This window comes from Vigna unguiculata, chromosome 3 (genome assembly GCF_037176805.1).
Source record: "Vigna unguiculata cultivar grain cowpea cultivar isolate G323 ecotype 2 chromosome 3, ASM3717680v1, whole genome shotgun sequence".
Taxonomy (NCBI): domain Eukaryota; kingdom Viridiplantae; phylum Streptophyta; class Magnoliopsida; order Fabales; family Fabaceae; genus Vigna; species Vigna unguiculata.
The window spans coordinates 67,524,441-67,661,432 of NC_140794.1; the positions used below are offsets into that span (position 1 = coordinate 67,524,441).

General features: G+C 30.4%; 13 protein-coding genes, 1 non-coding gene and 3 pseudogenes across 18 annotated transcripts; 7 read left to right on the forward strand and 10 right to left on the reverse strand.

Moving 5' to 3' along the window:
- Positions 1–3,511: 3,511 nt before the first annotated feature.
- On the reverse strand, positions 3,512–5,108 carry LOC114175834 ((S)-8-oxocitronellyl enol synthase CYC2 pseudogene; annotated as a pseudogene). The gene has a single exon (XR_014993384.1). The product of XR_014993384.1 is annotated as a (S)-8-oxocitronellyl enol synthase CYC2 pseudogene (transcript).
- A 5,349-nt stretch (positions 5,109–10,457) lies between these two features.
- On the reverse strand, positions 10,458–11,751 carry LOC114176598 ((S)-8-oxocitronellyl enol synthase CYC2 pseudogene; annotated as a pseudogene).
- Positions 11,752–16,894: 5,143 nt separating this feature from the next.
- Positions 16,895–18,235, reverse strand: LOC114177238 (3-oxo-Delta(4,5)-steroid 5-beta-reductase pseudogene; annotated as a pseudogene).
- A 7,653-nt stretch (positions 18,236–25,888) lies between these two features.
- Positions 25,889–34,068, forward strand: AMSH3 (associated molecule with the SH3 domain of STAM 3). 2 transcript variants are annotated; one of them, XM_028064854.2, is made up of 14 exons: positions 25,892–26,229; positions 26,838–26,902; positions 27,016–27,091; positions 27,207–27,407; positions 27,650–27,738; positions 28,474–28,579; positions 28,889–28,932; positions 29,265–29,595; positions 29,745–29,834; positions 29,932–29,994; positions 31,181–31,255; positions 32,162–32,224; positions 32,767–32,819; positions 33,545–34,068. In XM_028064854.2, the coding sequence occupies exons 1-14, from the start codon at positions 26,131–26,133 to the stop codon at positions 33,723–33,725; spliced, it is 1,536 nt and encodes a 511-aa protein (XP_027920655.1). In that variant the 5' UTR covers positions 25,892–26,130; the 3' UTR covers positions 33,726–34,068. The 2 variants fall into 2 exon arrangements, with proteins under 2 accessions (XP_027920656.1, XP_027920655.1); XM_028064855.2 differs by lacking the exons at positions 32,162–32,224; positions 32,767–32,819; positions 33,545–34,068 and having other exon boundaries at positions 25,889–26,229; positions 30,385–31,255.
- A 1,333-nt stretch (positions 34,069–35,401) lies between these two features.
- Positions 35,402–40,304, reverse strand: LOC114176197 (uncharacterized). Its single transcript, XM_028061153.2, has 6 exons — positions 40,124–40,304; positions 38,899–39,028; positions 38,727–38,785; positions 36,853–38,643; positions 36,381–36,541; positions 35,402–36,229 (listed from the first exon to the last, which is right to left on the reverse strand). Exons 2-6 carry the CDS (start codon positions 38,996–38,998, stop codon positions 35,620–35,622), a joined length of 2,721 nt encoding a protein of 906 aa, XP_027916954.1. The 5' UTR covers positions 38,999–39,028; positions 40,124–40,304; the 3' UTR covers positions 35,402–35,619.
- Positions 40,305–54,923: 14,619 nt separating this feature from the next.
- LOC114179613 (uncharacterized) lies at positions 54,924–56,038 on the forward strand. 2 transcript variants are annotated; one of them, XM_028066023.2, is made up of 4 exons: positions 54,924–55,119; positions 55,270–55,520; positions 55,674–55,783; positions 55,879–56,038. In XM_028066023.2, exons 1-4 carry the CDS (start codon positions 54,973–54,975, stop codon positions 55,911–55,913), a joined length of 543 nt encoding a protein of 180 aa, XP_027921824.1. In that variant the 5' UTR covers positions 54,924–54,972; the 3' UTR covers positions 55,914–56,038. The 2 variants fall into 2 exon arrangements, with proteins under 2 accessions (XP_027921824.1, XP_085527885.1); XM_085671759.1 differs by having other exon boundaries at positions 55,674–56,038.
- Positions 56,039–58,279: 2,241 nt separating this feature from the next.
- LOC114178482 (importin subunit alpha-2) lies at positions 58,280–62,577 on the forward strand. Its single transcript, XM_028064415.2, has 11 exons — positions 58,280–58,664; positions 58,788–58,884; positions 58,997–59,088; positions 59,182–59,313; positions 59,396–59,581; positions 59,670–59,833; positions 59,908–59,986; positions 60,183–60,311; positions 61,437–61,564; positions 61,652–62,039; positions 62,152–62,577. The coding sequence occupies exons 1-10, from the start codon at positions 58,452–58,454 to the stop codon at positions 62,019–62,021; spliced, it is 1,590 nt and encodes a 529-aa protein (XP_027920216.1). The 5' UTR covers positions 58,280–58,451; the 3' UTR covers positions 62,022–62,039; positions 62,152–62,577.
- Positions 62,578–68,931: 6,354 nt separating this feature from the next.
- LOC114176848 (GATA transcription factor 15-like) lies at positions 68,932–70,003 on the forward strand. The gene is made up of 3 exons (XM_028062028.2): positions 68,932–69,222; positions 69,299–69,439; positions 69,530–70,003. The coding sequence occupies exons 1-3, from the start codon at positions 69,202–69,204 to the stop codon at positions 69,773–69,775; spliced, it is 408 nt and encodes a 135-aa protein (XP_027917829.1). The 5' UTR covers positions 68,932–69,201; the 3' UTR covers positions 69,776–70,003.
- A 6,348-nt stretch (positions 70,004–76,351) lies between these two features.
- LOC114176296 (uncharacterized) lies at positions 76,352–77,370 on the reverse strand. Its single transcript, XM_028061283.2, has one exon. It carries the CDS (start codon positions 77,182–77,184, stop codon positions 76,669–76,671), a length of 516 nt encoding a protein of 171 aa, XP_027917084.1. The 5' UTR covers positions 77,185–77,370; the 3' UTR covers positions 76,352–76,668.
- A 4,668-nt stretch (positions 77,371–82,038) lies between these two features.
- On the forward strand, positions 82,039–84,552 carry LOC114177976 (COBRA-like protein 7). The gene is made up of 2 exons (XM_028063608.2): positions 82,039–82,693; positions 82,887–84,552. Exons 1-2 carry the CDS (start codon positions 82,174–82,176, stop codon positions 84,299–84,301), a joined length of 1,935 nt encoding a protein of 644 aa, XP_027919409.1. The 5' UTR covers positions 82,039–82,173; the 3' UTR covers positions 84,302–84,552.
- Positions 84,553–86,826: 2,274 nt separating this feature from the next.
- On the reverse strand, positions 86,827–90,884 carry LOC114177865 (two-component response regulator ARR2-like). Its single transcript, XM_028063451.2, has 6 exons — positions 90,457–90,884; positions 89,984–90,136; positions 89,519–89,899; positions 88,845–88,921; positions 87,563–88,744; positions 86,827–87,483 (listed from the first exon to the last, which is right to left on the reverse strand). Exons 1-6 carry the CDS (start codon positions 90,707–90,709, stop codon positions 87,412–87,414), a joined length of 2,118 nt encoding a protein of 705 aa, XP_027919252.2. The 5' UTR covers positions 90,710–90,884; the 3' UTR covers positions 86,827–87,411.
- A 15,778-nt stretch (positions 90,885–106,662) lies between these two features.
- On the reverse strand, positions 106,663–106,736 carry TRNAT-AGU (transfer RNA threonine (anticodon AGU)). The gene has a single exon. It is a non-coding gene; the product is annotated as a tRNA-Thr (tRNA).
- Positions 106,737–108,081: 1,345 nt separating this feature from the next.
- On the reverse strand, positions 108,082–112,396 carry LOC114176145 (uncharacterized). 2 transcript variants are annotated; one of them, XM_085671415.1, is made up of 6 exons: positions 111,968–112,396; positions 111,412–111,623; positions 109,341–109,501; positions 108,885–108,942; positions 108,693–108,784; positions 108,082–108,606 (listed from the first exon to the last, which is right to left on the reverse strand). In XM_085671415.1, exons 1-6 carry the CDS (start codon positions 112,238–112,240, stop codon positions 108,365–108,367), a joined length of 1,038 nt encoding a protein of 345 aa, XP_085527541.1. In that variant the 5' UTR covers positions 112,241–112,396; the 3' UTR covers positions 108,082–108,364. The 2 variants fall into 2 exon arrangements, with proteins under 2 accessions (XP_085527541.1, XP_027916884.2); XM_028061083.2 differs by having other exon boundaries at positions 108,885–108,970; positions 109,222–109,501; positions 111,968–112,395.
- Positions 112,397–116,958: 4,562 nt separating this feature from the next.
- Positions 116,959–117,776, reverse strand: LOC114177169 (pathogenesis-related protein 2-like). Its single transcript, XM_028062424.2, has 2 exons — positions 117,499–117,776; positions 116,959–117,418 (listed from the first exon to the last, which is right to left on the reverse strand). The coding sequence occupies exons 1-2, from the start codon at positions 117,677–117,679 to the stop codon at positions 117,132–117,134; spliced, it is 468 nt and encodes a 155-aa protein (XP_027918225.2). The 5' UTR covers positions 117,680–117,776; the 3' UTR covers positions 116,959–117,131.
- Positions 117,777–121,122: 3,346 nt separating this feature from the next.
- Positions 121,123–121,953, reverse strand: LOC114177113 (pathogenesis-related protein 2-like). The gene is made up of 2 exons (XM_028062362.2): positions 121,682–121,953; positions 121,123–121,601 (listed from the first exon to the last, which is right to left on the reverse strand). Exons 1-2 carry the CDS (start codon positions 121,860–121,862, stop codon positions 121,315–121,317), a joined length of 468 nt encoding a protein of 155 aa, XP_027918163.2. The 5' UTR covers positions 121,863–121,953; the 3' UTR covers positions 121,123–121,314.
- A 6,450-nt stretch (positions 121,954–128,403) lies between these two features.
- LOC114177277 (pathogenesis-related protein 2) lies at positions 128,404–129,153 on the forward strand. Its single transcript, XM_028062555.2, has 2 exons — positions 128,404–128,640; positions 128,721–129,153. Exons 1-2 carry the CDS (start codon positions 128,460–128,462, stop codon positions 129,005–129,007), a joined length of 468 nt encoding a protein of 155 aa, XP_027918356.2. The 5' UTR covers positions 128,404–128,459; the 3' UTR covers positions 129,008–129,153.
- A 6,189-nt stretch (positions 129,154–135,342) lies between these two features.
- On the forward strand, positions 135,343–136,100 carry LOC114177276 (pathogenesis-related protein 2-like). The gene is made up of 2 exons (XM_028062553.2): positions 135,343–135,603; positions 135,684–136,100. Exons 1-2 carry the CDS (start codon positions 135,423–135,425, stop codon positions 135,968–135,970), a joined length of 468 nt encoding a protein of 155 aa, XP_027918354.2. The 5' UTR covers positions 135,343–135,422; the 3' UTR covers positions 135,971–136,100.
- Positions 136,101–136,992: the final 892 nt, after the last annotated feature.

Sequence of the window (136,992 nt, forward strand, 5' to 3'; positions counted from 1 at the left end):
TTCATCTCATCTTGCATTGCATTCAGCCACTGTTTCTTCTCTTCACTATCCAAAGCCTCTTCAAAACACTCAGGTTCTCCACCGTCAGTCAAGGTTATGTACTCATCACAAGAATACCTTGTAGAAGGTTGTTTCTATCTATTAGACCTCCTGAGTTGGACTTGAGGTGATTCAGGTATATCACCAAGATCGTCATCATCATCATGTTCCTCTTGAGCATCATCAATTGGAACCTCTACTCCACTTCCAAACTGTTGATCATCAACATCACCATGTTGCTCATTGTCTTGAGCTTCCGTTTCAACATTATCCAAATTGTGAGCGGGCAACCTCATCGGATTACCATCAGTGAGATTACTGTCTTTCTCGGGTGTGGTCTTCTCCACCTTATCAATGTCTTCAATGGTCTGGTCTTCCATGAATTGTACATCACGGCTTCTAACAAGCTTCTTCTCAACAGGATCATAAAACCTGTAGCCAAATTCATCCTCACCATAGCCAATAAAGATACATTGCCTTTCTTTTTATCTAACTTGGATCTTTCATCCTTAGGAACATGAACAAATGCCCTGCAACCAAAGACACGCAAATGATCATATCTAACATTCTTACCAAACCAAATTTTGTCTGGCACCTCAGTATTCAAAGCAACTGCGAGACTGAGATTAATAACATGCACAGCTGCAAGCAATGCCTCTCCCCAAAAGTGCTTAGGCAACTTTGCTTCTGAAAGCATACATGTAACCCTTTCAACCAAGGTCCTGTTCATCCTTTCCGCTAGACCATTCAACTGAGGAGTTTTAGGAGGAGTCTTCTCGTGTCTAATACCATGCTGCCTGCAATAAACATCAAAAGGTCCACGGTACTCACCACCATTATCACTACGGATGCATTTCAGCTTCTTGCCTGATTGCCTCTCAACCATAGTATGAAATTCCTTGAACTTTTCAAGTACTTGACCTTTCCGCTGAAGAGCATAGACCCATAGCTTCCTGGAACAATCATCAATAAAAGTAACAAAGTAAAGTGCACCACTAAATGACTTTACCTTTAATGGGCCACAAACGTCAGAATGCACCAATTCAAGCAATTCTGACTTCCTTGAGGGTGGATGCTTCTTAAAAGATACTCTGGTTTGTTTACCAGCCATGCAATGAGAACATTTCTCCAATTCTGCATTTCTCAATCCCACAAGCACATCCTTTTTAGCTAAGCAGTTAAGCCCTTTCTCACTTATATGACCAAGCCTCCGGTGCCACAAAGATGCCTCCATATACATAGCATTCACACTGTCTTTAGCAACCAAAGCTTTAGTCCAGTATAATTTAGATTGTTTCTCCCCTCTGGCCATAACCAAGTTACCTTTAGTGAGCTTCCATTTACTAGAACCAAAGTGACTGTCATAACCACAATCATCAAGCAACTGCACAGAGATTAAATTAAAACGGACATCCGAAGCATGTTTGACTCCTTTAAGCAACAACTGCACTCCCATGTTGGTTTGCAGGCAAACATCACCAACACCAATCACTTTAGACTCACCATCATTACCCATCTTCAACACTCCAAAATCACCAGAAGTGTAAGATGTGAAGAACTCCTTCCTAGGTGTAACATGCAGTGTAGCACCACTATCAATAATCCACATGCTCTCATCAAATACAAGATTAACGGACTCAAAGTCACGAAGAAGAACAAGATCACCATCTGTAGCAGTAGTGACACGATCATCATCATCATGATCATTCTCTCTTTGTTTTCCCTTCTTGTCTTTGTTCTCCTTTTTCCACTTAAAACAGTATTTCTGAATGTGCCCAGTTTTATGACAAAAATGGCACTCTAAATTCTTGTATCTTGACTTGGACTTGCTCCTACTCTTCTCTCTACCACCTTTATGTTCCTTTTTCTGACTTCTCCCCCTAGCTTCTGTAACAAGCATCTCAGACTGAGATGAAGAACCATGTGCCTTCCTTCTCATCTCTTCATTAAGAGCACCGCTCTTTGCCATCTGAAAAGAAACAACACAATTCGAGGCAGAGTTTGTAATTGAAACCCGAAATACCTCCCAAGACTCTGGTAGAGTATTAAGCAACCATAATCCCATAACTTCGTCATCAAACTTTATGCCCATTCCTGACAATTGATCTAGGAGCCCTTGAAACTCATTTAAGTGATCAGAAATAGAAGAATTCTCCCTGTACCTCAAATTCATCAAGCAATTTAACAAATACAATTTATTATTACCCGACTTAGAAGCATACAAAGACTCAATCTTCTCCCACAAAGCTCTGGCATGTGTCTCATTAGCAATATGATTATAAACATTATCTTCAACATATTGCCGAATAAAACCACATACCTGTTGGTGCTCAAAGTCCCATTCTTCTTCAGACATAGAATCTGGCTTCTGTGTAGCAAAGACCGGAAGATGCAATTTCTTGACAAATAATAAATATTTCATCTTGCCCTTCCACAAATGATAATTTGTACCATTCAAAGCAACCATCTTTGCATTTGCCTCCATCATTCAAGCAAGTAAATATAGCCCAACCAAGAGTTCTGATACCACTCTGATGGGGAAAACAACAATAAACAATATGCCAGAGAATGCAGCGGATATAATTTCCCCTAACTTGCAAGAATCTATGAGGAGCAATAATCAAAGAGCAGCAATAATAAATCAACAAAAGCACAAATAAAGGCACCAAGATTTTTAACGTGGAAAATCCCTCAAATCAAGGGTAAAAACCACGAGTCGTCCAGACCAAATAAATAGCTTCACTATGATCAACAAGAGTACAAAAGAGTCTTAATCAATAGCACAAATTAGTGTCAACACCCAACCAAATAACAAAGCAACAAAGCTTTCAAATAGAGAAGAACAAGAGAGTAAAACCTCTACAAATCACTGCTGCAGTGCGAAATTAATATCTCCCAACTCAGACCTCGTATCAAAGATCCGACCGGTCAGAATGAAGAGCAATGAGTTCCGAATCTGCTGTAAAAATTTCAGCCCGATCCAACGGTGAACGAATCCGCAGCGCCGAATTTACTGCGACAGCTCTATGAAAAACGTGAACAGAATTTTCCCTCTACCTCTCCCTCTATGTGTGTTAGGGCTTTCAGTGTATTCTGACTCTATTGTTCTGCCTCTCTCTTTATTTTATAGCCTCCTCTCCACTAGGTTTAAGTGAGACATGGGCTTTTCAAATTTTGGGCCTTTTCTCCACATAGGAAGGGAGCCCAATACCCAACAAAAATACTTTAAATACTTATTTTTTCTTCTATCTTTTGAAGAATCTTTTAGAAAACAAAATTTCAGACTCCAGAATGAAGGATACTAATTTGACCCTAGCTGTCGGGAGAATTCGAATGAGAACAAGTACAAAAGTTAATTTTTATTAAAATCATTTTCCTCCTTTAGTGGTTGTCAAAGAACTTTTTGGATTTGTATTAGGTTTTTTCAGTAGGAAGGGATACGGTGAAACTGGACAAATAAAACGCACCCATGTCACAGCGATTAAAAATCACATTAAGAAAGAAACCAACCAAACAAACTCAACCCAGAAAACATTAGTTCATTGTTGATATGAGGGAATGAGCTTCATCTCTCGGAGCTTCTCCACCCAAAATCTGATACTCTTGAAGGTATCAACATGCCCAAAGAATCCATATTCTCTACTCTTGTTCATGCTAGACACATGTTGAAACTTAAAACGTAGCACTGCTTGGAGGGCCTCATAGCATGTTATTTCCTCCAATATGGTGTTGTGAAGTTCGTATTTCTCCACTATCTCCTTCCAAACGCTACCCTTATCACGCATCAGCTCCACCACATCAAACGTTTGCGTTTCATCAAACGGCACAAACTCCACATCGAAAACTTCACAGAGCAACTTCCAGATGCTCTTCCAAGTAAAAACGTCGCCGTTTGTGCAATTGAATGCCTCATTTCTAGCTTCAGGGGTAACCGCAGCCCACACGTGCTGCTGCGCCAACACTCCGGCGTCGGTCATGTCACAGAAATGCTCCCACGTGTACTTCGTTCCCGGGTAGAGAAACGCCAATCCTACGTGGCGACAAATTACGGCGTAGGTTGCTAGCGTGAGTAGCGAGTTGTATATACTCCTGGAAGACGCGCCTACTATGATAGAGGAGCGGTGCACTGAGTAGGTGAACGATGGCGCGTAAGATGCAGCGAGATCCTCGAGCGCGTAGTAAAAGTTGGGGTAAGGGAGCCTCGCCATGCTCTCGTGAAAGGGTGGGTCGTGGGAGATGAGTTTGGTGGAGAGGACTGGATCGAAAATTGGGCCCATGTAGTGTTTGGTGCCGGTTTGGACCGTCACATGAGCCAGCTTTGAAGAGGCGCAAGATTTGAGGGCGGTGAGAACGTTGAGGAGCATGGTTTCGTTGATTCTCACGTTGTCTTCTTCATCTGCACGAATCTGCAAGCTGGTCCAGAATAGGTGCGTGACTTCACTCGCAAAGGGGGAAAGCTTGGCGTGCGTGTCGGAAGAGTCGACAGCGTCAAAGGTGATGAAGTGGTCGACGGTGGAAGGAGGGAACCAACTGGGCGGGGGCCTGCGGGCAGCGCCGTAAACTTTCCATGGGCCTCCGGGACAATTGGGCTGCTTGAGGGCTTGGGCTAGACTCAGCCCGGCCATCCCTGTGACACCAGCTACTAATGCCACAAAAGCTTGGGGTTCCATTGCAGCTGTTCTCCACACCAGGAAGAAATAACTGAGGGTGTGGTTGTGTGTTGGAACTGTTGCCTGTTCAATTTAAAGAACTGGATTGGGTAGCAATACGGTGATGTTTGATACCATGTATGTAAATTAGTATTTTTTTTTTTTCTTAGGCACATGGTCTTTCAGCATTGTTCATTGATTAAAAAAAAAAAGCGTGGCTCTTTTATCTAAGTCTTATAAATTATGATTAAATTATAAAAGAGTTGCAGAACAATTGCATAGCTTCCTGCAATAGATGTTCGCGCAATGTGTTGACTGAAGTTGGGCAGATGTTTGATGAAGGACAATGATGTCGTGGTGGTATACCCTCTTTCTCTAAGGTTTTTAATTATAAAATCTTGAGAAGTTAAACCAAATTGTTTACTAAAAATTAATAACAGCAGTCCTGCGAGAATTGTACAGAAAATAAGATTGTAAACATGTTATAACTCTGATAAAAGTGACTAATTACAAAGTTTTTGAAAATTAAAATTATTTTTATTTAAAAAAATAAGTGTTATAAAAAACTTTCTTCAATATATAATGAGTGAAGGATTGATGTCCAAAGTTAAAAGAGTTTGTTGGATAAACACTATCTTATCTTTCTACCCATACTCCTACCCCACACCTCAACCACTTTCCCACTGCCCTTACCCCAATCTACTCAATTACATCTAGAACATGTGAAATAAAAGTTTTAAAATTTATTATAAAATAAAATTAATGGAGGGAAGGAGAAAGTTGCCAAATGGAAGGGTGTTCTCATTCTCTTCCTCGCACACAATAAGACCGCAGCTACTCACACAACCTATTCCTTCTCTTTTATTAAAAAAATAAGTTTTTGACAACTAAATTTTGATAACTTTCTTTTATAATATTAGATGATATTTTTCTTTTATAACATTAGATGATATTTTTTAGGTTGTTACTTTTTTTTTCATTTATTTATATTCTAAAATCAGTTAAAAAATGTCATTTTTAAAATATAAGAAAAAATTATCAAAATTTAGTAATCAAAATATTATTCTCCCTTTTATCATTTTAAAATGTTCTTCTTCTCCGATGACACCATCCTTCTCAAAATCCTTCACTTGGATGAACAGTGGCATCGAAAGTTGGATGGGTTTGTGGGTCTGAGGAGTGGGTGATTGTTGAGCATAAAATGGATGATGGGTGACTGGTGGAACTTTTGTGTTGCGAAAAATCTGAAGACTATAAGGGTTTTTATGTGTAAGTCGATTGATAGAAGCCTGGGTTGGAGAAGCAATTGGGTTGTTGCGAGTCCTTTGCAGCTACAGAAGGTCTAATTGAAGTGTTTAGCTATTAGGGAAGGAAAGATAATCAATTATTTATAATCTTATTTAATTACAATTGCATGCATGAATTAAAATTATAGTAAATATTTTATTTGAATTTTGAGAAGATATTGAATTGTGTTTATGAGTGATGAAATGGAGATGAGTAAAAACTATTTTTTTTAGAAGTCTGATTCAATAGAAATAAATCGCTTTGGTCATTTATGAAAATGTTGGATGAAGAAGCGAAACTTGATTGCGTATATTGAATCATATGGTAAAGTATTGTGGATCAAGAAATGGTATTGAGAGGGTGAGTTATGGTTGAATCTATTTCTCCGTAAAGGTTGAGTTTTTAGTTCGATGCATATGAATTTTTCTGTGATATCTGAACTTATTTGATATTGATTAGTTAAAGGAAAAACTACTATTAGAATGTTTAAACTATAAAAAAGAGAAGAAAATATTGTTTTTTGTTTTCATTGATGAATGTGTCAAAGCATGACCGGAATGGTAATGAGAGGGTTGAGTTATGGGTTGATTGTTGTATATATAAAGTTTGATAGTTTAGTAGATAAGATGTAAGTGAAGTTCTATGTGATATATGCATGATTTTGTGAACTAAATTAATATGTTTTGATGAACTAACTCCTGTTCGAATTATATATACGATCTTAGTGTGCATATTAGTGTGCTTGTTTGAATATAATTGATATGTTTGTTTTTAAATATAGAAGTTTGTAAATTTTGTTTGGTTTGATAATGCGAAGTTTAAGTCCTAGTAGTTATTTCAAGGAAAAATACTATTCTTTATATGTCAAAGTGTATTAAAAGGAGATTTCGAAAGTAAGACTATTTTGACTCAATTAGTATCTCATTCACATAGAGTGTGATATCTAGGTGGTGTGAGTCAGAGCAGACTCCATATGACAGATGTTGTAATATGAAAGATGATCATCTTTAGGGAACTAGTGGGTGTCATGACTTGGTTTGGAAATATTGGTCTTGAGTGATGGAACATCAATGGAGGATTCTGGTAACAAGCATGATAGGTGCTAAGTTTGATAAATTTATTCAATACACTAGTTTTCCGGAAGCAAAAGTCTAAATATGTTATGTTATAGTAGTCATACTTTTAATCATTGACATTTTTTTTTTGTGAAATCTTATATATATTAAATATTTATTTGTATATCCTTCATAAAAGATACAATGATTTAGATTGAAGTTATTCTTATTAAAATTAACTTATCATTGTATTTGGTGTGTCCTTTGTTTTCTTCCTTCTTTTTTTCAATGATAATATATTATATATAAACGGGAGTATAAATAGTAGTTGAAGAAGATAGTAGTTTTATTATAGAATTCTAAAATTAAGAAAATGAAAAAAAAGAATTCTGAAAACATTATAGAGATGATGAATTGTAGTTTTATTTTTTTATTTTTTGAAAATATCGTGCTAAGTCCCTAAGTTATGTTATGAAGTACTTATGTATACACTAGTGCAGAATAATCTTTTTACATCGCCCAATATGCACCGGTTCATGTGCAAACGAGGTATATGAAGACGCGGTGGCACTTTTGTAATTTTTTCGAACTTTTATGCCTCGGTTGAACATAGAACCGAGGCATAAACCCCCCCAAAATTTGTATTTTTCGTGCTGCTTTGATATTTTTAAACAGGTGGCAGACTTTTATGCCTCGAGTCAAATCTAACCAAGGCAGATAGATGTTTATGCCTCGGGTCTCCTATAACCGAGACATATTTGAGTGGAATATGCCTCGGGTGAAATGTAACCGAGGCATATAGATGTTTATGCCTCGGTTTAAAATCAACCGAGGCAATAAGTCTTCTTAGGGTTAAAAAGAAATCGCGCCATTGTTCGTCTTCTTCGCGTTAGTAGCAACATTTTTTTCTCTCTTCCATTTTCGAACGGAAGTCTCGTTGCAGAACCAAGTTTTTCGTGCCCCTTCCTCTTCAACTTCTCGCGTCTTCCTCCTCAGTTTCTCATCCAACTCCTTGATTCTTGCGAGCAACTTCACCTTCTCCCTCTCGCAGTCCTCCAATTTCGAAAACGTAGTGTTTCGTTTCTCTTTGGCGTTTCTCAGAGTGGACACCTTGGACTGCACCAACTCCACGAGGTTCTTGTGCAATGCCATGTTCTCGTTGACCTCGCGTTGGAGCTGGGCGGTGCAGTGCCGTTTCGATGCCGCGTCGGATTTAAGTTGAGGATAGAGCTGGGAGCAGAAGACGTACTCGATCTGCGCGATGCAGTCCTTGGCGTCTTGAATTGAAGCGGCGAGGATGGTGCTGAGACTGCCGAAGTGGTGTGCGACGTCGGAGTCAGTGAGAGGAAACCCTAACTTTAGAGACGGTGGGTCAGAAAGTTTTTTTTTTTTAAATTCGTGATACCCATTAGGCCTTGGTTTCCTCCAGAACCGAGGCAGTAACCCTTGCATATGCCTCGATTCATAACCGAGGCATAAATAGATCTTTTTTATCTCGTCAGTATATATCTTGGGTGTAAAATCGGAGCCAAAAGGTCAAAATAACCGCGGTCAAATCCCACACTAGTGATATTTTGAGATATCTTTTAGAACATAAAGAGAATAAAATGTGTTTGAAAAACAACTATTAATTTTTTGTACAAAATCTATTTTGTATAATTATACCTAATTAAGATCAATGACCTGAGGATGAAAGATATGAGTAATTTAGAAAGTAAGAGATGATTTAATAAAATAACATATTAATATTTAATTAATAAAAGGCTAAAATATAAATAAAATTTTTATTATAAAATTTATTTTATAAAAACTCAATTTTGTTTTTAATAATCGTGATGTGAATCGTCCACACATAATTATTAATGCTGTAGGGACCACCTTATAATAAAGCACTATGAAATGAAATTATTAATGCTGTAGGGACCACCTGAAAATCAAGCACTATGATATGTTTATAATAAAAATTTTGAGTTGTTATAAGTTTTAAAATGTCCAAAACGACCATTACATCCGAAGAAACAACATACATGCTTTTACGGTCTCGTTGCATTCAACAAACAAACTTACCTTCTTCTTGAATCCAATCATACATGATGATGTGGGCCCTCTGTTTTGATTTTAAGAAGAAAAGTTGTTTTTAAATAAATTTTTAATAATATAAATGTGATAACATCTTAATAAATAAATAAAATATTTGATGTGACTTAAAAGAAAAAATTTTGTATGCGTTAAAAATTTAATTTTATTAAAATTTGTTAAAAAATAATTTGTCAATGATGATCAGTCGGTCTAGGTATAGACATTTATGAAGGACGGAATTGTAAAGGTAGAAAACATATATTTTGCTGTGTAGTTATACATTTAGAACGGAAAATTACTTGTTCACTACTAAATATTTATAATTTTTTTATAGTTTTAGGTATTATTTTTTAAGTTATTTTTTATTTTTTATTTTTAATATTTTAAAATCACTTAAAAAATAACACTTCATATTATAAAAATAAATTATTAAAGTTTAATAGTCAAAATATTATTATCTTTTTAGAATATAAATACACCCATCACTATATATTTGAGTGCTGATAAATATATATAACAAGAATTTTATATATATATATATATATATATATATATATATATATATATTAACTTTATATTATTTTAATATATTTTTATCGTACTTATCCACTTTATTAAACTTGTGTCAATTTTAATAATATATTATTCCTACATGATATAATTGATATAAGGTCTAAGATAACATTAGAAAATTTTAAATTATTTAATTAATTATTTTAATTTATTGAATTCGCTAGATTTGGTTCATATTTATAAATATATTAATAATTATTTTTTATATAATAAAAAGATTTTATCGTTTAATTTGTTTTACACCTTTAAAACTATAGACTAGTTTAAAATGAAGATATTCATAATAATTATAGTTACATTTATCAAATTTGAGAGGAGAATGCTAAGGATATTGGTTAAGAAATAATTAATGTACATTAATTTTATCATTTTTACATTGAAAGTTAAAATTTTTAAACACATTAATTAAAATAATATAAATCATATCACAGATTTTATAATAACAATAATATTTTTTTAAATTTGTAGACAATAACTTTCTAATCCAAAATAAGAATTTTGAAATTTTCAAGTCTCTAGTAACAAACAGACAAAACTATTTGACATAGTCTTTTTATGAAAGCTTTAAATGTGAATGTTTGAAACGTTTGGAAAATATGTTCCTAAATTTTGCAACAAAAGAGAAAATCTCTTGTGATGAAATTATTACATTTTAATTGTTTAAATAAAATAAACTTGTATTACTGAATTTTAAATCAGATTTCATTTAATATCACAATTAACTATATATTTTCTAAAATTCAATACGTATTAATTATTTTTAGCTAGTGTCACATTTATAATCAGTGATATATGTATAGCCTTTATTTAACCATGCTATTAGCACATGACAAAGCAGAGAAAATATGAAGTTCAGTGTTGATACGATGGTATGATCTTCATCTCTCTCAGTTTCTCCACCCAAAATCTGATACTCTTGAAGGTATCAACATGCCCAAAAAATCCATATTCTCTACTCTTGTTCATGCTAGACACATGTTGAAACTTAAAACGTAGCACTGCTTGGAGGGCGTCATAGCATGTTATTTCCTCCAATATGGTGTTGTGAAGCTCGTATTTCTCCACTATCTCTTTCCAAATGCTACCCTTATCACGCATCAGCTCCACCACATCAAACGTTTGCGTTTCATCAAACGGTACAAATTCCACATCGAAAAGTTCACAGAGCAACTTCCAGATGCTCTTCCACGTAAAAACGTCGCCGTTTGTGCAATTGAATGCCTCATTTCTAGTTTCAGGGGTAACCGCAGCCCACACGTGCTGCTGGGCCAACACTCCGGCGTCGGTCATGTCACAGAAATGCTCCCACGTGTACTTCGTTCCCGGGTACCGAAACGCCAATCCTACATGGCGACAAATTACGGCGTAGGTTGCTAGCGTGAGCAGCGAGTTGTATATACTCCTGGAGGACGCGCCTACTATGATAGAAGAGCGGTGCACTGAGTAGGTGAACGATGGCGCGTAAGATTCAACGAGATCCTCGAGCGCGTAGTAGAAGTTGGGGTAAGGGAGCCTCGCCATGCTCTCGTGAAATGGTGGGTCGTGGGAGATGAGTTTGGTGGAGAGGACTGGATCGTGAATTGGGCCCATGTAGTGTTGCGTTCCGGTTTGGACCGTTACATGGGCGAGCTTTGAATGCGTGCAGGATTTGAGGGCGGTGAGAACGTTGAGTAGCATGGTTTTGTTGATTCTCACGTTGTCTTCTTCATCTGCACGAACCTGCAAGCTGATCCAGAATAGGTGGGTGACTTCACTCGCAAAGGGGGAAAGCTTGGCGTGCGTGTCGGAAGAGTCGACGGCGTCAAAGGTGATAAAGTGGTCGACGGTGGAAGGAGGGAACCAACTTGGCGGTGGCCTGCGAGCGGCGCCGTAAACTTTCCATGGGCCTCCGGGACAGTTGGGCTCCTTCAGGGCTTGGGCTAGGCTCAGCCCAGCCATCCCTGTGACGCCAGCTACTAGTGCTACAAAAGCTTGGTGTTCCATCACAGTGTGTTTTCCACACCAGGAAGAAACCGAGAATGTGGCTGCGTATTGGATCACTTTTGTTGAATTATTATCGAATTTATCGAAAATGGGTGGTGAGTGGCAAATCCCATTCTTGTGGCCATCCTTCCAATATCAATCCTATTATATTTTTATTTTTAAATATAAAATAATGTGAGAAGAATCAACTATAAAATAAAAAAATATTTTTTTTAAGTGATGATAAACAAATTAAAGTTACTTTATTTTAAAAAATGTGTAAGAATTTCCACAACATGTAACAAGTGAGTGAAGGATGATGTGGAAAGTTAAAAGAGTTTGTTGGATAAACCCTACAACATCTTGTTTTCCTTGGATTGGAGGGGGCTTATTCATGGATTGCAATTATTATAGACCGAGGATGGTAAACCTATCTAATATATATAATGCTTAGGTTATAAAGTTTATATAAATAATATTTTTAGGGTTATACGTTTACTATTTTTCGTACCAATGTGGAGCAAGTAGAAGGAATAACAAAACATTTTCTAAAATCATTTTCTTTTTCTTTACTTTAAAATCAATATTCCTTTTCTCTTAAATATGTGATATGTGTATATATATTTTTTTTTCCTATCTTTTACACACCCTATTTGTAATTTTAGTCAAACAATAAGAATTGTCTCTTCTTGACAATATGATTCAACATATTCATTTTCATCTTTGTAATGATGATTATTTATTGGGTCTATTGTTTCACTCACTATTAGACCATCTATTTTAAAGTTTACTTCTTAAGAATATGATTCAACATATTCATTTTCATCTCGACCTATATTTTTTTTTTTTAAATTTCATTATGCAATATTTGATGACAGTAAAAACTTCTTATGAAAAATATTTCAAGATATTTATTTTATTTATTGGATTTCTCTCAAAATTACTTCCAAACTAAAATAATTAAATATTCTCTTAGACATGTTCATTTCCACTTCAGCATATAATTTATTTTAAAAATTCTATAAAATTATGAAATCAATATGTATAGCCTTTTTAAAAAATGTAATATTGTGGAAAATGAGACAAATACACAAAAACGATAAAGTTAAATCGTGTCTTAAAATAATTGGTGGCATAAACAGTGTCCGATATATACCACATGAAATTTTCACTGACAAACTCACTGTAGCGTTTATATGTTTAAGCACAAGCTTGTCAAAGCAAATTTTATGTGCATATTTCTCGTATGGGAAAATGATAGTTTAACGAAAAATATTTTTAATAAATTTTGATAAACTATAATATAACTTTATTATTTTATTTTGATTGAAAATTAAAAAAAATATATTTATTTTATTTCTATTTATGATAATTTTTTCAAATTTATTAAAAAAATCTTTTTCAAAACTTAACTTTCCTTTTCTTATACATTATGAGACCAAGCAACAATATGTAACATGTTACAATATCATGCTGAAAAAAAAACATAAATATAAAATATAAATATAATAACAAATATGATTATTGAAGTTATAAAAATTTAAGAATAACATTTTAACAATTTTTTATTTTAGTATAATTATTTTGAAAATTTGCATTTGATATCTTTCAAAATTATTTTCAAACTAAAGTAATTATATATTCTTACAATATATTCGTTTTCACTTTCACGTATATTTTATTTTGAAAAGTCTTAGTCCACTTATTTTCTGAAATTTATATAGATATTTAAAAAAAAAAGTGCAAAATACTGTGAAAAATATCAAACAGAAAGAGTTGAGTTGTGTATCGAATTTTTGATAAAAAAGTGAAAGGACTTAATTAATTATCTTAGTTCAATACAACCAAGTAGAAAAAGTAGAGTTTTTTTTTACAGTTAAGCTAATAGGCTAACATGTTACCAAACATTTATGAGTTTTGTTCATAAATATTCTAGTTGTCAGTTTTTTTGTTGTTGTGGTTGGGTCCTGTTGATCTATGGAATGATTCAGCGATAGAAGTAAGTCTAGGCATAACTTTGAAGGAATTGAGGATGGAATTGTAAAAGTAGAAAACATAGATATTTTTTTTGTGTGAGTATATTTAGAATAGAGTAAATTTTACTAATTAAAATTTTGATACAAAATTGTAATTTATTTTTTTTTACATTTTGATCTATTTTTGTCATTAATTTTAAAGTAAAAAAATATAATATTTTTTATTTAATTATATTAAATTTTGTTTATGTGTCAAAGACATTTTGTGATAGTGTTTGAATTTTTTATACCGTTTTGACACATTTTAACTCAAATGTCAATCAAAAATATTGTTTAACGAACTAAAAGAAAATTAATGACACTATATTAAAAAGACTATACCCATTAATGTTTAAAGTTTGATGATCAAAATGTATCATAATTTGCACCAAAGATTAATTTCAATTTCGCATTAAAATTTAAAGACCAAAAACATATTTAATCATTCAGGATATTATATACACACATCAATAAAACTGAGTGTCGATACATATGTCGTAAAAATTATTAGTCATTATACAGTGACCAATTTAAGTATCAATTTAAAAACTACAAATTATTAACAACTAAAATAGTTCCAAAATACTATAATTAGTTTCTAAATTGATAATTAAAATTATTTTTATTATGAATTGATTTCTAAATTGGTCATTAACATTAGCTACTAAGATTTTGACTACAAAAATAATTGGTTTCTAAATTAGTCATTAACATTAGCTACCAATGTTTTGGCTACCAAAATAATTAGTTTATAAATTGGTCTCTAACATATTTTTTGTTACTAAAATTGATCATTATTTAAGAGTTTTCTTATAGTGATACTTTTATGATGACAATAATTTATATTTTTTATGTTGATATTTTTAGTACATATAGTTTTAATTTGGATTAACACAATAACAATCATATATTTATTATATTGTTAAGAATTATTGTACACACTTTTCAATATTCACATATTGTGTATCTATCACATATCGTCTCTTATGATTTTCAAAATAAATGTGTCGTCGTATCGGATACGTGTCATATCTGATACACGTATTGTATTTGTGCATCATAGGTTATACGATTTGAAAGTTATACTATGTTTAATAATTATCATGTGATGTAATTGATATAAAAAAAATTAATAAAAAAATTGAATTATTTAATTTATTATTTAAATATGTCTAATTTATCGAACTTTATTGATGTTTATAAATATATTGGTAATTTATTTTTAATATTATTATAAGATTGATGATGGTGATGAAAAATTTACAAATATTTTTTGATGATTATATAATTTAGATGTCTTTAATTAATATACCGACTTAAACACAAACTTAATTGATAATTATATTAATTTAATTAAAATATCACACTTTTTATTATATATTTTTATTATTGAAATAGTCAAATAAAAAGTGTTATATTCGCGATACAACTCTTAAAAGATATCAAAATATAATTTCATACTAAATGATAGAGGTGTTGAGACCGTAGAGGTATAGGTTATGTTATACTTTGTAACTGGATAATGTGATTGGTACGTGTGATTTAGCACTGGTGTAAAAATGGACTTCCACGACGTTGTATAACAACAGACAAACAGGAAACGTTTGAAATGAGTGAAACTTTTGTAATTCAGAATAAATTTTATACAACCGTCGATAAAAAGTTGAAAGCAACTTTTAATATTTCCATTTTCACTTCCTATCCGAATACCCACACGACTTTTCTATCTCATTTTCACTATCTTTAGCATCATACGTCGTTCCACCCTCCTTAATACCTACATTGATGTTGTTGTTAAGTACTGTTGTCACTGCTACGCGTGATGCTGCTCGTTCGTGCACCTTGTGTCAACGTCATTGGCACCCCGTAATCAACGTCGTTCCCGACGTACTGCAGTCATCGTTTGCTTGAGTTTTTTGTCGTCATTAGTTGCAAATCTTTATGTAACTTAGGAATGACAAAAATATTTATGTTCGTTAATATCTGAGGATAAAATCCGTAATAAATAGTTAATATTTCCAAATATTTGTTATTTTTAGAAATTTGTTACTTGCAAGTAGCGGGTAGAGGGTTCAATAAACGAGTTAGGTGCGAATATCATACTATTCGTACCCACATTGGTATCCACTATATATTATCCGCAAAAAATTAAAATTAAAATTTTATTTATGTTTAATTAGATTAGATTAGATTAAATTTATATTTTATTTTATGTTTTTTATGTAATTTATTTAAATTTTACTTAAAAAGATTATAAAATAGTTTTTTAAATATTTGTGGATATTTATAGGTATTTGTCAGTATTTAAAATAGATACCTGACGAATAAACAGATGGGTAGTGGATGATTTTTTTTATAGATCAAATTTATACTCTATCCGTACCCGACCGAACTCGTTACTATCTTAATACCACTGCTACGGTCTCACATTCGTATCGTCACTGCTTCTTTGTCACCACTTGTTTCCCTGCGACTTCAACATATTGGTTTTGCTCTTGTGCGTTCCATTCTAGATAAGTTTTTTTTTTTAAATATGATTAAGGTTTATTATTTATAAAATTAGATAATTATTTAACACGAATTTTCAGCTTTGTGTTCTTGCTCTAATATTAGGGGGTTTTCTTTTCACTTTGTGTTCTTGCTCACGTCTTGCTCTATAAGATGACTTTTCTACTTCGAATGAAAAACCAACACCAACTGTCAGGTACGTTTCAAATGAAACCTCCTTTATTTCTTCATTCTCTCGTACCGAAAACAAACTCTTATTCTGCAACTCAATTTCCATTTTCTTTGGTATTTAATTATTTTCTTTTAGTCCTTTTATAAATCAAATGCATTACCTTTGTTTATAATATAATGAATTGCTCATTGAAAAATGAATACGTATATCAAAAAATTTATAATTGTGACTTTCGTAAAAATAATCATTAAAATAAAAAGAAAATCACTTTTAAGAATAGTTCTATAAAGAACCATTATCATATATTTTTGTTATAATTTGTTTTTTCATATTTAACGATCGATAGGACTAAACTGTTGTAATTTTTAATATTTTAACGATGAATTGTCGTCGTATTGTCCAAACTTTTAACAACGGTTATATTTATGACGATTCTAAAATTGTTCTTGAGGTTCGTTTTAACAACTGTTGAAAGCCCCATAGTAGTGTAGGGCTCTGACATGCTTTATTTTGAACGCATTACATATTTTATGATTAATGGTTGATTAGAAGCGCTAGCAAACAAATAAACTCAATCATGTTAAGAAAGAAGCCAACCTAACATAAACTCAACCCAGAAAATATGAAGTTCATTGTTGATATGATGGTATGATTTTCATCTCTCTCAGCTTCTCCACCCAAAATCTGATGCTCTTAAAGGTATCCACATGCCCAAAAAATCCATATTCTCTACTCTTGTTCATGCTGCACACATGTTGAAACTTAAAACGTAGCACCGCTTGGAGTGCTCCATAGCAGGTTATTTCCTCCAACACGGTGTTGTGAAGCTCGTATTTCTCCGCTATCTCCTTCCAAACGCTACCCTTATCACGCATCACTTCCACCACATCAAACCTTTGCGTTTCGTCAAAAGGCACAAACTCCACATTGAAAAGTTCACAGAGCAACTTCCAGATGCTCTTCCACGTGAAAACGTCACCGTTTGTGCAATTGAATGCCTCATTTTTAGCCTCAGGGGTAACGGCAGCCCACACGTGCTGCTGGGCCAACACTCCGGCGTCCGTCATGTCACAGAAATGCTCCCACGTGTACTTCGTTCCCGGATACCGAAACGCCAATCCTAAGTGGCGACAAATTACGGCGTAGGTTGCTAACGTGAGCAGCGTGTTGTGAACACTCCTGGACGACGCGCCTATTATAAGAGAGGAGCGGTGCATTGAGTACGTCAACGACGGCGCGTAGGATGCCACGAGATCTTCGAGCGCGTAGTAGAAGTTGGGATAAGGGAGCCGCGCCATGTTCTCGCGAAAGGGCGGGTCGTGGGAGATGAGTTGGGTGGAATGGACCGGATCGAAAATTGGGCCCATGTATTGTTTGGTGCCGGTTTGGACCGTCACATGGGCGAGCTTTGAAGAGGCGCAAGATTTGAGGGCGCTGAGAACGTTGAGGAGCATGGTTTTGTTGATTCTAATGTTGACTTCTTCCTCTGCACGAATCTGAAAAGTAATCCAGAACAGGTGCGTGACTTCACTCGCAATGGGGGAAAGCTTGGCGCGCGTGTCGGAAGAGTCGACGGCGTCAAAGGTGATGAAGTGGTCGACGGTGGAAGGAGGGAACCAACTGGGCGGTGGCCTGCGGGCGGCGCCGTAAACTTTCCATGGGCCTCCGGGACAATTGGGCTGCTTGAGGGCTTGGGCTAGACTCAGCCCGGCCATTCCTGTAACACCAGCTACTAGGGCCACAAAAGCTTGGGACTCCATTACAACTGTTCTCCACACCAGGAAGAAATAACTGAGAGTGTGTGGTGTGTATTGAACGGTTGTCTTGAATTTAAAGAACCAGATTGGGTTGTAACATGAATAATGTTCTTTTTTCTTCTTTTGGAATGTTATTCCTAAATTTATCCAAAATAACAACAACAAAGATGGAACAAATTTGACGTTAACTTGGTCTATGCGGTATTATGATTAAACTGTGAAAGATTTTGGCCGAAATAGTGAGATAACTTTGTGCAAGGTGTCGGTGTAGCTGAAAATTGGATAGATGTTGGATGAATGAAAAGGGAAATGATTTTCTGGAAAGCATAACAATTTTTTGATAAAGTTCAAATAGAGTAATTTTTTATTTTGTTTATTTATGGAAGTTATAAAAGTAAAGTAATAAAATTTTAAGGTCTTTTTATAAAAAATAATTGTTTGTCAATTGTCAAACAAATTTTTTTCGAATTATCATCTTATGAAAATCACCTTTTCTGAATAAGTGTGTCACACCTGCTTTTTAATATAGAAAAAAGCTATTTGAGACTCATCTAAAAAATGCATTCATTTCACACTGTAATAATATAATAATACATACTATAAATTTTAAATTAAAAAATAATACAAATATAATTAAAATATTATTATTTTAAAGTGTTAAATGAGTGTTTTTTTTTCATCAGTCTATGTATCACCACTCTTTAATAAAAGATATTCAATTCAATAAGTTTGTATTAGAAATAATCGTAGGAAGAATTGATAGAATAATAATATATTTCCGGTCGATTGTAAAGTTTTAAAAAATAAGAAAAATAAAAATAGTTTTTTTATCAATTAAAATCATTTTTACTCATAAAAAGTGTTTAGGAACAACTTATTTCGACATTATATATATATATATATATATATATATATATATATATATATATATATTCAGACTCTTCTGCTCGATTGTAAAGTTTTAAAAAATAAGAAAAATGAAAATAGGTTTTTTTATCAATTAAAATCATGTTTAATTTATAAAATGTGTTTAGGAACAACTTATTTCAACATATAAATTAATTCTTGAACAAACATTAACCTTTGTTTGTTTTTGACTGAATTTGATAGAGCGTGAATAAATATATATGGAAGATATAATGAAAATCGTTGTTTGTTTTAAGAAACGAAAAGATAAAATTAAAGAAATTAAAGAAAAAAGAGAAAATTTAAAAATAAATTGAAAAATATGATAAATAATTTTTTTAATTAAAGTGATATCTAAATTTTGTTTTAACAAAATCATAATTTTACTCTTGTCATTAAAATTAATATAAAATAAAATTTAATTACTTAAAATTAATTTAAAATAAAATCTAGTTAATTAAATTTTAAATAATAATAAATTATTATTATTATTACAAAATTATACAAGATAAATGTATTCACAATTCACATAAATTTTCGTATTTTATAAAGGACATGCAGCTGTAATTATCTGGAAACAAACACACCAATGCTTATATTCATGCATTGGCCTTTGTTTTGATTTATCCTTAGAAGTGGCTAAGCATTTACCAAACACCTGCCTACTTACTATTTTAATGCCGATATTTGTAATGTAACTTTCATTAATGGAATGACTTATTGATAGCCACGTGGGTGGGTCAGGAATAGTTAGGGATGGAATAGTATAAAACTTAAATATTTTGTTCTCTAGTTATATTTATAATACTGCTTTAATAATATATAATGCATTTAATAAAATTTATATTATTATATTGAATTTTTAATGATAATTCAGTAACAATAACTACTATATTTATCATATTTTATCATATTGTTTTATTTATATTTAAAAATAATCAAGTTTATTAGATAAAAAAAAACTAGAGAATATTAAAAATATTTGTGTTTACTAGGGTTATTTTTTTTCACTCCACTTTTTAGTGAAAATTAAAATTAGTTTTATCTTCAAAATTTTAGCTCAATTTAGTTACTTAATTTTTTAAATACGTGAATTTAGTTATTTCAATCCAATTTTGTTAAGTTTGTTTGAGTTGTTTATACCGTTTGACACATTTTGGTTTCAACGTTAGCTAAAAAACTATCACGAAATGCAATTGAAATATCAATTAAACTTAACAAAATTTGGTTAAAAAGACTAAATCCGCATATTGTTTAAAGTTTAGAGACTAAATTGAGCCAAAGTTTCGAAAATAAACTACTTCTAATCTGTATAAATAAATGACCAAAAACATAATTAACCCTTATTCTCATTTATCTTGTTTTTAACTTTTTTATTGATTTTATTTCACTAGATTCTTTTTAATTCTTATTTGTTTTTAGGCTTAAATATCTTTTTTGTCCTCATTTTCGTAATGTTTACTGCGGATGATCCTCATTTCTACCAAATGTTTAAAATGGTCCTCATTTTCGTAGTGTTTGTTGCGGATGATCCTCATTTTTACCTAATGTTTAAAATGGTCCTCATTTTCACAATTCGTGTTTAATTTAGTCATTTTATGTGACATCGTTTAAATCAGTAACGGAACATTGTACAAGTGATACTGTTTTGTATTACATTGTACTGGGGTCTGGGGTGTATTACGTGTATTGTACAGGTGTAGTAATTACATATTTGGGAATAAATAGGTGAGTTAGGGTTTTGAAAATGAATTGTTGGGCAGTTGGTCAGTTGCTGCAATTTTCTTCCTCCATTCCCAATTTGTGTTGTTGCAATTTTGTTCTTCCTGCAATCCCATGTCACGGTCCAATCTTCTTCTTTTACCTCTAGTTGTAATCGTTAGAGGTAACAGTGTTGTAGCAATTCGTACAATGTTGGTGGTTTAATGATAAATAGGGATGGCAACGGGGCGGGGCGGGGACGGGTTTCGCTATCCCATACCCATCCCCGCATAAAAAATTCATCCCCATCCCCATACCCAAACCCAACGGGTATCAAACTTTTTTCCCATCCCCATCCCCACCGGGTAACGGGTATAATCTCGTACCCATACCCGTACCCGTGTTCTAACTACTTCAATATTAATTTTTATAAAAGAAAAAAAATTACGGTAAAGAAAACATAATATTATGAAATATTCAATATTAGGAGGATTTTCTTCGATGTCAAATACCTTAAAATAAATTATAATTGTTTACATTTTATATTAGAATACCAAATAAAATTTCATGTGAACCAAAACATTTGTTAAATTTGCAAACTACAACATTGATGAACTTAGTTGATAAAATTAAAAAATATTTCAAAAAAATATAAAAGGAAAACAAATATTTAAATTAAAATATATTTTAAATGTTTGTTTACTTCAATTTTTTTAAATTCTAATGAATATCTTTTTTATACACTAATAAAAGTTATAATATATCACTTGATCAAAATTACACAAAGAATAAATAATAAACATAATAATAAAAGGAAAACAAATATTCAAATTAAAATATATTTTAAATGTTTGTTTACTTCAATTTTTTAAATTATAATGAATCTCTTTTTTATACACTAATAAAAGTTATAATACATCACTTGATCAAAATGACACAAAGAACAAATAATAAACATAATAATAAAATTTTGACATAGATTTTGTATCTTTTGAACTTCAATATATGTTGGATAGTGACAAAAAAATATTCATAGCAATTACATTAAATTTTTATATTGTAGTAAATAAAAGTTATTTATACAATTAAAGTGGAAAAAATTACAGTATGATTAATAGTGAGTTATAAAATAACAAATAATTAGACAGAATATATCGAAATATTATTCTACATGATGAAAATAAACAATAAATAAAAATATTAAAAGACTAACAAATGTAGAAATAATTTGAGAGACTATCGAAAGAAATCGCACAAATGAAATCAAATGTATAATTAAGGTATGATAAAATGAAAAATACCTTACAGAACTAATTATTAAATTATGTTTGAAGTGGTTAAAATTAAATAGAAATATCATTAGTGACCAAAAAATTTGTCATTAAATTACATATAAATTAGTAATTAAATTGGTCACTAAATCAAGTACAGATTCGATCATTGAATCGGTCACTAATTTAGTCATTGATTCAAACAATAAATCAACTACTACCACCAATGACGAAAAATAGTGACTGATATGGGTTACTGACTAAATCAGTCACCATTTCATGTTTTTCTTGTAATGAATTATCATATACTATTCCTAAATATCATTATATATATATATATATATATATATATATATATATATATATATATATAATTTTAACCACTTCAAACAGAATTTAAAGTGAAAAAATTACATTATGATTAATAATGAGTTATAAAATAAAAAATAATTAGATAGAATATATCGAAATATTATTCTACATGATGAAAATAAAAAAAAATAAATAAAAATATTAAAAAACTAACAAATGTGTGTTTTAGAAATAATTTGAGAGACTATCGAAAAAAATCACACAAAGGAAATCAAATGTATAACTAAGGTATGATAAGACGAAAAATATCTTAGAGAATTAAGAAAACTTTTCAAATATTAACATATAATTAATGGTTGAAAAATAACGAAAATTATTTTAATGAAACAAAAGAGTTCTTCAAATTAAACAAAAATTAATAATAATAATAAGTAAAGAATTTTTTTTATATTATCTTAAATTGAGAGTATAAATATTCTCATGTGAAAGAAAAATTTATAATAAATAAAAATATTAAAAAATAATATAAATATTCAAATGTGAGGCATAATTTTTTTTTTAATTAACATACATCATTTTAACATAATTACATAAAGGTTATGATAAGATAAAAAATATATTGGAGATGAGAATGAGTTTCATGACAAATGAAATAATTAAAAGAAATAAAAAATAGAAAAAAAAATATATATATATATATAGGGGTTACTTGATTAATTGTGAATATTTTAATAATTTAAACGAGAATGGAGATATGGCGGGGACGGGTATTATGGCGGGTATATGTACATCCCCATACCCATCCCCATACCCAACTGAAAAAGTCGGGGATTCCCCATACCCATACCCATACCCAGTCAATGCGGGGATTCCCCGTCAAAACGGAGACGGGTTCGGGCAATACCCACGGGGACGGGTTTATTTGCCATCTCTAGATAAACCCTAGCTCACCTATTTATGCCCAAATATCTAATTACTACACATGTACAATACACGTAATATACCCCAATACAATGTAATACAAATAGTGCCACCTGTACAATATTCCGTTACTGATTTAAACGGCGTCACAGAAAAGAACTAAATTAAACACGAATTGCGAAAATGATGACCATTTAAAATATTTGGTAAAAATGAGGACCATCCGCAACAAAAATTACGAAAGTGATGATGAAAAAAATATTTAAGCCTTGTTTTTACTTCTTTCATGTTTTCTTATTTATCATTTTTATCAATAAAGTGTTTTGGTTATTAATAAGATGAAAATTAAAATTAATTTTAATTATTTTATGTAATGTATTATTCTTTGTTTAAAATATTTATTTATTGGGTGGTTTTAATTTATTGTCAACTAAAAATTCTTGTGATATGTATTTTTTATTTTTATTTATCAAATATTAAAGTCTCTTATTAATTTTAATTTTAATTTATACAAATTAAAAACAATAACTCTGACTGTTAGTATATTGTGAAATTTAATTGAAGTTTCTATTGTCATTGCAAATAAAAATTAGATCTTGTTCTTAATATCGTTAAGATAACCTGAATTTATTTTGTCCAACAAAAGCTCATAGTCAACAAATTTGCTTTTCACCAATTGCATCCATTCTTCAATTACTTTTGCGCCTTGCAGGTTTCCAAAATTTTCAATTTTAAAAACCCTAGTTAGGTTGATTCCCCCAACCGGAAGAGATTATCTACGACCCAATTGTTTCTACAAGAGGTAATGCTTTTTTATTCTTTTTAAACTCGTTAAAGCTTTATTTACCTTTTGCTGGTGATAAAAAAGTTTAACAAAATCATGAGAGAGTGTTTGCATGAATTATATTTTATTATTATTAGGTAATTATATGTATGTAATTACGTATGAATATGATTTGTGATTCGTACGTAATTTTTTATATATATAAAAGTATATTTAATTATGTAAATATTTTTGAATTTTAAATTAATTAATTAATGTTTTTAATTTAATAAATTAAATGATATTATATATATGTTAAAGTTATGAAATGATTAATGGAAGGAGGGAACAAACTGGGCGGTCCGTACATTTTCCATGGGCCTCAGGGACAATTGGATGCTTCAGGGCTTGGGCTAGACAGCCCAATGACACCAACTAGCAGTGCTACATTAGCTTGTGGTCCATTACACCCTCGAAAGCCTGAACAACGTGAATCGAAGGATGAACAGAGACAAAATGTCATTTGATGAAGCATTATTTGACACGATATTTGCATGCACCAACCCAAGTGTTACCATTGTATACACATGATCCTTTTACCACTGTTTTTATTTTATAATTTTTATATTCTTTTTCCAATAAAACTTTTACACTTTCTCTCCTTCTTTTAAATAAATCTGAATTAAACAGAATTTACTAAAAACTACTAAACTTGATAATGATTATTTATTATAATTTGAGAAGTCTAATAATATGGGTTATCAATTTTCATTTTTTTTTACATTTTAAAAATACAATTCGTTAATTAAAGGTTGATAACAAATTGATTTTAATATTTTTAAAATTTGAAATTTAACCGAATCAACACAATTAGGATTAGGTTTAATAGTTTCGGATAAATTGATGCAATTACACTAGAATATAAAAAACTATTTAAACAATACATAATTTTGCATTAAATAAAATAAACACCAAGTTTATCACTGATTGTTGCCTTTCATAAACTAATAAAAAACTATATGATTATATTCTAAAAATAAAAATATTAAAAGAATATATTACAAATTTAAATCAATCATTAGATTCAATTGATTTAATTCAGATTAAATTTACTAAAACTAAAACTTTAATTGTATGTTTAGACGTGGAAATTTCAAAAAAGTAATTCAGTAAATTTAAAATCATTTGAGTAGTTTGGATGAAAATATTAAAAAAAAAATTTAAAAATTTTAGTAAATATTTCAAATAACTAAATTATTAAAATCTAAAATTCAATGAAACAAGAGAAAATGAAAATTTCACATCTACTAATTTTTTACAGATTTCAAAAGTTTAATTTTAAAATTTAATATTTTGAGATGAAATTTTATTTTAGAAGAAAAATTCAATTACTTTATTTAAACAAGAAAATAAGTATAAAATATTTTAATTGGCCTATACTTAAATAAAACATTTTAAAAAATTAATTGGTAAATCAATCTAATTAGTTTAAATTCTGAAGTTGATCCAAACCAATAAGATATTAAACTATTTAATATTTTTAATTATCTTAGATAATCTGTTTTAGTGGATTTGATAGATTGCTAAAGTTAAATAACTCAGTTTACTAATACTTACAAATATTTATTACTCATCAATTTAAATTACAGAAAATAAATATTTGTCCTATACTACATAACTTAAAATACTAGTTAAATACATAAACAAGTATAAAAGATGTAAATACATATATATATATATATATATATATATATATTAATATATTAATTTCATTTTATGATATGAAAGTATATATTTTATGAGTTTTAGTTTTTAAAAATGTTATCCAAACTGCACAAGTTACTGCCATGGTTGTTTTTCTTTTATCTCAAGCAAACGGATCGAATACATCATAAAATATAGAAGAATTGTTGTGTTTGTTACCACCTCATTATGTCGTGTAACGTTGGGACCTAAAAGATCTTAAACCAGAAGAGTAGTCGAACCCAGTCCTTCTCTCTTGTTGGAAACTCACTTTAATCTAACGACTTGACTCACACGATACGCGCTCTTTGCTCCTTCCTTCGTCTTCCTTCGTTCTTTCTGAACCGTGCACGAGAGAGAGGGTTTGATTCATCCCTCGCAAGAAGCGTGTGGCACTGGCATTCCTTGTCGGAGAAGATGACCTTCGACTTAGATTCCATCGCTCGCAAAATCGACGTTGATAATCGCATTCCCCTCCGCTATTACTATCGGATTGCCGATAGCCTCCTCAAGCAGGTGAATCGCTCCTTCTATTAAATGCTTTTCGTTCGTCCTTCATTGCATTAGGGCTTTGCAAGATTATCGTCGCCGGAACTTTCTCCTACCGCAATAGGATCCTTTCGTTGTTTCTAGAAACTCTCCATCACCGTTTCGCTACCTACAATTAACGAATTCATGTGCGAAGGAGAATCTTCAGACCTCGCGGCACCTCGTGTTTCTGACCGTGTGTCAAATTCTTGCTATTTAGGATCAGTTTAACAGGCTTGTTTATAGCCCTAGTTATCAATCAATGATACATTACTCAATTAAGATGTGTTTATGTGACCAGAACTTGTTCATCTTGTAGCTTGTCTCATCAAACTGGTATAAAATCGATATAAAATTATAGAGCAAAAAATGAATAATGACAAATGAAGGTGAGTATGTTGCGTGAGTGCTTGTGCTTTGTTTGGTGCCCTAGTACACAATCTCGAAACTGTTTGGGAATAACTGTGGTTTGCTAACTTCATTATCCTACCCTGCACTAGAACTAGTTCTGAGTTTTGTGTGGAAGTAGAACAGTTTAAACTTTGTTGTATATACGTTGCCACTGTCGTGATTACTGAATTTTTTTCTGTCTACAGGCAAGTATCTACAGGGAGGAGAATAATGTAGTTGACTTGTACATCATACTCGTTAGATTTTTAAGGTAAAACATGGAAGTTTCATGGATTCTCATTACGGTGGACTTGTTAGATTGCAGTTAATTTGAGTTAACATTTTTTCCCTCACTGTTCCTATTTTTGATGATCTTTTTTCAAGTTTGGTTTCTGAAACTATACCATATCATCGAGATTATCATGCTTCGCCTCCCAATGAAAGAGCAGCTTATAAGAAGGTGAGAAATGGCCATGCCACATTTTAGGGTATATGTGTGGGTGTTTGTTTTAGTTTTTTATTCGTATATTTGATTTTTGGTCCTGTTATTCTTGTCTATCATTTTTCCATTACAGAAATCACGACCTGTATTGGATGAGCTTGAATCTTTGAAGCCTGAGTTTAAACGCCGGGTGGAAAAATTAAAAGACTTGCATGTAAAAGCTCCATTGCCCGAGGAAAATGGCTTCAATAAGGCTTTGCAGAGTTCTGTAAATTCATCTTTGGAGTGGCCAGTTGTCAATAAAAGTAATAACTTGAGCGTGGATTTTAAACAGGTGAGGACTCAGATAATATTTTAGTATAAATATCAGGATACCGAAAATTCTCAATCTATTTGTATCGTTGCCATGGTATCTCAACTAGCTACAACACCAAATGCTTTAAAAATTTTGTTTTAGAATTTTCTTATTGATTACTTGTCCCATTTTTTAATTTTTTTTTTTTTTTGCGTTAATGTGTTTTTGATTTCTGTTCAGATTGTTTATTGATGTCATTTTTTTCCCCAACATATTTGCAGCCTTCTGGAGTCGGTTCACACTCTTCATGGAATTACAATAGTATGTCATCATCAGATTCAAGGCCTATTGATAAGCAGTTCCAGAAACTGTAAGTTTTTCTACCTATTCATATTCTATTATTTTGATATTTCTACAATTTACACTTGGTTTACTAATAGTATCAAATCAATTATATGAGTGAGTGCTTTTGGGCTTCTTTTTGAATTTTGAATTAAGATTGCTCTTCTTTTTTCTTTCTTTGTGCTTCCATTTTTTGCCTGCAATTGATTTTTCTTTTGTGCATTTATACGTATAAGTGGGTTTAATATTGCCAGGCTAAATAGCACACTCCTTTCTGTCTGCCTCTCCCCATTCCCACTAAGCTTCCATTTATGTCTGCAATTGATTTTTCTTTTGTGCATTTATATGTAGAATTTTATAAATGGATGTAATATTACAGGATTAAAAGCTGACACTCCTTCCTGTCTACTTCTCCCCATTCCCACCCAAAAAAAAGAGTAAAGAATAAGCATACAAGATAAAGAATAAGAGTGTTTTGTTTTAACTATTTTTTCATGTTATAGGTTGGCAGAAGATATTATGTTTACTGCTTCCATATCTGACTGGACCAAATTCAAATGATTTATTCGTATGTTCTGATTGGTTAAATGCTATTTCACTTGTGCGATTTTCATTCAGCACACTTATGTTTTTCAGTGAGATATACGTTTCTTATTATCCTTGTGATTTGAGGAGCTTCTTGAACATTTTCAAGATATTTCAAAAGAAAGAAGGATGTCATATTGAAAGAAGAATTGTGATTATTATTCTTTTGATTGCGCAGATCTCTTAGTCTACCTGCTCCAAATAAGGAGACTTTGTCCAGACACTCATTTTTAGGACCAAATGGCCTTAGGGGGCAATGGCTTGGTCCTAGTGCAGAAATAAAGGTATAATTGAAGTGTGACTGTCCTTGTGCTGTCTTAACATGGATTATCTCTCATATTTGTTGAAATATAGGGTTTTAGATATTGATGGGGCAAACAACAGAATAGATATTGAATACTCTGTAAGATGTTGTGATGGTATGTATACAAAGCATGTCTGCTTTAAGTCTAATCCTTATTTAAATGAGGAAATAAATCGTGATATATAAGGAAACATTAGGAATCAATCTAAGGAGATAATCTAAGATACAATAATGATACTATGATATATTTTTCATATATTCTGTCAATATTGATATTGGACATGTGCAGGTTCAATATCCAAGCAGTGATCTCACACACGTGAATGATTCAAGGTTTGACATTCGTATCCTAATTTGAAATCGAGTTCCATGTCCTTTTTGTTTCATGTTCGTGATTTTTTGCTGTTCAAATTGCATAATTTTCATGTTTTTACTATTTATTATTGGTGCTTTTGTTGTCAATCTCAGTCAATTATTCTTTTAAAACTGTGTTATTTTCCCTTTTTTTAATGTTTTTCTCATTGCGAGTTTGTGGTGGCATCTGACTGAAAAATGCTGAAATTTGAATGCCAAATATTGTTCTCAGGCGTGCTGTGTTTAGGTTTGTAACTCTAAAATATAAAACATCCCACACACTTACTGTTTTTTGTTATTCACACTGATAGCCTGAATCAGACTGGGCTGTATGACATTCTGGCAATTAAAGATAGCGATCAAGGACCAGTTACATCCACCATGGACTCAGTTCTCTCCTTGGATGATGGAAGATGGTCGCGACCTTCTGTTGAGTATGGTTCTTCTGTTGTAACTGAATCAAGGGAGGACCCCTTACAATCGCTCAACATCAAGCAACCTTTGCCACCTCCTGTTCTTGCGCAGGTGCACCCAGAATGTGCCCATATTCCTCCTTCAAAAGTTGCAGATCCAAGACCGGGACCAGCTAAATCTTCTCATGATTCTGGACTTGGTCCAACAACATATCAACACCTACACATTGTAAGCCTTTTTTAGTTTTGTAGTTGAATTGTGTGACTTATATCTTGGATTTTGTTGGTCATTTTATCATGACTTCTTATTTGTGTGAGCTTTGGCTCTTGAGTTCTTATACTCTTTGAAAGTTATAACACCTTAAGTCTATGTTGCAGCCTGTCAAAATGATGGAAGATTTTTTGAGATTAGCTTCGCAGAACACACGGAAGAACTTAGAGACATGTGGTGTTCTTGCAGGATCCTTGGTAAGAGATATTGTTATTCTGTGTGCTTCCAAGTTTCAGAAAATCTCTTGGATGATGATTTTAACAGTTTTTGTAATTGCAATTTGAATGTCTCTAGAAAAACAGGGTATTCCATATCACGACACTTATAATCCCAAAGCAGGAATCAACCTCAGACTCGGTAAGTTGATGTCATGTTTCCTTTTTTTAATTTATTTTACAAGCTATTATACTCCGTCCATTGTAATTCCATGGGTAAAAAGCTTAACTTTTTTCATTCATCTTACTCCAGCTATATCCTGACAGACAAAATATAACATTAATATTGCTGTGAGGTTGTGTTGCACAGATGTGGTGATTTGTGAATCTGCATGATTGGTAACTATTTGTATCTGAGATAATTTCGTAATATTAAGTTGAAAAGCTGCTTCAACCAACATTTGAGTTGAAAAGCTGCTTGAACCTCCAATGTTTCTGTAAATTAGAATTATTAGCACTTATTTAAAGAACAAACAGCCGGTTCTTCAGTCAATTTTAGTGAGTTACCTTTGACTTTTAATGATTGTGGTAGAGATCCCTTGGTGTTGCTGAGTTGTACGTGAAGAATGATAGGAAGAAAGTCTGTGGTTATTATATGGGCTGGATAGGAAACACTAAAGCTAATAACCTGCATATCATAGCAGACTGCCTACATAGCAGAAAAAAGGATGAGAAGGGTATAAGGTTGGTTGAGTTGGGCTAAATGCAAGGAGAAAGTAAGCTTGGCATAATTTGATTGATGAATTGGGCCTCAGGGCAGTGAGGAAGCAAACACTGTTTTACGGTGTTTCCATTACATATTTTATGTTTGAGAGAGTGAATGCGTGGTTGTAATGTGTGTGATTGGGGTTTGTCAATTTTCATATGTAATACCTGGGTTTCTATGAGATTGTAAAATGAGATACTGATTGTATTCATTACAAATGAAAAGGTATAACTCATTTCCACTCTATATAAATGAGTAAACTCCAAATGTCATTTCAGTGCCCGAGATTTTAAAAATCCTTCATTAGTATCTGACTTTTGAAAACATCGTTTACTTTTAGTCTTTTTTGGTGCAAAATGACACTGGAAAATAAAGTAGAAGACTATGTTTAATTACTCTTTTGCAAGCTGAAGGGCTGACAGTTTATATTAAAAAAAATTTATAAAATGTCTAACTTGTGCAATCTTGAGAATCAATTTAAGATTTCTATATATTAATATATGTAGCACATTATCAAGTATTCGTTCTATTTTGTAGAAACAAAGAACTGTTGTTTTCACAGTTAAGTTTTTCTTGTACTGTCTGATTTTTATTCAGCATCTAATTGAATTTTAATATCCAGTGTTCAACTTTGAACGAAGAAGAAATATTTGAAGTTCAAGACAGCTTATCACTCTTTCCTTTAGGTTGGATACATGTAAGTGCCCCATTACTCCCGGTTGTTGCTTATTCATTCTTTTAGTTATATCCATGAGTAAATATTTTTCTACCCTGGATGGCGACAGCAAAAAACTTGATGTGAAGCATTGATTTTTCTGATTTTGTATCTCCAGAATTCAAGGCTTCTGATTTCAAGTGAAAGTAGTTGCCAAAGAAATTTTTGTTGCTGTCATGCTTAGAGTAGTAAGGATAAGAATTATTCATCAATTCTGATAGAGACTTGGAATTAAATTGGTTACACTAAAATGATAAGTAATTTACTTTATTCAGTAATTTCAATATGATTAATATTACACAGATGAAAAAAAAGTCCAGAATTTTGGCAGTTTGTGGGGGGCTGTTTGATAAATTAAAGTGGTGGGAGTAAGGACCTCGTGAAAGAGTTAGCAGGCAGGCCAATTGCTAAATCATTTTTTTAACGCTTCTGGCAAAATAATTCTGCCTGTTACATTTTTTCTTTAAGGAAAGCAGAAAAACATAATGCACTTGGTGCCGCAGATGAGTAGTGGTAAGAATTAAAGGATGAAATTCATCCTTTGCATTCTCTTTACCTGCTGGGACTTTGATTGATGTAAGATATTTAAAAGTAAAAGAAAAAAATAGTCAAAACTGTATCTTACTTTTTGGTTCTTGGCAAAGATTTTTCTTTCTTTTTTGTTGTAGTTGCTACACCCTCTCAAATCTTTTATCTTTATTATAAAGATGACCTTAAGGTATTAACTGATGTTTTGACGAGTACGGTAATAATATTAATATGATTGAAGATAGCAAGCCTTCTATATTAGTGTCCTTCTGTAGCTCTTACCTTTTGTTTTTCTTTAACTCACTTTAAGTTTACAAACTTTAAGTTTCGGTATTTATCTTATTTCTTTCGACTTTTCAGACACATCCATCACAAACTTGTTTCATGTCTTCTGTGGATCTACACACTCATTACTCATACCAGGTAATAGATGCAACTGTAATTTCAATTTCCTGTTTTTTCACATATTAAGATGTTTAAGCAGTTGTTATATTATAGCCCTCTATGTTTGACTACGGGGCTTAGACAAGAAACGGTGGCCGTAATGCTAGATAGTTGAGTTCTTGTGATGATGTTAGTGTAATTTTTAAAAGATGCAAGAGATTTGATGATGTCATGCATTTTAACCTATTTTGCATGAGATTTAGGGTATAATGTATGAAGGAAAAAGGCCTAATAACTTGGATTATTTTAGTAAAGCCACCGGAGTACAAGCTTTATTTTCTCAATTTAATAGAAGAATTTGCAAGAGATTTGATGATGTCATGCACTTTAACCTGATTTGCATGAGAAATTAGGGTAAAATGTATGAAGGAAAAAGGCCTAATAACTCGGATTACTTTAGTAAAGCCACTGGAGTACTAGCTTTATTTTCTCAATTAAATAGAATAATTTGGAACAATCAGCAAATGTACATATATTTCCTTCTAATTGTACCTCGCTGTATATTTGTGGCTTTGTTTCAGATCATGTTACCAGAGGCAATTGCTATTGTCATGGCCCCTACAGATACGACTAGGTAAGTTTTACCAGCAATTGTGTATTTTTGTCTATCATCAGATTAAACTAGGAAGCAATTGTGTATTTTGTCATTATCATTGCCAGATTAAACAAGGAAATATATGCATAATAACCCTGATCAGATTCGGAGTGTTGACCGTTATTTTACATAACTTTTTCCAAAAAACATGTTTAAATCCAATCACATGATCTTACATTGGAATAGGGAATGATTTACTCATTTGCTTGTGATTGATGGAGTAAAGATCAACTGAATATGCATGAGTTGAATGAATGAGTTCTTTTTCTTATCATTTTTACTCAATTCATAGATCATCAATGATGTGCATTTTTACTGGTCTAACCTTTGCCCTAAAAAAACGATAGGGTTATTTAGATGAATCCACGGAAAATATAATTATCTCATAGGGTTGCTTCTACCCAAGTTTTCCCCTCCCCCAAGTCCCAGTCTTGTAGCTGAACCATTGCCTTTGGTTCTACTGTTTTTTGATAAATATTTTGCCTTCGTAATAACATGTCTTTGGCATGTATTGACTAACCGATACCTGCTTATTGATATTTTGGTACTATAAGCTCTACCTTAGAAACTATCTGCAGGGGTTTTACCTTTGAAATGGAATGGAAATGATAAGTCTAATGCTGTATTTCAATATGGACATAATATTATAAGCTAGTTTATTTGAGAAGAGATGATTTTGATTTTGATTTATTTTGGCACTGCAGTCCACATGGCATATTTCATCTATCTGATCCAGGTGGTGTTTCTGTAATTCGTAACTGTCAACAACGTGGATTTCATCCCCACGAAGAGCCTTCGGATGGAAGTCCAATATATGAGCATTGCTCTCATGTCTATATGAACGCTAACATGGGGTTCGATGTTGTTGACCTTCGAGACCGATGAGTGTCTGTAGACAGGTTTCAACAATGATGATTTACTGCATCTTTTCTATCAGATCGCAATGGTATAGGTGGATGGATTCTTTTGTATTTATGAATTGAGAAGAGAATTATTAATCGCCATTCCCTCGATTTTGTATTATATCTGTGAAGCGGTGAAAAGGTAGTTGTGTATATGTTACTTTATACCAGGTGAAGGAAATTAGAAATGTAACTAAATTAATTCCCCATATATGACATTTCTCAAAGTCTTCAATACAAAACATATACAATAGTTGTTGGCCTTTTCACTTTGGTACTACCATTAAAAATAGAACATTAAATTGTAATTTCTGTTTTAAACTTCATATTTAATTATAACTTTCACAATATTATTTCATTTTAGTAAAAGTTCAGGTGAGGTTTGTGATTTATTTACTTTTATAATTTTCTCTCTTCAAATTTAACTCAATAAAGGGAAGGGGTATTTATTATTGATTTCAGGATAAATAGTTGGTTTAAAAGAATTAGTATTGTTATGTTTTGTTTATAGTATAATAAGAAACAGAAAATTACAGTTCTATATTTATTTATTTTTTTAAATTTTGTTAATGGTTAAGTTAATGGAACACATATTTTATGTTCATTAATTCTCACATGTGTTTATTAGATAAAAATTATTGTTAATATGCAATTATAGTTTTTCTTATTGTTTTGTAAATTTAAAATTGTCTTTTTTAAATATTAATATATATTAATATTTTTACTTTAATAATTATTATAAAACATATCTTCAATTATATCAATTACTTTAATAACAAAATTCAAACAAATTTAATATAGTTAAATTTATTGTACTAAGATTGAAATTTGTTTTATTTTATTAAAAATAAAGCGTGTTAATATTTATTGTACTATTTTTCATTTTAATTAAATCACTTTATAAAATTAATTATTTGAACATTCAAATAATATTTTTTAGCTCTTTATTTGCCCACTTTGGATAATATAATTTATTTTTAGGTATAGACTATCGTTTGTTATAGACATAGGACAAGTAACAAAAAGTAATAATTTTAAATTTTTTAGTTAAAAATTGTAGAGGGGTAAACAAAAATTAGGTTTAATTACATTTTCCCATTAAATTTGGGGCTATTTTAATTTTGATTACCCAAGTTTAGAAAAGTTCTTTTGGTCCCTTAAAATAAAAAATAAAAAAACTATAATCTTAATTTCTAAACATTAAATTTCAGGAGTGCTTATATATAAATCATATATATTCTTTCAAATTTTGAGGAACTTAAGAACCTTATAAATTTAGAAAAATTAAAACTAAAATTACTTTGAATTTCAGGACTAAAAACTGAGTTAGACCTAAGACTTACAAGTTTTCATAACAAACTATAGAAATTTCCTTATACTCTGTAACTTCGGAAGTAATGTCAAGAAAGGTGAAAGAGTTATCAACACTTTTCCTCCAATTCGATTTTTTTTTTCATATATACATAAGAATCATCAAATTCTTGTCTAATTCTTGTCTGTGTTTAGGGAACTCAATTACTTTAAAATTGTTTCAAGTTTTTATTTGTAGAACAGTCATAATTCATTCGGTTTCACAATCCTCGACTAAGATTTCAGCAGATGGAAGATATTTTACTGATGATCATGATAGAAGTATATTTATAGCATCAAATGATACCATTTTTAAATGAAAAAAGATCTACTTGTAATATTTTTTAACAAGACAATTCCACCCCATTACTATAATTTTTACACTGTAACACTAGTAAATATAAAACCATGAGGAAGGGGCATGCACACACACACACAGCAACTACTACAATTCAATGGGAAAGAAAATGCTAAAAATGAAATGTGACACAGCCAAAAAAACCACAACCATCGATTGAGGTGTGCTGTTACAGTTGCAGGATTTCAGCAACGAATTCATCAACCAAAGAATCAAATATTTGGTCTTCAACCACTGCACCAAGTTGAAAAGTATCAACCTCAAAATCTAGCCATTGTCCATATTGAATGCTCATGTCCCTATCTACCAGTTCATCCACCATTGAGTCCCTCATATCTCTCCAACTTGAAATTTCCTTCCACACTTCCTTTGCCAACCATTCATTTCTTCTCACCATTGCAACCCCTTTTGCCCACACTTTGTAACCCCCACCAACATAACGTCTGCATCTCAAGTTCAAACACTCACTCACACAATCAAATATAACTTTCCTTCTTATTCTGCACTCACCACCATCACTCTCAAACCTTCCCCTTCGGTTTTCCAACTGGTTGAACAGATGAGGGTTCACAATCTCACGAGCTCTGCCAAGAGAAAAGTCCATGTACATCAACTCCACATTACACAATATATCATTTACATACTCTAACTCCCATGTGCAATTTGATTCTCCAATCTTCATTTGGGAAAATCTACTTGATTGTTTCCTTAGCATGGTCCAACCTGATGCTGAATCAAACAAGTCTGTATAGCCACTTCCTGAGCCCACAACTTGCTTCCTGAAAGTAGATACTGTCAGTAGTGATCACGGCCATGTATGTAGCTTTTAGTTTTCAAAATTGTTTTTTGAAAATACAAATCAAATGTTCTGACTCATTAAATGACTAATTTCAGAAGAAACAATATATTGTCTCATGATGCCACTTTTACCTCCTTTTTTGGTCTTCTGAACTGGAAGCACTTGCACTGAATGGAGATTCACAGCTTTCAGTAGAAAAAGAAGGGTCAAGAACGGATATTGGACTCGGCTGTCCTGAATTGAATAACCCTGCTTCCATAGGATTGATCTCACACTCTTCCATCTTATCTAGCTGTAAAATATGTTGAGTTGATTAACATTCAATGTTTATCATAAGGAATATTATGCCTCCAAACAAAGTTAGGCTGATTTTACAATACAATGCTATTGATTCTTTCAATTGTCTTGTGTTACATTTTACTACAACACCCCAAATTCAGTTCCACATTAACTGCATAAAAGATAGTCATTAATCTTCAAATTTAACCATAAAGTAAGCAAGCCTAACTTCTCATAGTGTGGAAATTTAACTAGAGTCCTGCCATTATGTATTCATGCTAGAAAAAGGATAATAACAACAAATGCTAAAATATTCTCACATACCCGAAGCCTATGCTGGGATGATAATTCTGGAAGATAGGAGCGGTTACTGATCATGTCTTGATCTTTCTTCTGTTGCAACCCTGGAAAGAGGTTAACTGAATTAAGGGTGGGAACCAGATCTTTGGATTTTGGTGCAGTGCTGGAAGGTGACCTTGCTTTGAGAGAGTCATCACAAGAGTTCCCAATTCCATATGTTAACTCCCTCAACTTCTGATCCAAAAGAATACCTAAGGCATCACCACCAACTGCACTGTATCCTGCATTATCAGTTTCAGTATCAACCAACACTCTTCTAATATGCTGATCCAAGGAATTTAGGCCAGGTGTCTCAAAACCAGAATTGCTTCTTGTCAAGGGCATGGTAAATGTGAAGGAAACTACATCCATGTCTTTCTTTTTTACTTCTTCAGCCTCACCTTGGTATTTATTACTAACTACATTAGACTGCACAGGCTTCTGCGATTTGTCGATGAATAAATTATCAACAACCCTATCATTCCAGTCCCTGTCTGTAGACCTCTTTTTCCTTGGAAAATTGTTTGTACGAGTATACAAGACCTCCTTTTCACTGTCTGTCACACTCGTTGATGATTTTTTGGGCCCAGCTTTAGATTTTGCAGCAGATTTATTACTAGAGCTTCTATGTCGTCCACCAGAAGAATCCCCAGTCACAACTTTTCTACCTTGTGAATTGGAAACCAATTGCTTTGATGGTGGTTTGTCTTTATCCATTGGACAATTCTGTTTCTGATTATTCTGCCTGAGAACACCAGAAGCATCTTGACCAGAGGATTTCATGTGCAAACTTTTTTGAACATTAGCCTTCAGAGGCTTCTGGGAGTTTTTAGTGTCACATTGCTCTCTCTGCTCCACTAAACTTTTTCCACTACTAGAACTCAAGCCTTCCCTTCTTTGAACATTCACTTTTGCTTGGATTGCAAGTGAAATAGACTTCCCTTTATTTTTTGAATAACAATCTTCTTCTACTTGTGTAGAAGATCTGATAGGTGCATCCACAAGTCCATTCCAACTTTTGTTCAAAGATTGTCCTTTTAGATATTTGGCATCATTAGACTCAGTCAACCTATGAGAAGTTTCAAAAAGCCTACTAGTTCTAAGAGAGGTTTCTCTTTTTCCTTTCGGATCTCTAACTCTAGAGGTCTCTGAAGATGAACTAATTAGTTGTCCCTTTTGTGAAGCCTCCACTTTTTCTTTAAGGTCTCTAACCCTCAATGAACTAATTAGTTTTTCCTTTTGTGAAGCCTCTACCAGAGGTGCTTTAGCCTTTGTAGCAGCTTGGCGTCCAGGTTCAATAATTCTTGCTGCAGCTTCCATGATGTATGTAGCATTATTTGATGGAACAAAACCAGGATTCTTAATTGGGGACAAAAGTTTATGGTGTGTAAGGGGAATAGATTTAGCTGATTTGGGAGGCATTACTTCTGTTTGAAACTTTTCAATTGGCTTGCTACGGGTCTGTAGAGGCTTTGCCTCCATGAAATTCCTAGAAGTTCCCTCAGCTTTTTCAACCAACTTTCCAGAATATAGAATCTGATGATCATGAAGATGATTGAGATTTTTCCTCCAGTACTGCACATCTTGAATGCATTGGCTATCAAAATATGGATCAGAAAAACTGGAAGATGGCAATGAATCCAATCCCATAAGCCTAGCAACTACACCAGGGGCCCTTGTTCCACATACTTCAGAATCTATAACAGATGTAGCACAGCTATGATCACCACTATCTCTAATACTTCCCCCTATTCCAATTTCACCATCTTCGTCCACCTGAAATTATTAAACAATTAACCGCTAAAGTTTCATTATATTACACATAAAATAATATTTTGGAGCACAGTTTATAGTGATACCAGATAGGGAAGCATCGTTGCCAAGTTGCCATCAACTTTTCTTCTTTGTTTCAAGGACTCTGCCAATAGTGAAGAAAAAAGAGACCAAAAGCAAAACACAATCAATTATAGATCGATGAATTTTTATACAAGAACGACAAGAGACACAAACACTCATCAAATTTTGAGGTACCCGGCGTGGTTGAAAATAATTTCTTCCGTGATTTTGAGGTCCAGTCAAACATGTGGAAAAAGCCACCTTCATCTTTTGCTCCTTCTTTCTGAACTCTCATTTCCAAAGCAGAATTTAATAAACCTTCAAGCTAAATGATGAAACAAAAAGAAAGGTGAATGCTGTTAGTTGAGCAAGAAACATAATCTATAATCCACCAAAATTTAAGATGAGTTTCGAAGTAGATGGAATGCAAAGGGGTGCAATAAAAAGAGGAGATCGTTTATTCAATTGTTTGAGTAGCAATATAAACAATTAAAAAAGAGGTATTCAAGAAAAAACTACATTCCTTGAGGTTCCATTCCATTCCATCCTAGAAATTCAATGATCCAAACAATGACAGCTACTACTACTTCATTCTTTATCTTTCCATAAATCCAAACGTAGAATGACTTACTAGGAAAGCATGATTCGATCTCAATAGCAACTACTTCATTCTTTATCTTTCCATAAATCCAAACGTAGAATGACTTACTAGGAAAGCATGATTCGATCTCAATAGCAACACACAATTGAATCAATCGATTATTAACTAATGCAATCCAAAGCAAATCATTACATTAAAAACAAAACGACCAAAATTTCAGATGATCATCTCTAAGTTTCTTTCGAAGGTAAAGCAACAGGACACAATTGGATCAAATCTCTTTGATCATCGTGTTACTAGAGTCAAAAACCATGATTTTTTACTTCTCATTCAATAGAATCTCACACTGTTCCAAACTCGATACAACTGATCACGTAGAATAACCGAGAAATCCTATACTGAATTTGAGCTAAAATCAAGTACAAACATATTATTCTTAATGGGAAAAAAAATCTAGTATGAATGGAGAAAAAATAAACGCTTTTCACTGACCATAAATATCTAAGAAAAACTCACATCTTTTAATCATCCATAGTGGAAAAAGGGAAACATCTGCTTATATACAAGCATTACTTATCTATGATGTGATGTTGTAACCTCTAAAACTCTCATCAATTACAATCACAGCAACAAATAGATACCCCCACAAAGCCAAATTGAGGCCATTGAACAACCCAGAAGTGAAACGAAAGAAAACAGCACAACTGATACATATGACATGTGCATCCATCAAAAGCCGGTAAAAGATGAGGACATGAACCCATCAAAGGAAACGAAGAAAAGCGCAAACTTTACAGTGACATTAGAGTAAGAGCCTACCTTGAGAAGGCGAGATGAATCAACAAAGCATTGCGGTGACTACAACACTGTGAAGGTGTTTGAATTGGCATACATGGGAAATGGGTAAATGCATCAAATTTGAGGTGAACTGAAGAAGGAAGTGCCAGCTCCAGTGAGATCGTGCAGTTCAACGTTCTAGTGGTAAAGGGAAACAGAAATTAAATGCTTTTTATTTTCAAAGAAATTTTTTGTTTGAAAAAAAGAGGCCTTTTTGCCATTATTGAATGTGAGAAAATGGGAAACTTTCTAACGTCTCTCTGCGAGCGATGACATTTCAAATTCCTAACTCGGAAACATGGTCCGTTGTTTGACTCACTGCCACGTGTACAACATCGTTTTGTGTCTCTTTCAAATTAGGTCACCCTAATTTATTTTTTAAAAAATATACAATATGATTGGAATATCAAAATATATAAAACATTGTTGGAATATATATAAAATATGATTAGAGACTTAGATTGAGATACAACATCGTTTTCTTTCAACTTTAATTTTTGTAATAACATTTATTAAGTTAGATTCTTCTTTTAAAATACTTCATTTTCGGATATGACATGTATAAAGTTACTTTTGAAAGAGTTAAAACTCTATTTTAAAATGAATTATAGATATTTACACGAGTAGAATATTATTATATAAAGCACTTATTACATATGTTTAATCAATAATAGTTCAAAAACATAGTAAAATTATTACAACATTAAACGGCTATTTACTTTATTTCCATAAATTAAAATTAAATAAATGCATAAACATTCTCAATAATTTCTTCTCTTTTAACGTGCATTTCACACACAATATTGTTGAAGATAATTGCAAAAAAAATTCTCCCTCGACTATTCCAGGTTAGATACTTTTATTTTTTATCATTAAATATTTTATTTTCTTAACCATTTATTATTTTTATCTTTATCCCTGAATTGAATTGAGATTTTTGTTAAAGCACCTTTCTCATATTTAAAAAATAACTTTATGCAAAATTTCTAAATATTGATCTATTATACATTGTAAAATAAAATAAATTGTCCAACGCAGGTATTAAATTGTTATATAATTTAATAGTCAAATCTACTTTAATTTTAATTAATTAATTATGTAAAAAAAATTATACTAACAAATATGTAAAAATTAAACTCTAATTTTAAATTTGTTATAAAATAAAATTAGTAATAGTTAGGAGAAAAAAATAATGAAGAGCAGTGTCTTAAGAGTTCTATTTATATCTAACTTTATTATGTAAAATATTTGTATTATTAAGGGTTACAAATTCAAATTTTACAATACAGAATATTGTCCTTGAAGAGAACATACTCTCACTAATCCTCAGTTAGTTGGAAGATCATAATACTAATAAGGGAGAATGATAAAACACAATTTTAATATGTCTTGTTACTGATAAAAAAATCACCAATATTTATACCTCCTGATAAAGAGTAGTCATATGAATAATTCTAGCAAAGCAAATCAATCGATCAATCATATAAATAAATGTGACATTAATTCATAACAAAATATAATTTATCTAAAATAATATATATTTACTTAATAGACTATATTATATTGGACATTTATTTTGAATCAAATTGATTGAATTTAATTCATAACATTTGATAGAATGTTATTATTGATTTTTGTTTAAACAACTGTTTAAAACTAATCGGATAAAATAAAATAATTGGTGAGTAAATAAAAAAAATACTATTTACAATTTAATTTTATAAACTTATGTTTTTTATTCAAATTTATGCAATTAAAGTTATTTTTAAATAGATTATTTTTAAAAAAATTTATACTTAATAATGCAATTTATTTGAATTTGAATTTTGAAAAGTTTATTTTATTTTTACTAATATTTTTTATATAATTTTATTTAAATTATATTTCAAGGTAATTTGTTATCTAATTTATATATTTTAAATAATTATTTTTAATACTATTTATTTTTATAAACCATTCACATGTATATTTCATAAGATAAATAAATTAATAGTGTACAATTTTTTTAAAACAAAAATAATAGTGAATAAATACTACCCATGTCGAACTTTTGTCATTCTATAAATTGTTTTGAAAAAATAAGTAAGAAACGAGAACTACTTATTCTAATACCTTTGTTTTGTTATATTTTAGGTGTTTTAAAGTGTTTATATAATGGGATTTTTAGGTCCAATCTAGATAAAATTTTAAGAAAATTCAAATTTAATTATGTTGAAAATTTAATTCAAAATCTAAAGTCTTATTAAGAATTAATAAAATGCTGTTAAAGTTCAATCAAACCCCAATTTTATGGCCAAAATGTAAATCAAGTCATAATTAGATTAAGCTAAAATGTTATATTTAATTCGTGACCAAAATTGAAAGCCTAAACCCTATATTTCATGGGACGAGTTTGAGTGAGTTGAACGTGCACAAAAACCTTGATTCAATTTGGGCTTCAAAAATAAGGTTGAAGCTTGTTGAAAATTCGTCTTGATGATTAAGATTTTGCAAGCTAAGTTCATATCTGGCTTCTAAAAATATTAAGACCATTTTCTATATTTCATTGAGTGGGTTTGAGAGAAAGTAGATGTAGACTTGAAAAAGTTGCTTACTAGAATGACTTAGCAAAATAAAAATTATAATAATAATAATTCAAGCTTAAGAAATGAGACTTGAGTATAAATTGCACAAGTTTTTGTTCTTTACCAATATTCGAATTATTAATTATTGATTTTTTTATCAATGTTTGTTTTTCGATTAAGATTAATTGAAATATAAGCTAAAATTATTTTTTCATCAACATCAGTTAGGGTTTTTTCAAGCAAAAGTGATATCGATATCATACTGTTTTTGAATTGATTTTAGTTAATATTTTTAGTTGATATTAATTAGGACAATTTTTTAACTAATATTATAATTATTTACCCGTTAAGATTATTTCTCTATTAACACTTTTTAACCTTTTCTATTGAAGTATGTAAAGATTATTCTTCTGTCGATGTTAATAGTATTTTTTTTTCATCAACATCGATTAGGGTTTTATTGAAGCGCGCACATGTTAATTGTCATTGTCTGAACGTGATTTTAGACTATATTCACTATTATAATATAATCATACACTGACCATTAGAGTTGAGGGTATCTATTCAATTTATAATATAAGAATAAATTTCTATAATTGTCTCCAAAAGTTTAAAACTATGAAACACAAACACACCTTATTCATGAGTGTGTCCCGTGTCCGACATGTATCAGACACGTATTAGTAAAATATTAAATTTGAAAGACATTTTTTTTTATCTTTAACATAATTTTGACATGACTCCAATATAATATTAATAACCACAAATTTAATGATTTTTAAAAAAAATTCACAAATTTGTAAATTTATCACATAAATTTCTATTATGATTATAAAAACAAGAAAAAAGTATTATATAATCACTACTTTTCACTTTTTTATATTAGATAAATAAATTAGATTCATTTATATGTTAATTTACAATGTGTTAATTAAAAGTTTGAAAATAATATGTATGTACATGTTGTGTCTCGTATCCTATTTTTTGTTGTATCTCTGTGTTTGTGTCGTATCTGTGTCTGTATCCACATCTAGGTATCCACATCTAGGTTTCCTAGGTTTAAAAGTCTCGTCGCTTTAATTTGATCCTATTTAATAAATTACAACCCTAATATTTTGAAGTATCTAAAATAAAGAGTATATTATATAACATCAGTGCATATATACACTCTCACATTCATATAGATAGATAAAGACGCACGCATTCATACAAGATAATGAAATCATAAGGAACAGGGAGCGAATTTATTCTTGAAGTTGTTTTCTGATAGATTAAGTACCTTGAAAAATATAAAGAGAAATGAAAAAAAGAAGAGTGAATTGTAAAGTAATAGAATTTATGTTCATAAATAGCTCATAAAAGAAAAGAAAAGCTACTCGCAGCTATACTCAGAGAATTCTGGTTAACATAGATTATCAACCGTACAATCTGAATAAAACACTAATAACAGTAGTAATTTCTAATTCACCAATTCGTTCTCCCAACATATCTAACGAATCATTTTCATCTTTTGGTTCCACTGTTCGGTAGTAATAACAGCAGAGGATGTGTATCTGAGAGAGATATATTATTCTTGGTGCAAGTATTTCAAATCCAAAACCATGACAGTTAAGCTATATATAATTAATCACAGGAAATTTACAAACTTTGACGCAACACAGAAACAAAATTGGAAACTTGTAAAGGAAAATCAAACTGCATAGACACTGATGAATCTATCTTATAGTCATAACGTTCCCATCCTCAGAATCACGTACGTCCAAAACCCTCAGTAGCAGCTAGCCCGTTTGTTAAAAAGCCAGACAGTGATTCACAAAGAAAAGAAAGCAAAAAACTTGTTAACATAATTTACAATGGCTATAACATTCACACTTCTTTTCAACATTTTTGGAAATTTTGTACAAAGAAGTAATTATGAGGAAGCTATGTGTTTCCTTAAACAAAGAAAGGTACTATACAAAGACCTAAAAGAAAAAAAAGTATGGGCTAATTATCTCACCTGGTACAAAGGGAAGTTGAGTTAAAGTTGTGTGAGGAAGAAGCTAGAGTCTGAGGTTGAGATCCACATCCACCACGTCATGGTCACGCGCTGGAACTTGCAGGAGCAGCGTCCCTGCACCATGAAATTGAAACAAAGCTGCACTAGTTGCACTACCAACACTAACGTTGGGTGAGAGATTTGGATGAGGAACCAAAGACCCTTTTGGTCCGATGTTGTATGATGGTTTGAACCTATGGCCATGTTGTTGTCGAAGATTGAGAAGGTATTTGAACTGGGCTAGCTTAGCACGTTCTCTCCTGTGCGCATTCTGGTGCCCTCCAAGTGCTTGAGAATTTGTGAATTGGCGGCGACAGTATCGGCAGTGAAACCTCTTTGCACCATCTTCACTGCTTATTGCAGGTTTCAAGTTGAAGGAGAAACCAAATAGCTTCATGGATGAATGTTTTGAGAGATGAAATTAAGAGTTTAATTTGTTGATTCGTAATGAGAGATAAAATCATACTAAGTTTGAAGCAACATGTAATGTTATTATTATTATTATTATTATTATTTTATTATTATATTATATGTGTGTATCTGCAGCAGTGATTGGAGATATGGAGACATGCTTTCGTGTCAATGTATGAAATGGCCTGCAGTTTGGGCCCCCACTATATTAGGTAAAATCTAATTCATCACCCTCATATTTTGTCTCTTTCTTTTATCTTAACAATAATAAAAGTAAAGTTTTCATTATTTGAATGTTGTATAAATTCAATTCAGTTCTTTCTGTTCAAGACTTGCATTTTATGGTAAAAATAGTAAATAGGATAAATGATGGGCTAGTGTTAAAATAAAAAATTGTAATGATTTCTATCCTTTGTATGTAAATTTCGGATATATTAGGTTAGAGTAATACCTCACCATTTTTTTTTAGCTTATACAAAACTCAAAAATATTCTTTATAAAGTAAAAAAAAAATGGTAGCCAGTTTAGACAATGTTTCAACAATCCTTGGATTAAAAACAATTGAGCACACTTTTCATTTGACTGCAGCAATATCCTCCTCCATTATTTTACTAGAAATCAAACTTTCTGTATTTATAGTTAGGTCAAAAATTATAATTAATAATCAATGTGTAACTTTTTATATAAAAATATGGTAGTTCAAAGTACTAGATTTTATTATAACTTGATTTATTTGACTTCCATTACATGATAATTAATATATTTTACAAATTTAATTATTATTTATTTGGTTATCTAACCTCCGTCACAAAACATATGATGCACCTTACAAATTTAATTATTATTAGACTTGATCCATGTTAATTATTATTTGGTCAGGTGACGATAATCTAAAATATTTAAAGTTAAATGATCTACAATTATAAATATGTAATCTAAACTATTTACACTTTTAAATGTATTTAAACTATCCATATTTTAAAGATATATCTAAATTATTCACATTATAATAATTATTCCATATAACTATCTATATTTTCTAATATATTGCTTAACACAAATAGATTAAAGACAAATAAAAATCAATATATTATCAACAATAAAAAAGTGTTACTTATTCCTTTTTTAGATTACAATTTTTGAGTTGTTACGTTGGTTACAATAAAGTTACAAAATCAATTATTGCAGATAAAATGGAAAAAGTATTCAATTAAAAATTATCACTTATACTCCAGACTGTTATGTATAAAACAAACAAATAATCCGCATCATAGCATAATAAAAATAATGACGTAACATTTTTGTTTGTAAGTATTCTAATAACGGTCTATATTCTCCCTGTCCCATCTAGTCGTCTAATGAAAATGTAGGAAGGAATTTGCATCGAGTTAAAAAAGCTAAAAAAAAAAACTTAATAGGATTAGTAATAACACTAAAACGATGGACACACTTCTTTAAAACGACTTTTAAAGAAAATAAGTACAAAAAGTGAATTTTATGGGTTAAAAATAGTTTATACATAAATTGTAAATAGTTTTTAATTTATATAAATATTTTGATAAACAAATTTTAATATGAAAAAATAATTTATTTTTTCTTCTTTTTTCTCATAAAAATTTAAAAGATATCTTAAACTCACACAAACATGCTCTTCTCACTACAAAAAAAAAATCTCTTACTAGTGATTAATTTTAATGACAAAAAAGAATTAATAAGTGATCAGTTTAGATACTTTTATAAATTAAAAATTAGTGGTATCTAAAATAATTTCTAAATTTGTTACTATAGTGAATTGGTCTCTAAATTGATAATCAATATTAGCTACCAAGATTCCAGCTACCAATGAAATTTGTCTCTAAATTGGACAAATTTATAAACTATTTTATAAACTAAAAAGTAAACTAAAATAGTTTTTAAATTGGTCACTGTAATAAATTGGTCTCTAAATTGGTCACTGTAATGAATTGGTCTCTAAATTGGTCACTGTAATGAATTGGTCTCTAAATTGATCACCAATATTAGTTACCAAATAAATTTGTCTCTAAATTATATCTAAATTGATCACTAATAGGACAAATTTAGAAATTATTTTTGTTTGATAGTTAAAACCCTTGTAGATAATGTTAGTGAGCAATTTAGATATCATTTTACTATAGTAACTAATTTATATATCATTTCACTATAATGACTAATTTAGAAACTATTTTAGTTATCAATAATTTTTAGTTTATAAATTAGTATCTAAATTAATTACTATAATAACTACTTATTTTGTATCCCTACAATTAATCATTAATAATTTTTTTTTTATTTCTTAAGTTCAAAAGTTGAAGAACCTTTAATGTTCGGAATTTGTAGGAAATAACACGGTTTTTTTTTTTATTTAAAGTTCTAAAGTATATGTCAAAGAAAAGTTCTAAAATAGATATTTCTATTAGCTCCCTTTTATAGTAAAAATAATAGTTATTTATTTATTTATTCTTGATTATTTTTATTCTTATTTTTACTCTAATCATCTCTCAAATAAAACAAAATAGCTTTAATACCTAATGTTTCTCGTGTGTTATATGTGTAACGTTCCATTTTGGATAGTAGCATCCAGCTTTGATAAGTAAATTATTATGATGATTATGTTTTATGGGAAGGTAGTGGTTAAGAGATCAATATTGTCTTGAGATAATATTTGAATAAAAAAATAGTTTTTATTATAAATATAAATTATAATTAGTTTCAAGATTGATAATTAAAATAATTTATATTATAAATTGATATCTAAATCGGTCATTAACATTGATTAATATTATTTATTAAGATTTTGACTACTAAATAAATTAGTTTTTAATTAAAAAATTAATCTCTAAACATAATTTCATCACTAAAATTGATCATTATTTAAAAGTTTTTTTTTAGTATTTGAAAATATTTAATTTGATTTTATAAATTAGCAAATATATTATTATTTCTTAAAATTAACAACCAAAAATAAACTATACTCCATTTAAGGTCTTCTTAACATATCAACTTACATATTCATAAATCAAATTAATTCCGTTCAAATTAAAGAAACAATGATTTCGTTAAAAAACTTATGGCTTTACTTTTGGATAATGATATTTTTATTATTTTTTATTTACTTATAACTCACCATTTTAATAATTCTTAAATATTTTATTTTTTTTAGTGGTGTGGTAGGATGATCTAAAGATATTAGAATGGTAGATTAAAAATGAATTAAAAAAAGTTAGTTAAAATATGATTATTTTTTTACTTTTACTTATTATTTGATTTATCGCACAATTTTCTTACCAAGTCAACCAGCTCATTTTAAATATTTTTTTATTTTAAAAATAAAATTTGCTAATCATCCAAGCTAGATTCCTATACAGTTAAGAGAATCTAAATGTTAGATACTTGTCTCAGCTACTTTATTTTACTTAGCCCATATGATGTCCTACACATTAGTAAAGTTAGTTTTATGATTCAATAAGGCTAATTAGTCACTAATTGACATGTTTAACCATGTGTTAGATATCCTAGTATTTTTCTAACATCTCACTCATGTAACAATAACTTGTTTAAAATAAAACTGTTTTTTTATAAGTTCATTGGATAAAATCAAGTTAATTAAGTTTTAAAGTTTAATTTAATATAATATGAAGTTTTAAGTCAAAATCCTATCTGTAGACATTTAAAAGTATCATACTAGTTTTTTTTTTTAAGAAAAAGTCTATCATAAATTAAAAGGATGAAGTTTAAATTTAATCTGTTTTTATAACAAATAATGAGTCCAGGTTTATCAAACCTAGTTTACATTAACTTTTACTAATAGTATAAAGATGGTGTGACAACATTTAAAGATGATGTTTTTTTCACTATTTTCACAACAAAGAGATCTTGATGCAATCAATACAAAAGATTTCCGATATAAGAATTGCTCATTTCAAGACGTTGACCATTTAAGGTGAAAACTATTATTTATAAAAAATACTTATGTTTCAATAAATAAATAAAGAATCATATATTTGACTACAATACAAACACTGTATTTCATTTTACCTTTTTGTACAAAAGTGATATTTCCCTAATTTTATTTTAATTTTTTTACACTACTATATTTTAACTATAAGTAAAACGGTAATTTTGTATTAATTTAACATTCATCATTTTGGAATATTAAATTTTTATAATGGTTCTTTTAGATATATTTTATATATATTAATAAATTGATGTATATGTTGTTTGCGTAAAAACAGTAAAAAGTAAGATATTTCAGTATCGATTAATGACAATAATGTAAAAAGTACCCTTGAATATGAGTTTAGTGTCTAGGGTTTATTAGAATAAACTAGAATCAACATTTTTATGATTGAATTCAGACATGAATTTAATCTATAAGGCAATTTTTTTAAAAAATGAGTTTTATGCATATTTATTAATAAATCAAATTATATGATGTTTAATTTTTTATTTTTATAAAAATTTAGACTCGTGTTTAGATTCTAACATTTTTGTCATATTTGTTGTGAATTTATTCCATGTAAGTGTAATATATTGCTTTAATTTGATGTTATCATTCTAAACCTTCCTATTTGAACCAAAATATTTTTTATTAGAATCAACCTTTTGATGATTGAATTCAGGCAATAATTAAACTTTCTAAGGAAAAAAAATGTGGAAACAGTTTAGATATTAGTGACAAACAATACTTGTAATTAAGTGAACAAAAAACAAAAATATACAAATATTTAAATGATGATACTTTAAAAGGATTTGAGTAGTAGAGAAGTTGACATCAAAGTGTGTAAACGACAATCAATTAAAAACATGCATGCAAGAGATCAGGAGTAAATTTTGATTTTATGCTGATTTCTTTTGCTGTTTTTTACTGTATTTTCATAATACACCTATTATTATTAATTTTACTGTTTTAAAATATATTAAAAAAATATTTAAAATATTAATACAGTATATTTTTAATGTTAAAAAAAAAACAACAACAAAAATCAGAAAAAAATATGAACTAGTAAATATCTATGTTAAAATGGTAAGGAATTGGGGTGACATTAGTCCATTTTGTTCGACACTTGCACGTTATGGTGGACCAATTGTTTGAAAACATTGGTTGAGGAGTTTGGGGGTTGAGTTAAGAACATGGTCTATGGGAACATCATTGCTTCCTCTAAACGACAAAACACACTTGGTAGGGGACACCTATGCCAACAAATTCCAATGAACAAACCTAAAACTAAAATGTGCCTCACTCTACTATGCTTCTTTTTTGTCGCTTAACTTTTTACTGTTTTCTTTCTTTTCCACTTTTTTCTCTTCAACAAACAGACAAAATACACTGTACAATAGAAACACCACCACTCACTCTTTATATGCACTTTGCCTCCCAACTCCCTTATATGTTTACGTACTATGCAAAATCTTCATTCTCCATTTATCATTCGTCAAATAATTCAGCAAATTTTAGAACTTTAAAGATGAAGAAGTACAATGGGATGCCAAACTTTGGCGAGGCTCGTACTAACAAAGTGAGTAGAGTGAAGAAGTGAAATTATATTAAAAGCTATGCTTTAAACCACAGGCAATGAGATTTTCGGATGGGTTTGGTTCATAATCAGATAATTGATTCCAATTAAATTAATATTACAACGCAGAAGTAAAAATTAATTATTTTTTATTTAACATGAATTTTATTCTTTTTTTAATTAAAGAAACCAAACATTTACTTATTTTGCGTTAGAAAATCAATTCTAACTAATTATACATCAATTTTACACATAACCAAAATACGCACGAAATCTAACCTTTATGCTTCACACTTAGACACAGCACAATCACTCTATTATATATTCATGTTTAATTTTCTTCAAGAGTTTAACTTAAGAAAAATTATTTTTTGACAAACTTTTGTTTTAATAAATTTGACAAAATTTTCATAAATAGAATTAAATAATTTTTTTTTTATTTTTTAACCAAAATAAAATAATAAAATAATATATATGTTTTTTTTATCTAAATAGCTAATTTGTTAAAAAAAACTGTATCAAACTATCATTTTTCTTAGGTTAATATCTTACAACGTCTCTATCACACCTACTTCACAAAACAGACAAAATATGTTTCATTTTATATAAGTAACCATTTGTAATTTTAGTTGCTAATTAATTTTCATTTTATACTAGTAGTATTATGAAAACAACATGCAACATCTGCTATGCTATCACAATAGCAGAAAATCAAAACATTTACACAAGATTAAAATTAAATTAATCTCCCATATTTATTATGTTGTACTCTAAAACAATTCATCTCATACCAAACATATTATATTGAGTATTATATATTTCAAAATAAAATAAAATAAAATCAATTAGACAATAAATTAATAATAATATACATACATTTTTCAGAAGATTCGTATATTAAATCATCATCAAATTAAAATTCAAGAATTATGGTAAGTTTAGTGCAATTGATATTAATAAATCACATTAGATATGTGACATGCAAGAAACTTTTCTTCATTTTTTCATTATATGATATAATTTACATGACTTAAGTGCCAATGAAATAAATTATATCTATTGATTATGCCATAGGTTCGTTAACTGCCACAAAAGTTACAACTCAACTAAAATAAAGTCAAATAAATCAGCTTTTCTTATCTTGAATTCACTTAAGATGCATCAAGCAAATTAGAACTCCAAAAATCATGAAAATAATAGAGATTACGGAGTAAAAGTAATTTGATTCTGTCAAAAATCAATTGGATGAATGTGCTTTTAACTAAAAATATAATTGTAAAGGAGTTAAGGCTTAATATGTTATTTTATTAATAATAGAGGAATTTATTCAATATGATCTCTCAATTGTTGTTGTCTTTAATTCAATATCTTTTTTATTTAAAGTCATGTACTTTGAGTTTGAATTCTCTATTGATTTTACTATGTTGTTCATCTGTTGTACCTTCGAAATACACTGATGGTCATTAATTTTCAAATTTTAAAATATATTAAAATTATCTTTAAAGTACTAAAACAATGTGTTTTTAATGCTCAGCAGATGACAACACAAATAAAGTCAGCAGAGAAATAGGCCAAATTTAACACCTCGCAACGGATTGACCTACCCACGTTGTCACTTCTAATGATTACGTGTTAGGCACTTAGTTTCTCCATCCTCTCTTTTTGATTTTACTTACCACCGTTTTTTTTTACTCTTTGGAGATGACTGTGATCAAACTTAAAGTGAACGGATTAAGAAACCTAGAGATACTGATACATAATCATCTTTCAAATCATGTCAACATCAATTTAATAAAAGAAACTATATTGATTTTCTTTAAATAAAAAGAGATTAAATTGAGATAAAAATAATTAAAGTATTAAATTGGATAAATTTTCAAAGTCAAAATCAAATATGCATACATTGATTTTTTTTTTTATGAAGCATGAAAAGGTGATAATGAAAAATCATAGAAGAAAGATAGTTTTTTCTTTTAAAATTTTGTAATTGTTATTTTTCTTTGGATTTAATTCGAACCGAGCGTATAAATATTTTTACATTGTTATGTAATCATTATTTTTCATGCACCGTTCAATTTTTCAAATAATTTTCATGCATATATATGGCAAATTCTAAAAAAAATTGCATCGTAAACATTTTACACCGAAGCGTATCACAGTTAAACTCTTGTTATAATTAAATATTATATATCATTTCTGTATCTCAACTTATTTATGTTCATTAATTTCGTGATTATAACAACTACAATTGCTAAATGGTTTGAAATTAAAAAATCGACTGATTTGTTAAATGTTTTTGTTTAAAATGTTCTAAACTGTTTATACTAGCGATTGCATAAAACAAGTTAAAACAACATTAAAGAAGTTTAGCCCATTATTTTTTTAGAAATCAATTTTCAAATAACTCTTAAACTCATCCACTCCTACACTCTTAAATTCAGTTGTATACATTATTTTTTAAGTTTCTAATCCATCTTTTTAATTTATGCACATCGCATCTTCGAATAATTATGCCGTGTCAAATAGAATAAACAAAACCAAAATTTATATTAAAACCTACTAACCATTTGTGTAAGTACTCCAAAACAAAAAAATTAACTTACAAAGATATTAAATCAAATTCTCAATAATTTATTATCATTAATTCTATCAAAACTAACTATTTTCACTGATCAAAGTAACTCTCCTAGAGCCATTTGTATACCGAACAAAAACAATTTTAGGATAGAAATAGAGTTAAAAATGTAATAATGATTTCTAAGAGATTAAAATACTAATAAGTGTTGTGGTTGCACAATTATTTGGTTCCTGTCGAGGTCATGTGGATCGAATCACAATTCAAGAATGAGATTTATAGTGAGATAATTGCTGAGGAAAGATTGTTCCAGGTGATATTAATTGTCTTATGGTGGAGGTGAATAGACTCGGTCACTATCGAACTGTAACTTAAAATGTTACGGTTCTACTCAAAAAGAGTTACACTCTAATTAATTGTTATAACTTTTGATTTAATAATAAGTACCCGATCAAATAATTTGTATCAAAGTCAAGATCACGAATTTAATTCTTGTTTTTGATAATCTTCCATTTGACAAAACATTGGATTAAATCTAACTTTTTGTCTTTCCAAGTTGGTTATTCCGGTAAATCTTTAAAACATTAAGATCAAACAACATATAAAGATTTAAAAACAGAAAGGAACTTATTCAAAAAACAAATTTTGAAAGAAAAAAAACTCCTTCAAACATGTTTTATTCCACCTCGTAAAATTCCTTCTTTAAATTTTGTACTTATGCCTGCACTTTAAGCCTTCCACAAGGAATATAAATCTGTAGAAAAGAATAATAGGCTGTCCATCATATTTCTTTATCCCATATCTGAAACAAAGAATCATTCAACTTTCTAATTTTTTAATTTTAACCAACATTTGCAGAAAGATATCTTCTTTCCAGAAAGTCCTAACTACTCGGTTTTGGTCTTTACTCCTCTTCTTTCTAGAAAGATTTCTTCATCAAACACTTTTTAATTTAGAACTCAGTTTTGTTTTTTACTTCTCACTTCCTCACTAAGAGATAAAAGGGTGGCTAATTCTCACTATTATGGGGTTTGCAGAGAGTCAAATACACATTAATCTCATCAAAAATCTTATTTGGACACCTTGTATACTACTATTCAACATATAGTGATCAACAAAGAAATAGAAAAATATATGTATAACGATATAACATAACAGTAAGAAGAGATAAGAGTGTTCGATTATCACTGCTTTTAATCTTAATTTCCACGACATAAGAGGCTGTTCCAGTGACCGCTAGATTCAATGGTATCATTAGACGACAAGAGAAACAACCTTACTTTTATGCCAGGGCTGCAAATAAAGCGCATTAATCTCAGAAGCAGTGTCAGAAAACGATTTACCACTGTTCCTACTTAGTACTTGGCAATACCTTTTAAGGGCAATGCATGCATAAATGTTCTCTCACTTTTGTAAACATTTACGAACTCTGAATTAACTGAAAGGCTTGTATACTTTGGGAGAGTAAAGATTCTAGTGTATTCATGAGCACACGCTTTATCCTCATCAAACACTACCCTTTTAGTGCTTATAATTAATTATGCAATGTCCCTTGAGTGAATGCTACGAGAATCTCTGACCTTTAAGTAACCTTTGTTCCAAGCAATTCTGTTTTTATTCTTTTCAAACATTCCCTGCATAACATAAAACTTAACTCCTAACATAACAATCTGTCGTGTGAATTTTGTTTCTGCTTAACCCAAACAATAATGGCAGTCACACATGCTGACCTTGAACCAAGGAGAAGAAAAACAGATTTGAGTAGCAAAACAGGTGCTTTTCTTATGGCTCTCACAATCCTATTGGGTCTATTCTGCTTCGTTCTGTGTCTCATAGCAGAAGCCACACGTTCCAAGGTACCTGTTTAGTTAATACTGTTTGAAAATTACGTATCTTTTACCTACTCTTGGATGACTTAAGTTACTAGAAATAAAACAATTTCATAATATATAAATAGAGCGCAAATCTCAATCTTACAAGTCAATTTTGTGGGGTTGATATGACAGGTGATGTGGACGAGCATTAATGTAAATGGAAAAGGAAGTAAATCAGAATGTGTTTACAGTGGGAGTGGGAAAATGCCATTGTTATGCGCTTCCTGTGCTTTCATTGGACTAGCATTGGCCATATTGGTGGAGCACACTTTCATGTTGATAGCAGTTAGTAATTCATCACCTGCATTACTCACCTTGGATCCTGATTCTGCTTCTGCCAAATCATTAACATGGCAAGCTGGGTTCTTCTTCGTTACAACTTGGTAAGGAAAAAAAGTCACAAGTTGTTATTTTTCCACCTATTGCATGACAAATAGTTCCCTATTATCTGTTTTTTTAGATCAAATGAAAAACTTAAACTTTTGCTGAGAAGATTGAGCAAAAAATATGAATATTGGTTTGGCCATGTGTTGTAGGATTTGCTTTGCAATTGGGGAGATTCTGTTGTTGGCAGGAGTGAGTGTAGAGTCAGGGCATTTGAAGAATTGGTGGAAGCCTAAACCCAGTTGCATTAGTGTTAGAGAAGGTTTGTTCTGTGGTGCAGGGGTGTTTGCTTTAAGCACGGTTTTTCTAGCTTCTGCTTTATACCTAACGGCACTACGTGCACTGAGAATATCGCAGGAGCAAGAAAGTGTTCGAAGAGAGGTAGCTCTTAGTGCTTCTCTACCAAGAGGATCTCGACCACAAATCACCACTGTTACTAGGGAGAACCCCACAACCAGAGAGACCCCATTATCTGTATTTCCATCTCCTTTCAATAAAAGCTACACCTTTGTGTGAACTTGAGGGAAAGTATAGTTTTGGGATTCACACAATTTTATGTTTGGTGAATTTTTCTTTGAACCTATGGATAAGAACTAAGTTACAAAAAAATGTGTTTTCGTTTAGGGTCTTGAACTACAAGGAGCAAGAAGTTGTGACATAAACAACTTTGTCTTTAACACGAAAAATCATGTTGGAACAACACACATTAAGAAAATTACTCCGTGGAGAAAATACGAAGAAAAATAGTTGAAGTATGATGAGGCCCGATATCGTACACTGCAGCAAACCAATGCGATTGCAAATTAACTTACATGATTGAAAGGTTCGAATTTGGAAATTGCAACTTCAACACATTAAGCTTTTCACCCAAAATGTTGAGCATTGTTTGTCAAAATTGGGAACAGAATAAAAGTAGAAAAATATTATATACCAACTAAAAAGAAATAACTAATTTTTTTTAAAAAAGTAGTGTGCTAGTGGGTGGTGTTACCTCTATTTATTTATTTTAGTTACCTTTTTACAATTTTATAATAGTAATTTTGGTCTAATTTTAATTTCATATATGTTTATTTCTTTTGTTTTAGACCAATTGAACCCTAAATTAACATGTTAATTTGATATACTATAGAAATAATTTAATTTCGTATATAATTTTAATTATTTGTCTTTTTTACCACAGTATCGTTAAAATGAATAGCATACAATTAAATTATGGAAAAGTGGCAAAATTTCTTTTAGAAGTATGATGGAAATGAAATATAATAATATAAGGTATAAATTTAAACGATTGTTTTAGGTAACGTCACTAATAAGTTTATTTATTATTTTTATAATTTTAATCAAATAATGTAAACAATGGTCGAACGAATAACAAATCGAATTAATCAGATTTTTTTAGAGTAAGTCCTTTAAAGTTTTATAAATATATTTATATTGCATTTTCTAGCTTATACTGAGAGTGTTTCTAGATTTAACGAGTTTTGTAAGGCGAGAAGGGTAAAACTTTAGTTAATTTAACTATTAATATGTGTTTTGATAATTTTGTATGTTTTTTTCCCTTAGTTGTCCAATTCTTTAGGTGTAATTTTCTTGTTTTTTTTTATCTCTAACATAAGATTATTTTTGTTTAGTTAAACTGGGATGTATAAATATTTAGATTTAAACTACACATATCAAACTGTTTAATGGACTCTTTATAAAGTTAATTTTTAATATATAGCAATAAGGAATAACTATGAGTTTAAAGTTACTACTATAATATTGTAAAAGCAAAATTTTGAATTATTTATGTGACTTTTAGTAGACTTCTGGTATACTAATTAATATGTTGATTGTGATGTAATTATATATTTAGTTGAATAATTAGTTTATCCTATATTTTTATTTATGATTTTGATATAGATATATAATTAGTTTACCTTCTATTCTTATCTTGATATGTGAATCGATGATAATATAGTTTATGGAAAAAGAGAGAGGTAATATCAATTTTAAATATTGTTTTCATATTTTTTAATTGAATAATATAATAATATTTATTTGAAATTTGTACGTTTTAATATAATTAAACTACAAAATTAAAGTGTTATAAGTAAGGCACACTTCACAATTTTTTCTATTGGATGACTTGAATAGCATTGCTTCTAGATTACTTTATTGTAAATACATTTATTTGAGTTCATAATTTTATTCATTAATTTATGCTTAATTATATTTATTAAATTTATTTTATTTATAATAGAACATTAAGTTACGATGTATCTTATACAATTATATTGTATACTCTATCTTAAAAGTAAAAAACTAGTAATCACAAATTAGGAAACTCAGTTCTCAATTTGCTTCAGTAGAAATTTGGAAGAGCCACACAAAAAAATGTATCTTTGAAGAATTAATCGTAAAAAAATATTATTTTATTTTATGGTTTATTTTTATGTCAAATAAGTCGATCAACATCACTGTATCGAATATTTATGTCAAGTTACACCTTTAATAAATTAGAAAGAGTCATGGATAGGATTTATTATTATAAAAACCAATAAATTTGTAATATGATTATTTATAGTTTAAAAAATATTAGTATTTTTAACATCAACAGAATTTTTCCGTATCTAATTATTTATATTAATTTAATCAGTTGAAAAGTTAAAATGTAAATGATTAATAAATAATTTAATGGTCGGATGAAATGACCGTTGAAAGTTTAAAACATTAGGTCGCATTATGATTGTGGTATGATTTATTATTGAGGACCCATTGCTTGGATCCATAACCCGCATCGAGCGCGAAGGTTTAGATCCAAGATCCAAACCCTCACATTACATAAACCTAACTGTCCAATCCAATCTGTAGTATCAAGTATCTAGCTAGGGTTTTTCAAATTCTTCTTCCCCTGTTCTTCATCCATCCGATTTCCGCCAAACAAAACCATGTCTCTCAGGCCAAATGCCAGAACCGAGGTTCGCCGCAACCGTTACAAGGTTGCAGTTGATGCCGACGAGGGTCGTCGGCGAAGAGAGGATAATATGGTCGAGATCCGAAAGAGCAAGCGCGAAGAGAGCTTGCAGAAGAAGCGTCGCGAAGGTCTCCAAGCTCAGCAGCAGTTTCCGGCTCCTCTTCAGGCTTCCACTGTCGACAAGAAGGTGCATCGTCAGTCTTTGCATTCTGTTTATTGCTTTTGTGCGAATTAGGGTTTAATCGCGCGGTTTGATACTGCGATGATAGTTAGTTATAGAACCAATTTTTATGGTTATTTATTTGTGCAGTTAGAGAGTCTTCCTGCGATGGTTGCTGGAGTTTGGTCGGATGAGAATCCTCTTCAACTTGAAGCCACCACGCAATTTCGCAAGCTGCTTTCAATTGGTAATGTCTGCTTTGTGAATATTGTGCTTCTAAATTCTAGTTGTTGATCGTCTAGTAGTATATATCGTTTGGATTTTATGTGTTAAGGCTTGGTTGTTGTTTTTTGCTATAGAAAGGAGCCCTCCGATTGAGGAAGTTATTCAAGCTGGTGTTGTTCCGCGTTTTGTTGAGTTTCTTGTCAGGGAGGATTTCCCTCAACTTCAGGTTCGAGGACCTTTTTGCTCTGCATCTCAATTCTTGTGTTTTTCCTCGTGGTTGAAATCTGTTAGTTGTTTATGTTAATTGTTGTTTGTTTAGTTTGAGGCTGCGTGGGCTCTTACAAACATTGCATCTGGGACTTCTGAGAACACTAAGGTGGTCATTGATCATGGGGCGGTTCCTATATTTGTCAAGCTGCTTAGTTCGCCTAGCGATGATGTTCGGGAGCAGGTATGTTTTTGAATGCGGGTGGGGCAGCACGTGCATCTTGCGTTTTAATTGTACTGAAACATTAATTCCCTTGAAATTCTAGGCAGTGTGGGCTTTGGGAAATGTTGCTGGTGACTCCCCTAGGTGTCGAGATCTAGTGCTCAGCCATGGCGCCCTCGTCCCACTATTGGCTCAGTTGAATGAACATGCAAAACTTTCAATGTTAAGAAATGCCACATGGACATTATCTAACTTTTGTAGGGGTAAGCCACAGCCTCCATTTGAGCAGGTAATGTCCTTTTATCTCTTTATCGGTTCATTCACCTCTTGAGTTAGTGTCTTTTAGCTTATTCTTACTGCTAATATTTAATGGACAGGTGAGACCAGCGCTTCCAGCACTTGAGCGCTTGATCTTCTCCAATGATGAAGAAGTATTGACAGATGCTTGCTGGGCATTATCATATCTTTCTGATGGCACAAATGACAAGATTCAAGCAGTTATTGAAGCAGGTGTATGTCCCAGATTGGTGCAGCTGCTCTTGTGAGTACTACTTCTACTATACCTGTTAAATGGATTATTGTGTCAGTGGTTAACTTTGTATGTATGCTTTTCAGGAACCAATCTCCCTCGGTGCTGATTCCTGCTCTTCGTACTGTCGGAAATATTGTGACTGGCGATGACTTGCAAACTCAGGTAATTAGTTGTCATCATTTGTAGTAATTCTTTTGATACTTTTGAAAGGAGCAGAAGAGGTAGTACAATAGTCGTCACACCTCTATAGCAGGAATTGTTCTGTGTGCTCTTTCTGCTATCTTCTGTTTTGTGCATGTATATTGTTCTTCAAAAAATCTCCTAATTCTGGTGGATCTTTTTTTTTTTTTTTCATTAGTCTATTATCAATAATGGTGCGCTCCCTTGCCTTTTGAGCCTGTTGAATCATAATCATAAAAAAAGCATCAAGAAAGAAGCTTGCTGGACTATATCAAACATTACTGCTGGAAATAAGGAACAGATACAGGTAAGCTGGCAATGCCCAGTTCTCACTGCTTTTTATTTTTGGTGATTTTGTTGTTTTGAATTTGTGTACATGTTAATTGCATTAATTCGTTGAGAACATTTGATTATAGCTTGCTATTGAAGATTTGTTTATGGTTTTGTCATTATGAACAATAAGCAGTTAAGGTGGAGATATGGTGGAGTTATAACCAAGGTTTAGTTTCTCCTTGATATGCCAACAAGAGAGAATGATGATTGGTCTAGTGTTCCCCCTTCCCCAAAGGAAAAAGTGGCGTCTATTAAATATTACAATGTTTAGCTTTGAGCTTTGTTGACCTGCTGACAGCAGGGTTTTCTGTTTACGTGTTTGTGTCAAAATTGCAAGAATTGTGATTTGATCTGATTCTTGATTTCAATGATAATGATAGGTAGTTGAATCATTTTGGGTTATGAATTTCCTGAATCGCTATAAATTTCTGCATCACCCAATTCAGTTCGTGATCGGATTGCATGCACATGTAATTGGATCAGATTTTGCATGACCTGGTTCTGAAAATGCCTTGTTCGTTTTCTTTCTTATAAAATGTGAGGCAAAGGGGGGTGAATTAAACAATCTGAACCATATAATATGACCCACATGAATTATTTTAGAAAGAAACCCTACATTTTTCTCCATTCTGTCTCTGAAATTGTACAGTTCCTGTCTTCTATTATATTGTTGGTTGCATTCATTATTGGAGAGATCCTGCTGGTCAGTGTCCCCTGCCTCAATGCTTATATTTTTATACTCGTCTCTCCTCTTTGATGAGGCTATCTTTATACTTGTGCTCTTTGGTGTTCTGTTATTGGGTGAAAAAAGAGATTGATATAACTTGTTTGATATTTTGATATGTCCTTCGTGTTAAAATGTTCTCAGTTTTAAGTTTATTGTTATTGATCATGACCACGAGTAATGAATTTGTTTTTTTTATGACCTTTTTAACTATATATGTGAATCTTAATTATTTGTCATGAATCTTAGAATTCACCAATAAGATGATAAGCCTTTGAATTCATGATCTGAATCATGAATTAACAAGCTTATTCATACCCTATTGTTGCAAAGCACAGGATTAATACATTATGTTTGTTGAAAAAACTTATGTAGGCTGTTATTGAAGCTGGTCTGGTTGCCCCCCTTGTCAATCTTCTTCAAAATGCTGAGTTTGACATTAAAAAGGAAGCTGCCTGGGCGATCTCAAATGCTACATCTGGTGGAACTCATGACCAGATTAAGTATGTATTCCGTTGATTGGTTGTTCTTTGTAACTCGCTCTTTAGGACTTTCTGATGGTATTCACTTAATTTTGTGGTGTTTTCAAGGTACTTGGTTGGTCAGGGTTGCATAAAGCCTCTTTGTGATCTTCTTGTTTGTCCGGACCCAAGAATTGTCACTGTCTGTTTAGAAGGCCTAGAGAATATTCTGAAGGTTGGAGAAGCCGAGAAGAGCCTTGGTAACACTGGAGATGTCAACTTGTATGCACAGATTATAGATGATGCTGAGGGATTGGAGAAGATTGAAAACCTGCAGAGTCATGACAACAACGAAATCTATGAAAAGGCTGTTAAAATGCTTGAAACATACTGGTTGGAAGATGAAGATGAGACCCTACCTCCAGGAGATGGTGCTCAACCTGGTTTTGCCTTTGGAAATGAGCTCCCAGTCCCGTCTGGTGGATTCAACTTCAGCTGAAGACTTTTTCCTGAGAAGGTAAATGCTTTGCATGGCATTTTAGATCCGAAATCATATATATAATTTTTTCTAATTTTGTATGAAGAAGCCTCAGCATTATTTCTAAACTATTTTATTTCAATATTTGTAGGGGCTTGTGGGATGAAGTAGGTTTTATGACGGGTGGCTTTTGGGATAAAGTCTTGGAGGGTCAGTTATTGCACCTTGTGTCTGCTTACAGTCCGGTCTAGTGTCCCTTGTGGTTATGAGGTGCCGGGGAGGGTCAGTTAGCTACCATGTCCAAGTAAAGAAGGGACTGGTGGATTCAACAGCAGCATAATGACCTTTTCAGCAGTGTTTACCGTTTTAAAAATATATAATGGTGGTGAGAAATCTGGAAGGGATTTTATATGTTGCTGTGGCAGGGACACGGGCCATTTGGCGAGGGGGTTTTGTTCAAATGCGGCTTTGAGTGCTACTTTTGTCGAGTCCTAGTTGTATTGGTAAAGATTTACTGTGTCAGTATTTGATTTTGGTAAATATATTTTTCCGAAACCGATTTTATGTTCTACGAAAATTAGTGTTATTTTGTACGTGCTTTTGAACCTTTTGCTTGTTCCTATATTTTTTGGGCAGTCATGAATCATGATTACCATATGCCTTGGGAAAGCATCACAAACGACTGTCTCTAAGGTTTAGGGTTTATAAGGCAGATTAAGTTAAACCTTTAGCATTAACTTGAACAAATGGAGCGTGACGTTATTATAGATGTCAAAGTAGTATAATCCAAAATTTATCAGGTATCTCCACCCTTCAACCAGTTATGAGACGATGGATCTATTATAAACTTTTACACTTTGATTAGTATATCATTTGCCTAAGTATGAACTTTTAAAGATAGATTTTACAAACAATGCGATGCATAATTAGTTAGCGATGTTTCCTATACTGGTTGGATTTTTTTTTTAAATCATTCAATTTATTGATCAAAATAAATTATGGTTTAGTATTATGGGTTATGTTTGACAAATAGTTTGTTTAACGTACAGTTTACGTTACATAAATCCAAGAGTCTATAACAATCTTGGTAGACATTAATTTAACTATTAACTGTAACGATAATATTGGACAAAACAGGCCTAAATTTATTGAAATGAAAAAGGATATTAAAATCATATCCTAATAATGTCTAATATATATATATATATATATATATATATATATATATATATATATATATATATATATATATATATATATATATGTTTAATTAATGTTTTGGTTTCCTAATTTGTTGGTTTGGTTCGATTTGATTCTCTAATTTTTTCAATTTGGTCTTTACAGTTAAGTTAAAAAAAAATAAACTCTCACATGTCATTTGTGGTTGTGTCACGTGTCAACTTGAGAATTTTTTTTAAATTTTAAATTTTTTTTGTAAAAGTGCCATGTGGCAGCTCATGATTGTGTCACGTGTCAGACTAACCATAGTTGTTTTCAATTTAGTCCATCTATTTACAATTTTGATTCAATTTAGTCCCCCGTAAAATGATTCAATGTTGTCCTCTCTAATTTGAGATCAAATTAGTAAGTAACCTTAATTACAACTTATATATACATGTTAAAATAATTTTTAATATATTTATAGATCAAATTACCCTACCTAACTATTCAAATTATTATTCTTTTTATATGTGTAAAAAATTTCAAGGGTAAAAAAATTACAAAGTGAAAAATATAAGAAATATAATAATATGAGTATTTAGAGAATGATTTGATGTATAAATGATAAAAAATTATTTTAACATGAATATATAAGTTGTAATTAACTATAATTATTAATTTGGTTTCAAATTGAAGAGGACAAAATTGAATCATTTAAAAAAATTAGGAGACTAAATTGAATCAAAATTGAAAACAACCAATGTTAGCTTTGACATGTGTCACAATCGTGACCTGTCACATGGCAGTTTTTTTTTTAAATAAGAATTAAAAAATAAAAATTCTCGAATTGACACATGTCACAACCATAAAGTGACACGTGACAATTTAATTTAAAAAATAAAAGAAATTAAAAATTATACAAAATGACACGTGATATGTACGTACAGACATGAGGTTAACGTTAACTTAACATCAGGGGCTAAATTGAACATTTCTAAAAAATTAGAGGACCAAATTGATCCAAAAAATAATAAGGAGACCAAAACATTAATTAAGGCTATATATATATATATATATATATATATATATATATATATATATATATATATATATATATATATATATATATATATGTGTGTGTGTGTGTGTGTGTGTGTGTGTGTGCGCGTATAATCATATAATCAACGGATAAGAAGTTTACAAATATTTGTTTATTTAGTCGAGGACAAAGAAAAGATTTGGAGAGACACCCTATTTGAGAAAAGGGTTTGATTATGAGTCGATCAATAATTCTAAGGGTGAAATTCAGAAAAAACTATTGTATAAGGAATATTTATAGAAATTATTTAGGAACATCTCGTATTGTTAAATAGAACACCTAATTTGCACAAATTAGATATACAGAAATTCAAAACAATTTTAGTAACAGGACGTGCTATTTATTTGCATTAGTACCAATTCAAAAATATTTATTAGACTTTACATAATAACGAGATCGAGGAATTTCTTCAAATAGGTATAATTCACAAAATTACAAAAATTATAAAATAAAATAATTTCAAATAATAGTTATAAAATAAGAAAAAAAATATATTTTTATTTTTTAATTCATATGATGCAATTAGAACTTATCAACACAAAATAATAACCTTTGTGAATTTAATAATGATTGATCTATTCATTATTTTGTGAAGAGAACTTCCCATTGAAGTTTTATATTAATCTTTAATGCTATGTTTGTTTGAGATACTTTACTATTTTAAAGAAAATGGTACGATGGAATAGGAAGTGATAAACATGTTTGTTTGACTTGATTCGAGAGTGAGTGAAAGCGAATATTTGTGGGATGTTACATTTTTACAATCTCGTCTATTATGAGCATATTTAAGATTATTATCTTACGAAATACCATTTATCACTTGTGCTTGCTTGTATGGTTGAAATATATTACATGAAATGGAGGGGATCTGATCCTATTATTTGCATATCCAATGCCCAATGCACTAGATCCAATCTTCATATTAGAACCGATTCACTTTGTGGCTACATGTGGTTGTTTTGTCTTGTTTGCAGGTTATTTTACCAATGGAGTGGTAAAAAAAAATTAAAATAAATATAACTCATACAATTATCAATTTATACTACTTATTATATAAAGGGAAAAATAGTAATCTATCTATTACTTCTATTAAAATATGTTTTTTAATCTATCACATCAATTAAATTACTCACAAACTTTCAAAAACTTTACTTTCAAGTCTACTCACAATCACCTATGAATCACTTAAAAAAACACAATTCACTCAAACCTATCCACTCCTTCTCTTTCAATTTTATCCACTCAAGTGAACACACCCTAAGTAACTATCATTAAATTTTTGAGCATTATCCAGTAATAAGAAGTATGTAAAAATCAAATCTATTCTATATACAATGTAAGTTATATTTCTTTTGATCGAAAGATCCAATAACTTATACACGGTTTTTACCGACTCTATTGATTTAAAATTATGATTTAAAAAATTGACAATGTAATTTTGTAGATTACTACTTATACAGATATGAGTTGTTGGATAATTTTATGTATTCAAGTTGATTTAAGGTTTTTCTTTTTCAAAACAAATCCAAAATCTTATATGATAAAAAAAATCCCAATTTAATCAGCTTTTTGTTTGTTCGTTCTTTATTTTATTCAATTTTTATAATTTGAAATAGATTAGACGCATCCTCTACGAATAGATAATTTTCTTTACTGTTTTTTCAACAGTTTTTTCTGTCGTTTAATTAACTAAATAATTAACTAAATTTAGTGATGATTACTAAAAAATTATTAATCTTAACACCATTAATTTAATTGATAGTTAAGGATTTTCGGGTATATATTACATCCAGTCTCTCTCACACTCATGTTCAACACGATTATTTGTATTAAGATGTCAAGCATTTGGATGAAATAATAGTCAAAATAAACATTAACTAACTTAAGACTCAAGTCTATTGATAGAATATTTTTGTCAAAAAAAAAAAACTGTTAAATAGATTGTAAAACTATTATTCCATTTAATCTTACATATTCTACTCCCGGCCGTAAATTTATTAAAAAAATATATATAAAAAAACGACACATTATTAAAAAATATATAGGGAAAATAAAAGAAATTGTTTACAAGAATGAAATTGAGTTAGAACGAAAATGAAAAAAAAAAAAAAAAAAGGTTTCATATAGGTGGTCCCAAAAGAGGTTACATGACATAATAGAAACAAAAAAGGTATTGCCAACATTTGGTTATTTACTCCCCAATTTGTCAGGTCTTGTTTTTTAAGAAAAAAATTGTGATGGTTACTATTGTGTTTGATTTTTAATCAGGTTTTATGGTATCATAGAAGTCAACCTCAGTACTAACGAAATAAAGTTAATGTTGTTGCATAAGAAACTTTACTTTCTGCAATGTCCTCTCTATTTTATGTCATAGGCTTCTTCTTCACACTTTCTCAAGTGCATCATTTCACTGTTTTCTCATTTACTTTACACTATAGACTTTACTCTTTCACAAAAGATTAGAAGATTAAGTTTATTTCTTTCACCAATGCATTGATTGGATAAATAACTTAAGGTGATACACAATTCTCTTGCTTATTTGAATGAGTAGGAAAATAGTTTCACAAAAATATTTTTTAAAACTCTTCTCACTATTATAAATTAGTCATTTTCTAGTTTTTTAAGATCAAAAAATGTTTTATTCCACACCAAAATGTTTGAATTAAAGGAAGCCTAAAAGGAAAAGAGGATGAAAAATTAAGATGGGTTTTACATTGATAAAAAGAATATAGTAAATGTAATTGATATGATAAAATAATTTTTTGTCAATACTTAAAAATTAATATGTAAAACAATTTCTGAAAATAATTTGATCTAAAAATAATTTTTAAAACTTTAAAGTAGAATTAAAACCATTTTAAAACTAAAATAATTTCTTTTGTTATTTTTAATAAATAAAATTTATTTTAAAATAAAAATATACAAACTAAATTACTACAAAATATTAATATTTAAATTAATTATTTTAATTTAACTTCATATCGATAATCTTATTTATTAATATTTAACATTATTTTTAATTATTGCAATATGAAAAAATAAAATATAGAAAACGCCTACTCTTATGAATTTATCCATAATCAGTTGCAACTTATACGTTATATGATTGAATCCATTAAATTAATGTGGAATAAATATTAAGATATTCAACTACTTGTAAATCTCTTAATCTTGAAGTCACGTGACCTTCCTTTTTTTTCTCATAAGTTTTAGTTTTGCATGGATTTTTCTATCTCTTCCTTTCCTTTATCTTCTCGAATTTCAAATGAGATGAAATAAAACACTACCACTCACTCAAATACTTTTCTTTTCCATATTCGAAAATAGGAACATCACATACTTAAATAATTGTGTCATGTTTGTTTGTTTGGACATTGGAAAAGTGTAACCCAAGATAATGACTAGGTACTTAAATAGGGTGTATGTTATTCTAATTATCTTTTTCTTTTTCTTTATTTCTAACTTTCTGCTAAGAAACAAAAATAACATAAAAAGAAAAGTGGACAGAAAAAAACATGACATTGATGCATGAAACTCCAACAATATAAACAAGTGAATATTTATTGAGATCTATCAATCCATATACAATATTAACCAACCGAGGTCATTAAAATGGACTAAACTTGTGAGTTTTATTTAATGTATTATTACATGTTTGACCATGTTTCAGTTACAACCAAAAATAGTCAAACAAGAAATAAAGTTATTTTGGATTGAATAATGGGTGTCAAAGATAAGGGAAAGATTCACTCGTAATAATATTCTTCCAGTAATGTACCTAACTTTTTTTTAATTTTATTTTGTGTTTGTGATTCTGTCCCTGTTAATCTTGGGATAAAATTTATTACAACTAATTTTAAAGGCCTATTGTTAGAAAAATAAATTATGGAAATAAATAAATATAAGAAAACAAAAACAAATAAATAAATATAAGAAAACATCACACAGTACACGTAAACATGTTCTTAATCATGTCTCACTATCCATAATCTTGTTTGTCATTAAAGTGAGAACCTTTATGAGTGAATCAAACGGAAAATTTAAAGAGAGAGGGACATGTTTACCCTATGGCTAGGCAAGGAGATGTTATTTTCAAAAGAAATTACCTTGAGGAATTTATTGTTTTCATAAATACAAGTATGAGAGAATCAATGCAAGACAAACCTATATGCATATATCCATGCTTTGTTTTCAATAGTAAAAAAGAAACAAATTTGAGTAAAGAAGTTGAAGAGTGGTCAAATAAGACTATCCAAAATTAGCTTTGTTCCTTTTTAGGATTATTTTTCTTCTTCTACTTTAGTCCTAGTTGTTCATAGTTGTTCATATCGGTTCCAATTATTGTAAGCAATTTTAGTTTTAGTTTTAAAAATATTATTCCTAAATTTTTGAATCATCACAAGACTAAATTCGATAATTAGTTTAAGAGTGTGAATTATTAATAATGTTTTAAGATTGGAAGAGAAGAATCTGGCAGAATGATGATGATTGAGAAATGAGAATAATGATAGGAATTAAGAAAAGGTTAGAGGGAAAGGCATGGCGCGTTTTTGATGATTTTATTGAGTTTTGGCGGGTGAAGAGAAAAGAAGAGGAGGGAAGGGGCATTGCGGTAATTTAGGGAGGGATCAGTTAGGGTTTTGGCATCCCATTTATAAAGGTCTGGTGTTTTAAGATTAGATCTGCTGCGGCTGGTGCGCGTGTGTCTGCGTTGCGAGCGTCGTCGTTTCGATTCGATTCCCTCTCTCCCTCTCTTTTTCCCTCTCTCTTTCTCTCTCTATCTCTCTCCCTCTCCCTCTCTCTCTCTCTCTCCCCACACTCACTCTCTTACTCTCACTCTGCTTGCTCTGCTCACTCTGCATGCTTCTTCCCTCGCTCTGATTCCGCCGAAGGGAGTGGTGTTGTCGGAAGCCAATCGAATCTCAGATCTCGGTGATCAGAATGGTGGATCCAAGTGGAAAAGTGAGTGTTAGCTATTGTACAGTGGTTTCAGGGTTTCTGATTAGGGTTTGTTTGATTAATGGAGGTTGTTGTGCAGGGATCGGAGGGTGAGGACTCAAACCCTAACGCGCCTTCCTCGGGGAACAGTCCCAGCAGCAACAATGAGCAGAAGAAAACCTGCGCCGATTGCGGCACCACCAAGACTCCACTCTGGAGGGGAGGTCCGGCAGGGCCTAAGGTCAGTACACCACACTCTCCATTTCTCAGATCGCGCCACCTGGACTAACCTCAACCCTTGATCTCACTCTCTTATCGTTTATTTTTTCAGTCTCTGTGCAACGCCTGCGGGATCAGAAGCAGGAAGAAGAAGAGAGCGATTCTCGGGATAAGCAAGGGGAGCAACGAGGATGGGAGGAAGGGGAAGAAGAGTGGCGGCGCCGGTGCCGCCGCTCTCGGTGGTGGCGCGTTGGGGAGGGAGGTCTTGTTGCATCGATCGCATTGGAAGAAGCTCGGGGAGGAAGAAAAAGCTGCGGTGCTTTTGATGTCGCTCTCGTATGGATCCGTTTATGCCTGAACCAAATTCAATCATTTTATTGATGTAGAAGATGCAGAAGAAGAATTATTAAGGAGAAATCTAGATTTTGTTTTAGGATGTTCCCCCCCTAACCTTTTCCGAATTGTATATGTTTTAGTTTTCTTCTCTATTGAGTGATTGAGTGTGTGGGTTGGTTGTCAACAGTTGTAAGAAATGAAATCATTCAAGTCCAATTTTGGTAATATAGTTAGTCCTCTATTTCTCAAACTTCTTCTGCCCTGTCTCGACATTTCTCTGCTATCACCTTACTATATACCATATATCGCTACTTGTCGGTGCCGTGAAAGGAAAATTGACCAACAATTTAACTTTCCGATTCACTAAATTCGAATGTTTTAAACAAACAGTTGGTGATCAATTGCCAAAGTTGTGATCTATGAATCGGTGATGTGAAACTCTAGCGATCATTGAGGTGATCCCAAATTTTTAAGCGGGTCATTCAAATTATGTAATTGAATTTGGTAAGTTGTTAAAATTCGGTTTGTTGTTTATGGAAAAGGGTTGGAGGTGTTACAAATTTGGGGGAAAAAAGGAAAGAATTTGAAAGAGGAGGGAAGGTGAAATTCATAGTTCCCGCTAGTTTGAATATAGAAAAAAAGAAAGGGATTTGAGACATCAATGTAACATGATGTTACAAAGTTGAAGCGCCAAATAATATCTTTTTTGACATAGAAGTACCACTAGTACCTTTTAATCAATTTACCAATTGAGTTTTATTATTTTCATCCTCGTTTAAGTGAAGTTAACATTAATCTCTGGAGTACAAAATGTTTAGATGCATGCATATTATAAAAAAAAAGGGGTAATATAATCCTTTTCAAAAAAGCTTTTAAAAAAATTGACGTTTTAGTGTAATTTAAGAAAATTTCACTGTGTCTTTGTCAGGATTGACTATTGGTTTTAATGTGAACTACTAAATGCGTCTTTTTCAATGTTGAGCATATGGAGACACGAGTTAAATAAAGGTGGGAAAAGAACTGCAAATATTGAGTGAGGTTTCAGTTTCATTTATTAATATAAATGACAATGCATCTCAATCTTCATTTGCTTTGCCATCAGTTTCTTTGACTTAATTTTGCGGCTCTTACATGTAATCTTATTTTTGGTCTTTTCTCTGTGGTTTCATTTCCTTTTTACTTTTTCACCACCTACAAAACATTGCCACAATGATTTCACCATTAATTACGTGTAAACTTAGATGGAGATAAACCATTCCGGAATGATTAAGATAATCAATCTAAAAATAATAATTAAGATGTTAGAAAATATTAACAATCAAATATTATTTCCAAATAAACATGGAAATCTGTTGATAACAAAGACCACTAATGCATTATAAACTAAATACTCACTTTTTCTTCTTTTTTATATTGTTAGTATTGAAATTCAAGCATTTTTACTCATTCCAAATTGCTTTCCTACTTTGACTACAATTGCGAGTTTTGAATGACAAAAAGTTGGACCGTAGTTAATTGAATAGACCAATTATGCTTTATTGACCATAGTTAAATACGAAATATTGGGTTTCATATGACAATTTATACTTAACTGGCGACAACCTAATTGCCACTCAGAATACTCTTAAAGTGTTGTCCTTTTTTTAATTGGATGAAAAGGACAAAATATATGATATAACATAACTTTTCTAGGTGTGCTTTTGACAAAAATCATTGCTCTGTTTTGTATTAAAATAATCAAAGTAAAACAACAAATCTTCATTTATATTCTTTTTCTTTACGATATTTGTGTTATCCAAACACGTTATATTTATTACAATCATGATAAAATAAAACAAAGCCATAATAATATAAATAAATAAATATGTAAAAGAAATCATCTATAGATGTAGTAAAGAATTTATAGTATAATGGATAAAATCACATGTGACAATCCATTATAGATATAAAAACGGTTTTAATAAAAGTGAACGTTTGTAATTATAAAAAAAAATGAAGAATAGCATCAAATGAATTTTTTTTTTCTCTCCTTTTCTGTATTACATTATTCATTTATCACAAAATTCGTTTTCTTCTATCTTTGTATATCTTCCCTAAGTGCAGAACTTATTGTATAAAACAAAAGTACAAATACAGCTGTTTGTCCAATTTGAAGTTATTTGAGCATTGCTATGATATGAATGAGAAACATGGTACCTGGTTAACGTGGTGCTGTCTTACGTATCCATCATTGTTGGAAGATTTATGAGGTAGTCCTCAAGTTTTCTCAATGTGAGTTTATGTATACGTAACATGGCATCTTCCTTAAATTCCAACACAATGATTATTGAAATGAACACAATAATTGTTGTGACGATGCAGCTTAGTAATATGTCTACTTTTTGCATGTCAAAGAGGTCTTGCTTTCTGAAATATCCTGAATGATGAGTGTGAGAAAACTAAGAGGAATTGACAGTGGAGTAGAAGTGGTAAAAGGTAAATATGATTGGTGATTTTTTTTTTTTAAACTTTTTTGTATAATTAGATAATTTTGTTTAGCACAAAGTTATGTTTGATTTCCCCTATGTACTTCAAATGTTGAATTGAAACACAGATTAATATAGTGAAATCAACAAATATCACAATCATCTTTCACCTTTACCGATTATTTGATTTTGGTGTTTCAACTTTACATCGAGGGAATTAGGTTATTAGTTGTTATTACTTATTGCATGATTTTGGTTAGAGTTAGTTGTATTGATTTGGTTGCTTGCTTTTTTTTTTAAAAAATATTTTAATTTTAAATTTTTTATAAATTTTGAATGTTTTTAATTAAGTTTTATTATATAAAGTATTTAAATTTTATATTTTTTAATTAAGTATAATTTTTGTTTTGTTAATAGATTCATTCTACGTGTTAACAAACATGAGATTATGTGGTTAATATAAAATTGATATAGTAGTTAATGTGAAGCAAGTAATTTTAATTGTTCTCATTAAAAACATGTTAGATAGCAAGGACATGATACTCTTTAATAGCTTTTATGTTATTATCTAAAACAATTCAGGATTACCGGAACATCATTGATATAATCATCTTTATTATCTAACAAGTTTTCAATAAAAAAAATACTAATTATTTTTCATTAATCACAATATGTATCTAACAAGGTCAATTTTTTTATTTTCTTTTTTAATTTTCAAAAGTCGACTCCATTTTTTTATTTGTAAGTTTTAAAAATAATTTGGTTAAAAAATATAATAAATTATATAATTGTATCATCTCTGACTATATATAAATAGCATTCACGGTTATAATTGCTATTTTAGTGTATACAATTCCATGTTCATTTTACCTTTTATTAATATTTTTTATTTTATTATTTTATCTTTTAAATTTTGTAAATTTTCTTTAATTTATTTTTATAACCATTTTGTAACTTTTGTTTTAGTATACACAATTTTTCTAACCAATTTTACCTTTTATTAATATATTTTATATTTTAAATTTTCTAAATATTTCTAAAACTCAATAAGTGAATACACTTATAATTAATATAAAATATTATCTACCCCTAACATTAATGTATAAAGAAGTATTTAGTCATCATCTTTTGTTAATAGTAACTCTTCCTTTTTTATAATAATGAAAAACTCTATGTTATATGCGAAATCAAATATTGATTAAAGAATCTAAATATATAATCACTTATAATAAATACTTTTAATTTTATTATTCATAAATGTTATAGCTACCTTTTAAACCCATATAACTTTTACACTGGAAATGGAAATATTAGAATGACAATAGAACAAAAGTAAAATGGTAATAGTATTTATTAGTGTTTAAAATTTAAATGGTGTTTATACGATATTTCACTGTAGTTAAATAAAAAATATGAATTTAAGTTAATAATGTTTAAGTGAGCTAACTTGGTTTGTATGGAGTGACATATAATGGATTGGATTAAAAATGAATGAGTCTAACATGTGTCACTTTTTGGTGAGTTAGAAATTTTACAATTGTCATTAATTTATTATCGATTCAAAAATTAAGTGGGTTGACACACTAAATTATATAAAAATAAAAATATATATTCTTTAGTCATTTTCAAATATTCAATGTTGTAAGATCTCAAAAATATCAAGAAATGTAAATAAATACAAAAAAATTATTTTTTTTCTTGTTCAATGACAAAAAAAAGAAAAATTTAGTAAAGAAGTGGATTGCTGGTTAAGTGAGGATATTGAAAATTACAGAATCTAAATAAATGCAGATAAATAAAATGAAATTAGTTTTTTTTTTCTAATTAAAAGATATGAAATAGGTATAGGTGGGTTGTAGGTTAAATGAGTCTAAAGAATATTTCAATACCACTTGACTTAAATTCATGATAAGTCAAATTATATATATATATATATATATATATATATATATATATATATATAATTTCAGAATTAAATAAATAGACGTTGTTATTATATAATGATAAAAATTGAAAGACGTAAAATAACATAATTAATTAGAGTGAAAAAAAACTACAATTATATTTTAAATTGTGCTAATTTGTTATATTTTAAAATGACAATTATATTTACAATATACCATAATTATTTTGATGTATTTTTCTCCTACTAATTTGTTTAAGATGAAAGCATTATAAAGAGTAAAAAAATAAACTTTCACTTACTTTTTGTCTCTGTTCATTTTTGTAAGAAAGTCTTTAAGTTTTCAAGGATTTGTTTTCTAATTATACTTATTTCAGCTACTTCTACCAATTTATACAAAGAAATGAAGTCTTGAATTCTTTACATTTCAAAACTAGTGATGCTCATTATGTATTTGTTTCTTCTTCCTCTTTTAGGAGGAACATGGAGAGCCGTAACTAATTAGAATTAGTAAGTTAGACTTATTAGGTTTTGTTGAAAATCGTAGTTCTTAACCATATTTTATGTAATTAACATGACTTAGAATTAATAATTTAATATTTACAAGTAACTTTTATCTAAGAGTTAATTCTATAAGATATTTGATACATATTATTTGTTTTAGATCTTTATATTCAACTCTTAAACAATAAGAGTATTAGGTATATCGAAACAAATATTTTCATTGAAGTCTAAAAAGAATAAAAATTTATCTTTGAATTTACTTTTTTATTTTTTCAATTAAATTTAAAGAGTATGAAAATTTATTCTTACAACCACTTTTTTATTTTTTTAATTTATAGTTAAAGGAAATCTCTTTTTTATCTTGATAAGTATTAATTTATCGATTTCAAATTTCTTAAAGATAAAATTATTAAATTAAAAAAATCTCTACTCGAAATTCTTCGATAAACTTAGAGTCAATTATTAGAATCACAGTTCCACTTATTTGGTGAATTATGTGTTTTATCTTAAAAAATTTCCACTCAAACAATATTATTTTATAAATGAATTTACATATAAGAAAATTTAGATGTTACGTGGTATGTTAATGGAAGGAGTTCCAATTAGAGTGAAAGTTAAAGAGAGAGTGGGTAGCCAAGAATGGTTAAAAATGAATCATTTGTGTTACGTTAAAAGGTAACTAATGATGAGCTTTTGAAATATACAAAAAGGTTTATGTACCTTTCATGGTGGCTGTAGTAGATCCGTATAAATACCAAAGTTATACTTATACACACAAAAAACATTGTGGCAGAGCCGAAACATGATCTACAAACAAAAAAGAAAAAACCGAAGAGAGAGAGAGAGTGTGAGGTTGGATATGGACGCTAGGGCCCATTTGGCATTCACACCACCATTGTGCCTTACAGCTAATTCCTGCCAACACATTTTTGTCCTTTACTTTGTTTTTTTCATAAAACTAAATCAAAATATATCTTTACCATATTTTCTGACCATCACCACACTATAAAATTTCCCTAACAATTTAGACACAAAACATGCACCCTGTCTCTCTTCATCATATACCCAAATCAATAATTTCTTATGGGGTGTTCATCATTTTTTTTTCCTTTTTGCCGAAGATGACAGAAGAGTGTTTAATGAACTTATTAATTTTATTTTGTGTAAATCTGTTTCTTTTTTAATGAAAGGAAAACATTTTTTGTGCACTGTGTCTCCGAATTGAAGAACAGGGCGTTCACAACCTAAAGAATATTAAAGGCTGACCGAATTCTGGTCAACGAATCCAAAATGTCAATTTGAAATGGTGATGTTGGAAAATAGAGGGTTCCAGAACAATCCTGATACTAATGTATATAATTTTGTTTAGGGATTATAATCGTATTTGTTTGTGCATTTCCTTTTCTAAATTAGGTAGGAAGCATTTATTCAAACTTATGGAGTTTGAAAAGACGACAAGGTGAAGGACAAGTTTTGTTTTGATGTTTTGTGAAGAAGAACGTTAAGCTAGGGTTTGATTTATGAGACATTATTAAGACGCTCCCGAATGTAGTTGGGTTGGAATGACGTTGGTGGCGACAAAGAATTCAATCAACCCCATACTTTCAAATCATAAAACTCGCTTCCACCTCCATCACTGTCACCTTCATCACCTACACAACACACTCGATTCATGTGTATAAAGTCATCGACAAATTTTAAAGTAACCACGAAACACTGTACCAAATTATTTGCATCACGTGAATAAGTGTAATTTATTTCAATTTTATACTGACCAAATAACACTTCACTAGTAGTAGTAGTAATACATAAAATCTACATTGGCACTAGAAATCCAGAGAGAGAAAACATATGTAGTAAGAGGATGCGCGTGCGTGCGTGCGAGTTCACATGTGTGGGTTCTGTAGGTGTGTGCAGGGCAGAACGGGAAATACACCACCGCTTCCATCTCTCACTCTCATTTCCCTCAGAATCTCTAGATCTGCAAATCTGCGCCGTTATTTCCACTATAGCCCTTTTTTTTCTTGTTTCTTGCATTTACGATCAAAGCAAGAACATCAGAAAGGAGGACAAACTAATTGCACAGAGAACAAAAGAGGCCGTCCAGGGCGTAGGAGCGGCGGCGCCCGGCGCCGGCGGGCTGTAGTAGTAAAACGGAAAATACGGCACAATCGGGTTCGGCGGCGGTGGTCTGGGGTAGTTTCCGTTGCTGGGGGGAGGGTAGTAGTAGATTCCTCCACCACCGCCGGTGGATGCTGGTGGAGGTGGTGAGTAGTAGGTGTACTGAGAGGGTGGGGGTGGAGAGTAATAGTAGGAACCTCCGCCACCGCCCCCGGAGGAAGGAGGAGACGGCGGTGGGGGGCAGTTTGTGGTGGAAGGAGGTGGCGGTGAGGGCGGCGGCGGCGGCGGAGAAACTTGGCCGCAGGGGTTTTCACAAGAGGAACACATTGTGCACTGGATCTGCGCGTGTGAGGTGGCTTTTAGGGAGTGTTTATGATCGGCATCTTCTCCCATTGCCACACTAGACAGAAGCAACAACGTTAAACACAAGATCCTCATCCTTCACAAACTACTGCTACTGCTACCTAGAAAGCAAGGTAAAGAAGAGAAGGGAGTGGAGTGTGGGAAGAGAAAGTTGGGTGAAGTAAAGAGTAGGAAATAGGAACTCCTAGTCTCTTATCTTTTAAGCTACCACCCTACACTTTTTATTAACGCCACCAATTTTATACTATAATATGCAATTTTTCGTTGTGTGCGAATGAATGGTTGGTTAACGGACACCAGATTAAAAATAAAAGTTTAATGAGTTATATTGTAAAAGATGAGGTCGACACGTTTTGGTTTCACACGTTGGGAAGACTTGTTTGAATTGAACACTGGCACTGTTGGAGCTGTGTTATGTTATGATAACCAAAATAGCTGATTACGTTACTCTCGTAACTTTGAAATTAAAATAACTAGTTTTAGGACAGTGCAGAAGACAACATATATGTGTTTGTTTTATTTTGATAGTAAAAGGTAGAGTTTGTGTAAATGCATGGGTGTTATTGAGAGAATTGGGTGATGATTCATTTTTGCAGTTGAAAGAGATGATGAGGCAACTCAAGAAGGAGACGCAAAGCAGACGCAACTTCCACGTGGCTCTGCTACCGTTAGGAACTCATCGCATCACATTATACTATCTTATTCTTATGTACTCTATTTCCAATTCGTATAAACATTCCTTTTTAATACAATTTCTTAATAAAAATACCAATATCAACAAAATTTTAACCATTTTTAATAATTGTTTTATTCATAATTTACACTATGTAATTACATTTACTAGTTAATGAATAAATTTTAGTATTTCATCTGAATTAAAGTTGAGTGTTCTAAACTAAAGAATAAATACATAGATTAAAGTTAATAATATTTTAATTCAAAAAATCTAAGTATCTCAGTTTTGATATTACTTTTTTAGTTATAAATAAAATGTTTATAGATCACATTTAAATTTAAAAATAATATTTTAATTACACAAAAATCTTGTTAAAATAATATCATGTTAGTAATGAATTTTAAACTTAATTCAACCTCGCATAACTAATTAGTAAAAAGAAATTTACACCTCATTTATATATTATTAAATTATTAAATTATTTTATCTTTAATCGAATTAAAATTTCCGACGATAATTCTTATTTTGTTGGGTGCAATTCTCACCTATGTTTTTTCGTGAAAATAAAAAAACAGTTGAAAGTTTTTCTACGTGGACACACTCATGAGATGGCTAAATTTCTAACAGAACGGCATTAAATAATATATAGGAGCAAGTACTCCCAAGAAAAGCTATTAAATCAAGCAACTAACGCCATTAATAAGAATACAAACAAGCTCACTTTCTCTCTTTTTTGGTAAATTGACATGAGTTGGTAACGATGAAAGTCTTGTGTAAAACTAAAAACAGAAAAAATATTATGTTTTTGTGTTGTTTCTGAAGCAATTAATACAGTGGTTAAGTTTGAACCAACAACATCACATATTTGAGAAAAGACGACACAGCCAACCAAACAAAGAATTGACTCACACCTAAGGTTGCTAAGTATAAATAACATTTTGAGTAAAATGTTGTCTTATTTGCAAAATGTTATTTGGCCCACTCTTCTAGCTGTGGAATATCTTTAGTATTTGTGAAATGAAATGATTATTTATTGAAAAGAAGTGAAAAGTCATGGCTTTTATGATTGTTTCAAATGGCATAAAATGTAAAAGTTTTGTAGATGAATGGAGTATGAGATGTGTGTGTTTTCAGTGGTAATAGCATGAGATTGTAGTGTCCGAAATGGTCGTTTTGAGTATATCTTCAAAACATGGTGACAACATCGTTCAAATTCACCCACACAGATGGTTCTTTTCACAAATATGTTCGTTTGTTTCTTGAAAAGGAAAATAAAAATAAAATACTATCCTCTCTCTTTGTACAAAATTTGCATGCAATTTATTTTTCATTGTCATATCAGATACATTGAATTAGGAAAGAATTTATATGCTCTATAAAGATGATGGTATAGAACAATAATAACAGAATGTGCTGTATATTATTATCAAGAAGTTTGGAAATAATACTATGAAATGTGGCATCCTTGATTACTTCCTTTATTCATTATTCATGCTTGTGTTAGACTGTAATATAATTAACAAATAAAAAAAAAATAGAATAATAAATGACACCTAGAAAAAGAGAGATTTTATAATTATATGACCTCACAAAGAAAGAGAGAAAAATGACAAGTTTCGATTAGCAATTTAAAAATAATAAGGACCTATGTTTAGTCACTCATAGGAATCATTTTAACATAGATTTCATTGTTGATAGAATGAAAACAAAGGAAAACCACTAAGGCTATGTTTTATAATCTTTAATGAAAATATTATAAGGATTCTCTCTTTCAAGTAGTGTTTATTTATTATAGGAAAAAAATATGTTTTTGTCCCTCAAGTTTGAGCCAAATTTAAAAATGGTACCTGGTCGAAATTTGGTCACTGTTTGGTCCCTGTACTTTCAAAATTATTGTTTTTTGTTCTTATTTTTGGACGGCGTTAAAAATAACAAACGGCGTGCCACGTATTATTTAATTTTTTTTATAAAAAAAAAACTAGCGTTGGCTAGGCCGACGCTTTTCACAAAAACTGGAAAAAATATGTTTTTGGTCCCTAAAGTTTAAACTTAATTTGAAAATGGTTCCTGGTTGAAACTTAGTCACTGTTTAGTCCCTGCACATTGAATAATAATTACATAATAATAATAATATTACATAATAATAATTTATAATTATTAATAGTATTATTATTATATAATAATAACAATAAGTATTATTATTATATATGATTATTAATAATATTAAAATAAATAATAATACTATAACTATTATTAGTATTAATATTAATAATAATTACATAGTAATAATAATATATCAGTAATAATATATTCAAATTAAATTCAAACTTCAGGTGTCAAAAACATATTTTTGTCCAATTTTTGCGAAAAGCGTCGGCCTGACCCTAGTTTTTTTTTTTATAAAAAAATTAAATAACACGTGACACTCCGTTTGTTATTTCTAACACCATCCAAAAATAGGGACTAAAAACAATGATTTTGAGAGTACATGGACCAAACAGTGATCAAGTTTCAACCAGAGACCATTTCCAAATTTGGCTCTTAAGGGACAAAATACATATTTTTCGCTTTATTATAAATTGTAATTATAACATAATTTACATGTTAAAAACCATCCATTATCATAATTTTTAGTTATATGAAATAAATATTAATCTAATAAGTTCTTTTACACTAAATTGTTATTATTTGGTTGGTGTGAGTAAATTACGACATGTAACGTTTTTTGTAGCTGATAATAACAGTCTTCCACCAAATCTCGTTGTGGATGTGAGCAATTTTTGTTTGAAATTTATGTAAGGTTTTTCTGTTTTATAAGAGAAAAGGGTCAAAGGCCCAGATTAGGGAGATCATGCTCATTGACACAACTGTTCATAATCCAATTTCTTTTTGCACCTTATAAATATGGAAATTCTTGCTTTGCTATTAAAAGTTGACTTTCAAATTATGCTATCTGAAAGTTATTTTTACTTTTGGATTGATAAATTTGTAATTTTTTTTTACAAAATGATAACTTTTTAAATTATACAATTTGTAAGTCATGTTTTCATAACAAAAATGTTTTAATCGTGTGATCTAGGAGTGTTTTCCATAAAAAAGCCTTTCAGATTGTATAATCTGAAAGTTTTATTTATTTATTTATTTATTTTAAAGCTTTCATAGTGGACAAGTTATAACACTTTCTTCTCTAAATCCATTACACAACTTTGGCAGCGGAAAGAAGGAGATGCCAACGGCAAGGGGTGGCAGCAGAAGGTAGCCGTTTGGTCTTTTAACCACCCCAATGGAGGTGTACATAGAAACCATGGTGGTATAGAAAGAAATTTGTGTGACATTGGGCCCAACTTGGGCTCTCTCAGGGTCCTAGCAACAAAACCTATGGGCTTCCTACTCAAGATTATTTTCAAGAAAAACTTTGCATGTGAGTGTTACAGTAATAAATTGACATCTATAAATAAAACATTTTTTTTATCAGCAATAAATAAATAAATAGTTGTTAGTGCTGAGTAAAAGAAGTGGTAATAGTAATATATGAACATATCATATAATCTTTATTTTAGCAACCCATTTAATTTGAAATAATTGTATTATTTTTCACTTCTAATAGAAGTTTATGTTGACAAATTCCGCAGCTTAGAAATATCTTCTCTTTTCACCTATAATTAACGGGAATGTTAGTTCGGAACTTTCTCCAATTTAAAACTTCTTTGAAGTGGAAAATAAATAAAAAATAGTGGTGAAGTTATTTAAAATGGAGTTAATTATAGGAAAAATATGAATGTTTTTGGTGAAAGAGTGACACAGACGTGGCCGCAACTCAAGCCGCGGATATTAGCTTTTCACTAATAGTCCACCACGTTTGGCCCAATCACGTTATAACGTATATCCCAAACGCAAACATAAATCCACTAGAGTCAACACTTAAAAGCTCGTTTTCATTGGGGATCTACCAATTCAAATTAAAGCACTTAATAGAGCTGTTAAATGGAACGTTTGATTTGAGTCTCAAAAATTCAAAAATTTATATATTTTTTTCTACTAAAGTAAACATACACTTTTTCTCCTTTGTAAAAAAGAGAGGATCCGTTTGCATAATAAAATAATAAATTTTAATAGGTTATGAGAATGGAAAGACACGCAAGTTTTGAACTGGAACATGCTGTGTCTTTTGAATTAATTAACCAAACACGGCACAAAGAAAGACATAAAAACCAAAATTAAAATCCAAACACGTTCAAATGCCATTCACTGATTACAGCTGCTTGCAAGCGCGTTTCTTCCAGCAATCACTTTCTCACATACAAAAAAAAAGACCAAACAAAAGCTACTTAATATCGATGCGTCGCGTTTCTCTCTCCTAGTTCAAATTTCGAATTCCAAAAACCAGAATGCTCCTCCCAATCCAGTGTTGCTACCTCAGCACCATCGCTGCGCTAACAATCTTCCTCTCAACCACGTCGTTTTCCGATGCTCAATCCTGTAACGGCATCCTCGTTTCTTATGCCTATACCGGCGGCTCGCGGCTCCCGCCCAATGTCTCCAACGCGGCGGAACAGCCCTACCGGTTCGAATCGACGGTGACAGTACTCAACAACGGTCTCGATGAGCTCAAGTCGTGGAAGGTCTTCGTGGGGTTCGACCATGACGAGTTGTTGGTCTCTGCGTCCAATGCGGTTCTCGCCGATGGCACAACCCTCCCCGCTGCCGTCGGAAACGGCACTGTTTTCGCTGGCTACCCCATGACCGATCTCAAGACCGCCGTCGCAACTGCCGGCGACTTGACCCAGATGCAGGTTCAGATCAACCTCGTCGGCACCGTGTTCGGGGTGGCGCCGCCCAGTGTTCCGATGCCGAAATCCATCAACCTCGCTAATGATGGATTCCTCTGTCGTGCATCCACCACCCAAGGTAGGGTTATTCTCCTTGATCTGTGACTGTAGCTTAGGTGCTTGTGAAAATGTTGTTTAAAAAAAAGTTTGAATTTTTAATTGCGTTGAAGTTAGGTTAAGGTTAGTTTTGTTTGATCTGTGAAAGGATTGATCGGGTTTAGTGAAATGCTGTGATTAATGAAATGGGGTGGGGTTACTTTTTGTATTTTCAGGGAAGAATGCTAGTAGTGTGTGCTGCACCAGAGATCCCAAGTTCAAAACTAACATCACCACGGATGAAGAGTTTCTGCCACGTCAGAATGGTGATCTTAGCATTATGTATGACGTGATAAGAACTTACGATTCTAATTACTGGGCTGAGGTTACTATTGCAAACCATAACCCACTTGGGAGGCTTGACAACTGGAGGTTGAGCTGGGACTGGATGAATGATGAGTTTATATATTCAATGAAAGGGGCTTATCCTTCTGTTGTGGATGCTTCTGAATGTCTGTTCGGTAAGCAAGGTACATTCTATAGGGATCTTGACTTTGCCACTGTTTTGAATTGTGAGAGGAGGCCAACCATAATCGATCTCCCTCCAACCAAGTTCAATGATTCTGACCTTGGGAAGATTCCCTTTTGCTGCCGGAATGGTACTATTTTGCCGCCCTCCATGGACCCTAGCATGTCAGCTTCAAGATTCCAAATGCAGGTTTTCAAGATGCCACCGGCGCTTAACCGGTCCCAACTTTCACCGCCGCAGAACTGGAAGATAAGTGGTACCCTCAACCCTGACTATAAATGTGGCCCTCCAGTAAGAGTGAGTCCCACGGAAAACCCTGATCCTTCTGGCTTACCGTCGAACAAAACTGTGATGGCCAGTTGGCAGGTTGTGTGCAACATTACAACAGCCAAGGGAACATCAAGAAAATGCTGTGTTTCGTTTTCGGCCTATTACAATGATTCAGTTGTTCCGTGCAAAACATGTGCTTGTGGATGTCCCCAGAACACAGAGAGAACATGTAGTGCTACTGCCCCAGCTATGTTGCTTCCACCAGAGGCACTTCTTGTTCCTTTTGAAAACCGATCCGCCAAGGCCATTGCTTGGGCAAGCCTGAAACATTTTCCGGTGCCAAAGCCGATGCCATGTAGTGATAACTGTGGTGTGAGCATCAACTGGCATTTGGTCTCGGACTACACTAAAGGATGGAGTGCAAGGGTGACACTTTTTAACTGGGGTGAGACCAATTTTGCAGACTGGTTTGCTGCAGTAGAAATGGACAAAGCAGCTGCAGGTTTTGAGAAAATGTACTCTTTCAATGCAACTCTTCTAGATGGCGTAAACAACACAATTATTATGCAAGGTTTGCCAGGACTGAACTACCTTGTAGCAGAAGCTGATGGAGCTGACCCTCTGAGAGATCCTAGGGTGCCTGGTAAACAACAATCAGTGATCTCTTTCACAAAGAAACTTACTCCTGGAATCAATACGATTCGTGGAGATGGCTTTCCCACTAAAGTCTTTTTCAATGGAGAGGAATGCTCTCTTCCATCGGTGCTTCCAACTAGTGGTGGTTCTTGGAATGGTTTTTCATTGGGTACTTCAGTGCTTCTATCACTGTTGTCGTTCCTCTTGATGAGATGATAGTGGCTATGTTTGATTTAGACTTTGGCTTGCTCTGTCCCGAGACAGGATTTGATTCATATATTGACCTTACCACAGAAACTCAGTGGACTTAGTCGTGCTGTTGTAACATTCACGCGTGTGTCTGGTTTGGATGCTGTCACTCATTGTTCAATTCATATGTGATTCTTTCGAGCATGTTATAGTACAGAGGATTGTAGATTTGTGTTAGATGATGATAGAAATATATTCCTTTTTCTATTAAAACTTTATTTTTTTCTCCTTTCATTGTTTCTTTTGTTTGCGTTAATCTGAGTAATTTTTCCTTGTCGAGGTGTGTTTCATTCTGATTTAAAAATCGACGCCGACCAACATAAGTAGTTAAAGTGTTTAAATTAATCTAAATTGTAAGAGGCGGAAATAATTGATTCTGAGATTAAACCAAGCATAACTTAAATTGGAAGCAATTTGAATGATATAGGGAGTGGAAAAAGAGAGGGAAAAAAATGGAAATGGAAATGTGAGTCCAAAGTAATACCTCAAATATTTATACGAATTAAACATTTATCAGACTTAGTTTATTATAGATATGTTGTATAATATTAAGAATATATTAGTTATAATCTCTTCCGCTACGATTTGATATAATTAAATGGTAAATCACTTTTGTAACATTGTAGTTCTCTTTTTTAAAAGAGAAGGGATGAAAGTAGAAAGGATGACCATTTTTTATGTTGTTAAATGAGAAAAAAAGGATAAAATTATTATTTTGTATATATAATGACAGTAATGAGTTTCAAACTTAGAACCCAGGCTAACTATCTAAACACTCACAATCACGTAAAATGACAAATTCCTTAAATAAATAAATGAGATGCATAATCATTAATTATAAACCAACGTTATTTAATATCCAATTCCACTTTAAAAACTATAGCCCTCTTTGAGATTGGAATTTCTCATCATGATTTCTTATTGAATAAAGTTGTCCTTTGTTTAGAATAGAAATTGGAAAAAGAAGAAAAAGTGGAAGAAAGGACACAAAGTAGAAAATGAAAGGATAAGTATACCCATTTTCTTTTACGTTTGCAGGGTCACAACATATTTCAAACTTATGAATGTGTTTGAATTGAACAGAGAATTCTTAAACAGAATTTAGGTTTCATAAAATTTTAAAATACTTCATAATGAAAAATATTGTTAAGATAAATTTATTTAAACGTAATTCAAATTTTCAAATTTTATGAGAGTACCGAGATTTCTTAAAAAGTAATAGTTTCAATTTTTTTATCTCTCAAATTTATGTTTTTTTAACCTTAGTTCAATTTTGATTGAAACATTGTTGACTTGACTAAAATTAAAACATTATTGAGACTATTGTTTGTTCTTATTGGTTTCTATTAAGATTAGTTTTACTTAAATCGATTGAAGTTAGTTTTTTATTAAAACTGTTAGGAATATTTTTGTGTTGTAAAATATTTTGTTTCTGGTTTGATATTAATTAAAGTTTTCATATCAATATTGGGAACACTATTGTTGATAGATGTGAATTAGATTTTTTTTTTATGGACCTCTCTATCTTGGTTATTACTTTATATCAATGTCTCTCCAATGTTTTTTTTCTAATTTAGACTAAAAGAAATTCAAGCAACATTTTTTTTTATCAGCAATGATTCAAGCAACATTAATTAGGAATGTTGTAAAGATCTCTTTTTCTTTTTTCTTTTTTTTCATCAAAATTTTCATAACAGGTTATTATTGATGGATTTGAACTAGAGGCTTTTTTTTAAGGAATCTATCTCTATTATTATATTTTGCCAATATCTTCAATAGATTTTTTTGTTATTTACACTAATATTATTCTTTGTCAATGTTAACTTTTGTTTTTCTAATTTAGACTATAAATACTTTCAACTAACATTAACTAGAATTATTTTTTTTTATCAGTATCAATTGAAGAAATTTCTTAGTCGACATTGATTGATCGGTACGAAAACAAATCTAGTAAAATAACTTTGATGTATGTCAACCTAAATATTGAATTACATCAACAGATAAAAATGGATGCCTTTTCCATGTTCAACCCCAATAATTAAGATAAGAAAATGAGCAATATATATATATAAGTGTAGGAATCATATGCTTCCAACTAAATCTTAACTTGCATCAAACGACTAAATTAATGTTTTTTTTTTCTTTTAACTATACGTACCTGAATACAATTTCTTTAATTGTTAAAGGGTGTGATTTTTTGTGTGTGCCCTTGATGACAAGAATTTGGGATTAAAGTGGTTCTAAGTATCTTAGATTATACTTGAACATTCATGCATATGCATTGAAAACACTTATACACAAAATTAACTTTCCCTATCTATGTGCATTCTGATAATTAAGTTGTTTTCGGGAAGCTGCAAAAGGGCGTTGAGAGATTCTCTAACGTAGCATAGAGATTCCCATATACGCTTGAAATATGCTTAGCAATGAATATTGCATAGCTATAGAGTGGTAGCCATAAAATCTGAGAGAAGTACCGAACCAGGTTCATGTACAAAGAATGCATGACATAATGAACATTAAAAGCACAGAAGTATCGCAGTACAGAAGCAACCAGAAAAGAATGGCCAGACCAAACGTCTAGAGCAGCCAAATGCAATATTTACATGCTTAGGGAAGTCGTTACTTACTTTGAATGACATAAATTACAAAAGAAACAGAAGAAAAAAAAAATCATAATTTGTTATTTGAAGTTAGAAAAGATCCTACGACAACTTTGCAGATGTATCAAAACCTTGCTTCTGCAATTCTGCCCTACGCCAACATACCTTCAAGAACACCCTAAAATTAGAAGCTTGCTAGCAACTTTGCTATCAATAGCAGTCAAAATTGCACGTGCCTTGTGCATATATATGCAGTTGACGTTTTTATCTGATTCATCTTAACCATTCAGACTAAGCCATTACAATACACTAGTAATTCCAGAAGTCTGAATATTTGACATCAACCAAATCCTGTTTGTTGAACAATTTAGACTCAGTTCCAAAATTGCTAACTGCAGGATGATAACGTGCTTTTGTAACATAAACTATTTACACTGACAAACTGCAATCAGAAAGAACTGGCCAGGGTTTGTTCTAGACAGGGATGTTGTCCAGAGAATAAGCATCAAATTCAAACTCACTCTCAGATGGTCCCATGCCTTCTTGCTGCCAACATTAGAAACACATGAGAAAACTGATTTGTAAATATTCCAGGTCCAAAGAAAGAAAGAGATGAAGGGCAAACCTGCTTTAGAAGTGCACTCATCAGATCCTCCTGCCCATAATGGTCAGGGAAGAGGTTAGTCTGGGAGCTTGCATCGGGAATTCTTTCAGACTTAACCCTTACTGAATTGTCAACAAGAAGCGGATGGAGGTGTTGAACAGCATTTTGGAGGTTATCTTGCTCCGACCCTTCTCCCACGGAGAACATAGCTTTTCCAATTAAAGTAGCATCTCTGCTTTGGCCGGTCTGCTGGGTAGAAGAAAACCCTTGATGCACTAAAACTGATGGCGAGACATCAATGTTACCTTGTAAATGATTTGCATGATGGGGGGCACTGTATGTCAGGCCTGGGTTTGTTATCTCCCAATCATGGGACTTGTGATGGTGCAGTTCATTAAAAATATCATAACTTGGGAATCCACCAGATGCTTTAATTCCAGATGTAACTTCCTCCTGAAATGAGCCTTTTGTTGTGATACTGGATATACCTGGAGTGCTTCCAAGAGGTAAACTATTGTTGACGGAGACTTCAGAGCTTTGATTCATTGGAAAACTCAACAACGAAGAGTTTGGTGGAACAGGATTATACGCAGGTCCTCTGTTATTACCAGCAATTCCATTTCTGCCCAGAAAGCCATTAGAAATTCCATTTGATACATTAGGGTGCCCCAACGATGATGGAAGCCTGGGAACACGAGGACCAGTATTTTCACTTAGCATCTGACCTCTAGGTTGAGATTGTGGCATCTGCATCAATAAGGGGTTGCCTTGTGGGGCAGATGCATTGACTCGCATATTCAAACCGGCAATGGATTGGGTAGACTGGTGCAAATTGGCAAGCTGCTTAGGCTCCATGTTGGTGGGGATTCCAAGCAATAAGTTCATTGGTTTACTACTGCTTAAATGTTGCTGTTGGCCTTCTCCAAATCGTACCCTTGGGTTTTCAAAACTAAAAAGGTTCCTTTGATCCATGAGAGGCATTGGTACACCAGCTTTTGCAGTTGACCTACCAAGTCCTGCTGCTTGAAGAGTAGCCAGACTTTGAGCAGGAAGCTGGCCAGCAACTGCAAGAGTTTGAAGATCAATCCCGTTAATCGAAGAAATTGTCCCAAACGTTGCCTCTTGAGAGCCGAGAAAGGAGTTGCTCATATTATTCTGGTGTTGAGAAACTCCACTCAATCTTCGAAGATACAACCGGTATTTCTGTAACAAAAACAAGATGAAAAAAGGGATCTTCAATCAAGTAGGTGTAAAATTTAAACCAAGTCCTTCCCAAAGTACAGACAGTATAACAGTATGATACCTGCAGGTGGCTGGCAACATTTTCTCTAGTGAGCCCAGGAACATTCATCAATTCCAGAATTTTTTTAGGAACAGCCTCTGAATACAAATATCAGATGAGTCATGCAAAATTAAAGAGTATCATAACTCTGAAGAAGAATATTCAAGCAAATTACTAGATTAAACAAAAGGAAGAATGAACATACAATAAAAAGACAAGATGACCAAATGCACAAGCAAATTACTAGAGAAAAACTCACTAAAGATGGTTCATGATATTAGCAAACTAATAGAGGCTCCAATAAGAACAGTGGAAAATAGTCAAGTAAAACACGTAGAAGAGGAACTCCGGAAAATACATGAAAGACTATAAAAATGGCTAGAACCGCAACTTGTGGGATAAGACTTGACTATAGATGCAACTTTAAAGCCAAAATAGAGTCTTAATGTATCTATTAATATTGCTGACCCGAATAATTTGAAAACCATGCCAAACCTACTTGCAATGAACCAGACAATGGGAGTATCGAAAACTGGAAACCAAAGTGGTCAAAGTGTTGTTTGGACAATATACACACAAAAATCCCAACAACTATGCATCAAAAGTTCGGTTGCATAGGTCTTCACTTCAGTGGAAATGCAACAAAGATAGAAAAGCTACAAACAACTTCAAAAACCCAGGCAAAAGATACATACTGTCAATTCCGAGCTGATCCACAGCAGCCACAAACTGTTGATGAAGCTCCACAGACCAAACAACTCGCGGTTTCTTTAACGTGGATGTGTCATCTCTTTCCTCTGCCTCCTCCTCCTCGTCCCTTCTCTTCTTTGAGTTTCGCCAACTGCCTTCGTTAGCTGAGGAAGAGTAATCTGCTTCATCAGATGCCTTAGGTTGGCGATCTCCTTCTTCGGCACTGCCGGATTGCTCTGCATCTTTCCACTCATTCTTCTTCTTCCGAACCACATGCTGCCATATGTTCTTCAAAGCCTCAATGCGAACAGGCTTAATCAGATAATCACAAGCACCGTGAGTCACACCCTTCATAACAACACTTTTACCATCATCCGCAGACATCACTGCAACAATCACAGAAAATACAAATTTAAACACCAATGCACTCCACCAGAAACAGATCTAATAAGGTCAAACGAGACACTCACTGATAACAGGAAGGTCCATCTCCAACCCAATGTGCTCCAGAAGTTTAAATCCATCCATGTCAGGCATATGCACATCGCTTATAACAATGTCAAACCCATTTTTGTTCTCTCTAAGAAGTGAAAGCGCAGTCTCTGCTCGGTTGCATTTGGTAACTGAAACCACCACCACAACAAAAATTCTAAAAGTTCGCATACATATCAACCAAGATAAAATTCCACAACAGAAACAAAATTACAAATCTGACATCCAACGGTTAGGAAAAGTCTGATTCAGAGGAAGAATCAACAAATCAAGAAGAAAAAAACTGATCCCCAAGTAGTTAATTAAGTTGGGGTTTCAATTTTTGTTCTGTTTCTCTTTTGTTATTTTTTGAGAAGTTCAATTAATTATCGGACGTTCGAATAGGAAACAGGGAGAAACAGAAAACAGTAACAACAAACGGATGGAGGATGGAGTAGTAGTAGAGTGGTACCTTCGTAGAGGCACGTGCGAAGCATCTTCTCGAGAATCATGAGGCACGTGGGATCATCGTCGACCACCAGAACCCTGAGACCCGCCGGAAACTGGTCGGAGACGGCGTCTCCGGATTTCATAACCGCTGTTGTAGTAACCGTTGACATGGATCCCTTTCCGTTGCCCAGATTCATGCTTCGGAGATCCAAACCGAACCTAACAGAACAGTAGAACCACCACAACAATAGTAATAACAGCAACAGCAACAACATACGAGAGACAACAGTGGCGTTCACATAGTTCGAATCGAGTTCGAGGCCAAAGTGGAGCGAAACAAATTGAGGAGCAGGTGCTGCTGAGTTTGCAATTGGACCAATTCGCAACGCAAGAATCGGAGGAGAAAGAAAGAGAAGAAGAATTTTGGGTGAGAAATATATTTTTATTTCATAATAATATAAAATAAATAAAAAACAATAACTATCGTTCTGCGCCTCAAGCTTATGTCCTCGCCTTGTCACTGTTACACGCTGAATTTCTCGGTATTTAATTATTTTTTAATTATTCTCCGGTATTGATGAGATTTGTTATTTTGTATTCAGTATTTGTAATTGTTTTAAGCAAGACATCAATGTTATTTATTATGATACTTAATAAATTTCCAATAATAATAATATGAAGGTAATAGTTGTAGTTTTAATTTTGTTATTTCCAGAGATAGTTTGTGATGTTACATATTTATAATAATTATAATTTTATAAATATAATATAGTGAAAGTTGGGTGTGAGTGGCTCCTGAAAGAGTGGATCCAGCTCATTCATGGTAGGACTAACCCCTCCTCTTAAATCTACTCTTCCAAAACCTTTTACATTTTACTGTGCCTACGTTTACCATCTTTACTACAACAATGCATGCTTATCTAATAATCATGCTCAATTATATATTTATTTTGTTATTAATCTCAAAATTAATGCTCTCTTCTTAATGAGATTAGAAATATTAAATACTCATTAGTATTCAGTAAACTCATTTTTCATTATTAATTCTTGATTGATCAAGGAGTAATGAAATACTAAATTAAGAATTACTTGATCAATGTAAATTTTGTTTAAAATATTTATAACCTTCCAACTATTTTTTGTTTTGTTTTTTTTTTTTACAGAAATAACATATAGTATTGATTTTTTTTTCATGAAGGTCGTACCCACGTAATATGTTTTGAACTTATAATAAGTGATCCATATATTTGAAAGTATTCCTGATTGAATAAGTAATGTATAAATTAAAATATAACTTTTAACTTTGATTTTTTTAATTTAATTTAATTTAATTTAAAGTGTCTGAAGATAGAATAATTGAATTCGAAGGAAAATGTTTATTTACAGGAAAAATGTAATATTAGAAGATAAGAAGTATCGGATTGGTGTTAATTTTTGTTGTGATGAAAAAATGGTAGGGCAGGGTGCATGTAGAGGGAATTAATTTATAGCATTTACTAAAGGAAGCATTATCCATGGCGATGGTGGGTCTGTTCTCATTTAAGCTTTATGCAAACAAATAAATAAAATAGTACAAAGTTTGATGTTGGTAGTTTGGGTCAATGTCCACATACATGTAAACCAATGCCCAACTTATGCAAGCCAGTTCATTGATTTGACTCCAAAAAATATATATATAACTTCATTCCATGGTAAGCACCTTGACATGCACCCCTTCCAAACGTAACCAAATTCTCAACCTTCGAAACCTATTCAACAACAATTACCTTAAAATAGCATTCATGTGTCCAAAATCATGTTTCAAGTGCTGGTGGTTTTGGTACCCACTTTGGTGTGCCAAGAGTGGGTATTCAGAAATTTTGAACTAATATTTGCTTTTTATTAATTGTTTAAAGGATATGAAAATGTGTAACGTAAGAAAGGGAGTGCAAAGTGGGTATTCCGTTGAAGAACTTTATGGTTCCGAAGCTCTACTTTTGAAGCCACTTCAACTCAATCCTTTCATTATTCATTCACTCAACAACTTGAATCCCTATCCCTATCCCTATCCCTATCCTTTCTCTTTCTCTCTTTGCGTTCATCAGTGTGCACTCTGACTCACTCTTTCCCTTTTTTTTTATGCAAAGATAATATTATATTGGTTATTCCTCCACCATCTCCCCCCTCTCGCCACGTGTCTCGTCAAACCCCTTTCATAGGATAACCTCTTTCCTTTTCCACTCCCACCTACTACAAATTCATCTCCTCTACCACAATTTTCACAGGGAATGTTTCTAAAATACAAATACATTTTTTTCATTTTTTATTATATATATTGGGGGGCAAAATTTTTTAATTTTTATATTGCAGGAAAAGCAGTGAAGCAGTGCAAAAAAGCAGCATCATCTGAAAAACGTATATTCGGTTGGGAACCTTTTCTTACTTACGATGAATAAATAAGAGCAGAGAAGAAACACTTTTCACTGTGAAAAAGTGGGGATTATTTAGAATAATACTAGTTTAGAAAACAAAACTGTAGACTGTATATATATAGAAGTTCAAACTGTGACATTGATTCCCCAGTGGCCACTACTCCCACAATGACACTCTTCTCTTAACTCTTGCCTTCCGCTTTGTCTTCTCCCAACAGATTTAAATCTTTAAAGTTCATCATTCAATATTATTAATAATGTCTGGTTATTCATTTATTTGTTGTTTCTTGCATTTAAGCTTTTTATGGGCTAGAGAATAGTGAAAACAGGTGATATATGCTTTTAAGGAAAATGGAATATTTGTGTGCGTCACTGTTAGAGAGAGAGAGAGGGTTCATGCGCGGAATTAAAATATTTATTATATATAATTTATAATGTGTGGGTGTGGGGTGGAGATGGTGAGTTAAGTTAAGCCACATGGCGATTCATGGGAGTTGGAGAAAAGTGTGAGTAACTTTCCCCAACTTTTCCCTGTCTTTCTTCGCATACCATTCTAATAATTCACTCTCTCTCTCTCTGCTCCTTCTACCTCTGTTTCTGTCTCTGTTTATGTTCTGTGTGCATTTCAATCATCACTCCCATTCTCATCTACTAACTTTTATTTTCTTCAAATCCCCATTCTTTCAATGCCACCATCCATCATCTCTTCCTTTAATCATTCATATCTACCACAGCCCCCAATTTTAGCTTCTAATGCAATTTTGCTATCATTTATTATACTTTATCAAAAATAAATCAAACATGCAATAATCGATTCTTTTAATCATCATAATCTAGATTTTCTATATATATCTAATTATGGCTATCGCAAAAGAATTAATTTTTTATTTCATTTATCTCATAATTACTGTAAATGCTATTCTTTTTAAATTAGTTATAACCACCACAAAACGTTAACAAAACCATTTCTTAGTCCAAACACATAACACCATCAGTTTCATGACTAACTTAAACACATTAACATCTCTCCCTTTAATCTATGTAAATTAGTCAAAGTCAAGTAACATGGCATTTATTTATTTATATGTTATTTACTCATGTAAGAAAAATACTTAGTACACGTGTTAAATGTGGAAAATATCCTTAGATAATGATAAAGCAAAACACTATGCAAATCCTATAACATTCCTTTTCATTTTATCCTAATTTAGTCAAACCGAGTTAATAGGGATGGGGTTAAAATTGGAAAAATAAACACCTCTAGATTTTTAATTAGTTCACATGATCATTGATTAACCCTATTATAAAATAATTTTATAATTCTCTGGTTCTAATATGGGGTCATGCATGGTGCTATCCAAACTGAACTTATCATGTATGTATGACCCACAATTTGTCCGCCAGATGCCTAAATATTAAGGAAACATCAGTCAAAGTAAAATAATGTCACTTTTTAAATCATGGATAAAATAAAACTCATTAACCTATGATAAATCATGAATTTTATTTAAATTTACCTTATAATAAATAACGGTTTTTTGTTCTTAAAAAATTGGCTAACTTCCTGATATTAATATTTCCCTAAAGTCTGCTCTGCAAAAAAAAAAAAATCTACAAAGAAAATCTGAAATTTCCAATTATCAGTATTTGGTATAATAATATTAAATAAATAGAATAAGAAAAGAAGAGGAAAAACATTGACAATAAATAAAATAAAATATCCTTGTCAAAAAATCACCTTCGACGGAGCACAAGAACCAAATGAAAGAAGATAAAGATCATCACCTGATAAAAAAATCTGAACCTTTTATTTGAGATTGAGTTGATCTAACGGTGCGAAGAAAATTTCCATGGTGGGAGACATGTAATAGTCTACCACCCTAACCTCCATCAAGAAACAAATTATTAATGAAAGATAAACTTTTGACTATGAAAGCATAGATGCTATTTTTTATAGTGTAATTTAGTTATTAACTATTGGGATGCATTCTTAATGATAAAAACATTTAACAAATAAAAGTTACAATTATCTAACAAAATAGTGACTTTGAATAATAAGTAATGAATAATTATGTTGCTGTTCTTATTTTCAATTCTCATAATAGTTTGCGGAGTGTCCTAAATTAAAATTTTCCAAGTCTCATGATTGAATAAACATGCTTTAGCTTTAGAAAAATAGACAGTTGTTTATGGATTGTATTGAAAATTTTAAATATATATAGAACAAAAATAGAATTTATGAGACTGGTCCATATAAGGTGCGAAAGTTTTTCAAAATTCACATTTTAATTATTCTGAAATTTCAAAAACCATTTATTATTACATTAAATATCATTAAAATAAAATTAGAAACAAAACATAGTAAACCACATCAAACCTATAATAAAAAATTACATCTCGCAAAAAATAATTAAACCATACTTATTATAAAAAAGTATAAATAAATAGATATAAGTATAATATTAAATTTTGTATATTATTTTATGTGAATGAAAGTTAAATCATCTAATTTATCATCACAATAAATTTTTCACAAAAAAAAAAAAACTAATGAAATTGCTCAATTGTTAAATTTGTAGTTATGTACAAATAAAAATCATATAAGTTTAACATTTTGTATTTACTTAATATAATTGTGAAGTAAAAGAATATATTGACAATCATATTTTTTTAGATGGTTTTTTTAATAAATTTAATATACGAAAAGAATAAATTAGCAGGTGATTATCAGAGTGAATGATGTATACTGATATTTCTTATTTCTTTGAAATGTTAGCAAGATGATTAAAGTTATGTTGAAATTATAAACTAATTTTATTGGTTGAGTTAATAATCGGAAATATCAAATTCATATTCAGTCAACCTTACACATAAAAACTTATCTATTATTGATAATTTCATATCATGAACATCAACAGTGTCCATAGAGTGAATTTCAAAAATCTTAAACACGACAAAAAGACATAAGTTATTAATGTTTTTCTTTTCCAAAAAGTATTTGTAGTTATCAATTTTTGATTTGACACACTCCTAAAAATGTCTATTATTTGCTTGTGTATTTATTGTTAGCTTGTATATTTATTTCTATTTATTTTTTAAATTATATGTAATCGCATTTCTGTGAATTTATAATAACTAAAATTGACTTCATAACTCGATTTAGATTAGATATAACTAACAAAAAATAGTGAGCGAGAGTGGTCCAATTATTCAAAAGAGCAATGCCTTTTAGATTTTTATTTTAGTTTATTTATAAAGAAATTATTAGTTGTGTTTAAAATAATAATAATGAAGAAAATATTTGTTGTGGGTTTTAAATGAAAAAGAAAAAAAATTGAGAGGATAAAGAGAGGTGGCGTGTTGGGAAGGTGTGGGGCCATGGAAAAGAGGGCAAGATGTTGCAGAGCGAGTGGACCAACGCGGAAAAGTGGGACCCACGGAAACTCATATGTCATCATCGCTGAAAACAGAAAGCGGCCCCACTCCCACGTACGTGCGCGTCTCCTACACGTCCTTTTCTTCATTTTTTACCTTCTTCTACCTTCTCTAATTAATGTTTCAGGACACACCATACACATCATACTTTTAAACTAAATAATGCCCTTTTTCAAACAAATTTTTAAAAACACTATATTAATTTCTTTACATACTATATATTTTTTTTAATATCTTACATACAAAGTATGACTGAATAAATTAATTAAATTATTAATTTTCTATTTTTTATAATTTTTTCAATTCCAAAAATATTGACATTTTTATAAAAAATCATACGATATAATTTTTTTTATAATTAAAGTGTTAATAGTTTTCTTTATAAAATAACTGCATCTTTGTTTTTCTTTATTTTTCGCCACTAAATGGAAGCGTGTGAAATAAAATATTTGGAATTTATTTTCTAAGTCAAATAGTTGTTAAATAGTTTTTTATTTTATTATTATGATGAATTTTTCATTTTATCCTACAGTTTTTAATAGTTTTAATTTTTTTAATGTTAAATGTAATTGTTAACTCTATTAATTAGTTTGATAGAAGAAAACATACTGATTATTTTAAAAAAATACATATATTATTTTTTAAATAAGAGACAAAATAAAAATAACATCGTGACACTAAAACAATTGTTTAACTTTACTTTAAATAATAATAATAAGTTAGCTCTTACCTTATCTGTCTTATATTTTTGAGATAAAATATATAATATAATTGCTTACATGAAACATATCAAACAAGTGGGTATCATATCATATTAATCTACAAATTAGTTGAAAGTAGAAGTAGTCATTCTATAAAATATAATATATATATATATATATATATATATATATATATATTTTAAATAATTCTCTTTTATTTATAGATTAGAGAATATGACATGAGTCATAATATATCCTATTAAAATTGTGATTAGTATAAGTTTTGAGTTAGATTGAATTTTTTGTTGCACGTGGTGCGGTTGCAAATGGTTAAAAAAAAGCTTAAGATGATTTTTCGTATGTTTGTAATCATTATATTATGGTATGTTATATAATTGATATGTGTTTTTATTTTATTTTTAGATGGAACATCATGTGAGAGTTAATGTCTTTAATTGAGTCAAAAACTCTATTTAGGTAAAGGAAACTAGTTTGCTCTTTACGAGTAAGTTTGGTTGAATGAATTGATTATGGAAAATTGTGTGATATATTGTTGACCAAAGTAAATATAGTTGTTATATGATGATAGATTATGATTATGTGTGGGTTGTGATAAAAGTTATTAATGTATCTAATAATTGAGATGCTTGTGTAATTATGTGAGTATTAATTGGTATCATTTAAAGTCATTTTGAACTAATTATAGCACTTTCAGTACAAGAGAGTAAAATTGTTCCAAATTTACCCATTGATTGATTTGATACATCTATTGAATTTTTGAAATTGTGTAAACTCGTTGGACGAGCCATCCAATTGTTGAGTGAAAGTGAATTTTTGAAAATCTAAAGAGCTCAAAGAAGATTGGTGAATAGACAAACCTCTTCTAGAGATTAGATTGTTCGGCGAAACAATTTCCTCATTGTGCGAGCTATTATGATAAGGTGAGTGTAGGTGAACTTGTTGGGCCAACAAGTGGGCTCTCTTGGAGAAAGACAAGTGGTTGAACCGAACAATGTTCCAAAAACTTGAAAATTTTATTTTAAATGCTTTTAATTATTAAGATTTGTTAAATTTTTTTTTTCGATAAATAAATTGGATTACATGTTTTAATATTTTGAAAATAATATGAGTGAGCATATGACTAAGTAGATTCAATATGTTAATCATAATCTACTATTTTTGTGTGGGGTATGTGGCCAAGTATAGTGAGCGCATGACCCATAATCTAGTGTAAAATGTTGATTTATGTGTGAATGAGATTAATGTTGATTCTGTGTATGAGATTATCCTGACTTTAATAATATTAAACTCACATAAAGAAAAGTGTTAGGTAGTGAGAATCGATAAAGGATCATACAATCTCATAGATGAAAGAAATCTACTTTATTATATAAGTGGTTATTGACTCTGTGCGAACGAAATGTAGTATGACAAGTGCAAAATTTATAAATCTATTCAATACATCAATCTTTTCGAAATAAAATAAAATATCTATAATATGAGTTCAAGTCAAATAATCATTTGAAATATTTTGTATATAACTATCACAGGTTTATATATATATATATATATATATATATATATATATATATATATATATATATATATATTTATAATTTCTACTCCTAACATTCATGTACTTTTTAATATTCTCATTGTTTTTATCAATTTATATACATATTATAACTAAAAATACAATATAAATATTAACTTATAATACGATATAAATATTTAAAAAATTGTGAACACTTGTAATGTCTGTTTTTATTCTAATATGCTAATAACTACTATTATTAATCAAATTATTACTATATCAAAATCCAATTTATCCTGAATTCATCATGCGGACGGTATAAATAAAAACCCACTAATAATATAAGGAGATGGTATTTTCAACATGGAAGAAAAAGAAATCCTGAATAACACGAGGAAAAATATTTAAGACCTCAATGAGATTTTTTCAAGTTGTAAAAATTACTACTGTTATAAATATTATTATAATATATTGATTAACATAATTATTATGGGATTAGGATAAGACAGTCCACCTAATAAAGGAGATATATCACAAAACACATTATTAATCATTAGATTGATGAGATTGATTTTTAGTAAATTAATTTTTTCATAATTATATTTGAAAAAAAAAAGTGCGCAATAACTTTTTAACAATAAAATGTGGTATTTAAAAAGGAGGTGACTTGATTTAATAGAAATGTTGTGAATTCGAATAAAAAGTATTAATAGAATAGAAATGTTCAACGAGTACATGATTATGTTGAACGAATACATTAGAATCAAATAATATTTTTTATGCTAAAATTTTGGTGTTTTGTGGTAAACGTGAATTATTGTCTAGGAAATGAGTGATATATAATATGTAATTGATATTATTTAGATGAGGTTGAGTTGAGATTGGTCAATGGTAATTCAAGAATTCAAGGATGATTAATAGTGATTTGTAGTAATGTATGTATTAATGTGGGGATTCAGTTGAAAGTTATTTGTTGATGTTTTAATAACTATTCAATTCTCAAATAGATAATAATAATAGAGTATGTGGTGAGAGGAGCATGAGATCCTATTATAGGAGTTTTACCTTGGTCAAATACGTTAACAAACTAACTTTGTGTATGGTAGAGTAAAAACTCTTTATCTATGGCTTGACAGAGCATTGGATGTCACCACAAGTGCACAACTCACCAGCAGTGACGAAACATAAGTGAGACAGGGGAGTCATGGATCTCCCAACGATATTTTATTTATTTTATTTTTTATATATTTAAAAAAAATATTTATATATTATTACTTTATTTATATTAATTTAGTTTGAAAAAACTTTTTTAAAATTTAAAAATCACATTTTCTCTCTATATTATAACTTCCTACACTTCTTTATTTTGTTTCTCTCTTCCGTGCCTCAATTTCTTTCTCTCCTCTTATTTCAATCTCAATTTTCACCACCATTATTTTCAAAATCAAATTGCACTACGAAAAAATTGAAGAGTTAAGAAACATTTTGGACCGGACAATTTATTCTTTTAAATAAGTTCATTTTTTACCTTTTTTTCGAAACAATATGTTTTTCTCTTATATGTAGCTTTTCTACGCTCTAGGCATATCTCTATTTGCTAGAGATAATAAAATCATGCTCTAATTGTTGATTAAACTCTTCTTTGTGTAGATAGAGCTCTTTTAGGCTTTGAAGTTGTGTAAAGGAAAAGCAAAATTAGGAATCTACTCTAAGATAAGGGAAGCTAATCATTTATAAGTTATTAATTTTCTTAAAATATTGAGTTTTTGTTTAAGATTTAATTTGGGGTATTCATAATTTTATCTTTTTGTAAATAGGTGAGATGTGACAAATTTATATTAGAAAAATTATGGAAAAGAGTAAAATAATTGATTCTTTTTTCAAGAGAAAGGCTTGTGATGAAGATGAAAAAAATACATATACGTCATTTAAAATTGTGAAACTTCACGAGAATTCAAAAATTGAAGAAAATGAAAAACAACTTTATAAGGTTCCTAAATTATACGCTTGCCTGTACCTATTCATGTGTAGGATCTTTCTGTCTCTATTTTTGGTTGTGTATTTTGGAGCAGCATAACAAGTTTGTGGCTATTGCTTTAGTCTCATGTGCATCTTCTTTAGGGTCTTTTTAATCTTTGATGGATCTCTAGTTATTGACTGTCATGTCTTGAAAGGTTTCGATGTCAAGCTTTTACATCTTTTTATACATGTTATTGATCTTTTTGTAAAAGGGTTAGAGCACCCCATAAGTGTTCTTCTTTAGTTTATTCATTCTTTGCTGGAAAAAAAAGGTTCCTAAATTATATATAATGAATTTGAAAATGCTTTAGATCGTGATCCAGATAAGCGTATTCAAACTTGACAATACCCACAATCAAATTAATGAGGTACGAAGGGCTTATCTAAAATGAGGTCCATATCAAATGCATCTAGAAAATTATTCGTTGTCCGGTAAAGATGATCATCCAAGAAGATTTCAATATACATGGTTTAACTTATTTCTTTCATGTCGCCACTAAAAGATGATGCATATTGATTACCGTGCTATCTTTTTAGTAAAAAATCAAGCGAACGGCCTAACTCAGATGTTTTCATTGTTACACGTAATTGAGTTGATTTTCATGGAAAGTGATATTGCAACTAGCTTCAGTTTTGATTCAATTATTGAAGATTTTAAGTCATTGAAAGAACATAGATGAACACTTTGACTAAAGGTAACTTTTTTTTGATTCCATATATATTATTGTCATAGTGTTTGGATTTTATTATCATGAGTACTTATTTTGAATAAAGAAAACGATGTAAAGAAATGAATTTTTTTTAATTAAAAAATTAATTTATATATAACAAATATAATTTGGCCCCCTAAAATTTTTGTTCAAGTTCCGCCACTACTTACCAGGTCTAATATCAATGCATGTATCCGGATAATTAAATCATATTTTTAGGTCTTTGTATGAGATATGATGATTGGTTATGTATGATTTAAGTGTTTGTATTCTTTAATGATTAAATTTTGTTTGTACATTAGCTTACCTTTTCTCTATGTCTTGTTTTCTTTTGTAACAATGATCACTTAATTGATATGGACAGATGAAAAAAGTTGTAGCTGGATCAATTAAAAGGAAAGGAGATGCAGCTGTATAGATGATATTTTAGACTCGTGTGTATATCTTTTTTAAAAGTTCCAAATCTTTAGATTGATCATTAGATTGTCATAAACTTGTATCTCATTTAATCTTTTGATTTGATTGAATGTAATATGATAAATACATCTTAATAATCTATATTTTATGATTATCAACTACAAAATATTTTGTTTAATAGTTTTATGCTATTAAATAGGATTTACAAAATTATCTTTTGAAAGCCAAGTTCTATTATCATATAGTACTTCATTCTTCAAGACTCATTATTAGAAAGAACTGAATACAAATACAACTGTTTTAGAGTTTATAATTAAATCCTCAAGTTAACTGTTTCAAGAAAATTAATTCTGGACTACGGTTCTTAGAAGTAACTTTCTTACTAAAATAAAGGGTGAAGGGTTAAAGTTATTTTTGGTTAGAATAAATATAAAGTAATAAAACATAATCTAAAAGATTAAAGTTGTAGCGGTCATATATATGATCTAAAGGTATTAAAACTAGTTCAAAACACTTATTCTATGTATATTTCAGGGATCCTGCAGAGAGAAAGGAATACATGTTATTGTGAGATGGAACGACGACGTTTTAGATTTGTCCCTATATGTTAATAAAGAAGTAGAAGTTAAGTACGTGAAAAAAGGAGGTGAGGTAGGTGATGTGTGTTACAGCTTACAAAAGAGGAAAACAGCAATTCATTGCGCATTCGTACGTTACTTCACACAAATTTAGAGACTTTCATTTTATCACAACGTGCGGGTTGGCATCCAGATATATAATATTACTTTTTTCTCTTTCTTTCAAACTCATTCTACTGTTCATTCAACTAATTAATAATCACTTTTAAATAAAATTGCAATTCTACTTGTTAGTAGTAAAATTTCTCAAGTGCTGTTTTATTGGACAAAATAAATTATATATATATTTTTTTAAATTAGAAATCAAATCACGTGGAACTAAAATATAGCACTATCCCTCGAGAGAGAAAAAAAAAAGAATTTTTAAAAATAATTAAAGATGTGGCAAATACATGTAAGAGACATGAGATTTATTAACTTGTGTTTGTGGGTAAAGTTGTTTGGTGGAACATGACGAGGAATTTGACTCTTTACATTTTCGATTATAATATGACAATGAATGAAATAAAGTTAGTGATTAGTTTCCACTATAAATCTGTCACAACATCACAATATCATTATAAATTCAGTGATAAAATATAATGTCAGGAACATCGATTAATTTTATTATTTTTTATTATCGTAAACAAGTGAGCGCATATATTTTTACTAGTAATATATAAATTATACATATGCTTTTTTTTATGATATCATGTCTATGTCTATTTTGTAGTATTAACTATATAAATTGGAATGTTATATGAACCCAAATCTTTCGTACTATCTTCTATCTTAAATAGTTGCAAGAAAAAATTTATAAAATTTTAAATTTAAGATAAAATTTAAACAAAACTTATTAGTTATTAATTTTCTAATGTTTTGAACTATTTATCAATGTATTATAATAAAATAATTTTAACATTTCGTTCTTAATAGATAATATGTGACTAATTCGTTTATCATGTACCTGTTAAGAATTCAAGTGTGAGTCTAAGTCCCACATTAATAAAAAATGAGAAAATAAAGCACTATATAAAAATAAAGACCCATAAACACATCACCTTAAGGTTTTGGGTTGAGAGTGGTGTCAATGCCTTATGTAGTTGGACTCAGGTCTCATGGGTGTTTGTTCTCCTCAATATAACTCCCTCCTTAAAAACCTAACAAGTGGCCCCAGTGAACCTCCTTTGTAAACCTAACAGTACCCAATAGAACTTTTTTTTTTTATCATTAAATCTCTAAATTTGTCATCAATGATAAAAAAACATTTTCTGGAAAATATGTTACGCTCGATGTTATTCTAGTAATCTATCTTCATTTACTTGTTTTTATTCATTCGCAATTGATTGAATAAAGACAATCAATATTTTCAATATTATTTATGGGTGATTTTGTTCTCACTCTTTCTGAATATCGAACTTATAATATTTATCTTACTGATAGTAACACATTTATCAAGAATATTTCGTGTAGATCGAATGAATTCCTCTACTTTTCTCTCTCCAATAGTTTTTCAGAAAAAGAAATCCATACTTTTTTTACTTGAAAAATGAGAAAAATTGATGAAAATAATAAGAATTAAGCATTGTAGGGGTGAGAGACGTTGAGACATTAAGTGTGGGAATATAAGAAAAAGAAAGAGAAAAAGAAGAAGAAAATGAGGCAGTTAAAGGTTTGGCATATATTCATATTGGTGATGAATTTAGAAGTATAGAAGTAGAGCACATGTGTGTGATAATAATGCATGAGAGAGCATTATTCTTCACAAAAACATAATTTTATTCTTCCAACAACACACTCACATGTGACATTATCTGCAAGTACATATCCCTTTGCATGCATGTTTCAAACAATTGTGCATGCATACTCAACTACCTACCATTACATTTAGGAAATGTTTCATTCACAACACAGTTTTTTTTTATCATGGCCTCATCATTTCTGTGGTCTCACCACTTCCTAACATGTGCTTGTGCTCCTTTTACCTTCTTTAGGCCATAAACACCTTATATAAATACATATTCATTTCAGATCAATCCCACAACAAACATATTCTTGCTGCATAAATCACCCTCAAAGTTTCTTCTACATAAACAAAACATCACTCTTTCCACCTTATGTTTGAATTGAATCACTGGGTATCAAAAAAATGTGATCAATCGACGTGAGATTTTTAACTATCTATAATACAAAACTTTTGAATTATTGCGGTCACAATGTAAAAAGAATTACACTCTAACTATTGATTATAGTTTTTAATTTAATGATAAGCACTCGATATTAATAGTTAACTCAGCTAAAATCAATATAGAATCCACGCCGACATGATGTTGAAGGAATATAAAGTAAATTCTTATTCATGATGAGCAATTGTTGGGCCAAGTTGGGGGCATTTTAGTGTTCACTGGATCTAATAAACTGAACCAAAAATGAGGGTTCTTTTTTTTGTCCTTAGGAATGAGGGGTATATATGAAGCCATGAAGTGGAAAAGCCGCATAGGTGTGCAAGGTTGAGTCAGCGCAGCATATTAAAGTGAATAAGCAGCATCTTCTTTGCGTCTTTCTTTCAAACATGTTCAATGCACACACATGGAGCAGACACAACCAAATCCACCTCACATATAGTTGCATATATTCTACCCAATAACCTTTAAATAAAATGTAAAGCTTAACAAATTGTGCACAACAAATACTTTATCATATTACGAATACGATCAGAAACTTTAGTATCAAGTTGATTGAGAAAAACAATGGTTATTGAAATACATAAAGCGTTAGGATTCAAGATAAATTGTAAGTTTCACATCAGAAAATATAAAAGAGTTTACTTACATATAAGTAAATAAATCATATATAAACGAAAGAATCATAAATTCTTTTTCTTGAGATAAATTCATCCTCTTAAAGTTTTAGATATAAAAGAGTATCTTAATCTTTTATATAGACTTATTCACAATTCATTAATATCAAATGTCTTTTGTCTTTTTAAAAAAAACCTAACAGTAATATCAGGATCAGATTTATTACGATAACGACTTAACAGGTAATTTCTATTTTAAGATAAATCTTAAAGATATAAAGATGTTCAAACTTAAAAAAGAAATAATTAGAATTAAATGAAAACTTATTAATATTGAATCTTCCTATTAAAAAAATAAAATCAAGCAAGTGGAATAAGAAAATGAGTGTTAAAATTGAAAGTATTTTAGAGAGAGTGTATGGGAAAAGTCTTTTTCTCCATGTCATTCCAGTTGGAGCAATCATACGTTTCTTTGTGTCTGTTTGGTCATCATGTGATGGAACAATATGATTGCTAAAAGTCAAAAACCAAGTTACAATTAAAGCCAAAATAATTGGACGATGTGTGAAGGTTACGTACTATGATTACACATTTGTTTTTGTTACATATGTACCAATGAATCAAGTACTCTTTTTTACTTCCTCTTACCACAAAACTTTACAAATTTTATCTCATATTTTGTGAATATCCAATTGGGTCCCTTAATAAAGACCATTCCATCTCCTTTTCTTTACCATCACTCTGCCCTTCATTACTCAAATATTATACAGATAGTGACCCATCGCAAAAATTCACCTCCTTATCAGCAAATTAAAATCAAGATATTAAAAAAAAAAAGTTAAAGGAAATTTATATAATAATTCATTTGATAACTATTTAAATATATTTTTTAAAGTGACAAATATGGAAAATTAACTTTTTTTTTGTGCGATATATTAAATAAACTGCACTATGAAAGAAGTGTGGTTTCACAGTACACAAACGAAAGAATATTACCATCAAAATACTTCAGTTAAAAAAAAAGTAAGCCGAACAGATACTTTCTCTAAATAAATGCGTCATTTTACCCAAAAGAAGAAAAAAAAAGAGCTTTTGGACTAGTTTTTTTTTTTCAAACACGATAAACATATAGAAAATAAATTTTATTTTTCTATAAGTTAAAAAAGTTAAAAAATACAGAATATATTTTTTGGAAAAATAACGTATACCGATTAATTTTAACTTATGGAAATTTAGTTATTATGTAAAAATCGTTAAAGAAAAAATTTGTTCGAAACATCATTAGTCTTTTTACCCGTGAAAAGAGAAGAAGCAGGGGAAATAGTAAAGTTAACCAAATTTTTGTTATATTGAGGATTTTACGTTGTTAAGGCCATTAATAAACTTTGTACATATAAGACAGACAAGTCAAAAACGAAATTCTTACGTTTTAAAATGATTTTAGTGGTAGCGTAATGGGGCCAAAGCCCAAAAAAAAAAATTAACAGAAAAGTGTCCGAAAAAAGAAGCATTTTAAATGGTAGCGTAACTGGGCCAAAGCCCAAAAACCAAAAAAATAGAAACCAGAAAGTAAAATTAAAATTTTGCTCTCGTTGAGAGTCGAACTCAAGACCTCCCGCTTACTAAACGGGTGCTCTAACCAACTGAGCTACGAGAGCTTCTTGAAAAATAATTTGTAAGTTATAAAATCAAGTTTGAAAGTAATATTTTTCTTCTTTTTAGCTTGAATTTAGCTATATTTCTATAGCCTCACATTTTGAATTAGTAAAATGGGCAAGTCAATAATCTGTTTTAAAGCGTAATGTAGAACAGAATTATACACCTACACTTTAACATAATAATTTCGAGCGTGACAAGTATATTAAAACTAAACTTAAATGATTCATGTGATAAAATTAAACTTTGGATTTAGAATATGTACGATGCAAAATATATTGATACAAATTTATACGAATAATCTGCTTGACATCTTTCATAAGATGCTTATGTTCACAATTGTTTCTTACAACTTTTTGAAACCTTGATGATTGCAAAATACCCAACTCCTATATACGTTTGCAAGCACTGCTGGATAGAGGAAGTTTCATCAATTCATATATTAAATGTTACTTGAATTTTCAAAATGTTATTCAAAATACATTTACTATAGTCTGCATGAAAAATAGGAAACGTCATCAAACCTCCGAGTCATGAAAAATTGGAATTTACGTGATAAACTATAATTTATGATTAGCATATATTAACATTGTAGTTAAAGTTTACTCTAACTATTGTGGAAAACAATAAAATAAAATAAAATTGAACGTCATTGTCTCCTGTTAATGCCAAAACGAGGTGAAAGAAAACCCTGACATTACCCATGAATATCAAAACAAGAAAATCAATTGTGCTAGTTCAATAAGAAAAAAATTTAAATGATACATTTTACCATAATTATTGACAAAAATTGATTAGTTCTTACATTTTAAATATTTTGAAAGATCTTCTATCTATGCTCCTTTTGAACTCTTAAGGTAAGATAATCGTTCATGACTAAATGCTAGTTTAGATAAATTTAGTCCCACTTATACTTATAAGTGACCAAGATTTGGTAATAGTCATAACACATGAAATCATTAAAGGTCATCATATGGCAAGTTTGAAAGCTGTGGAGACTAGGGAAGACGCGTACATGCATGAAATATAAATAATGTTACCAATACTTTTTGCTGTCATGATTTTTACTTCACTGACATGATTCGTGAAAATCAATCTAGATTCCACAATAATGCTCGCTTTTAATCTGACTCTATGATTTGGAATGTTCTTAATGTCCTCACAATCATGGATAAGCCCTTCAAATTTTATGACTGACGAATAATTCTAAATCAGTCTATATAATTGATAATTCCATCACACCATAAAGAGGTTTATTATGGACAACTATATTGGCATCATTTATACTAGACATGTATCAGGTGGCATATCAATTGGATCTTTCAGCCATCATCAGGATAACAGACATAAAAAACAAAAAGCTTAAATTTGGTTAATAATGTTCTTTTTTGCATCCCTATGAAATCAGAAGCAGACCCTTCAATATGAAAGGTGTATAGTTTTCAATACCTATTCTCCCCTTACTGAAGCAGTGACCCTGGTGTTCTATTTAGCAAAACACAAGTGATTCAGGCGTTTGTGAGCATATGGAAAAATAACTGCTAATTTAATGGACAACACAAATATACTGGCAGGGATTACATAAACTGGTATTAGGAAGTTGGGCTGCTTCTGTTGAGAGAATCTCCGGTCATCTCAAATATGTATAATGAGTCATGAAGTAATTGTAATCAGGATGATTCACTCGCAATAGCCTGAGCCAGTTTTCAGCAGCACGCGACAGAGAGTTCGCTTTCTGACATTCAGAAACTCCGTCAGGATCCCAGACAGAAATTTTAAACTTGTGTGAGGCAAGCCCGAAGATTGGTAATGATAGCTTCGATATGTCCCTACCTCTCGAATAATGATTATGTAGCCCATCAGTATTTGAACCTGATTCAGAGATTACACGTGTTATGGTTGATACCTATTTACAAACATCTAGCATACATAGAAATTATACAGACAACAAGACATACTTTGCAGAGCTGTTGACAGGGAATGGTATGTCAGGAAGCAAGCACTAAGGCTCTGTAATGTTGGACCAGTAGGTATTCTGTATATTGGGTACCTTTAAAAATGCACAGCAACAAATAATTTTAAATTAGTAATTACAACGGCTATTGTCCAACCACAATAATTAGAAGACCAAGAGGATGAGAAAAACATACCAAGCAAATGAAACCCAACTTGCAGGGGAAAGATCACAGCTCCAGTATGTTTTCAACTCTGGAAATTGTCGTTCAAGATCAGAAATCTGAGTCAAGCAATATGAATACTTGTTAGGATTAAAAAGAACATACGATTTATTTGGTTAAATTTTTTTCCTATAAGCACTTACGGAAAATAAGAAAAAAATGAAACAAAATCCTTCACAAGCTAATTTAGCTCACGAAAAGTTAGTTTCATCTTTCCTTTTATTTTTATTTAGATAAAAGTGCTACAAAAAAATTTATCCAAAAAAACACACAATCTAATTTGTAAGTCCAACAAATGATAACATCTTGCCTTGGTTGCTAATGGCTCACGATTATAAGGTGACTCATGCTCAAAGAATTCAAATATAAGCTGACCAGGAGGGTTGCAGCTCTCAGTCTCATCACTTGATGAACCCATGAAAGGTTTACCTTGTGAGACCCTTTCCAAGGCATGATTGCTTGCATCCAAAACATTAAGATGATTCCTACTGCCATGAACACTCTTAGCTCCTCTTTCATGACAATAGCCACTGCTGCTGTCACTGCTTGTCTCTCTAGCTGATTCAGAATCACTTTCTTGACTGGGTTTCCTGGAAAAAAGATGAACATTAGAATGACAATGTTACATATCATACTGTGCCAAGTCTTTAAATTCAGCTAAAATGGTAAACTGGTCCTGGAAAGGGTAGATCATGACACGAGCAAAAAGGGAAAATAATTTGGTTCCTTGATCTGAACTCCTTACATTTAAATGATTGTGTTTATGAGCATAAAACTGTAAGATAAATTTCTATCATATTGAATAGTGTCTACAACTTGCTAAATGTAATTTATTAAAATAGGCAACTAGTAGTAGACACCAAGAAAGCTACTATGAGTAGGCGTAGTAACAGTACATCAAAGTTATAACAAGTAAAAATACTAGTAACAGTACATTTTATAGAGCTGCAGAGGGTGATGGACAATAGAGTAAATATGCTAAATACAATACAATGACTTAAGATGCAAGTACACAATATAAGAATAGTTGGATAAGGAAATTACTGTCTACAGTATTAAAACAGTTAGCTTGATTTCACACAACAAAAGGATCAGGTTTCAGTAGTTGCCATTATTGTGCTCGATTCTTAGGTCTCTTAGAGAGTTAGATCACACATTACTGATTGGCGAATATGTTACCATCTTAGTCAACCATTATAAAATTGTAGACAAGTTGATTTATCCACCAGACATCGGCAACTTGGCCTAGTCAATTCAATCATGCACTATGCATGTATGGCATGTGAGTTCTTAAGCTACTTACTTAGCTTTTCCCCCTACCTCATATGTTATCCTTCAAGACCCAGTTATGGGAGAATATTCTCTCTACCTTGCCAAAGGCATCTCTATAGCACAATAATCAGAAGCCAAACCAAAACTATTGATATATACTTTTATATGTGAAGCCTAGATACTCCTAAAAAATGGAAAAGCTAGGTGTCTTACCCATATCATGTCCAATATGAATACACACATGATCCTCCTACCTAGATATGAATCCAAGATGTATCTTTCATTTTCTAGAAATAAAAAACTACCAATTAATATTCTTGAGATATGAATCCAATACTTAGAATAGGACTAAACTTACACGACTTTATACAGTAAACAGTAGGCAAAATATGTAGCAAACTTCTTTTTGAGGAGGACTAATGACTTTTGTGACATCCTAACTTGAGTTAGGGAAAATAAGTAATCTTGTAACATGTTCAATGGAAGGATAGGCAACTGCGGCTTTGTAACTTTTTCTATGATCATAAACATTATTTTTGGAAAGTATGATCACCATCTTCCAATATAGTTATGTATTAATTGGAAATGCTCAACCTCTCTTCACATATATTTTGCATTTATGTGAAGTACTTTTTAACTCAAGTTCATGTATCTAGATTATATCCTCGAATCTTGAAGAATATCCTGCATTCTCATATTTGTTTGTATAATATCCTTGTCACATAATGTATCCAGACTTCATATATTTTTATTCACTATAGCCACCCCACACAAGCAAATACAGCAGTAAGATATTTAAGAACAAATCAAACACTAAAATAAGAAAAATCAGACAGGGCTGCCATGGGCATTAAAGTCATCAATTTGTAAACAAAAGTGAAACTTTGCTTCAGTCTCATTAAATTCTGCCTCAATGTGATTATAAATAAGACCACCAATCATTCTTTTAATATTTATCCATGCATCAAAGGACTCCAAATTCATCAAGGTCTAAGTGGGTAATCGGAACTCCATTTCCTCATCATGCATAATAGAAATGCATTATGAAATCTTCCTTGACATGTACAAGACAACAATTAAAAGATTACTGATTTAAGAACATTGAAAAGATAAGAATAGAAGTTCATTGATTACCAATCAAGGAAAGGTGCATCTATAAACAAAAAAGGGATCCAGTAAAAAAATTAAAGAATCCAAAATAGTGCTGAAATGTTTTACACGGACATACCTCAGTCGAGTGGAGGGTTTTGAAGGATCGATATACAGCTGAATGGCAGATAAGGAGACATTATAATACTGTGTCACAGATTCACTCCCATTCAACACTATAGGAACACCAGCCCCATAAGCACTCCATTCCTTAAAAGACTCCCACAAGTCTCCAAGCACAAAATATGGATGCAATTCAGTCTCCCTAGTTTTCCATCTCCTGGAGTTGGTCTGTTAATTCCCACACAAACAAAATCCAGCCAAATAAGCAGTGCGTCCTTGGAAACAAACTAAAAAACATTCACACTGTACTAGTTTGTTTTGCAACAATCAATCTAGGGTCACCTCAGCGCAAGTATAAATTATAAAACCTAAACTACAAAACCTAAATGGCTTTCATGGTATGTCTACATTGACTAACCAAACATCCTACCTATTTATTCATTCACTCACTAAATAAATAAAAAGGTCCAATGCTGCTACTTCACTGCCAATTAAGTAAATTTAACACCTTCACCTTCATAACGAGTAACTAGAAAGGAGAAAAAATACAGCGCAATTGACGGTGATTTTACCTTAGAGAAATATTGGGCGGGAACAAGGGGCGTGATGTGCTCCAACAATCGATCCAAATTGGACATATCCGATGTGGCACGAGAAGAAATCGAACAATCGGAGGAGGAACCAGGCCTGTTCTCCGAGGAAGTTCTGGACAACGAAGACCTTTGCTGCTCCTGCTTCTCTCTGTGTTTTCGCAAGGGCGGCGGACTGTAGAAACGGTTCTCACCAAGATGGCGATTGCGGTTTCGGTTTCCACCGGCGATGGCGGCGCCACCAGTGGCCGACATTGACGCAGTGGTAGGCGGGACGATGGTGATTGGGATGAGGAAACGACAACGTTGGGTTTAGGTTAAGTTTGAAAGTGAGGAAGAGAAGAGAGTGCGAATGTGAACTGCAAACAAAGGGTTTTATTATTTAGTGTCTCCAAGTGATTGCGCACTTCACCCTCAGCCTTCCTAACAGGATTTAACTCTCAAGTCTTGACAACAACAATCCTCTTATTCACTATTGTTTTATTGTTATATTATAAATAAATTTTTCATTTTTTCATTTTATTTTTTGTTATACCAATTAAAGAACATGTATGCTTTTTTTTTTTTCTCTGATCGCATGTGTACATTGTGTTGTATAAAAAAAATATAATTTTAAAAAATATGTATAATTTATAAAAACAAATTTTTTATATGATTATTAAATGGTGAAATTATTTTTTAATAAAAAAATAAATTTTCAAATTACAGATGACAAGAAATAATTATAAAAAATTATCTTTTTATATATTAAAAATAACAATAAGTATGTGTATTATTAAAATAATTTTATCAAAATAATCTCTTTATGTCTATTAATGCTACATTCATTGTCTACTTTAATTAAATCATTAATTATTTTAATACAAAGAACCATATTAACTTCATGTAATATTAGATGAAAATAGTAATTATTTGAATTTTTCACAATTTTTATAATATTTATACAAATATATAATGAAAATTCTTCGTTTTATATATGTGTGTTTTATATTCCTATTCTATCCCTAATTATATTTTAAGATTTTAAAAAATAAATATAAACTGCAAATTATTTACACCTTTTTAATAACATGACATATAAAAATCATCTGCTACTAATTTATATAATCATTATTATTTTCCTATTTCTATCGACATCTATTGCACATTTTGTTACAAGCAAATTAAAAAAATTATTGAATTATCTGAAATTTATAATTTGATTATTTCTCAGTTGCTGACAAATTGTGTAAGTTGATAGTTACCTGTTCACAACCACACTTGTCATGACGTGTGTAAGTGATAATATCTTTTGAACACAACACAAGATGCTTTGTTCCATCTGATATTCTTTTGTGATAATTGAAGCCCTAACCCTTCTAAAGGGAAAAAAAAATAGAGAAAAAATAATAATGATTCATCTCATAAGAAATATCACTCTTTTTGTGTTGTTCATACTTAATTAGGTAATGAATTAGGACTTCAAATACTTTGTATTAATAATTTTATATTAGATGTTAAATTTGATATGATTGTTTTGGAAGTTTGTTTTTATTCATATTCCGAAAGATAAATTGGTTGGGTTAGATATAGATACGGGGATTCATTCTTTCCAATCGCTCCAGATTTTATATCTATTTGATTGCAAATTGATTGGTCAGTTAGTTAGGTTTTGGCGTTTGTGATTGAGCATATCAGTCCTTTATTTGTTCAGAAAAAACAAAATTCATAAAAAAAATGTTTTCATGCAAATAAAAATTTGTAGTTCTTGCATGTAAAAATAGAGTTGCATTGATAAATTAAAAAGTTACTTTTTTTATATACGATGGTTCCAATTTATTTAGATTAACTCAAATTAATAAACTAGTTCTAATACAAGACCCACAAGTATTAGAAAAAGGAGTTTCAAGTGTATGGATTTTCATATTCTTTTAGTGTTCTTTAATGTTTTTTTTTTCCTCTCTCTCTTTATGAAGCCACAAATTAAAAGATATCTTACCCAGTCCAACAAAACTTTAATTATAATAAATTTGTTAGACAAAAAATATTAATGGTAAATTTGTTTATTAAAAATGATTATATCAAAATCATTTTTATTTCTGTTTTTTAATTTTCTTAACTCAATCTCTTTTTTAAAGAATAAACCTTCTGAGAAAAAAAAAGTTATTAACTCAAATTTCAAAAAGAAACAATTTTTTCTAAATAAATATTAAAACATAAGAAAATTAACAAATTATTAAGTTTGATAAATAATTATAAATATAATACACTTTCCTTCAAATTATATTTAATGTTAAGTAAAATTTTTGGCAAAAGTATGTCAATGTGAATTGTAGTGGGTTGCATAAAATTTAAGTTGATGACAGTAATTTAAAAGTTACGTTATATCTTTATGTTTTACTTCTTTTTATTAGGATCGGTTGAAATCCAAATACTCAAACATGGTTCAAGAAGTTAACAATTCAATTTTATGGAAGAATTACTGATATTTAAAAATTCGTCGATAAATTTTATTGACATATTTTTTTATCTGTCAACTATTATCAAGGATCACATATTTGTTAATAAATATTAATCAGTAAAATTTGTCGATAAAAATCATAATTTAATCTTTTTTTTTTCTCTTCATTTTCTTCTTCTTTTTCTTCTTCTTCCTTTCCTTCTCGTGGTGTTGTTGTCATTACTGCATCAACTGTCGTTACCTTTTGACTCATCATTCTCATTTTCTTACTCTTCTTCTTCCTCCTAGCCTCTAACTCCGGCAGTCACGATCACCACACCTTTGTGTCACTGTTACACTTTTGTGTTGTCATCGAACCACCACAATTATCATACTCATGCCTTTGTTGTTGTTGTTTTCACACCTTTGTTGTCGTCACTAGCTTGACCTTCTTTTCCTCTATGTCCTCCTTCTCCTTATTTTCTTATTATTGATCTCGCTTTAATATATAAATAATACTATTAGACTATGTAGAAAATTTGCCGCTCAATTTATCGACAAATAAATCTGTCAAAAATCAAAATTATAACCAATGGAACGAAATTATCTGTTGCTAATACAAATTATAATTTATTATGTTGTCGACGAAATTATCTATTGCTAATACAAATTATAATTTATTGACAAATCTAACTCACAAAATTTACCAACAAATTTACTATCAATATAAATTTTCGATGAAAATAAATTCTAAAATTTGTTAGTAATTTTGAATGTATAGACGAATTTATTTTTATCGATACAAGATCTTCGGTAATTACAAGAATTCTTGTAATAGTTATTGGTGAAAAATAAACATTTGTTTGTTTAATATGTATTATGTATGTTATAGCAGTTTATTGACGACAAGTTATTAATGGATACCGACACAATTAAAGAATTCATCATGAGTTTTACGATTTTGTCTTATAATTATATGTGACGTATGTGATATGTAACCTTTGGTTTTTACTTGTATGTTAGTTTAGTTTTGTTTAGTAATTAGTTTAAGTATATATATATATATATATATATATATATATATATATATATATATATATATATATATATATATATATATATATATATATATATATATATATATATATATATATATTATTCGGAAGATAGGAAACAAATAAAAAAAATGAAATAAGAGAGAAAGAATAAAAGGGACTAATTCCAAAATTCACTAAAACTTGAGGGACCAAAAATATATTTAACCCTTATCGAAATGAATAATTTTTAAAAAATTTACGAATATGAACAAGTCTTATCAGACTTATACAATTTTAAAAGAACAAGTTGTATGCTACGATGATGACTTTATTAAGTCGTACACAACAAATATGACTTAAGTGTGATATAAATTTTAATATAGCAAAAATATTTTATTATTTATTAAAGAAACAAAGTCGTATATGAGTTGGACGATTTGGGATAGAAGGTCGTAATTCTTCATTAACAACTTCTTATATAGATCGTGGTTGTGATGTACAACTCCTTTCAGATAAAGTCTATAAATTCAATGTTTTCTATTTTTTATTTTTTAGTTGAAATAATAAATTTAGTTTTATACTTAACATGTTGTATTAAAATGGAAGACGTATTATTAAAAGATTAAAAAAAGAAGAAAAATATATTATTAGAGAGAATGTTGAAAGTCTCACATCAACTAGAGATAAAATCGATTCACAATATATAAAGGAGTACAACCCTTATCTTACAATCTGGTTTTATGAGATTGAGTTAAACTTAAAGCCCACTTCTAATATAGAAAGAAAAAAAGTATTATCAGAAAAAATGATAAAATATATTATAAATGATGACATTATTTTTAAAGTTCTGCAATAAGTTAAAAATTGATGATTTGACTACTCTTTAATTAGGTAATTTATTTATTATGACCTTCACTAGGAATAAACAACAATCACGTGAGGATTTTAAAAATAATATCATCAATTATATATTTTATCATTTTCTCTAATAAGATTTCTTTTCTTTTTCTCTAATAATAGTTTTTTCCTTCTTTCTTTAATTTTTTATAATACATCTTCCATTATTTAAATTATATTATTTTAATACAACTTATTAAGTATAAAAAAAAGTAGAATAATCATAAAAACTAAATCTGTTATTTTCAACTAAAAAATACAAAATACAAAATATTAAATTTGTAGACTTCATTTCAAAAGAGTCGTACACTATAACCACGATTTATATAAGCAGTCATCAGTAAAAATTATGACATCGTTTTTTTAATAAAATATAAAATACTTTACTCTATTAATATTAATATCAGGCATTAAAGTCCTATTTGCTACGTACGACTTCGTAAAATTGCACTCGTGACATACGACTTGTTATTTTAAAGTCGTATAAATCTAATACGACTTGTCCATATTGATAATTCTTTTTAAAAATTGTCTATTTCAATAATTATCGAGTATAATTCCACCATAATGGTAAAAGAACCTCTGGTTGACATATGCAAATTTGCTATGATAGACAATAGTAGAGAAACAACTTTCCTTTATTGTAATTATGAAATGAGATACATAATAGCAGCTCTCATAAGTCGGCCAAATGAAATAGGAAACAGTCTTAAATTATAAGCCAAATTAACTCAAGCACACAAATCTATTTGTATATAATATAAGAAAGTTTTTGGTAATGATTTAATTGAATTTAGGCATTGGCCAAGAGGTAAGCCTCGATGACCTTGAAGAGAGCATCACTCTTGGCTTTACCAGCTTTGAGCTCATCTTCGTTGGGTGGAGTATCTCCTTTGCTGTGGTATTTTATGCTCAGCTTCACCACAGAGCCTCCGTTGGAGCCATCACTGAGTTTGGTGTCGATTGTGATCTTCTCTGCAGTGTCTGGCAAGGCAACACCTCCAACAATGCTGTAGCTGTATCCCAAGTTTGCCTCATCTATTGCTTCTATTTTGTGTAACACAAACTTTGTCTCTCCATCTGTTACATTCATTCACAATTCAGAGTTAGATAATATTATTAATGGAGATAGAGATAATAAGAGTGAAGATGTTAGGTACCCTCAAGGAAAGAGATCTTCTTGATGGTTCCGGGACCACCGTTGCCCTCCACGATTTCAACACTCTTGAAGGAATCAACGGCCTTTGGGACGATGTTGTCAGCGTCTTTCACAAGAGCTTTGTAAAGGGTGGCAGGAACCACAGGAGAAGTGGTTTCGTCTTCGAATGTGAAAACGGCCATGCTTAATGAAACTGAGATGGAAGAGAATGGAAAAGTGTATGATATGAGAATAGAAGGAGAAGAAGATGTTTGGTTTGTGGGTATTTGGCAGAGGAGTGGTATCTATTTATAAGCATTTGGTGTTACTGTGTTTGTCGATGTGAAGTTAAAGCTGAGACACAGATACAAGTTGGTGGGGCCATCATCTGTTCTTTGTTTACCAAGATTTTTATTTGATGTTAAATATTATTTATTTCATATGTTTGTCAGATATTGCGATTTGGGAGCTTTCAAATTAAAGATAAATGGTATGTAGATGTCAATTTCAACGTTCAACTGTGACGACTGTTTGCTCTATGGTGCATAATTTTATAGTTTGTATGAAAGAAGTACATATAAATTTGGCAGCCATAAAAAATTTAACAATTCTTTATAGACGCCCTTCCAGACGTTGTTGAAGTAATTGGAGTGTGGTGTTTCCATAACCAGATTCGAGAAACTAATATTATTTAAGTAAAGATTTTGATTAGCCTGAACTTATCCTAGGTAATAATCACATGTCTTTTTAAATGTGAATTAATCTAATTAAAATTTTCGCTTATTTTCTAAGTTTTCACTTATAAATAAGATAATGAAATCATCTAAGCCGACGAATTTATTAAATCAAATATTATTTTTTAAATATTAATATTAAAAAATAAAAAATTCAAAAAAAATAACAAATTTATATTATTATAACAAGTTGCTAAAACACTGTAAATATTTTAGTAATTTAAATGACAAAAAAATGAGGACAAAAATAAATATTATAACAAGTATAAGAAAAATAGACAAATATATACATACTATCTTCATAGTAAATTTAAAAGATTAGATATTATTTATAATTATATTCGATAAATGTGGAAATTTTCAGACAATAAACACGAAAATAAATTTATTTGTCATTCTTAATTATAGGTAATTAAACATTTTAAGTTATTTTAAACAATTATTTGCATTTCTTTAGTTATACAGGATTTCTTGTAATTATATAATTCAAGATTTTTAGTGAAAAATCTAGCTAAAGTCCGTTAATTAGGTTCAGTTAAAATCAAATTAATATAGAATTTTGTATCTTTTCCTTTTTCCTTTTACTCATTATCCTGGTTTTTTTTTTTTTTGATAATTATTGATTGTTGCATTTAATTACCCATGTTAAGAACACTAATAAATTTTTGAAACTTGGACAGTTATTTTTTTAAACCAATTCATCTATTGGACGTGCCATTTGCAGTTTATGATTTTTTGATTATTTAGTAGAATAATACAACTGAATTAACTTAAATAAATTTAAAATTAATTTATCAAAAATATAAACTTTTTGTTCAATTTTTAATTGTAATTACGAAACTATTGAATATATATATATATATATATATATATATATATTGAAAATCAAAAATAGTACATATTTAAAATTGGTTAAAATAACTAATTTCACATATTCTTAAAGTTGAAAAATTAAATTCAACCAAAACTTTAAATATGGACTAATTTCAATTTTTACTCTAAATTAAAATATCTAAAACATATTTAACTATTTTATATATATATATATATATATATATATAAAAAACTGTAAAATGTTATATTTAATAAATTTATTAACTTTATTATAATGGTGATATTCAAATTTTGATAATGATAATTTAATTTTAAATCATATTATTAATTATATTATTATCTAATTTATATTAAATATAAATAAGCACGTAAGGAATGCATTTATAATCTTAATTAAATATCATTGAAAATCTTTCAAAATAAACTTAAATTAATATAACACTTTCTCCCTAAAAGTCATTACATTATCTTTGAGTGACAGATTTTAGTCAAAAAAATTTAAAGGAACCAAAATAATGTATTCAAATTTAATATATTTAATTATTATTACTAATATAAAAAAAAATAGTATTGAAATCTTATATGTTTTTTCTTCAAAAAATTAAAATTTTGAAATTATATTTTATATGAAATTCATCTTAAATAATGTTTTATAATTCTATCTCTCTCTGAATATTTTCATATTTGAGTACGTTTACTTATAATAAGTTTTAAATAATTAATATGAAACATTCTGCCTATAATTCAAAAGAAATAATATAAAACTTCCCGTTTATAATTAATTGAATATTAAATGGTTTTCTAATTCAACAATTGAATTCCTAGCATCATGTTTGAAAATAGGTGAAGAAATAAATTTGTATTGTTTTCATCTTCAAGAATATCTACCTTTTTATCACTTTAAAAAAATGAATTTATTATTTTATTTTTTATTAATATATCTATTTAAAAAAAATTAAGACTAAAAACTAATTTATCAAAATCTAATAAAAATTTGAGAGACATACTAAAAAAGAAAATATGATAATCAAGTCACACTTAAGAAATGATTATGAAAAATTATAATACATAACTTTTCTTTTTATATTTATAAAAAAATAAATATATAAAAAAACTCATAAGATGAAATAAATAAATAAAATATCAAACTAATATTTTTCTATCAAGAGAAAAAGAGAATTATTTCTTTTTATCTTATAAGAGAACGGATGAGAACAGATAACAAATGAATGAATTTATGCCTAACTTTCTATTTCTTTTTTAAAATAAAAAACAAAAGAAAAGATGTAAGAATAATAAATAAATACAATACATGAGAAACTTAAAGAGAACAAAAAAAATATCCTAATAAATTTTATTGTTCTTCATTATATTTAATTTTTTATTTATTAATATTAAATACTATATTTTATAAAAAAATAAAATTTAATCTAAAAATTAAAAAAAAAACTTTTAAAGAAAATTTAAAAAATCTTGGAGACGATGACATAACCCCCTACGGACTTTCTAAGATACCCCAGTGCAATCTTTTCCCACGCAATTCACACATTACATATATAATTCGAATATATATATATATATATATATATATATATATATATATATATATACATATCAATCTAACTTAATTTTTCACACATTAGAACATTTAATTTCGCTCGGCGTCTCCATCCTCGACCCAGAAAGCTACCTTGGAGCTGAACTTGCTCAACGGTAATAAAATTATATTACTAGAGCTCTTTAGATTTTATAAAGGAAAATGAAATTTCGACAAACTTTGAGAAACAACTATTACTATTTTTAATAAAAAAATCTTAAAACTTTATCACTTTATTTTTACAACTTCCAAAACAAAATTCATTCTATTCAGTAACTTTGTCCACAAAATATTTATCAAAAACATTAAAATGATTATTTATGACCATATAAGCTGAAACAATACTAGTTAAATTAAATTTTACATTACTTAAGCTGCAATCATCTGTTATTGAATGTCAAATGTATATATTTTAACTAAAGTAATGCCTTTAATTCTATCAGATTTGCTCTCATAGAGAATAAAAGAGAAATAAAAGATCAGGTGATGCTTTCTTTTATTATAATTTATTGATAAACTGAGATACAAAATATTAGCTCTCACAAGTATCAGCCAAAGGAAATAGGGAAACAATCTTACATTATAAGCCAAATTAAGTCAAGCAAACACTCGACACAAGAAAACTCTCTCTGTATATCATATATGAAAGTCCTTGGTATTAATATTGTTGAGTTTAGGCATTGGCCAAAAGGTAAGCCTCAATGACCTTAAAGAGAGCATCACTCTTGGCTTTGCCAACTTTGAGCTCATCTTCGTTGGGTGGAGCATCTCCTTTGCTGTGGTATTTTATGTTCAGCTTTACCACTGAGCCTCCGTTGGGGCCATCACTGAGTTTGGTGTCGATTGCGATCTTCTCTGCAGTGTCTGGCAAGGCAACACCTCCAACAATGCTGTAGCTGTATCCCAAGTTTGCCTCATCTATTGCTTCTATTTTGTGCAACACAAACTTTGTCTCTCCATCTGTTACATTCATTCATAATTCAGAGTTAGATAATATTATTAATGGAGATAGAGATAATAAGAGTTAAGATGTTACGTACCCTCAAGGAAAGAGATCTTCTTGATGGTTCCGGGGCCGCTGTTGCCCTCAACGATTTCAACACTCTTGAAGGAATCAACCGCCTTTGGGACGATGTTGTCGGCGTCTTTCACAAGAGCTTTGTAAAGGATGGCAGGAGCGACAGGAGAAGTGGTTTCGTCCTCGAATTTGAAAACGGCCATGCTTAATGGAACTGAGATGGAAGATAATGGAAAAGTGTATAATATGAGAATATAAGGAGAAGAAGATGTTTGGTTTGTGGGTATTTGGCAGAGGAGTGGTATCTATTTATAGCTCAGAGCATTTGGTAGCATAACACATGAAAGTGTGAATGAAGCTTCTCAGTCCTGATACATGGTTGTTGAGATATTTATTGGCGGTTCTTTGTTAGCAGTGTCGTTCTCTCCCAATAAACAATTTTCTTGAGAGATAGTATGTCATGCTGTATTATTCTTTCTTACTTTTCTATTATCACTTTCATCTTTTTCTGTTTGTCAAATGTCGTGTCTGGAAAACTTTCAAAATCAAACAACACAAATTGCATACACGTCAGTTTCAACGATCAACGATGCCGACTGTTTTGTTTGCTGATGTGCACAGATTATCTAAGACTCTCATGTTTTCTTAAATCAAATAAATTTGGTCATTTCAAAATTTTATGTAATTTTTTAAAACATTACGTTATTATATATTCTTATATATTTAAAAATCCATTATATTTATACTTTAGTGGAAAAGACATAGGATATGTTATTGCCACTCATCCTTAATTTTATATTCTTAGAAAAATTTAATAAATAAATATTTTAACATATAACATTTCATTTTTTTTATGCATTTTATACAATTACAATAACAGTTTCAGTCTTTACTATCATACAGTTAATGATATATTGGCTTGGTTTATAATTAATAAATTGTGAATCAAATTATTCCTTTGACGCGGATAGCCTGTGATGCTTTTTTAAGACGCCTTCTAGATGCTGTTTCTTTTATCAGAAATGTCACCTTGTTGGAGGAATTGGACGGTTTTTTATAACCAGTTTTCAGGAAGTACCATTACACAATTAAATATATTTATACTATGTATTAATTTTGCTTTTCGGTCTATGTTTTCAATATTTTGCTTTAAATTAACAATCTAAAATCACTGATTAATATTTTAAAAAAGTATTCCTCATATTTATTAACAAATGGTTTTCAACGTACAAAATTTCTATGACAGTTGTTTTTAGTTTCTGTCAAGCATTTTACAAATGATTAAATTTTATTTTATTTTTATATTAATTTTCTTTTTCGACAAATAAAGAATATACTGTCCCAACCATGAACAAAAACTATTTATGAATAAAAAAAATACATTTAAAATTACTACACTAACATGTTAATTATTATGATACAATCAAAATCAAGTATTGAATAATTCCATCCAAAATAACATAAATATTGTTAAGAGAACCTTAAATCATATATATCAAATTAGAGTTGAAAAAAATATTATTGTAATAAAACCATTTAGTTTTATTTGTTCTAGAAGTATCTCAATTCTTTTTCTGTATCTGGACAGTTTCTCTGTACATATAATACATTCTTCTGAACTTATTTCACATATAAAAAATATCTGGATCCATTTGTCCAATTGTGACGTCTTGAGTAATTTTTCTTGTGTCTTGACTTTCAATTATACAGTCACCAATGACTTATTACATTCATATTTGATTTGAAGATCTAATATATAATTTAAAAATGGCTTCACAATTAACATTGATAACTATTATGTAATGAGACATTTTTATATTTCATTCAAATCAAATGATAATAAAGACTATAAATATCTATTATTTAACTTGTACAAGCCTAATAATAATATGATGGTACCCCTGAATTTATAACTTAATTTTAAATTAGTTATTGAAAAATATAACTTAATATCAAACTAATCCTTATAAATATAATATATTGAAGACGAAATATTCTAAAGGTCTTGGTAATACAATCTAATTATCTGAACTTTATTTATATTTGTATAGATCAAATCACAATTTTCATTGTTTTAAAAATTAAATTCTCATCAATCTCTACAAAATAACCTATTTCTCATTAATTTTTACTTTATCAATTCTCAAGTTAACATGTATATTTAATATTAAAAGATCAAATTATTTTTTAATAGTGCATTAGTCAATTAATTCAAAAATATATATGTCTCATTTTTATTGTTACGACCTTGTTATTAAATCTCTAAGCATAATGTTATTAGTTTATATACAATTAACTTTTTAACTGTGTTAACACATCAAAAACTGTTTTAGACTATACATAACTCTTTATTTTATATTTTATATCAAAAGTTGTTTCTAATTTTTTTTTTATGAAATCTTTTTTATACGCCAAAATAATATATAAACCCTTCATAGTGCAATTTTTCTAGCAAAAATTGTAAATCTTCCCATGACATACAACTACCTAAGTCCCCATACACCCAAGAGACCTATTGAGTTGTGATAACAACTCTAAAACCAACTCTTTATTTTTATAGTATTTTTCTGCTACTCTCTTCTTCATATTACTCATGTGGGACTTTGGTGAATACCCACTTGAGAACCAACATATCCTCCCTTCACCAAAAAGTCTCACATACTATGGAACAAACATTTGACACATCGTCAACAAATTTGCTTGAACCACACTCTTGCTACTAGTGATCCAACATATTTGCTTGAACCACTCTTGTCATTGGTGATCTACACAGATTCATTAAGGATCACCGGCGGAACTTTAAAGTGACAGGCTTGAACCACTCCCCCAAAAATTTTTGGAATTTTTTTAATATATATTTATATATATATTTTTTAAATTATAATTATATATTATTTATATTAAGTTTATATTATGGAAAATAATAATAAAAAATAAAATAAAAAATGTAATGGAAATATTGATTTATAAAAGAGATTAGGGTTTTGTTTTTGTTATAAAATTTTTCTACCATGTAAGTTATTATGAAAGTGTGTGAGAAGAAAAAATTACAAAAAGATATATTAGAGGTTAGAATATAACCCTTAATTATGAAATTTAAGGATTTTGTGTTTTCCTACCAATGATAAATTTTGTAAAGTTTTGAATTTATATAAGAGAGATGATAAATTTATATTAGAATGATTATGATAAATAGTAAAAGAATTAATTCTTTTTTTGAAGGAGGAAAATTTGTGATAAACATGTAAAAAAATTGCATCTACGTCAACTAAACTTGAGAGATTTAGGGAGAACCAAGAATTCAAGACAATAAAAAACAAATCTTTAAAGTTTCTAGAGTTACATATAATGAATTTAAAAATTCATTAAAACGCGATTCGGAAAAAGTGTCATCAAATTTCACAATACTCACCAAATCAGATTGATGAGGTACGAAGGGTTTATCTAAAATGGTATTCATGGTTTGGTATCATGATATAATAACGAATAATAATCATATTTTTTCTGAATTCTACTATTATGTGTGCTTGTTTTAAGTAGAAGAAATGAAGAGAGAATGAAGAGCTTTTTCTTAACTAAAAAAATAAAAAATATAATTTGGCACCCTCAAATTTTTGGTCCAAGTTCCGCCACTGTTAACGATGATAATCTTTCTTCATCATCGACCCTCATCGCCTTGCACATCAGACTCGTTGTCAGCAACTTTCACATCATTGTCACTAACAATTCTCTGATACTCAAGGAGAATCCATCATCAACACCACCTTGATCAAGCCACGACACTGCCACAACACAACAACGCAATACCCATTGTTGAGGAAGCATCGCGTGAGCTATGTAAAACACCACCATTGGAGATCTCGAGCTCCTCCCTCACCATGCAGATCCAACGTTACCAAACATCTCAGTCCACTAGATGCAACAACCAGAGTAAATCTATAAACCCCAGAGCACTTCCTCCACGCACATGTCGCAAACTGCGATTCACACAGATGAGATCTTCATCGTACATCACTCACGGGCCATGTGAGCACCAACTAGAACCTCCTCCGAAAATCTGGGAGTATCTTGCCACACACGGACTCCACTCTCTTCTAAGGACATTGATTCTGGTCAGTATGCCAAATTGCTCCTCTTCCTCCCTTGATTAGAAGCCCTGGGTCAAAACCTCAGCTCTGATACCACTGTTGGGAAATCACGTACTAAAAATAATCTCTTCAAACGGAAGCACACTTACAAATAAGAGCAGAAAAATTATAAATAAAAGCACACAGAAAATTTAACGTGGTTCGGTGCCTCAAGGCCTACATCCACAAACTCAACAACAGGTATTATCACCAAAGTGCAATTTTTTGTGGACCAAAATTGCAAACCCTTCATAGTGCAATTTTTCTGACAAAAATTGCAAACCTTCCCATGACATACAACTACCCAAGTCCTCCATACACCTAAGAGACCTATTGAGTTGTGGTAACAATTCTAAAACCAACTCTACCCACTTAAGAACCAACAAAATATATATATATATATATATATATATATAAAAGTTTGTTTACAGTACTTGCACTTCTTGACGTGAAGAATGAGAAATTTTTTTGCTTTAGATTGCTGTTTTTTAAGTTTTGAATGGTATTATATTTGAAGATATTAATGTAAGGGAGGAAATGTTTTTGCACGATAACAAGAACTGCATTGAGGCCCAAAAAGCTGTAATGAGAAATTTCGATATTGAGAAAGCTTTTTCTATCGGAAGTCCCACGAGAAGATAATTTCTTACAATTTGACTGAAAATTTTATTTTACCGATCAAAAATTTTATAAAATTAAGATAGGTTTTCAAATATATTTCTTGATATAATATTAAAATCTATAAATAAGACAATTTTATATTATATAAATTGGGTGTATACCTCAAATTACAAACTCATTTTATGAGTTAAGTTTAAAATTCAATTTTCTAACACCAAAAATGGTAATTCTTCTTACCTTTATTTTCCTTCGGCATTTAATGTGTGAATGTATATGTTGTGCTCTGAAATTCAGAATTTTGATATGAACTAAATCAATGTCATATATTATTATTATTATATATAGATAAAGGAATTTTATGTATGCAGATTCCTTATTAATTCTAGAGCAGATAAACAGTAGAATTGCCGATGTCCCATTTTTGCGATTGGTTGGACTGTTCGATGCATGGAGTTGTCCTTCATCGTCTCCATTACCCTAGGACTCTCCACCATCACCTCAATGAAAACACCACACTCTAATTTAGGGGTGGACAAAAAATCTAATTTTTCTTGATCCAAATCACTTTTGCTCCAATCCAATTCATTTATAATTTATTTTATTAAAAATTTAATCCATTTAAAATTCATTTAATGGATTTGGATTTCAATCTAATCTATATTTTATATATTTTATGGATTGGATATCCATTTTATAAATCAAGATTTTTAAATATGGATAATTCAAAAAATCCAATCCAAACTTTCGATTTAAATTTCTAGTTGGGTTAGACTAAAGGTTGAGATGGACTAGGCTAAATTCAGACTCAGACGGGCCTTGCTCGACGACCTATACGGATCGAGCAGGCCCGACAACCATAAGAGGTTGGGCGGGCCTAAAGATATGAATGAACTAGGCAGGCCCGACAAACCGAACGAGTCGATCAAGTCCAACGGTCCAGAAAATTCGAGTGAGCCTGATGACCCGAACGGGCCAGGTGGGCCCAATAACCCGACAAGCCAGGTGGGCCCGAAGACCCGAACGAGCCAAATGGGCCTGAAGACCCGAATAGGCCAAGTGGGCCCGAAGACCCGAACGGGCCAGGAAGGTTTGAAGATCCGAACGGGCCAAGCGGGCTTGAAGACTTGAATGGGCCAGGCGGGCCCGATGACTCGAATGGGTCAAGCGGGCTCGAAGACCCGAACGGGTCAGACGGGCCCGAAGACCCGAACGAGTCAGGCGGGCCCGATGACCCGAACAAGTAAGGCAGGCTCGAAGAATCGAACGGGTAAGGCGAGCCCGAAGACCCGAACAGGTCAAGCGGACCTGAAGACCCGAACGGGTCAAGCGGACCCAAAGACCCGAACGGGCCAGGTAGGCCCAATGACCAAAACAGGTCAGGCAGGCCCAAAGACTCGAACGGGTCAGGTAGGCCCAAAGACCTGAACGGGTCAGGCAGGCCCAAAGACCCGAACTGGCCAAACGTGCCCGATGAACCGAACAGGCTAGGCGGTTCCGATGACCTGAACAGTCCCGACGAGCCCAATGACTTGAACGAGCCCGACGGGCCTGACGACCCGGATGGGCCCGAAGATTCAGACTTAGACGGGTCGTGCCTGACGACTTGTACGAACTAAATCATGTTGATCTTAATGACACAAGTTTTAAAAGATTCAATTTAAATTTCTTTTATAAAAAATGGATTCTGAATTTTGAACTTGATCCAAATATTTGGATTGGATTTAAAGAATTGTTAATTTTTTCATGGCTGCCAATTTTATATACTTATTTCATATAAACTATCAAATTATCCACGTCATAGTTGAACGTTGAAACTAACATCTACATACCATTTATCTTTAATTTGAAAGCTCCCAAATCGCAATACCTCACAAACATATCAAATAAATAATATTTAACTTTCAAATCAAAATCTTGGTAAACGGAGTAACACCAAATGCTTATAAATAGATACCACTCCTCTGCCAAATACCCACAAACCAAACATCTTCTTCTCCTTCTATTTTCATATTATACACTTTTCCATTCTCTTCCATCTCAGTTCCATTAGTCATGGCAGTTTTCAGCTTCGAGGACGAAACCACTTCTCCTGTGGCTCCTGCCACCCTTTACAAAGCTCTTGTGAAAGACGCAGACAACATCGTCCCAAAGGCTGTCGATTCCTTCAAGAGTGTTGAAGTCGTTGAGGGCAACGGTGGCCCCGGAACCATCAAGAAGATCTCTTTCCTTGAGGGTACGTAACATCTTAACTCTTATTATCTCTATCTCCGTTAATAATATTATCTAACTGTGAATTGTGAATGAATGTAACAGATGGAGAGACAAAGTTTGTGTTGCACAAAATAGAAGCAATAGATGAGGCAAACTTGGAATACAGCTACAGCATTGTTGGAGGTGTTGCCTTGCCAGACACTGCAGAGAAGATCACAATCGACACCAAACTCAGTGGTGGCCCCAACGGAGGGTCAGTGGTAAAGCTGAGCATAAAATACCACAGCAAAGGAGATGCTCCACCCAACGAAGATGAGCTCAAAGCTGGTAAAGCCAAGAGTGATGCTCTTTTCAAGGTCATCGAGGCTTACCTTTTGGCCAACGCTTGAATTATTACCTGCTTCTTTCCCTGTGTGTTTATCTTAAAATTGGCTTTCAACATACAGTGTTTAAGTTAAGTTTTGTTGTAAGGTTATCTTTGTATCCACTACATCAACCAATAAGTTATAATAAAGGAAAGTATTACTTAATATCACTTGAAGTTTGTTTTTGCTTTAATGTTTATGCAGTGAATTTATTTATATATAGAACTTGAAATTACTCCATGTTGGATTCCCATGGCTCGTTGCCCATTGTCGTGATCTCCTCCTTCTATCAACACTTTTTCCTCCTTTAATATTATTTAGGTTGAAAATCAAATATCAGTGTAACTATTTCAGTATAATAGACTTGAAAAAGATAACTTATAACTCTCATATTAAAATTTTGAGTTGGAAGATTCACTTTAATAGGTTTTAACTCATGTTGGTTCGAAATATATATATATTTGGATAATAATTTGTTTGACACTCAGTTTCACTTCACAATCGACTTTTAGAAATAAAACTAGTTATTAACTAAAATAATAAATCTTAACTAAGTATATAAAAGTTTTATAAGGATAAAGTAATTATATATATAGAAATATTTTATAATATACTTTTTATTTACGAGGTTACAAATTCATGACCAGTAATTAACATGATTCTTTATTTAGGTATATAATTATGTTTTTAGCCTATTATTAGTTTAAACAAAATAGAATTATTTATTATATGTTTTTTTATTGACAATGTTTGTTACACTTTTTTTTAACAATTAGTAATTTGACATATAGAAAGGTAAAGGTATCGGTTACCTTAGAATGACTTTATGATCCATTTAGTTACATTTTGTATAAGTGTTTTTTTAATTAATTTAAATGAGATGAATTAATAGTTGAAATAGTAATGAAATTTTAGAATTTGTTAATGGATTTTAATATTTATCGATTTTAAGAAAATTTTACAATTAATTAGTTGAGAAAAAATATATATTTGATGCATTTTATGATTGTTGCAAGGTGAAATCTAATTCAAAACCAATGTTAAATATTTTTTACGTAATCCGTTATGATAAAAAAATGTTGTAATATGTAACGTATTTTACATATTAGATTTGAGTTGGCTGAGGGGTAAAGTTGGAAGTTTTCGAAGGTTGTGAATATTTGAAACTCAGTGGTAAAGTTGCAATGTGTACTATTTATAAACAACGTATATGTCTGTATCTTACAATTTTTAAACATTATTTTTTTTCACATGGTTAATCTGTATAATATTTCAATCATTTTTATGTAATGTTAAATATTAACTTTGTTTGTTTGTCAAAATCTTGTGACTTTGAAGCATTCATATTGAGAGAAGTTTATGAATAAATAAATATATAGCACTTTTATATTAAATCATAAAGAAATACGTCACATTCAATTCAATTCAATTCAATGATGGCGCAGCATTTAGAAGTTCAACGATGGCGATTGTTTACAGTAACGAACTACTTTTATATTAAATCCTTATTTAAAGACATCAGAAACGAACCTTCAAAATTGTCATTTATCTATATAACATTATAACGTTCTTTCTTAACTTTCCTGGCTATTTTTTTATGAAGAGGGAGGGTATTCCACACATATTTACATCAAAATTTGTTGTGATTGTATTTTTAATTTCAATTCTTTGTAATCTTGTTAATTTTGAAATGTTAATTTTGATCGATAATTTGTAAGATAATTTGTAAAAGCGTAATTTTATAATTTTGGTAATTACACTTGAAATGTTGTCAACGGAGGAGAAGAACAAAAATTTAGTCAAACTTATCCTTTTAATTAATTAAGTTACAAAGTTCTTTAATTTATTAGACAAACTCAGTTTTTTTCCTATTAAAAAGTGAATTTTAAATTTAATTTAATTATAAAAAATTATTATAATAGATTTTGACTCAGAATTTTGATATCATATTAAAAAAAAAATAGTGAGATTTACACTCACTTATTATCTATCAAATATTTTATCTTTAGTTGTTATAAGATTTTCTAGATTACATGTTATTTATAATTCATCGCATTTTGTCCTTTTTTTTTTTAAATGCGCCTAACAAAAATATCTTACATAAAGGTTTTATAGTTTAACATGTATTATTTGTTACTTAAAATATAAACGTGTATAATAAAATATTTAAATAATATAATAATAATGTGATTTAGATCAATTTCATTGGGAAGATGTTATATTAAAAATTTTAAATAGAATGAATTAAAAGAAGCAATGGAGTGAAAAGCAAAATAAAATTTAAAAAATTAATTAAATACGAAGAATAAATTAAAAATTGTATTAATTTTTAGTTTTTCTTTTTTTATCAAACAAAATAAAGTAAGCTTATCTTCTTCATTTTTATTTCTTTCCCTACAACCAAATGAATAATAAGAGTTTAATTAATAAATATAGAATGAATATTCACTTTTACGCTCTGTTCACTTGAATGTTCTATTCATTTTCAATGGATAATAACAACAAGCGAATTTGTGAGGATGGATCGAAAGTAAAATTTATATTCCTTAACATAATTTAAATGGAAAAGAAGAGACGAATTTGGAGGATGAATCTCAAATTTCATCTCTTTAGCTATGTAAAGATTTGAATAGATTTATACTGCTTTTATTTTTATAATCTTTTTTCGATATATATATATATATATATATATATATATATATATATATATATATATATATATAAATATATATATATATATATATAATACTGATAATATTTATTTATACGTGTATATAATTATAATTATTAAGAATAATATATATAATAATAAAAATATGTATAATATAATAATTAATAAAAATTATATATAATAATAATACATATAATATAATAATTAATAATATATATAATACTAATAATAAAAATATCATTAAACTTTAATATTTTAAACTTATTTAAAAATTATTTAATTTTTTTATTATAAGTTTAATAGTAAAATTTAAATTTTATCTATTATATTTTTTTAATCTATCACATCTGTAACGACCCAAATTAGTATATGATTATACCAATTTAAATAATTACATAAGTAATAATCAACAACACATAAATGTAAATCTATATACTGAGTATTCACAGTCCTCCAAATTATAAGTTGATTTTTCAAAAATAAGATATTTAATCTCAATGAGGTGCTACTGATACTAGGTATAGGTATATACATATATACCTGCGTTCATTCCTATTCACCAACTCACAATCTCGTTATTGATTCTCAATACTACCTATAAGACCCTTTACTCACGCATATTGATATAAATATACGATCGTCGTAGGTGGAAACCACATCCTTAAAAACACAAGGGTAAGCTAGTGAAATTATAATTTGACTGTAACAAAACAAATAAAGCAAATGAAATTTCTTCACATAGTATTAACACAAATCATACTCAAATAAGTCTAGCTTAAGAAAAAATTTCTAGCTTAAGCGAGATCAGACTAGTTTAAGTGAAAATTTTTAACTTAAGCGAGATTATTCTAGCTTAAGTAAATTTTTATAGCTTAAGCGAGATCAGTCTAGCTTAAGCAAATTCTAACTTAAGCAAAATCAGTTTAGCTTAAGCGAAAATTTCTAGCTTAAGCAAGATCAGTCTAACTTAAGCGTAAATTTCTAGCTTAAGCGAGAATAGCATAATTCCATTTTGCTTTCTGTTCGAATTTTAGCTTAAGTGAGAATTTCTAGCTTAAGTGATACCAGTCTAGCTTAAGCGATATCAGTTTGCTTAAGTGAGATCAATCTAGCTTAATCGAGAATTGCTGCAGAATTTTAATTCCTTATTTTATCTTGTGATTGACTGAGTTAATGTTAAAAACATGATGTATGAAGTAATGCATGAATGATGTGGTATTTTTTTAGACCTGTACTTGATGTGTGTAGCATGGAATGATAATTATTATAGATAACATGTGGAATGTTGATGATGAAAGAGTTTTGAGGGAAATTCTTGGTGATGGTATGGTTAGTGTATGTCTTGATATAGAAGATGTCTAGATAAAGGAAGGTATTATGAACTCTGATAATTGTTCACATTCATATAGAGTAGAATGAAGTATATGGTGAGAGTGGCAGGAGATCCTAGTCTTGGGACGTGTTTGGGCCTAAGGCATAAAGTGATTAACCTTATGTGTGGTTAGGTGACAACCCCTTGTGTCTACACTCTGAAGAGTTTAGAAACCAGCACATGTGCATACTTCCTTTAGAATTTTATATCAAATGCATAATCCGGATAATTGAGTTTGAGGGTCTTGCTTTGTTTGACTTCACATGCCTTGAATGATTGTTTAAAAATTTGTCTATATACATATATGATGAAAATTATTATTATTTTATTTCTAACTTACCCCTTTCTCTCTGTTTGTGTTCTCTGTTTGACTTTTCCTTTTTGTAATGATCACCAGATATTTGGTGTGAGTAGATATGGAGATTCCTTGGGATCGTTCAGATGGTGGTGGTGTTGTTGTATAGTCTTCGGCGTGGTAGCTAATGTTCTTTTGAGCACCTTTTGTCGATTTGTTTTATTTTGCAACTTCTTGCTCTATGAACATTCTCAATTTAAATTGTTTCATGTCTGACTTAAGCTTATGGCCTTGTTTTATGTATTAGTACTCTTCCTTTCCGTATATTATAGATAACGGTAAAAGGTTAATTCTGATATACTTTATCGATGTTCTATTTCTGTATTATAAACATGCGACATTTTATTTATTAAAATTATTTTATTAGATCGGGACGTTTATATATATATATATATATATATATATATATATATATATATATATATAAACATAAACATAAATAAATTTAATTTTATACTTAAATATAAATTTAAGTCTTTCACCATTACAAAGTATGACGTACATAAGACGTAAAAAAAACCTAAAATATAAAACGTAACGAGCTTTTTCTTCTGGATCAGTGTAACTAGAACTCATTCAAAAGATTATATTTTAGTATTACGAAACAATTATAATTTTTTAGGGATATTCATCGGGATGTAAGAGAAAAGATTAGCATGAAATTATATAGACTTACATTTTTATATTAGTGTCACTAAAGCTTATGTGATTTTAGTCTTTATTTTAAATTATTAAATGGGATTTAAATACCAGAATAATGCATAAGAGGAATAAAAATCTTACAATTATGATACTAAAAGGAACCAAGTAGATTGAGAAATTAAAATCAGTCATTTCATATAAAACCCCAATGAGAAAAGGTTAAGACGTAATGGACTAAAATTACTCTATTGTGACAAAACTATGCATTGTTGACAAAGCAAGTAACACAACCGCAGCCCGGAGAAATTTAAGAATGGGAAGCCGCCATTCTAGAAGTTGTTAGATAAGAAATTGGACTTTATGCTTTCATATATTTATACTAAATATTTTTTAAAAATAATTGGTTTATATTAACATATTTAGTTTTTAATATGATAAAAAATCATATTTTTAATAATGACAACATTAATTTCATAAATTTTTTATTTGAATTTTACCAATAATTAATATAAGGGTTAAATATATTTTTGATACTTCAACTGTTAGTGAAAATTAAAATTGATCTCTCTTGAAAATTTTGAACCAATTTACTCCCTTCACTCTATAAATGCGTGAATTTAGTCATCTTAACCAAATTTTATTAAGTTTATTTGACATTTTCAACCCATTTTATTATAATATTTTAGTTTGTTTACATCGTTTGACACATATTCACTCTCATGTTAGTTGAGAAATGCATTTGAAACGTCAAATAAACTTAAAAAATTAGTTTAAAAGACGATAAATATATGTATTTCTAAAGATAAGAGACTAAATTGGTTCAAGATTTTCAAAAGAGACTAATTTTAATTTTCACTAAAAGTTGAAGGACAAAAATCATATTTAACCCTTAATATAATTGAATTAAGTATATTTTAGTCTTTTAATAATTTTTATTTTATATTATAAAATAATTTATTACTGACAACCAATTTTAACGATAATTTGAATGACAAAAAATATTAATTACTATAATAAATCAATTTAAATATTAATTTACAAAATAAAATTATAAATTACTAAAATAATTGTTATTATAAATAAAAAATTATAATAGATAACTAAATTATTATTTTTTAATATTATAACTTTTTATTATGTAAAAATGAAATATACCAAAGAGTTTATTTATTATTGTTATTATTATATTTAAAAAATGTTCGTAGTAAACGAAGAACAGAGAATGGCCCTAAAAATCCTTGTGTCAGCTTCAGTCATTAATATTCATAGAAAGAAACACAGTGAAACTAAAGTTTGTGCTTATAAATAGAGGCCACTCCTCTGCCAAATACCCACACAGCCAAATATCTTCTTCTATTCGTACACTTTTCCATTCTCTTCCATCTCAGTTTCATTAAGCATGGCCGTTTTCACATTCGAAGACGAAACCACTTCTCCTGTGGCTCCTGCCACCCTTTACAAAGCTCTTGTGAAAGACGCAGACAACATCGTCCCAAAGGCCGTTGATTCCTTCAAGAGTGTTGAAATCGTGGAGGGCAACGGTGGTTCCGGAACCATCAAGAAGATCTCTTTCCTTGAGGGTACGTAACATCTTAACTCTTATTATCTCTATCTCCATTAATAATATAATCTAACTCTGAATTGTGAATGAATGTAACAGATGGAGAGACAAAGTTTGTGTTGCACAAAATAGAAGCAATAGATGAGGCAAACTTGGGATACAGCTACAGCATTGTTGGAGGTGTTGCCTTGCCAGACACTGCAGAGAAGATCACAATCGACACCAAACTCAGTGATGGTTCCAACGGAGGCTCTGTGGTGAAGCTGAGCATAAAATACCACAGCAAAGGAGATGCTCCACCCAACGAAGATGAACTCAAAGTTGGCAAAGCCAAGAGTGATGCTCTCTTCAAGGTCATCGAGGCTTACCTTTTGGCCAATCCTTGATCAAGTATCTGATTAAGATAAAGTTACGTGAATGTGTACTTTCTTTTCGCCATTGCTGGCACAGTTATGTGAGGGCTTGATGTCCTTTCAATAAATCAATAAACTATAATAAAAGATGTTATCACTTCAATTTTTGTTTTATTTAGAATTAAATATACTTTCAAATCTTAAATTTGGATGTAAATTTTGAATTCTTAATTATTTTAAATTTTGATATATTTTGATGTTTAAAATTAAAAGATATACATATATTTCTTTTAATTTAATTATATTTCTTTTAATTTAATTGTGTAAAATTTTCTTTTATATATATATAATACTAGATATTTTAAAAATTAAAAATTTAAACAAGGAAACTAAGAATAAATATGAGAACAACCAAGATGAATATGTGTATATACTTATTTTCATTTCCGTATTCAATTAAAAAAAATTAATATCATTCGTATTCATACTGATACATGGTTAATGTGGAATTCATATCAACACCAGTATAAATTTATTTGTCATCAATATTTAGTTTAAAGTAAGAATTTTAAATGCGTTAATTGTTTAGGTTTCTTCCTTGTTAGTAATTAAAATGCTAAAATTCGAATAGTTGATATTATTTGAAGTTTCTAAGTAAAGAAACCTCAAAATAGAAATGAAACTTAATAAAATAATAAATATCATATTTGTAAAAAACATTACATAAGTATTGTTTTATTATAGTTATTAGTATAAAGTGTAATAAAGTATAAATTTTTTTAGTAAGAGTGTAGTAAAATAGTTATATTCAATAATATATATATATATATATATATATATATATATATATATATATATATATAATATTAAGTCTATCTTCAGGAAATCCTTCATTTTCTTGTGATTTAACATGTTTGTTGAGATTTAACATTTGAAATTGATATTTAGATTCAATTACTATAGTGTGCAATTTATTTGACACGTTAACTTTATTGTTATATTTGGTTTTCATTCACAAACAAAATAAAGGAGAGTACCACAAAAATTCATAGCAT

Coding starts and splice junctions, on each gene's coding strand:
- AMSH3 (XM_028064854.2), top strand. CDS start 26,131: ATGACCTTCGACTTAGATTCCATCGCTCGCAAAATCGACGTTGATAAT. Junction 27,092..27,206: donor AAAGAGCAGCTTATAAGAAG/GTGAGAAATGGC, acceptor TTTCCATTACAG/AAATCACGACCTGTATTGGA. Junction 29,995..31,180: donor AGGAATCAACCTCAGACTCG/GTAAGTTGATGT, acceptor TTTAATATCCAG/TGTTCAACTTTGAACGAAGA.
- LOC114176197 (XM_028061153.2), bottom strand. CDS start 38,998: ATGAGAGTTCAGAAAGAAGGAGCAAAAGATGAAGGTGGCTTTTTCCAC. Junction 38,786..38,898: donor ATTATTTTCAACCACGCCGG/GTACCTCAAAAT, acceptor CACTATTGGCAG/AGTCCTTGAAACAAAGAAGA. Junction 36,230..36,380: donor TCAGAAGACCAAAAAAGGAG/GTAAAAGTGGCA, acceptor ATCTACTTTCAG/GAAGCAAGTTGTGGGCTCAG.
- LOC114179613 (XM_085671759.1), top strand. CDS start 54,973: ATGGCAGTCACACATGCTGACCTTGAACCAAGGAGAAGAAAAACAGAT. Junction 55,120..55,269: donor CAGAAGCCACACGTTCCAAG/GTACCTGTTTAG, acceptor TTGATATGACAG/GTGATGTGGACGAGCATTAA. Junction 55,521..55,673: donor TTCTTCTTCGTTACAACTTG/GTAAGGAAAAAA, acceptor CATGTGTTGTAG/GATTTGCTTTGCAATTGGGG.
- LOC114178482 (XM_028064415.2), top strand. CDS start 58,452: ATGTCTCTCAGGCCAAATGCCAGAACCGAGGTTCGCCGCAACCGTTAC. Junction 59,089..59,181: donor AGGATTTCCCTCAACTTCAG/GTTCGAGGACCT, acceptor TTGTTTGTTTAG/TTTGAGGCTGCGTGGGCTCT. Junction 59,314..59,395: donor GCGATGATGTTCGGGAGCAG/GTATGTTTTTGA, acceptor TTGAAATTCTAG/GCAGTGTGGGCTTTGGGAAA.
- LOC114176848 (XM_028062028.2), top strand. CDS start 69,202: ATGGTGGATCCAAGTGGAAAA. Junction 69,223..69,298: donor TGGTGGATCCAAGTGGAAAA/GTGAGTGTTAGC, acceptor GTTGTTGTGCAG/GGATCGGAGGGTGAGGACTC. Junction 69,440..69,529: donor GAGGTCCGGCAGGGCCTAAG/GTCAGTACACCA, acceptor TTATTTTTTCAG/TCTCTGTGCAACGCCTGCGG.
- LOC114176296 (XM_028061283.2), bottom strand. CDS start 77,184: ATGAGGATCTTGTGTTTAACGTTGTTGCTTCTGTCTAGTGTGGCAATG.
- LOC114177976 (XM_028063608.2), top strand. CDS start 82,174: ATGCTCCTCCCAATCCAGTGTTGCTACCTCAGCACCATCGCTGCGCTA. Junction 82,694..82,886: donor TCGTGCATCCACCACCCAAG/GTAGGGTTATTC, acceptor TTGTATTTTCAG/GGAAGAATGCTAGTAGTGTG.
- LOC114177865 (XM_028063451.2), bottom strand. CDS start 90,709: ATGTTGTTGCTGTTGCTGTTATTACTATTGTTGTGGTGGTTCTACTGT. Junction 89,900..89,983: donor GATGGACCTTCCTGTTATCA/GTGAGTGTCTCG, acceptor TGATTGTTGCAG/TGATGTCTGCGGATGATGGT. Junction 87,484..87,562: donor TGAGTGCACTTCTAAAGCAG/GTTTGCCCTTCA, acceptor TAATGTTGGCAG/CAAGAAGGCATGGGACCATC.
- LOC114176145 (XM_028061083.2), bottom strand. CDS start 112,240: ATGTCGGCCACTGGTGGCGCCGCCATCGCCGGTGGAAACCGAAACCGC. Junction 109,502..111,411: donor AAACCCTCCACTCGACTGAG/GTATGTCCGTGT, acceptor TCTTTTTTCCAG/GAAACCCAGTCAAGAAAGTG. Junction 108,607..108,692: donor CCTGTCAACAGCTCTGCAAA/GTATGTCTTGTT, acceptor TCTCTGAATCAG/GTTCAAATACTGATGGGCTA.
- LOC114177169 (XM_028062424.2), bottom strand. CDS start 117,679: ATGGCCGTTTTCACATTCGAAGACGAAACCACTTCTCCTGTGGTTCCT. Junction 117,419..117,498: donor GAAGATCTCTTTCCTTGAGG/GTACCTAACATC, acceptor TGAATGTAACAG/ATGGAGAGACAAAGTTTGTG.
- LOC114177113 (XM_028062362.2), bottom strand. CDS start 121,862: ATGGCCGTTTTCAAATTCGAGGACGAAACCACTTCTCCTGTCGCTCCT. Junction 121,602..121,681: donor GAAGATCTCTTTCCTTGAGG/GTACGTAACATC, acceptor TGAATGTAACAG/ATGGAGAGACAAAGTTTGTG.
- LOC114177277 (XM_028062555.2), top strand. CDS start 128,460: ATGGCAGTTTTCAGCTTCGAGGACGAAACCACTTCTCCTGTGGCTCCT. Junction 128,641..128,720: donor GAAGATCTCTTTCCTTGAGG/GTACGTAACATC, acceptor TGAATGTAACAG/ATGGAGAGACAAAGTTTGTG.
- LOC114177276 (XM_028062553.2), top strand. CDS start 135,423: ATGGCCGTTTTCACATTCGAAGACGAAACCACTTCTCCTGTGGCTCCT. Junction 135,604..135,683: donor GAAGATCTCTTTCCTTGAGG/GTACGTAACATC, acceptor TGAATGTAACAG/ATGGAGAGACAAAGTTTGTG.